At 40.3% G+C, this 144179-nt stretch overlaps 5 protein-coding genes, 3 long non-coding RNA genes and 1 pseudogene across 13 annotated transcripts in view; 6 read left to right on the top strand and 3 right to left on the bottom strand.

Annotated features, from left to right (window-relative positions):
• The first annotated feature begins 37883 nt into the window (after positions 1-37883).
• Positions 37884-38731, top strand: LOC133724529 (uncharacterized). Its single transcript, XR_009853754.1, has 2 exons — positions 37884-38160; positions 38345-38731. It is a non-coding gene; the product is annotated as an uncharacterized LOC133724529 (long non-coding RNA).
• A 4259-nt stretch (positions 38732-42990) lies between these two features.
• Positions 42991-46904, top strand: LOC133724522 (pentatricopeptide repeat-containing protein At1g11290, chloroplastic-like). 4 transcript variants are annotated; one of them, XM_062151277.1, is made up of 3 exons: positions 42991-45092; positions 45543-45638; positions 46327-46901. In XM_062151277.1, the coding sequence occupies exon 1, from the start codon at positions 43107-43109 to the stop codon at positions 44841-44843; it is 1737 nt and encodes a 578-aa protein (XP_062007261.1). In that variant the 5' UTR covers positions 42991-43106; the 3' UTR covers positions 44844-45092; positions 45543-45638; positions 46327-46901. The 4 variants fall into 4 exon arrangements, with proteins under 4 accessions (XP_062007261.1, XP_062007262.1, XP_062007264.1 ...); XM_062151278.1 differs by having other exon boundaries at positions 45526-45638; XM_062151280.1 differs by lacking the exon at positions 45543-45638 and having other exon boundaries at positions 46307-46904.
• Positions 46905-47055: 151 nt separating this feature from the next.
• Positions 47056-50437, bottom strand: LOC133724524 (G-type lectin S-receptor-like serine/threonine-protein kinase RKS1). The gene is made up of 7 exons (XM_062151282.1): positions 49260-50437; positions 48998-49126; positions 48618-48820; positions 48251-48461; positions 47933-48170; positions 47565-47715; positions 47056-47452 (listed from the first exon to the last, which is right to left on the bottom strand). Exons 1-7 carry the CDS (start codon positions 49759-49761, stop codon positions 47165-47167), a joined length of 1722 nt encoding a protein of 573 aa, XP_062007266.1. The 5' UTR covers positions 49762-50437; the 3' UTR covers positions 47056-47164.
• A 10318-nt stretch (positions 50438-60755) lies between these two features.
• On the top strand, positions 60756-64474 carry LOC133724525 (pentatricopeptide repeat-containing protein At3g24000, mitochondrial-like). Its single transcript, XM_062151283.1, has 2 exons — positions 60756-62553; positions 64334-64474. The coding sequence occupies exon 1, from the start codon at positions 60805-60807 to the stop codon at positions 62302-62304; it is 1500 nt and encodes a 499-aa protein (XP_062007267.1). The 5' UTR covers positions 60756-60804; the 3' UTR covers positions 62305-62553; positions 64334-64474.
• LOC133725590 (protein LIKE COV 2-like) lies at positions 62815-76232 on the top strand (annotated as a pseudogene).
• An 86-nt stretch (positions 76233-76318) lies between these two features.
• On the bottom strand, positions 76319-83273 carry LOC133724527 (uncharacterized). The gene is made up of 5 exons (XR_009853753.1): positions 82492-83273; positions 79110-79246; positions 78620-78728; positions 77887-78108; positions 76319-77045 (listed from the first exon to the last, which is right to left on the bottom strand). It is a non-coding gene; the product is annotated as an uncharacterized LOC133724527 (long non-coding RNA).
• A 3114-nt stretch (positions 83274-86387) lies between these two features.
• Positions 86388-89667, top strand: LOC133724523 (pentatricopeptide repeat-containing protein At1g11290, chloroplastic-like). Its single transcript, XM_062151281.1, has 3 exons — positions 86388-88373; positions 88879-88933; positions 89599-89667. Exon 1 carries the CDS (start codon positions 86388-86390, stop codon positions 88122-88124), a length of 1737 nt encoding a protein of 578 aa, XP_062007265.1. The 3' UTR covers positions 88125-88373; positions 88879-88933; positions 89599-89667.
• Positions 89668-90374: 707 nt separating this feature from the next.
• On the bottom strand, positions 90375-96483 carry LOC133724521 (G-type lectin S-receptor-like serine/threonine-protein kinase RKS1). 2 transcript variants are annotated; one of them, XR_009853751.1, is made up of 9 exons: positions 94975-96483; positions 94715-94843; positions 94387-94589; positions 94019-94229; positions 93701-93938; positions 93331-93481; positions 92228-93219; positions 91628-91771; positions 90375-90831 (listed from the first exon to the last, which is right to left on the bottom strand). XR_009853751.1 is itself a non-coding variant. In XM_062151276.1 (7 exons), the coding sequence occupies exons 1-7, from the start codon at positions 96263-96265 to the stop codon at positions 92911-92913; spliced, it is 2532 nt and encodes an 843-aa protein (XP_062007260.1). In that variant the 5' UTR covers positions 96266-96483; the 3' UTR covers positions 92026-92910. The 2 variants fall into 2 exon arrangements, 1 of the variants encoding a protein (XP_062007260.1); XM_062151276.1 differs by lacking the exons at positions 90375-90831; positions 91628-91771 and having other exon boundaries at positions 92026-93219.
• Positions 96484-143176: 46693 nt separating this feature from the next.
• The window catches only part of LOC133732630 (uncharacterized), a 2139-nt gene continuing 1136 nt past the window's right edge, over positions 143177-144179 (top strand). For both annotated transcript variants that reach the window (XR_009857232.1, XR_009857234.1), the window contains exons 1-4: positions 143177-143224; positions 143355-143439; positions 143638-143675; positions 144003-144044. This is a non-coding gene — a long non-coding RNA (uncharacterized LOC133732630). The remainder of the gene's footprint in view (positions 143225-143354; positions 143440-143637; positions 143676-144002; positions 144045-144179) is intronic.

The raw sequence follows: 144179 nt of genomic DNA, 5'->3' as shown, positions 1-144179 counted from the left end.
GATCTACTACAATTGCCAAAATCGGCAAGATGTGCTTTGGTACAGGTGCTGATCGACATAAGCAAGTACTCCACAGAGATTAACAAGGTAAAACCGAAGGAATGCGTCACGTGTGTTGCAGATTGTGATGCCATTCACTTTACGGATGAAGACCTTCAGTTAGTCTCTAAGCCGCACAATAGACCTCTCTTCGTGACAGGGTATGTGCGAGATCAAAAGCTAAACCGCATGCTTGTAGACGGAAGGTCTGCTGTAAACATTATGCCTAGCTCGACCATAAAGCAGCTTGGCATCAATGTGGAAGAGTTGTCTTGAAGTCGTCTCATGATTCAAGGCTTTAACCAAAGGGGGCAAAGAGCTATAGGCATGATCAGAGTAGATATGACAATTGGAGAAATGAAGTCGAACACTTTGTTCCACGTGATCGATACGAAGACCTCCTACAATTTATTGTTAGGACGACCGTGGGTTCACGAAAATGGTGTCGTCCCCTCCACTCTTCATCAATGCTTCAAGTTCTACGATGGCGCAGTAAAAACGGTAGTAGGTGATACTAAACCATTCACTGAAACTGAATCTTACTTTGCGGATTCCAAGTTCTACATGGATGATGAAACAGTAAAGGAAGGTATCCCAGTTGGAGTACCCTTTACAGGGAAAACTGCAGAAGTACGTAATAAGGAGGTGGAATCCAGCATGTCAAAAGTCGCAATGAGGAACCACATAAAGTTTCGCTGGAAACTAATGTGGCAGCTTCAAAGAACAAGATCAACTCCTCTGCTCCAGTCCTTCGTTATGTGCCAAAGTCTAGGCGAAAAGAAGGAGAATCTCCTTCTGTGGAGGCAAATGAGCAAGAACGTCCGCGAAAGCTAGATGAGAAGGACATAGAATTGCTAAAAGAAACATCAACCAAACCGTTGACGAAGTTGAGCAACATAACTCCCACCAAGCAGCCGCTAAAGGGGTTTGTCAAACCGATTCAAGGCAAGACAGAGCACGGGACACTTCCTGACAAAAGGACAAAGGAAGGATTCGACCCTAACTCTTACAAGCTGCTAGCAAAGGCTGGATATGACTTCGGTTCGTCGAACAAGGAAGGTGGCGAAGTCATCCCTGGTAAGAAGGTGCATGAGCTTAATGAATCTCAAAGGAGGTTAAGAGAGCAAGGATGCACTACTAACCCTGCTAAAACATGTCTTGGTTTTGTACCAGGCAAACCAATCAAAATTTCAGGAAGAAGAAAAGTTGCGAAGGCAAGCACGCAACACATTAGTGTTGAAGTGATAGAAGAAGAGAATCAAGAATCTGAATCTGCGTCTCGCGTTTCGGCATTTGACCGCATTCATCCTAATTCTCAAGCTGCGGTGCCTGAACGAGTTGATGAGTTGGCGCCTCGAGTTTCGATATTTGATCGTGTCAACACATCAACAAGCCGAATCTCAGTTTTCAATCGCATCACCCAAACGACCACTCGAGCTTCCGTGTTCAATAGATTGTCATCTTCCAATGAAGAAAATAAGAAATCGGAGGTAGTCCCTCGAAAGTTGGCACTTGAGAGAATACAAGCACCCAAAGAGCAACAAAGGCGAAAGAGAAAGGGGATCGACGACCAAGGAAACGACAAAGAGATCCGAAGTCTCATCCCGTCACGCATGAAGCGACGCTCTGGGTTAGAGGTGAGCTTAAGCGAACAACTCAAAGTGAAGGAGCACACCATCGTACTCACTGGCCAAGTCGGAACGAGTAATGTTTATGGCAATGGCGAAGATGAGATTGTTCAATCTGCCTATCATATCACGGTAGCAGAAGCAGAGGCTTTTGAAGAAGATGACCATGATCATTCCGAGGATGAAGTAGATGAAGCTCCTTCAGAACTTGACGACGGGGGGCAAGCTAAAAAGCTCAATTTGGGAACTGAAGAAGATCCAAGACCTATCTTTGTGAGCGCTTCGCTGAGTCCCCAAGAAGAAAAGGAATACTATGATCTGCTGCTTGAATATAAAGACGTCTTTGCATGGACGTACAAAGAAATGCCTGGCCTTGACCCAAAGGTAGTGGTTCATCGTCTCGCAGTTAAACCTGAGGCTCGACCAATCAAGCAAACACAATGACGCTTTCGGACAGAACTCCTTCCTCAGATTGAAGCTGAAGTTGATAAGTTGATTGCTGCAGGTTTCATTAGAGAGGTTCAATATCCTAAGTGGATTGCAAACAGTATTCCTGTCAAGAAGAAGAACGGACAACTCCGTGTATGTGTGGACTTCCGCGACTTAAATGACGCGTGTCCGAAAGATGACTTCCCTTTGCCCATCATTGAACTCATGGTGGATGCAACAACAGGGAATGAAGCTTTATCCTTCATGAATGGGTCATCAGGATACAATCAAATAAGGATGGCCTTAGAAGATGAAGAGCTTACTGCATTCCGCACTCCCAAAGGCATTTATTGCTACAAAGTCATGCCATTCGGGTTGAAAAATGCTGGTGCAACATATAAACGTGCTATGCAGAAAATCTTCGGAGACATGCTTCACAAGTACGTGGAATGTTATGTCGATGATCTAGTGGTCAAGTCAAAAAGGAGGACGGATCACTTGCAAGACCTAAGAAGGGTGTTTGATAGACTACGCAAGTACCAGCTCAAGATGAACCCTCTCAAATGTGCTTTTGGCGTCAGTTCAGGCAAGTTTCTTGGATTCATTGTGAAACATCGTGGCATTGAAGTGGACCAGTCAAAGATTAAGGCCATTCAAGACATGCCTGAGCCAAGAAATCTACACGAGTTAAAAAGTTTCCAAGGACGACTCGCCTTTATTAGATGATTCATATCGAACCTCGCAGGCCGTTGTCAGCCTTTTAGTGGACTTCTAAAGAAGGATGTGCCTTTTGTATGGGATGAAGCTTGCCATAACGCCTTTGAAAGCATAAAGAAGTACTTGGCAAACCCTCCAGTGTTAGGTGCACCCATCCTTGGGAAGCCACTTATCCTCTACATTGCCGCGCAAGAGCGATCACTCGAAGCACTCCTAGCCCAAGAAAATGAAGAAAAGAAGGAGAGGGCGTTGTATTACTTGAGTCGAACTCTCACAGGACCGGAATTGAACCATCCACCGATATAGAAAATCTGTCTCGCACTCGTCTTCGCCATCCAAAAGTTAAGACATTATATGCAAGCTTACACAGTGCATCTAGTGGCGCGAGCTGACCCAGTCAAGTTTGTTATGTCACAACCAGTCTTGACAGGGCGAATGGCGAAATGGGCACTACTCCTCAATCAGTATGATATCATCTACATACCGGCCAAAGCGGTTAAAGGACAAGCATTGGCTGATTTCCTAGCGGACCATCCTATTCCTGTGGATTGGGAGATTTCAGATGACTTGCCGGATGAAGAAGTTTTTAATACAGAGGTCCTCCTTGCTTGGCAAATGTTATTCGATGGGTCTTCACGAGAAGATGGGGTAGGAGCTGGTGTGGTCTTCATTTCTCCGCAAAGGCAGATAATGCCTTATGCCTTCACTCTTAGTGAACTATGTTCCAATAATGTTGTTGAGTACCAAGCGCTAATTATGGGACTACAAACCGCAGCTGAAATGAAAATCTCAAATCTACAGGTGTATGGAGACTCGAAGTTAGTAGTTGATCAATTACTAACTATGAAGTGGAGAAAGAGGATTTAGTTCCTTATTTTCAGCTCGCCGCACAACTCTTAAAGGGTTTTGATGCTGTCACACTAACGCATGTGCCAAGAAAAGAAAATCAAACGGCAGATGCTTTGGCCAACTTAGCAGCAGCTTTGGCATTATCAGAGGATGAAATCATACACCTTCCAATCTGCCAACGGTGGGTCGTACAGACAATCTCAGAGCTTTGGCATGAAGACTCCAATGTTGTCTCTGTTTACGTGATCGATGTTGATGACTGGAGGTACCCGTTGATTGATTACTTCAAGCGAAATAAGCTTTCCGATGACCCAAAGCAACGCTCGGACATAAGACGAAGAGTACAACGCTTCTTCTACTACAAGGAGACTCTTTATCGATGATCATTCGATGGATTGCTTCTTAGATGTCTGGGGAAAGAGGAAGCTGCTAAGGCTATGGAGGAAGCTCATTCTGGAGTATGCGGAGCTCACCAGTCAGGTCCTAAGCTCCATTTTCAAGTGAATAGGATGGGTTACTATTGGCCCACCATGGTTAAAGATTGCATGGAGTATGCACAACGGTGTCAAGCCTGTCAGTTTCACGCAAACTTCATCCATCAACCACCAGAGCCATTGCATCCAACGATTGCCTCCTACCCTTTCGATGTGTGGGGACTTGATGTTATGGGGCCTATCACTCCAAAATCCTCCGCCGGTCACTCATACATTCTAGCGGCTACAGATTCATTTTCAAAGTGGGCAGAGGCGGTGCCGCTTAAGGAAATAAAGAAAGAAAACGTTATAGACTTCATCAAAGGGAATATCATTCAATGATATGGTGTTCCGCGCTGCATCATCACAGACAATGCCAAGTACTTTTCCAATAGTGCCATGGAGAAACTCTGTGAGAAATATCACTTCAAGCTGCACTTTTCTTCTATGTACAATGCCTCGGCTAATGGGTTGGCTGAAGCATTCAACAAGACATTATGTAACATTTTGAAGAAAGTTGTCATCAAAACAAAAAAGGATTGGCATGAAAGAAGGGGCGAGGCGCTTTGGGCCTATAGAACGACATATAGAACTCCCACGAAAGCTACACCTTACGCTCTTGTATATGGTGTTGAAGCTGTCTTACCCTTGGAGAAACAACTTCCATCCCTGAGGATTGCTTTGCAAGAAGGACTGACTGATGAAGAGAACGTCAAGTTACGCCTTCAGGAGTTGGAAGCCTTAGATTAAAAGAGACTTGACGCGCAACAGCACTTGGAATGCTACCAAGCTCGAATGTCATAAGCTTTCAACAAAGGGGTTCGACCCCGATCCTTTCTAGTTGGAGACCTATTGCTTGTCGTGCGCAGACCTATCATCATGACACACAAGACTGGTCCTAAGTTCAAGTCAAAGTGGGATGGACCTTATGTCGTCAGCGAAGTCTACACCAATGGAGCCTACAAAATTGTGGCTGAAGATGACCTGAGAATTGGCCCCATAAATGGAAAGTTCCTGAAAAGGTACTATGCTTGAAGAAAGTAAGAAGACGCTCCTAGCCAGCACGAGCCTAAACTGCACATGGCAAAAAAAAAAAAAAAAAAAAAATTTTCACTTCATCCATAAACCCTTGAACTACGTGATGACTTGATTCCTTCGTTAGAAGGATACGAAGGCAGCTTGGGAATAACAATCTCAAGTTCAGTCAAATCAAATAAAAAATAAAGGGTTTGTTTACCATTCATAAAGTAAATAAATAGAAGGGTACTTTATTTCCACAATAAGTTATGACTGTCAAAGATTGACTTATTACAAGTAATAAAGGAAAGTGAAGAAATCATCATAGACTACGAAGTGGAGAACAGCTCTTCACACCCAAGTCAAACCCTTGAAGCTATTGCGGTGGCTCTCAAAAATATCTCGCAATGATTTTGTCGTCTCAAGCTCTGTAGTGGTCACCTCGGGGGTCTCTTGGATTTGAGTCTTCTCTTTTTCTAGGTCGATAAGCTTCTTCTCCTGTAGTAGAAGTCTCTTGTCTAGTAAAGTCACAGTTTGCTCCAATTTTCGCTGCTCCTCCTTTAATTTCTCCAAAGACTTGAGTGCAGATTGGCGATGATCAGAGTCAGCTTGATGAATTGAAGTGACCTTTGCAATTTCTGACTCTGTGTCAGCCAGACGTTGATTACGTGTGCCTGGAGTAGCCTTGCGTGAACAAGCAAGCCGTGCCAAGTTGTATTGGTCAGCACTAGTCAACAATCCCTCAACTTTTCCCCTCACGGATGAAGGATCAATCCCATAATGGCTAAGCTCAGCTATCAGCTTGTCAAGTTCCCCCTTGTTGGAAAGAATGGTCTTTGAGGAGTGCTTCATTATCATATCTTCAATTTGTTCACAAACTGCGGTAGCAGCTTGTTGACGGATATCACGAAGTCTTTGGCTAGCATCTATAATAGCAGCTCCACTAAGAGAGGCCTCAGAAAAGGCTATGGTGTTTAGAGGCTTAGGAGGATGCACCTTGGTAAGTGGACCTGTACATGTATCATTAGTTAAAAGAAAAGGGCTTAAAGTGCAACGAAAATACACAAGAGTTAAGAATTGTACCTGTAGGGTCAATTTGCTATGAGTCATTCTTTGCATTGGATGTTCCTTTCATGGGTAAAGAGTAAGTCTCAAGTTCCGCTGCAGAAGGAACACGTATAGGGTCTGAGGAGGCGTCATCGTTCCCCCAAAGTGGATGACCATCAATCTCTGCACCCTGAAAAGATAGGAAAAGAACAATTCAAGTTCTAAAAAAATAAATAAATAAATAAATAAAAAATTGACGCAAGTCCAAAAAAGGGTTACCTCATTACGTTGCAGCATCGGTTGTGAAGAAGTTGGAACGTCACCAAGAAAGTCAGTATTCAGAGTGAACTCAGCATTGGGATCGCAATAAGTAGGGCCAAGACTGGTGTCAGTTTTCCAACGCTTAAAGTGCACTTCACTATTATTGCTACCGCTGCTTCCACTACGCCTTCTTCCTTTGATGGCAGGTCTTTTCAGCTTAGGTGGATAAGCCAAAGCAACGCTAGAATCTAAAGAGTCCCCATCATCTTCTAAAGTGTTGAGCGGATGAGTCTGACAATCACTACTAGGAAGCAAAGTCCTATTAGGCGGCACAAGGACGTTGGTGCTACATTCAACTTCACAAGGAATCACATTTTTATGATAAGGCGGTGTTGCACAGGTGACGTTCTTATCTTCTTTTGCTTTCAGAGTCTTGTGCAGTGGTCCACTAGTAGGCGCTACTTTCGTTGCCTTCACTGGTGTAGAACGGTACACTTTAGACCACCAATCGACATAGTCTCGGGTAACCATGTACTCCGTGATAGCACTCTGGATTGGCAACGTTACCACGCACTTATTGTTCATTCTGGTTCAAGAATCCCAATGCTTATAAGTCAGAGCCAGTACGCCGGTGCGAATGTCATTCTTAAGGCTGCCAGGAATGTCTTGGACGTAACCAAACTGTTGACTGAACCGATGTGGACTGTATGGCTGAATGACTCGCCGGCTATCCTGCCTTAGAGAAAGATATCTGGATCGAAGGCTGATGAGATATATGAGGTCTAAATGGGAGATGTTATCGCGGTTGATAATCACCCTACTCTCCAAAAATACCCTGGCAAATGCACCCATCCTCACATTGTCACATGCGTTGAACAAAGAAAGAGCCTGTGAGTCTCCAAAATTCTTAGCTGAAAATTCTCCGGAGAAGCGAACCATACGGGGCCTTAAGTCGTTGGGAAGTGGAGATTGAAAGTGGGTGCCGAAGTACTCTGCTAGCCATGCATAAATATAATGAAAAGGAAGAGCAGCCGAGCAATTACCTGGATCGCTGGAAACAGAAATCTCGCTCAAACCCTGATAGATGCTGGCCAACACTGGTACTGCTAGGCAAAACTGTACACCCTATGACATTTTGCTGGCAACTTTGAATACTCCCGGACGAATCAAACCGGTGTCGTCTCTGGGTAAAACAAACAGGCACAACCAACAAGCAAGAAAGGCAGCCAAATAGGTGGGCTCTATATCTTCACCCTCCATGCCTAAGTCGTCAAATACTGCAAGATCTGCAGAAGTTCGTTGTCGGATCTCATGGATCCTGCCAGATGGATTAAACGCATTCGGGGGCGGATCTCTTTTGTTCCTGATGCTTTTGTTCGGAGGCCTATTGTAGCGCAAAGCTCCTCTATACCAGTATCGTATCCATGAAGTTATCTTCACTTTCTGCCCTTGACCTTCCTCGCAAAGCTTATGGTAGGCGAGAAACAAATAGGGGCAGCTCTGTTGACTCCCTTTGCTTGTTGCAGAAAGCCCTTCAGCAGCTGGAACAATCTCATCATAAAATCGTCTGGCAATGGGCAAACCTCCAAGTTGGTCCAAGTCCCAGAGGGAGATGGACATTTCCCCGCTAGAAGTGTGGAGGGTATTCGTCGTGGGACACCAGTACTGGCAGAAAGCCCGTATGACAGGTGCAACACGGTCATAGCTGAATAGTGAGGCGATTATCACTCGATAGAGACCGGCCTCCCGGGTAAGCTTGCCATTCCTGCTTAAGATATCTTCTACCCATTCCCAGTAGAATTCTGTGTAAGAAAACCCCCCGTTTGCTCGAAATGCACTGCTCCACTGCACTGAACCGTTGCATATACGATCGCTGAGAAGCGTGAACGGGACCTGAAGGTTGTTCTAATCATGATACGAAGACTTCAACGACAGTACATGCGAGTTTTGTTGGTCTCTGCTAGATCTCGGTTGTCGAAACACAGCTAGTTGGCGAGGTACCACATGAGTCCACTGGAGGATGTGAGCGGAAGGGTCATAAGGAGGAACATCGATTGCTTGAGGCCCAGTCAACGATGGATACACTTGCAGAGTAGTGTCGTCACTTTGAGTGTCCTCCGGATCCTCGAGGATGGTGACTGTCCCTTTCTTGAAGCACTTGAAAAAAGCCATGGCCACAAAAGGTTGAGAAGCGCGATCGCGAGTGGCCAACGATGTACACAAAGCCTAACCACTTTCAATGGACCCTACCACGCACAAAAGTGGAGGAATCCAAGCGCTTAGGACGTTCGCGTTCTTCTATTCGTGAGCCACCAAATACGCAAAGCCTAACCGCTTTTAGTGGACCCTACCACGAGCAAAGGTGGAGGAATCCAAGCACTTAGGACGTTCACGTTCTTCTCCTTGATGTCGACAAACACGCAAAGCCTAACTGCTTTGAATAGATTTTCCCACGATAAAGAAGTGGAAAAATCCAAGCATTCAGGTCGTCTGCGTTCTTCAATTATCACCAAAGCCCTGAAAAGAAAGAGAAAATATATATATATTTAGAACAACTTTGAGAATGCATGTACGGTGCGGAAAAAAAATGAAGGAAAAAAAAAAAAAGGGCAGCGGCATCATGAGAATAGAAAAGTGTGGGGGGCACATGACAGAGTGTGATTAAGAAGAAAATAATCATGCTTTGAAGTTTGAACTTGTTAATGTCTAAGATTTAGCGGTAGCTAAACCTTGGTTAACGCTGATCCGATGGGCGGATCGCTACTTGTGATATTCTCAGAGCTTCCGCTACTTGTCAAGTAACATACACAGGGCGTCAGAAGGAGACCGCGTTGGGCGGTCTTCTCTTCTCCGATGCCAAAGTTAGTCAATGTATTTATGTTGACAAAGTAATAGTAGGTAACTAGTAAATGGGTAATTAATGAGGAGAGAGGAGAGAACCTTTTATAGGTGAGGAGGGAGCTGATCTTCTCCATGTTTTCGATGTGGGACTATTATGCTTCAATTCCCAGCTTCTGATGCTGTCTTGGCGCGGGGCGTGGCGGCGCGTCAGCGGTGATCTGGGGGTAAGCCGGGGCTCAGGCGGTAGCCTGCTTGGCTGTGTTCCCGTAGGTCACTCCTGTGGCGGGAGTTGGTACCGCTGGCAGCAGCATGAGTGTGGCTCATTATAGCTAATTATGCTTGCAAATGCCTATGTAAGTACCGAACTTAGACAAAAAAAAAAAAAAATTCAATGGTGCTTTGAATTGCACGTGCATGCATGTAGCAGAAGAAGAAGCAAAACTTTTGCAGTAGGTCCTTGTCAGAAAATAGAAAGAAAATAAAGGTAAGCCAGGCTACATCTATCTAGATGCCTAACGTAGCATGAAGAAACAAGCAAAGATAAATCACCTTAATTTTTTGACAGCTTTTCTGCAACACAAGGACAAAAGTCAACCAAGCAGGGAAATTGGGAGCCACCAGCCGAGTCTAGAGTCACTGTTATTGAAGGAGACAGGTTGAAAAAGCAAGTGTGAGGAGGCCTTTATTTATATTGAAAGGTCAAGGGATCACTTCATTTATTTCCTAGTTGAGACTAGGAAAATATCGCCGGAATCCAATATTTTCTGCTATATATGACACCAATTTATGTGATGCTTATATTGATTGGTGAAATTTGGCGAACCAATATCTCATTCGGAAAAAATCAATGATCCATTCCATAAATATTTTAAAAAATATACTCCTATTGTTAATGCTTAAAGTCTGGCGGTAGCCAAACCTTCGTTTAACGCAGGTCCGGTGGGCGGACCGCTATTCTGTATACTCGGTGATCTTCGCTGGCTGTCAAACGAAAAGACAGGGCGTCAGAGGGAGACCGCGTTGGGCGGTCTTCACTTCTCCGATGCCTAAGTCAGCCAATACATATAGGCAGCACAACAATAAATGAGTAGTAAATGCGTAATTAATGAGGAGAGATGAGAGAACCTTTTATAGGTGAGGAGAGGTCTGATCTTCTCTTTGTTTTCGATGTGGGACTGATATGCTTCAGTTCTTAGTTTCAGTAGCTTCTGATGCTGTCTTGGCGCAGCGCGTGGCGGCGCGTCGGCGGTGATCTGTGGACGATCCTGTGCTCAGGCCGTAGCCCGCCTGGCTGTCTATCCGTAGGACATTACTTTGGTGGGAGTTGGTACTTCTGGCGGTACAATGAGCGTAGCTCATTATAGCTAATTATGCTTGTAAATGTACACGTAGGTACACCTATATTATGGGCTTTGTCACCTGCCCATTTGGAGTCCTTGCCATATTTGCAAAATTAAATCCTGATTGCAAGAGGATCTCTAAATTAAATCAAGATTTCGGGAGATTCTCTACAATTTTAAATCAAGATTCCAAGGGAGTCTCTACAACTTTGGAGTTCTAGAAGTTGGCTACGGTAAAGCAAAGCGCCGCGTTAAGTTTTGAAAAAAAAAAAAAAAAAAGTCAAATTCAAACTTCAAGTCACACCTCCAACACGTGACAACATGTTTACGACGCACCTTGAAGTGGTGGCATTTGTAGACACCAAAAATTTAATGAAAATAAAATTCATTAAATAATTCGGTCAAACACTTGAAATTATGACCGAACAAACATAGTCGGCATGTGGGTCCTACAAAATGTGCACGTGGCTTGTGAGTAAGCAAAATCAAGCAGGCTCAGAGAGCGACACTTGGCGACACATGAAAGGCCGGACGGCAATAAATGAATTTGTTCTGGCTAAATCAATTGATATTAAAGCGGATCAATCAAATTAAATCAATTGATTCCGAGTCAAATCAAACATTAAATATCGTCTACTGATTAGATGTCAATTTATTTAAATTGATAATCAAGGCGAAAATCAGCCATCAAATTAATTGGCTAATTCCTTAATAGTTGTGATTAAATCAGTTAATTAAAGCTGATTGATTTGATTATGCTATTAATGAAATACAATTAAAATCAGCCATCAAATTGATTGGCTAATTCCTTAATGGTCGTGATTAAATCAGTTAATTAAGGCTGATTGATTTGATTTTGTTATGAAGGAAAATACAATTAATTACTTGTCATCAACGCATTCCAAATTGAGAGAGGCGCTGACACTATAAATACCCCTTCTCAAATCAAGAGAAGGACTTCAGCCAAAAAAAAAAAAAGAAGAAAATACTCTCAAAATTTCTGAAGCCTCCCAAGCTCGTGTGAAGAACCCTCAAGCTGCTAAATAGCCGGTTCCTCACCAACCTCAAGTCAAAAAGTTCGTCACGTGTCAACTCTCGTGACCATCGCACGATTCAAGATCAAGCGTCAAGCCCTTGAGTGAAATACATCGTCGGAGATAGAATCAGAGGATTACTAAATATTGTAACCCACACTTAAATTAATAATTTTTTTTTTGTACACGTGTCTGCATTCTATTTGTTTTCAGATTCCCGTGTTTACACTCTGAGGTATATACGTGATTGAAATTATATGCCAATTACCTTGTCAAATATTGAGATGGCTTGTAGCATTGTGTTTGTTTGACACAATTTTATATATGTTGAATTGGGACCATCTTAAATCTTGTGTGTTTTTCTTATAAGGATTAAATTCAGTTTACCCCCCTGAAGTTTGGGGGTAATTTCATATTAGTCCCTGTCTTTTCAATTTAATCAGTTTACCCCCAAGCTTGTCAATTCTCCTCAACCGTGTCCATTCCATCCAATTTGGACGTTAAGTCTGATTTTTTAAGGCTAAAATGGTCATTTCAAGACAAAAAAAAAACTAAAAATAAAAAAGGAATTTTTATATTTTTTTCTTTTTTTTTTTATATATTTTTTCTTCTATTTTTTATTTTTTTATTTTTCTATTTTTTCATTTTTTATTTTTTTTATTTTGTCTTCAACCTATACACCACAAGTTATAATAGGTTTATAAGAACAAAAAGATACTCTAGGTGGTTGAAAGCCGCTCGCTGATCTACGATATTTGTGATATATCTCCGATAAAGTGAAGAATTTTAGGAGATATCCCCAATAAAGTGAAGAAATATCTGTAAAAAACGATTTTACACTTTATTTATAAATATCTGTAAAAAATGATTTTACACAGATATTTCTTCACGATTTTACACTTTATCTGTAAATATCTGTAAAAAATAATTTTACACAGACATTTCTTCACTTTATTGGGGATATATCCTAAAATTCTTCTCTTTATCGGAGATATATCATAAATATCGTAGATCAGCGAGAGACTTTCAACCACCTAGAGTATCTTTTTGTTTTTATAAACCTATTATAACTTGTGGTGTATAGGTTGAAGACAAAATTTATATATAAAAAAAAATTGAAAAAAAAAATTTTAAAATTAAAAAAAAAAAAGAAAAAAAATTCCTTTTTTTTTTAGTTTTTTTTTTTGTCTTGAAATGACCATTTTAGCCCTCAAAAGTCAGACTTACCGGTCCAAATTGGATGGAATAGTAGAAATTGGACACGGCTGATTGAAATTGGAAAGCTTGGGGGGTAAACTGATTAAATTGAAAGGACATGGACTAACATGAAATTACCCCCAAACCTTAGGGGGGTAAACTGAATTTAATCCTTCTTATAACTAGTGTTAGACTATGTTTTATACCTGCATATCCATAGTAATGATAACTATACAATCTTAAGCTAGCTAGAATATGCATTTGTAAATCACATGTGAAAATCACTCTGTTCTTCTCTTCTTATTTATGAATGTAACATATAACTCATTCCTCAATTGTCTACTAGAATGAATCCTGTTTGCAGCATGAAGTGGTATAACCAACTATCTTATTTTGCAGCTTAGATATTCCTTTCTGATGTCTAGTTCTTGATCAGATTCACAGGATTTTCTAGGCCTAGAGTTGTCTTGAATTGTTTGCAGTGTAGTTCTTTTCCCCGTTGTCTTGAATTGTTTGCAGGATTTTCTAACCACCATGTTTGTTGATGGGTTCTTCAGTCCACTCTATGGTTCATCCAGGTAATACTTTATTTAAATTATGTTTATGCTTGGTGACTATGCATTTTATTGCATGAAGAGAAAATGAACAAATACTTGAACATAGTAGGATGGAGTTGTACAAACCCCATGCTTATATTATATAGCACGCAGCCACGCGCTGTCCCAAAAGTACATTGTACTTAGGGGTCATCATGGGCCGGGCTAGGGCCGGCCCTACCCTAAATTTTAGGGCTTAGGGTCGGGCCGGGCCGGGCCTAGTCAAAGTTAACAAAATTTAGGGCCGGGTAGGGTCGGGCCGGGGCTTAAATATGCTAACCCTTACCCGCCCGAAAGGCCCGAGCCACTAGGGCTGAAAGGGCCGGGTCGGGCCAGCCTTTTGAATAGGGCCAAATAGGGCCGAAATGGGCCTAAAAGGGCCTTAATTTGTTTAACAAAAATAAATATATTATTTTTATTTTTATTATCTCAAAATGTGGCTCAATGGTTATATAGGTAATACAAGACTCATTGTTTTTTGTTGATCATATTTAATATAAATATATATATTGGAATTAACTTATAAGTTATAAAATTTATAAATATTAGTTAAGATGGTTATATTCAATTAACTATCTCTCTAAATCTCCCAAAATTAATTGTTGTTTAACAAAGGAAACAAAAATTAAAGAAAATAAAGCTTAGGAAATCAATTACAAAAAAGAGATAAGTTGTATGTTATAGACTAAAGAGAAACATATTTAAAAAATACAAAAAAATAGAAAATTATTAGGGCTTAATTGGGCGGACCCGGCTTGGCCCTAACGGGCTCAAACGGGCCGGGCCGTAGGGTAGGGCCGGGCTTCATTTGCATGACCCTTACCCTACCCTATTTGAGAAAGGGTAGGGCCGGGCGGGCCTAGGGCGGGCTTAGGGCCAAAGGGCTAAATGATGAGGCCTAATTGTACTTGTTCAACCCAAGTGCCCCTGGAGTGTTTTTAACAAAGAACAACTAATTTTCAGCCAGAAAAAAGTGAAAATAGGATTGTCACAATTAGAGAGAAACCACTCCCATCCTGTACATCTGCCAATGATAAAAAGTTTGAAAGTGAGAGGATCACAAATTTGCAAGATGTAAAATGCTTACTTTTGCTGGGATGCAGCATCTAGACAGAGCACATGTACTTTTGCAGTAACATAATAAAACTAGAACACTAGCTCCAGCCTTCATTTGAGACTTATTACATTCTATTATTGACTTCCAAAATGCAGAAAATTTTGATAGTCTGTTAACTGTTTGAAGTGTTTAAGTACATTGTGAATATACTTTAGCAAGAAATTTACTTGATAGTAATAGAAGCTAATCTACCCTGCACCTGCTAGCTGAGCCCGAATAAAGTTAAATTGAATGGTATTATTAGAACAATGTAATTTCAGCAATATGCTTTGATTTGGATTTTGGGCTGAGAGCTTCATTTCCCTTGCATACCAAAAATACCACAGCTTTTAAAGAGGTAGCAATTATCCGTCACCCACGTGTTGGCGAATATGCTTTTGGGTTTAGTACATCAACCGTTACCCTTCAGGTTCTCATCTTTATGTTTCTATCCATTTGTTTCCTGTCTAAAATAGTCTTGTGGTTGATATTCTGTATTTCAAATCATAGAGTTACATTTATTTGCCCAAATACGTCTGACTTTTCAATTCATTTAGAATGAAACTAGGCAAAATGCCCGCGCGGTGCTATGGTATACTATTGATATGGTTGAATTTACATTGAAATTACGTTATAGATATCTTGGTTTCCAGCCCAAAACTGGTTTTGGAAGTTGTCCTTTGCTCAAGCAGACATATCCTAGCATGAAATTGAAAAACCATTACCAAAAAAAAAAAAAAAAAAAATTCAAAGGCACTCAATGAAACACTTTTCTTCTCTCAAGCAAATGCATTTCTGTTGGTTACTTTGTCTAAGCCGGTAGAATGAATCTTCTGGAAAAGCTTTTCACTTTTGGTAGCAAAAGTAGCAAGGGAAATTGTACATTTGATTAAAAAAATGTTGCTCTTTGGTTTATGAAGTGACAAAATGTTCTGTATGCATATATATAGACCAGTACATAATAATTTACTCTTCACACACTCATTCTCAATTTACACTATTCTAAGTAAACAAAAAGCATTAGTCAAAAAAAGTTCAATGCAATTACATCAGTTCATGGAGATGAGCTGAATGACTTAAATAGATACTTTTTTTCACAATGAGAACTAAGAATGATGAAAAGACAAAGCAAGCAATACATTAACTAAAGATAACAGGAAAAGAAACTATCCATACCTTCAGGCTGGGATTGGACACCTGCTTCTGATATCATATATATAGTAGAGTAGTCCTTATGCACCGCAGTCAGCAAACCTGTACACTGCAGTGGAAAAAACTTAAGATGATGTATAATAGGTCTATGGTTCAGAGACTATTGCAGTACATTTGTCTTAATCTATTTTTTTTTTTTCCTTTTCATCTGATGCACTTGCAAGAAAATTGAAAGGCTGAGAAATAAAAGAATAAAAGGAGTGTTTGACCAGGTTGCAAGACCAAGTAAGGTCATTTTAAATTGCAAGACCGATTTAGTTTAATCAATCCGTTTCAGTGACTCATGAAAAGAAATTCAAACAAATGTAACTAATCACAATACAAAAGCAAATGGCTAAGTCCAAGCAAATGTAACTACTGATTCATCCGCTGATTTATTTATCAAGAAATAGAATTAAAAAGAAAAAAAGGAAATACAATTGATAACTGCACATTGAGTGTGTGTATATATCCAAAACAACATTGTAAATTTGTAATCCCAACAAAATGAATTTCAGCCAGATTATGACTGCAGTATCACTGACATTTTTTTTTACATTCCTTATATCACTATATTATCAGTTTATCATATACTTCAATCAAAATTTATGTTCTCTCTTTCATGCTTAAATGCATCTTCATACACAATTTGGAACGAACAACTAATAAAAAAAAACAAAAAGATCAAATTGCAATTTTGATCAGCTATCTAGTCACAACTGTCATACAACTAAATTTAAATTCAGACACTGTACTAATTTCAAATTCAGACTACATAGCTACATAGTAAGTCATGATCATTAGCTGCGAGCTGAGCGACATGGAGGTAACCCAACCTTACAAACCAAATTGAAATTACCAACTGAACACCATGGATGGGTTTAACAATACCTTGAGGGAATTGATTTCAACCATAGGCTATAATCAACAACCAAAAAAAAAAAAAAAAAAAACCACTCACCCAAACCATAAACATACATGAGCAATCATCTTATTCTCTAAGTCGAAATCGAACCTTGCTTCAATTCGATTTGATTCCGCATAGCAACATACCACAAGAAGTTCTTCCGTCTTTCCAGAAATTACTTGCTTACTGCTGAATCTCTGCAGAGAAAGGACGCGCAGCCACGCCAATACTAATCGGTGGCAGGAGAAGCAAATAGCTGGCGGCGACTCGGTACCATAGAAAACGCACAGCTGTCGGGGCAATTCCGTAAAATAGTAGAAAGGGAAAGGGCAGAATAGTCACGTCACTATTCATTTTGTTACTCTGTTTACGTTTTAGTATAGTTATAACTAGATAATCTCCCTTGCGCGATGCTGCGAGATCAACAAAAATGATTCTACATAGCTGAAACAAAGTATTTGTTTATTGATTTACTAAGCTTATTTAAACTTGACATCAGTTAAAACAAAAGATGCAAAGCTTATCAAACATCCAACTCAAACAAAAAATACAAAAGAAAACGATTCATAAAGCTTACCAAGTAACAGCTGAAATCGAAGTTGTTGTCCAAGTTCTCTATATGCTAATATGTAACGTTGCAAAAGTAACACTTTAAATAAGCACTCACTCTCCCTCCTGTTGTTCCCAAATGCTCAGCTGCCAACATTGCACACAACAGAGAAGTTAAGAAATTCAATGCTAACACTTTAACATATATTTTCAAATACATTGACAAAGCATTCATTTAATCACAATTAATTAAACATCAAAACTGCAGATTTGATAGAAAATAACACTCATATACAGAAATTTGAGATTCACATATCTGCTATTGAATTACATATTCAAACTCTGATGCAGTATAATCACTGCCTAGGCACCAGGATCAACAAACTCTAAGCTATAGGGCTTTAACACACAGGTTTGTAGGGTAGAAAGTGAAAGCTAAGAACTAGGATTCCCTCCCAGGTTTCTCACTCACACACAAGGCTTCACACCAACACTCCAGTCTTTGGAAAACTCAGAAACACTCTGAAATTTTTATTCATCACGACATATCTGGCCACTTGGCACTTACACTTATTTATATTTGAGCAGATAGCTCATATTAACTAGCATTAAAGACTCTTTCATAGTTAGGGCTGTTACACTTCACAAAACGGAAGCATAAAAGACCTAATAAAGGAATTTAAACTCCTAACTAAAACTGAAATAATAAAGAAACCTTAAAATTCCACACTGAAACTGACCCAAACTGAAACTGAAAGACACCTGCCTAGAGACTTCTAGAATGAAAGCAATTAATCAAACCATATGGAAAGGGAATGACTAGCTGCTCTCCTTTTCCATTTCTTTCGCTCATAAACCTTAAAAGGTTTGGCTATGATGTCCTCATCAATTCTCCCCAGCTGGGAAGAACTCGCCTCCAGTGAGATAAAGCTGTAGTATCTTTCCAGAATATCTGGATCGATGCGCTGCAGCTCCTCCTTAGTTACCTAAGTGTTGTCAGAATCTGGTCTGTCCTTCCATTTAATTAGGTACTTCTGGTAGCCACCTTGTCTTGTCGAAACAACCTGCTCATCCACAATGTTTTCCACTACATCTCTCTTAGGAACTTTAGAACGAGGCAAAGGTGGGGTGATTGGTGAAAATTCAGAAGAAAATGGCAACACAGGCACCATAGGTTCTCTATAGAGCAGTAAGTCCTCCACATTAAAAGTAGAACTGATTCCCATTTCTGGAGGGAGTTCTAACACATATGCATTGGTTCTGTACATACATGTACATTTGCAAGCATAATTAGCTCTAATGGGCTACGCTCATTGTACCGCCAAAGGTACTAATTCCAACCAAAGGAATGACATGCAGACACACCGCCAGGCGGGCTACAGCCCCAACGTCGGACCACCTCCAGATCGCCGCAGACGAGCCGCCACGCGCCGCGCCAAGATGGCATCAGAAGCTTCTGAAACTGGGAACTGAAGCATATCAGTCCCACATCGAAAACAAAGAGAAGATCAACCTCTTCCTCACCTATAAAAGGTTCTCTCCTCTCTCCTCATTAATTACGCATTCAATACTTACCTACTGTTACTTTGTCAACATAAATACATTGACTAACTTAGGCATCGGAGAGTTGAAGACCGCCCGGCGCGGTCTCCCTCTGACGCCCTTTGTATTTTACTTGACAGGTAGCGGGAGCTTCGAGAACAACACAAGTACCGATCCGCCCACCGGATCAGCGTTAACTAAGGTCCAGCTACCGCTGGACTTTTAGACATTAACATTGGCACCGTCTGTGGGAACCCTTGAACAAAAGGCCATCCCACCACAATCACCATGACTAACGGTAGCGGGGGAAACGCTGAAGAGCAGGCAGACCATCCCGCCATCCCCCAACCCTCCGACCCAGCAGTAGGCGTTAACCGCGCACTATTCACAACCCCGGCCAACCTCGGCGGTGAGGTAAATCCAAGCAGCAGCCGCCCGCCGGGCCAAGATCTCGTCACTATGTATGAGCTAGCACTGGCGGATCTTCATAAGGCAAACAGAGAACGTGAGGAGGAGCGCAAGGAAAAGGCTGAAGCCCAAAGGCAAGTGGCTACGCTCATGACACGTTTTGAGGAACTAAAGAAGACGCTGGAGGCTACCGCCCGCCCAGCACAGAGCGAGCAGTCACGTAGCACCAGGCGTAGTCGACCCGGCACCGGCACATTGGTACCAGGGCCGGTCTTACAGATGCAAGTACCGCTGAACCCACCTGAGTTGTTGGGAATGGGACCACCGCCTATACCCCAACTAATGTTAGAACAGGAGGCGGAATCACTCCCGCACACCAACCGCTCGGAGGCTAGGGCGAGGACTGAAGGTAATCCGCCTGTGCCGAGGCGCAGGCCATCCCAGCGGGTCATTCAGGCTGATTCCGCCGACGATGCAACCGCCCAGATATTGGAAAGGATGCACCAACTGGAGCAGAGGTTGATCCAGGTGGAGTCGGGCGTCCCAGCGCCAACTCAGAATCCGCTCTTCGCTTCCAGACCTAGGCCCTTCACCGCTGCAATTCTGTAGGCTGTCAGACCGGCATATGCAAAAACCCCAAAGATGTCGCATTACGGCGGAATGTCTGATCCCTTCGTCCACATGGATACCTTCAAGAAGGTCACCAACAACAAGGGGTTCGACGACGCCACCTTGTGCCACTTGTTCAGCGAAACGTTGGATGGCGAGGCAATGAACTGGTTCTTTGAGTGCCCGTCGGGGTCTGTCAGCTCATTCCATGCACTATCCCATGCTTTCCTCTCCCGGTTCATCTTATTGTCCGCCGGGCATCACAACACAAGTCAGCTGTTCAACGTCAAGCAGGGGGAGGACGAATCACTGAAGGCCTTCGTCACAAGGTGGCGAGCGGCAGCATCTCAGTGCCGTGACCTAGACAAAACGATGGCATCAGCGGCCTTCAGGAAGGGACTTCTCAAGGGACCGTTCCTCTATCACCTCAACTACAGTCATCCCAATGCGACGTATGACCACGTCATGAGTGAGGCGGTCATTCACGCCCAGGCGGAATTCATCACATATGGAGAAACCCCACCGCCACCAGCAACTCCAAAGTCAACACAGCCATCCTCCAGTCATCAGGAAACCGCTAACAAGACCCCCTCAGCACCGCCAACTGACAAGAAAAGGGAGTGGCAGCAGGGCCACCACCAGAACAAGCGGCAGAAGGACCAGCATTACAACAAGGGCAACCGCCCAACCCATGGGGATAACCGCAACAAGCAGGCGGAGTCCTCGCAGCGGTATGCAGTTTTCACGGTCCTGACGGCCTCGTATGAAGACATCTACAATCAGTGCAAGGATCAGATCCCACCGCTACCCTCTCCAAAGTACCCAAAAACGGGCAAACCCAGGAACAGCGGCCACAATACCAACAGCTGCAATGCTCTCAAAACGGCCGTTGAGACCTTGTACCGTGACGGCAAGTTGGAGCAGTTCAAGGTGCGCCAACCACCACCAGTAATTGCCAACGTCGAGACCTTGGGCCGCATCAACACCATCGATGGCGGTGCTCCTATCACCAGCATGTCTCACAGGGCAAGAAAGCGCTATGCACGCGCTAATCATCCGAAGGAAGTCTGCAACATCCGCTACGAAAGATCCGCCAAACTCCCAAGATCAGGTTGGGAACCTATTACCTTCTCAGAGGAGGAGGAGCGCGGAGTGCATTTACCCCATGACGACTCATTCTTGGTCGATGCCATTCTTGGCAAATTCTCGGTGGGGAGAATCTTGGTGGATAGCGGGTCCGCTGTCAACGTCATCTTCAGCGGTTGCTACGACCATCTCAAGCGGAACAAAAAACTACTCCAGGATCACGAGCCACTGCTCAGCTTCTCCGGTGACGTCACACAACCGCTAGGGTCGGATTAGTTATTGGCACTAGTCCATGCATGGCGGAGGTACATACGGAATTCATTATTGTCGACTGTTTCAGTTCGTACAACGCCATCATTGGTCGACCAGCGCTTAACAAGCTCAAGTGCATCATTGCCGGGTACATGCTTCTCATGAAGTTCCCCACGCCCAACGGCACAGGCTGTGTGAGGGGAAGCCAGTAGCTGGCACGAGAATGTTATTCAACGACTATAGCGCGGTCAACGCGCCGCCATGAAATTCTGACGGTGGGTAACGAGGCACCGCCACCAAACATCTTTGAGGATCCTAGGGATGAGGAGGAGAAATATGTAAAGAAGGAGCCGGTCAACCCGAACACATCGTTGAAGGTTGTCTGCATCTCAAACGAGCACCCTGAGCGGACAGTCCGCATAGGCGCCCAACTAGATCCAGAGGTGGAGGCAGAACTCACTCAATTCCTACGTGATAACGCCGCCGTCTTTGCATGGTCATACGCGGACATGCCAGGTACCTCTCCTGAAATTATCACCCATAAACTGACCATCAAACCCTCCTTTTATCCCATCAAGCAGAAGCGAAGGGCCTTTGATGAGGAAAAATACCGGGCAATCGGAGAGGAGGTCGCCAAACTCCAGGACATTGGGTTCATCCGCCAAGTCATCTATCCCCAGTGGATCTCAAATCTAGTAATGGTCAAAAAGCCCAGCGTCAAGTGGCGGATGTGTGTCGACTTCAAAAATCTCAACAAGGCATGCCCAAAGGATAGTTTCCCGCTACCTCGTATCGATCAGCTAGTCGATTCAACCGCCGGACATGAGCTCCTCAGCATGATGGACGCTTTCTCCGGATACAATCATATCAAGATGCACCCCAGCGACCAGGAATGCACCACCTTCACCACCGACAAAGGCCTCTACTGCTACAATGTCATGCCTTTCGGTCTGAAGAACGCCGGTGCAACTTACCAGCGGTTGATGAACGCCATGTTCGCTGAGCATCTGGGAAAAATCATCGAGGTTTACGTGGACGACATGCTAGTTAAGAGCATAAAGGCCAGCGGACACGTGGCAAACCTCAGGATCATAGTAACCATCCTCCTGGCCTATGGTATGCGCCTCAACCCAGAAAAATGTTTCTTTGCGGTCACCGCTAGCAAATTTCTGGGTTACATCGTCAGCGAGCGAGGTATCGAGGCTAACCCGGATAAGGTACAGGCCATCCTTAACCTGGCGGACCCCGAGTATAAGGTGGACGTCCAGTGCCTCCAGGGCAAGTTAACCGCCCTTTCTCGATTCATCTCTCGACTCACTGATAAGTGTGCTCCATTCTTCAAACTCCTCAAAACAACTTACAAGAAGGTCATCGACTGGAACCCAGAGTGTCAGGCGGCGTTCCAGGGCCTGAAGGAATACCTGGCGGCAGTCCCTCTCCTTTCTGTCCCTGTGCAAGGAGAAACACTATTCATATACCTGGCGGTCTCGGCATCGGCGGTAAGTTGCGCCATTGTTCGACGGGAAGGCCAAGATGAGCTCCCAGTGTTCTACGCCAGCAGAGGCATGAACGGAGCAGAAACAAGATATCCTCCCTTGGAGCAATTGGCCCTCGCACTTATCTTTGCCGCCAGACGCCTCCGGCAATACTTCCAGGCTCACATGATCCATGTGTTAACCAATCAGCCGCTGAGGCAAGTGATGCAGAACCCTGAACACTCGGGGTGCCTCAGCAAATGGGCCATTGAGCTCAGTGAGTTCGACATAGAATACAAGCCAAGAACCGCCATGAAGGGCCAGGCAGTGGCGGACTTCATCGCTGAACTCACCGAGCGTCAGCCGGAACCCGGTACTGAGACAGGGCCCGGCACAGAAATGGTAACCGGTGAGGAGGCAACTCCCCTACAGTCAGATTGGAACCTGCATGTGGACGGCTCCGCCAGCGCCAAGGCCAGCGGCGCCGGAGTCATCTTAACAGGACCCGGCGGACTGAACGCGAAGTACGCGTTGAAATTCAACTTCAAAGCTTCAAACAACATGGCGGAGTACGAGGCACTCATCGCCGGTCTGCTCCTCGCCATTGACTCAGGGGCTGACAGCGTCAACATATTCAGCGACTCTCAATTAGTCGTTAACCAGGTCAACGACAGCTTCCAAGCCAAGGACCAGCAGTTAGCGGCATATTTGGGGTACGTCAAAACGTTGCTAAAATAGTTCAAATTTCACACCATCACACAAATCCCCAGGGAAAAGAACGCCAAGGCTGATTCACTGGCGAGACTGGCAACCACCCAGCCACATCAGAGTCCAGCGGACACAAGGGTGGAGTACCTTGACAAGCCAAGCTTCACAAAGACCCTGGCGGAGATCTTCAACATTGAAGTCAACCCCAGCTGGATGGACGAGATCAATGCATATAAGCGCAGCGGCACATTGCCAGAAGATAAGGTCCAGGCAAGACAGCTCAAGCGGAGAGCAACCCGCTACAACATCCAGAATGGCAAGCTTTACCGCCAGGGATTCACCCATCCCAACCTCCGCTGTCTAACCCCAGAGGAGGGAAAGGTCGTCCTAGCGGAAATCCATGGCGGAGAATGTGGAAACCACTCGGGCGCCAGATCCTTGGCCAACCGCACAATGCGACAGGGCTACTTCTGGCCCACACTTGGTGATGACGCCCGGCGGATTTCGAGGTCTTGCCACAAATGCCAACAGTTTGCAGATCTCCCACATGCACCGGCAGAACCGCTGTCAGTCATCATCGGCCCATGGATTCACTCCACGTGGGGCCTTGATTTGATGGGAAAGTTCCAAACCGCCAAGGGCCAGTTCAAATACATCATTGTTGCCATCGATTACAACAGCAAGTGGATAGAGGCGGAGCCACTGACGGCAATAACTACCGCCAAGGTAATTCGCTTCCTCTGGAAGAACATCTACTGCCGCTATGGTGTCCCACATACAATCATTACAGACAACGGCACACAATTCAACAATAGGGAACTCATCTCCTTTACCGCCAACTTGGGCACCAAGTTAAGTTTTGCATCTGTCGCCCATCCCCAAACCAACGGCCAGGTCGAAGCAGCAAACAAGATAATCAAGAAGCTGCTAAAAAAGAAGCTCGACAACGCCAAGGGTTTGTGGGCGGAGAAGCTTCCAGAAGTCCTATGGGCCATCCGGACAACTCCAACTACCGCCACCGGCGAAACCCCTTTCTGTATGATGTTCGGCACAGAGGCGGTCCTACCTATTGAAGTAACTCAGTCTACCGCTAGGGTCGAAGCCTACTGCCCAGACACCAACAGCGACGGCGTCAACTTGGACAGGGACCTCCTAGAAGAAAAAAGACACAAGGCCCATTTGCACAACTTGCAAAACAAAAGGCTGGTATCGCGTTTCTACAACGCCAGAGTCAAGGCCCGGAACCTCCAATTGGGGGACTGGGTAATGAAGGAAGTCATTCCGCCACCAACAAAACTCCGCCCAACTTGGGAAGGCCCATACAAAATTGTGGAAGTCGTTAGCCCAGGCACCTTCTACTTAATGGACAAGGATGGCGTCACATCGACCCACCCTTGGAATACCGAACACCTTCGGTATTACTACAAATAGTCAGACCGCTACCCAGGAGCATCTTGACTTAGCTAAATTTTTGTTCAATATTTAGTTAAGGGAAGCTACCCAACGGGTACTACCCCACTTTTGTACACTGATCAATCAGCTATCAGTGAAACGAGGAATTATTCAAACCATTGTTACCAAGTCTAGCACTGAGGGCAACTGGCAACGCCAGCGGACCTCGTCCGCTACGTGGTGCACTTGGACCAATCTTAATTCCTTTAATGTTTCATTGATGGACAAAAGAAAAATATAACTCAAAGTACTAGCAGTACAAACACATCATAGCAAACCAATTCAAAACTTTATTTCATTTCGCAACATTCATTACAAACTGTTATGCCTCAGCGGCTACAAAAAAAGGTAAGAAAATCTAGAGCGGTCCCAGCTGGCTTCAGGGGTTGCCTTCGGCATCTTCTGCTTCAGCAGGCGGCGGCACGATCGCTCGACTCGTTTGATCGGACCATCGCGCTGTCGGACTTGGGGTCTCTATGGTGCCATCCGCCCGGGTGTGCGCCGCCAGGAATCCAGCACGCGACACCTCCAACGGGGTGGGGTTGGGAGTCTGCTGGGACCCTTCCGTCTGATGTGCACCACTTTCTCCGCTGCCTGAGCAGGCACCTCCCGCTGGGGCAGGCACGACATCTTTCTCCGGCGGGGTACTGTTGGCCGGCGGCGCATCAGGCTGTGACGCTTTGGCGAATTCGATGGCGCCCTTCCGCTTCAGCATGTCTATGTTTTCTAGGGCCCCAGCCTTCGCCGACTCAGTCATCGCCTTCTTAAACTCCGCCGACTGCTTGAATGCTTCAACAGCGGCGGCCGCGGCAGTACTCCTTTCAGCCCCCAGGCGGGTAACCTCACCCTCCAGCCGCTTCAGCTCCGTCACCCTGGCGGCGGACTCCCGCTGCACGATAATGAGTTTCTTGTCCTTAGCGGCAATCCGCTCCTGCAGCAGCGCGACGTCCTGCTCCAACTTGGAGACGTGTTCATTCCTCTCCAAGTCCCGCTCGATGGCCACGTTCAGCTTACCGCGGGAGTCGGCAAAGTCACATTCCGCCTTGGCCAGCCGCCTTTCTGTCTCCACCAGCTTCTCCCTCGCCTCCGCCAGCTCCCTCTGGAGGCTTTCAATCTCCTCCCTGAGCTCCCCTTCGACCAGAGGCTGCTTCTTCGCCGCCTCAAACATGTCGTGCAGCCCAGCTGAAATCTGACCAAACGCCGAGCTGTAGAGCGAGTGGTCAATCGCTGTCGGGCGCGAGATCCCCGCTAGGCCGCCAAACCCTAGCCTTTCGCACAGGTGGAAGAGGAACTCCCGCTCACCATCCGTCATAAACTCCGTGTAGGCGGCGAATGAGTCCAAGTCGCTAGCGGCGGGCGCCTCCCCGTCCACCACAGCAGCTTTCGACGGGGCTTGACGGGCCTTCTTCGGCTGCCGGGCCCCGACAATCTCCATATCCTCCCCCTCTTCCTCGTCGGGGGAGTCTATCTGCCGGCGCTTCCTCTCGAGCGCCCTTGTGTTCCTCGCCGGCGGCTCCTCCCTTGGCGCGGTGACAACCCCTAGCGGCTGCACCTGTCTTTCTTTCTGGGAACCACGCCTGTTGGCGGGAACCCTTTCCTTGTGAGCAGCCACTGTTGCGGCCCCCTTTTTGCCGCCTGCCATGGGAACCCCAGCTTGAAAGACGGGCAGGCCGTCGGCACCCAGATGGGAGTGGTGCGGCATTGGCAGCACCACAGGAACCTCGGACTGGCTTACCGCCAGGGTCTCGGGGTTCACCAGGGTATTCTGAGCCGCCAGACCCTCGGCGTACATCGTCTCCAGGAAGTTGTCAATCTCTGCACAATCCATCGCTTTTTCGAAAGCGTCGCGGCTGGCTTTATTGCCTGGCGGAGTTTCTAAAAACAAAAAATATATAAACCAGTCAGTCTCGGCTACTTATTACAAAAAAAGAAACAGAGCAGTCTGGCGGAAATTTCTTACCAACGGAGCGAGTAAGTTTCTGCTCGACTAACAACTCCCAGCGAGTCAGAAGTCAGAAGTCCAGCAAGTTGCGATTCCGCCAACAGCCTCTGATCCGCGCCACGCGACACTCCTCCTCGCGCGTTAGGTTGTACCGCAGTCCCGCTGCACAAACACAAGTTGATTAGCAAAAGTACCAAGTCTACAAAATAAAAGAGCCCGCCAGCTACGTCCAGCGGAAACTGGTTACGAACCTCGGATAGGTTGGAACTCCGACTTAATCCTAAACGTCGGCCCTTCTTCGTTCGCCCCAGCCTGATACTCCCACCCCTCTGTGGCGACGCAGAAGGTCCCCCTCCAGTAGGATATCGAATCCCTCAGATTCTCGATCAGCTTGGGCGCTCCCTGGCGGCGGCTCAGGTTCACTTGCCCTCTACAACCCTGGCGCTTCACGTACACCAACTCGTAGAAGTGAAGCACTTCCGCCACGGTAGGCCCCTCGCACCCGGACAACCGCCACAGTGAGTTCATTGCCAGCATCAGACGCCACATGTTGGGGCAAATCTGACCGAACGCAAGGCCAAATTCGCACACCAGGATTTGGAGATTTGGCACCAGCGGGAGTGTCACTCCTTGGCGGAATATCGCCTCATGCACGGCCGCAAATCCCACTGGGAGAATCGACGCCTTCTCATCCACCGTCGGTGGGCGCAGCTTCACCGAGCCTAGCAACCGGAACGTCTGCTTCATTCGAGTGACGACGGCGGCATTTATCCGCCCTCCTGCCTCGTCGACGGCGGTGCCATCCTGGAGGAACCACGCTGACTCAGCATTCTCCCCCGCTGCTTCTTCTTCCCCAGCGGAGCCGCTGGCAGCGCTATTGCTCGCCAAACGCTCGTCGCGCCTAGCTTTAGCAGTAGCGTCCTCACCCGCCCTAGAGCTCTCTGGACGTGGACCACGACCCATGGCTACTTCCCAAGGTATGGTCTGTAGCGGCTCAACCTCTAGCAGTACTGGCAGTGAGGTTCCTGCATGGGCAGACGGACGCAACGAGTCAATAAATATCCTATCCGCCGCACTGAACGACACGTCAGACCCGGAATCCTCACTGCTCGAAATCTCTATGACGTTAGCCATCCCAAACCCTAAAACCCACACCAGTTAGCACAAACACAGATCTAGCCTATTCTTACATCAGTTATAGCCAAGAGCATCAAGAACAATTTACCCAGAAAATGCCAAAATAGGAACAAACGCACTCAACCCAGATTCGACCATCTAGCAAATACCTAAACGCTAACTCTCTGCCAACCACCATAACCCAACCCCCCCCCCCTCCAAAATCTCACTTTACACCTCAGAACACGCCAAAGAAAAACAGGAATCATCCCAGAAACACAAAAACAACAAAACCCAGAAAATAGCAGATCCAATGAAACGGGGAAAAGGGAATCCAGATACCAACCTCGGTGGTGAAGCCTGTGGTACGATGGTGCACAGTATCTTAGGAGGGTGCGATCGTCGTTTCTCCGGGAACGGTATCTCCAAGCTCCGGCAACCTCTTTCTTCAGTCTCGGACGAACTGAGCGAGAAGAACACGACTGTGAGTTTGAAGCTTTTACCAAAGTGTCAAATCTCACTGGGTTTCCCCCCCTTTTATGTCAACATCAGCGCGTTCTCCGCCGTCCGCTAAAAAACGACATCACACGACAGCCGTACACGTGTCACAGACCTCCACTTACTCTCCGGATTATCCGAGGCGTCGCCTCGGTTACGAAATTCATAATTACCATCATTTATGGCGAGAAGACGGCCAGGCTTAGGAGACAAACCTCCGCACGCTAACCCTCTGCGGGTTAGACACGTGTCAACCACCACCAGACGCTTCGTCTGGTGGAAGTAACCACTTGGAATGAGTTCACCGACCGTCCGAAGTCTCCGCTGAGCGAAACCCCGCCAGCGGAACTTCTCCCTTGTCATCTTCCAAGTGACGAAGTCCCCGCTGAGCGAAACCCCGCCAGAGGAACTTCTCCCTTGTCATCTTCCAAGTGACGAAGTCCCCGCTGAGCGAAACCCCGCCAGCGGAACTTCTCCCTTGTCATCTTCCAAGTGACGAAGTCCCCGCTGAGCGAAACCCCGCCAGCGGAACTTCTCCCCTGTCATCTTCCAAGTGACAAAGTCCCCGCTGAGCGAAACCCCGCCAGCGGAACTTCTCCCCTGTCATCTTCCAAGTGACGAAGTCCCCGCTGAGCGAAACCCCGCCAGCGGAACTTCTCCCCTGTCATATTCCAAGTGACGAAATCCCCGCTGAGCGAAACCCCGGTAGCGGAATTTCTCCCTTGCCATCCTGCAAGCTGGGCGTCTGCCGCTACACACCTCTAGCGGAACCCCCTCTTTTCAGCTTGCTAGCTGCGTACTTTGTTCAGCACTATCGCTCAACAAAGTACCGCCAGGCACGTCTATCGGACGCTGCTTCCTGCTACATTCAGCGGGGGGATATCCGCCAAACGGCGAATCCCGAGGCCACGCCTCACTCTGACAACGACCGCCACGCGGCGTTACCGTCAGACCGTCCCTACGGGACACGGGGACTAGTCAACAGTCTATGACGGCCCTGATCAGGCACGTTGACCCCCGTCATTTGGGTGCTAAACATTGGGCTCGCTACCCAACACCCTCTGCTTCGTGCAGCTCCCCCTCAACAAACAATTTGCCGACCATCCGGAGGTCTATCTTAGCCGGGGAGTGGGGGACTCCTTGGGGGGCCTAGCAGGGGCCCACCCGAAAGGGTATAAAACGTTTGCTCAGTAAAACCAACGGTTGACAACGTACTGACGCTAATTATGCTCTTGCAAGTCTAGCGGAAGAAAACGCTTCAAACCGCCGAACAACTCCCCAACCAAGATTGCCCTCCTTGACTGGGGACTTGGGGGACTTGTACATACATGTACATTTGCAAGCATAATTAGCTCTAATGGGCTACGCTCATTGTACCGCCAAAGGTACTAATTCCAACCAAAGGAATGACATGCAGACACACCGCCAGGCGGGCTACAGCCCCAACGTCGGACCACCTCCAGATCGCCGCCGACGCGCCGCCACGCGCCGAGCCAAGATGGCATCAGAAGCTTCTGAAACTGGGAACTGAAGCATATCAGTCCCACATCGAAAACAAAGAGAAGATCAACCTCTTCCTCACCTATAAAAGGTCCTCTCCTCTCTCCTCATTAATTACGCATTCAATACTTACCTACTGTTACTTTGTCAACATAAATACATTGACTAACTTAGGCATCGGAGAGTTGAAGACCGCCCGGCGCGGTCTCCCTCTGACGCCCTTTCTATTTTACTTGACAGGTAGCGGGAGCTTCGAGAACAACACAAGTACCGATCCGCACACCGGATCAGCGTTAACTAAGGTCCAGCTACCGCCGGACTTTTAGACATTAACAGGTTCCAATCTTCTGCAATACTTTAAAAGGTCCAATGCTGCGAGCTTGTAACTTCTTTGCCTTCCCTTTAGAGAAACGTTCAGGTCTAACTCGAACCATGACAAAGTCTCCCACTGAAAATTCCTTGAATGCTCGATGGACATCAGCAGCCTTTTTATATTGCTCATTGCTCTTGTTAATCCAACGATTAATCTCAGCATGCAACTCATGAATATGACTTGCAAATTCATTAGCTGACTGTGATGGCCTATGTGAAACCGTCATGGGAATGAGATCTATTGGAGCTCTGGGCTTGTGACCATAAACAGCTTCAAAGGGACTCATGCCTATAGTCCGGTTAACTGAATTATTATATGCAAACTCAGCAATAGGTAAAATTGAATCCCAAGACCTGATATGTTCACCAACCAAACTTCGCAGCAGATTTCCCAAACTTCTATTCACCACTTCAGTTTGCCCATCTGTTTGCTGATGGTAAGCAGATGAAAACTTGAGTTTGGTGCCCAACATGTGCCACAAAATCTTCCAAAAATAACTCATGAACCGAACATCACGATCAGACACTATAGTTTTAGGCAAACCATGCAACCGAACAACCTCATCCATGAAAAGCTTGGCCACTTCAGAAGCATCAAATGTCTTAGAACAAGGAAGGAAATGAGCCATTTTAGAAAAACGATCCACAACCACAAAAATGGAATCATGTCGTTGTGTAGTCTTAGGCAACCCAAGCACAAAATCCATGCTAATATCTTGCCAAGGAGTATGTGGGACAGGCAGCGGGGTGTATAACCCTGTGTTTTGCCTTTTGTGTTTTGCCAACTGACAAGTACGACATCGTTCAACAACTTTAGCAACATCGCGTTTGAGACTAGGCCAATAGAAGCGATCCTCCACAAGAGCAATGGTTTTGTCTCTCCCAAAATGTCCAGCGATCCCACCAGCATGTAGCTCTAAAATTAGGAAGTCTCTCACCGACGTGCAAGGAATACAAAGTTTGGTTCCTTTGAAAAGAAACCCATCTTGTAGAACAAACTCAGTGCTTTTGGATTTCTTTTCCAAGAGTGCTGAATATATTCTTCCAAAGTCTGGACAACTCAAATACTCTTCTTTCAGATTATCGAATCCAACCACTTCCACACTCATAGTGTATAAAAGTGAGTTCCTGCGGCTAAGAGCATCTGCTACTTTATTCTCCACTCCAAATTTATGCTTCAGCACAAAAGTATACTCTTGAATAAATTTAGCCCATTTTGCATGTCGTGGGTTTAATCTCTTCTGCGAATTGAGATATCGCAGAGCCTCATGATCAAAATACAAGACAAATTCTTGTGGCAGCAAGTAATGTCTCCAATACCGCAAGGATTGAACCACTGCATAAAATTCTTTGTCATAGGTAGAGTACTTCTGCTTGGCTTCATTCAACTTCTCGTTGAAATATGCAATAGGATGCCCCTCTTGACTTAGAACTCCACCAATTCCAACACCTGAAGCATCACATGTAACCTCAAAAGGTTTTGTGAAATCAGGAAGGCGCATAACATGAGCATTAATCATTCTGGTTTTGATCTCCTGAAATGCCTTTGCAACAACATTTGTCCACCGAAACTCCCCTTTCTTTATGCAATTAGTAATGGGAGCCATGATAGAACTGAACCCAGCAATGAATCGACGATAAAAGGTAGCCAATCCATGAAAACTACGCACCTCATGTATGTTTTTTGGTTCTGCCCAATCAGCAATAGCCTTGACTTTCTCTGGATCTGCTTGCATTCCCTTTGACGACACAACAAATTCCAAAAAGATAACTTCATTGGACATGAATGAGCACTTTTTAAGGTTTGCAAACAACTTCTCTCTTCTAAGAGCTGTGCAGACTTGCTTCAAGTGATTAAGGTGCTACTCTTTGGATGTGCTATAAATTAAAATATCGTCAAAATAGACAACCAAGAACTTACCCATGAACGGCCTCAAAACTTGTGTCATAACTCTCATGAAGGTGCTGGGTGCGTTAGTTAGTCCAAATGGCATGACTAACCATTCATACAAACCATCCTTTGTCTTAAAGGCGATTTTCCATTCATCTCCAGGTCTGATGTGGATCTGGTGATAACCACTTTTCAAATCAATCTTAGAAAAGATAGTAGCTCCTGCCATCATGTCCAGCATGTCATCAAGTCTCGGTATTGGAAACCGATATTTGACTGTGATTTTGTTGATGGCTCTGCTATCCACACACATTCTCCAAGAGCCATCCTTTTTTGGTGTGAGAAGGGCAGTAACAGCACATTGGCTAAGGCTCTCTTGAATGAACCCTTTTGCAAGAAGCTCATCAACCTGCCTTTTCAATTCTGCATGCTCGGTTGGATTCATCCGATAATGTGGTAAATTAGGTAATGTTGCTCCAGGGACCAGATCAATTACATGTTGAATATCCCAGAGAGGAGGAAGTTCATTTGGAAGGTCCTCAGCAAATACATCAGTAAACTATTCAAGGATTGATTTCACATCCGAGGGCAACTCCAAACTAGTCAAAGGGTGAGATTCCTTTGCAATCAATATAAAAATAACAGAATCACCTGTTGTCTCCCTTGCAAAGTGTCTTGGACTGATGATATTAAGGGATTTTGATTGCTGCCCTCCTTTTCTAAGTGTCGGTTGGGGGGACTGATCTGGGCTAGATCGGGTTCAACTTGATGTGCTTTCCTTCATGAATAAAGGAGCATGAGTTGGCACGGCCCGAAATGGTTACTTCCTGATCATACAACCATGGTCTGCCCAAAAGAATGTGTCCCACATCCATCGACACCACATCACACCAAACAGTATCCTTGTAAGATGAAAACTGAATAGTGACATCGCTGTGTCACGGGAATGGAAGACTTGTCAATCCATGCCACACGATAAGGTTGAGGATGATTAGCAGCGGTCAAACCCAATTTAGAGATGGTTTGAGGGGAGACAACATTGATGCAGCTTCCATTGTCAATGATGACTTTATAACTTTTGTCTCCACACTTAACATAAGTGTGAAAAATGTTTGTTCTCCGCCAATCTTCAGTACTCTTAGGTTGAGTCAAAGTGCATCTAACCACAACCATTCTTGGTTGAACAATGTCTATAGGTTCACCCTCCAAATCATCATCAGTAGCTGGAATTTCAGGCTCATAAACTTCTTCCTCCAATTCTCCTTGAGCATCAGCCTCTTCTTCTGTGCTTGCTGCAAACAAACTTCGAGTTTGCTCTTTAGTTGGGCATTGACCAGCAAAGTGACCATAACCTTGACATCTATAGCACCTTATAGATCCCTCTCCTCGCATACCAGATTGTAATCCCTTTCCTTTTTCAGCTTTCACTAGCGAATTGGAAGTATTTGAGCCTTTAGAGAATGGAGACGGTTTTGTTCCAGAGATGCTAGGACGAAACTCAGAGTTTCGCTGATCAAACCGCTTGTACACAAGGGTTGTAGGGGTCTTCAAGTAGCGCTCCAATTCCAGCACTAATTGATAAGCTCGCTCTAATGAATGTACATCATGAGGAATCAGCTCTCTTTGAAGTTCTGGACGAAGACCTGTCCTGAAACGAGCAAGAGTTACTGATGGGTCTTCGGTGATGTTACATCTCACCATAAATTCTTCAAACTTATCAATATAATCAGCAGCTGTCATGCTTCCTTGACGAAGAGATTGCCATTGGTCAAGCAAGCGTTCCTTATAAGACAAAGGAACATACTTCTCCTTCAGCCTTCTTTCATCTCATCCCAATAAGCAATAGGTTCTTCACCATCTCTCGCAATTCGTCTTTCCACATTAGACAACCAATCTCGAGCCTTGCCCACCAACTTCATCTTTGCAAACCTTATCCTACGATCTTCAGACAACTCATACCATTCAAAATAATGATCCATGTCTGATAACCAATCCAAGAAAACATTTGCATTCAGCTGGCCATCAAAACTAAGAGCTTCAATCTTCATAGACTTCAGTGCTTTTTCTTCAGGATTATGTCCATCTTGCCCATTGTTACGTTGAACATTTTGTCTGCAAACATTCCTTCTAGGTTGCACCCTCGGCCCCCCACGTACACTTTCTTCTTCATTGTAGATGGAAGCTTCAATCTCTGCCAAACGACGGTCAGAAGCAACTGCCTGATCTTGTAATCTGGTCTCAAGATGACCAATTTGGGCGGCTAAACCTTCTATCGTTTTAGCCAAAGTTTCAAGGTCCATGGCTAAATGAAGTTTCTTTTGGCTGGAGCTAGGAGACACCAGAGCTTGTCCAGCTCTGATACCAAAACTGATGTAGTATAATCACTGCCTAGGCACCAGGATCAACAAACTCTAAGCTATAGGGATTTAACACACAGGTTTGTAGGGTAGAAAGTGAAAGCTAAGAACTAGGATTCCCTCCCAGGTTTCTCACTCACACACAAGGCTTCACACCAACACTCCAGTCTCTAGAAAACTCAGAAACACTCTGAAATTTTTATTCATCACGACATATCTGGCCACTTGGCACTTACACTTATTTATATTTGAGCATATAGCTCATATTAACTAGCATTAAAGACCTTTCATAGCTAGGGCTGTTACACTTCACAAAACTGAAGCATAAAAGACCTAATAAAGGAATTTAAACTCCTAACTGAAACTGAAATAATAAAGAAACCTTAAAATTCCACACTGAAACTGACCCAAACTGAAACTGAAAGACACCTGCCTAGAGACTTCTAGAATGAAAGCAATTAATCAAACCATATGGAAAGGGAATGACTAGCTGCTCTCCTTTTCCATTTCTTTCGCTCATAAACCTTAAAAGGTTTGGCTATGATGTCCTCGTCAAACTCCTTTCAGATTTTCTTGTCCTTTATTTCTGGTGGAGGTAACAAAATATTGAAGACTCTAGCAGCCAAACTACTCGAATTAAAGGACCAATCTAATAAACAAAGATGAGCTCCCAAGTAGTGTGCCAGTTCTTCTTCTAATAAACAAAGAAGACCCTGTGTACCCACTTCTCACAATACCAATCCCACAGTAGCCACTTTAACCAACCATATTTGCAGAAAAAAAAAAATTCTTAGGACCTCTAACCATAACCCAAAGCAGAGAAAAACAAAGGGCAGAGAATATCTAACTTGACCTCATCGAAATAAGACAGAAACACTAATCTTATTCTACCAATCTTTTTCTGGCAACTCATTCAATCAACTCAGCCAATAACAACAAAAGACCTTTGATCAATTCCATACAATAATCCAATAGACAAATATAACAGTTAATTACAAACATATTGGTATAAAAAAAATTGGCCCAAACCTACCTTCAAACCTCTGAACCTAGAAATGAACAAAGAAATAGCTGCTTCAATATGTACATCCTCTAGATTAAGCACACACTACATAAATAAAAAAACCAATTCAAACTATGAACAATTCAATCAAAAAATTTCAAGTTTAAGAACCAAAATCACAACCCAAATTTTCACCCTTGTTAATGGTTGTGATTTGAATTTGGATTTCCTCACCTATACACGAACTGAGAAACTCTCCCACTCTTTTTCAACCTATAAACCACCCATCAAAAAATTGTTTACAGAAAAAGCGGACAATCAGAGAAGACGATAAGTAGAAAAGAAGAAACTAAATCCAAACTCATAAAACAAACCCAAACCTTCCTCCGGAACTGGACGATTACCTCTTCTCCTTTCACACTTCCTTCCAAGACGATCACTAAACTTCAAATTCCCCGGAGCAACACAAAACAAACCCAGAATCAGATCCCTCTTCTCCTTCTTTCTAAATCTAGATCGATCACTCATTTTTTCCTTTCACAGTCTCTCTCCCTCTCTCTCTCTCTCTCTACACCCAAACAAATAGAAGGTCTCAGAAGCAACCGAAAACAAACCCAGAATCAGATCCCACTTCTCCTTTCAGAATCTAGATTGATCACTCCTTTTTTCCTTTCAGTCTCTCTCCCTCTCTCTTTCTCTCTTTCTCTCTCTCTACACCAAAGCAAATAGAAGGTCTCAGGAGCAGCAATCGGGAAAATTGCATCCTGCAATGGAAATTGAAACAAAAACGAAGGGCAAAACCGCCAATTCAAAATGAACAGTGTTTAGGAACAGTAATGAACCGTGCTAGGAATAGTGATTCAGCTTTAGATGTATGTATAATTATACATATATCTCTACTACTATAATTGGAGGCCCTCTTTTGGTGTCAAAGACTTCACCAAATTTTGAAAGTGCCTATAATACCCTTCAATAACATAATTATTAAATTAAGTTAATAAAATATAAACTACTATAATTGGAGGCCCTCTTTTGGTGTCAAAGGCTTCACCAAATTTTGAAAGTGCCTATAATACCATTCAATAACATAATTATTAAATTAAGTTAATAAAATAGTAAATTGAAAAAAAATACCAAAACCACCACTATTCTATGTCTAAAAAATAAATAACCACTATTCTTTTTAATTGATCTATTTTCCATTAATATCACAATATCACATTATCACCCGCGAAAAACGCGGGCACGTTGCTAGTAAAAGTAAAATGAGAATGATACTGTTGAATGAATAGTACTACAGTGACCTGCCCCGTTTTGCCCCTGCATTCTCTTTGGTTTTTTACTTGATTTCCCTGACAGGTGTATGTCTTCATTGCAGTCCGAGGCTTTCCGCGTGGCTCTGTTTCCTTGCTCCATGAAGAGAGAACAATGAAAGAGAAATCAAGAACGATCGAGACCTCGAGGGAGTCCAGGTGTGTTTCTTTGCTTTGCCCGAAGAGAGAGAGAAAGTGAGACATGGAGATAGAGAGAGGTGATATTCATCTCAGCACGAGGTTAGTTGTTCTTCATCACGAGAGTGATCAGAGAGGTGCACAAAGAAAGAAGTTCCCAAATTTCCAATTGTTGAACCTTGATTTTGTTGATTCAATTTTGAATTGTTCTCTCATTCTGATGCGGGATATGTATTGGATTTGAAAGTATTGATTTGGGGGTTTATACACTTATTACTTTGTTGTGTTTGCCTTGATATTTAGAACAACCAGAGGAACAATTTCTGAACATCATCTTCAAATTTTGCAGGTATGACAAATCTGCTCTGGCTTTTCTTCAAGAAAGGTCTGCCCATAAAGATTTACTTCGTTCTTTTCTTAAAGCCTTAGTCTTTTTCATGTTGGTCATTGTGGTTTTGACTCCTATACCTCAATTTGGAACCACTGCTTACTGAACTGGATATTTTACAAGCAAGCCAGCCCTCAAACACTATTAGATTAATGAGTAGCTACTATATGGTACGTTCCTTTGAGTATTTAATAATCATGTTTTAGGCTTTTAGAGAAACATTTGCAGGACCTTTATGGTAACTTTTGCTTCAATGTATGAACTGGCAGCAAAGCAATTGAAATATCAATTGCATACTCAACATCATGATGCGGTTACTTATTCCTTTTTTCATTAGTGAGCATATACGAAACATAATGCAGATAGATCGATCAATAAGATCAAAGCTATGTTGTTAGAGAAAAAACTTTTAATTCTTTTCTAACAAATACATGAAAAAATTTAAACCTGCTAACAATCAATTCTTTTGTACCCTCCCTTAAGTTGTTAATATTGGTGTCATTTGTTTCGAAATCAAAAAACCCAATCAAAAAATCATCTTGGTGCATTTATTTCAATTTGATTTGAGTAGTATGTTTAAGTCCATGAAACAACAAACAACACCAAAGTAATAAGTGATGGTAACCTGATCATAAGCAGGGGACTTGACACTGTTGCCAAATTGCATTGGCTATTGCCAACTGCATAATTTCTGCAGTGTCTTTATGAATACCTTAGCTTCTTCAATATATTGGTCCCTGCTTCCCTACCATGTAGAAATTCATGATATATTTCCCCATTTGTTTTTCAGTGTGTCAAACTTGATCGGCTTGCACATTATCTAGATTCTGATATTGCTTCACCCTCCATGGCATGTTAACAAGCAATGCGAGGATTTGCTTCCATCAGAGTTTGTTCAGGTATGCCCAATCAACTCTCTTTACTTGGTTGATCCATGCAAGTGATGCAACACGTGCACACACATATTCAAGTATTGTTGGATGTGTCTGACCTGGATGGCCTAGGTGCATTCCAGTAGGAGTAACTGATGTAACTATGGCATTTGTATTGTATAATTAGCTTTTGCTGCTTATTTGTTTTCAGAAACTGGTGGAAGAATCACACTGAACTGTTTGGAGATTTAAATCTTCCCAGAACTTCTTGGTAATACTGAGCAGTAAATGTCGACTAAGCTGCATAGGAAAGGGCCAAAGCCAACGTGGATTCAGCTCTGGATAGAGTACGTGTGGGTGAAGTCTCTCCTCCTTTTGTTAGATTGAAACCTGCTATTTTTTTTTATTGATAGGAATTCTTTGCCAATGATTTATAATCAGTTCATGGAGAATGATAATACATTGGTTAAATGGAAAATGATGATACATTGATTAAAGTTGAGTTATTAGCTGTATTGGGAGTATGTCTCCTCCTTCATTGTGGACACTTTTTGTAGTTATTAACTTTGAAATCTGGCCAAGTTACCAGTTTTTTTAACATGTAAAACAAATAAACAATATATAATATACAATCTAAATTCAGGACCATTAAATCGAATGATATCGATCATATTTCCGCAGCATCGCGCGGGTACACTAACTAGTAAGAATAAAAATACTTTAAGAAACAAGCAGTTGTTTAGAAATTGTTATGAAAGGCCCTTAAACTCCTCATGTCAAATCTGTTGGGCATTGATTGATGTGGTTGTTCCATCTTCGGTATAGAAGGTCATTGAAGATGTATTCTCATCATCTGCATCTGTAGAATATTGTTGGGTATATGGGACCAACGATCTGCCCTGGGAATATCCTAGCTGCCGAACTTTAAATCCTTTACTTGCTGATATATTTCTGGTAGAAGTTGGTGGATGACTTGAGTCATAAACTCTCGCAAGCGTACGAATCGTGTCAAGATAAGGAAGTATTAAGCCCAAAATTATCGTACCACGAGGATTAGTGGCTAACCCATAATTATTGGGTAGTCGGAACTAAAGACACTTAGCATGCAAAAGAAGAACAAAATAAACAAAAGGGCTAAATACAAATTACTACCTTGTGGTTTAGGTCCAAAATCAATTCAGTCCCTGAACTTCTAATTTCATCAAAAACACCCCTGCACTTTCAATTTTGATCTAATAGGTCCAATTTGTTAGTTTTCCGACAATTGAGTTATTTAACTTGTTAATGTGGATCATATATGGCCTATGTTTTATGATGTGGTGTCGAGGTGGTCTGCCTTGTCAATTTAGGAGTGAGTCCTACTATTAAAAATAAGGGGAAATTACTGGTCCCTCCTTTAACTTTTGGTGCGTCGACAGTTCAGTCCCTGTTATTCCAATTTTAACAGATAACTCCACAAACATTCAAATTTCACACAATTTGATCCAAAATTACCATTTTACCCCTCACTTATTTTTTTTATATATCTAATATATACACACACACACACATATATATACATATATCAACATATACATACATACATACATACATACATATATATATATATATATACACACACACACACACACACACATATATATACATTATATATACACACACATATATGTATAAAATTATACATATATTTATATATCTACATATACATATACATATACATATACATATACATATATATATATATATAGATATACACACATTAGATATATAAAAGTTGTGAATTTTTTTTATAATATGAAACATAAACATAGTATATAGACTTACCAAATACATAAACACATTAGATATATATATATACATACATATACATACATACATATATATATATATATATATATATACAGCAACGTTCCAAAGAGGACGTCCGCAAATTTGAAAACTACGGATCAAACACGTGTCATCCATTGGTTGGTCGTTGAAATTTCAACGGAGTCAACTTGATTTTCAAAGCTTATATGTGGGTCCCACCCATATCATCTTCTCTGTCTCTCTTCCTCTTCCTCTTGAAGGATCCAGAACAAGGGGACTCGTGCATGGTGGCCAGTTCATTCCGGTCTTTTTCTTGAGTTAAAGCGGCTACAAAGCTAACAAAGGTCGCACTGCTGCAGTTAGTGAAGTTAACAAAGGCTACAAAGCATCCTTACAAATCATCATGAACTATCCAATTTCTATTCCAATTTGTCTCTGTTTTATCAAATCTATGATAAGAAAAATACTGCACCAGAACTTCCAATTTCCCGGTCTTTTTCATCTTTTTTTATCATCCACTAATCTAACTCAAATCATATAAGAACCCATAAGGCCATAAGCTGCCAAAATTTCCAAGCAACCCATCGCAATCCATTAGAGAATCATGACCATATTAAGCATCAATCTCCCTATCTGAAAATCTCAGTTCTTTTTTCTTTCATTTTGAGTAAGGAATGAACGTTGGGTTTGAATCAATGATTTTTGGCAGCTCCTGATTAATTGAAATTTCGACTCCGACCACCGTCGATTCCAGAAGCGGCTTCTGCAAATTCAACTCCATCTTTTAGAGCAACCTCAAACCAACCAATGTGTCTCCAATTCTCCCATGTCAGCATTCGCGCCTCCAAAATGATGAAATCGAACTGTCAGTTACTTTCAGACTCTTCAATTTGAATCATAGCCTATATTCAAATTGTTCAGAGACCATGAACTCTAAGATTTTATAGATCCAGATCCCCACCAATGACACATACCACCAGGAAAAAAAAAACTTCTATTCTTCCTCCAATTCTTCTTCTCCCATCTTGCGATGCAAACCTCATCAAAAAAGCTCCAAAGAAAATGATGATTTCAGCGACCCAATCTCATTCTCAACCTTCCTATGCTCCATCAGAACCAGAAACGAATTCACCCAGTGACCAATTTTCACTTCCCGAAAGAAACCAAGTCAGACCCACACCTTTACTGAGTTCACTCAGATGATTTTGTTGGGCATGATGTTTTTGCTGGCAACAATGATGATTAGAAAGGATGAGAGTCGAAGGGGATGGGATTGTGAGATCAGTGGTGGAGGGGAGGAGAGAATGTGAAGTTAGAGCAGAGCTTGAGGCGGCAGTGGCGGTGGTGGTGGATGGCTGGTTTCTTTAGGGAATGGGAGATGAGCAGCAACACTAGAAAGTGCTGCCCATTTCAAGATTAACACTTTCTATTCAATCTGCTTCTGTTTTTGGATTTGGAGATTGGAGAGACGGAGAAGGATCGGGATTAAGAGAAGATTCAGTCTTAGAAAACCATATTAGAGTTGGTCACGGAGGAGGAGATGTGGGTGGAACCCACATGGAAATGAAGTTGATTGACTGGCTGACACGTGTTTGTCCGCATTTTTCATTCTTCACGGACGTCCTCTTCTGATCCCTGCTGTATATATATATATATATATATATATATATATATATATATATATATATATATATATATATATGCATATGCATATGTGTATGTATATATCTGCATATGTATATGTACACACACACATATATACAAATAAATATATATAAAAAGAGAGAGAGAAGAATAAAAATACACACACACATATACATACATATATACATACATACATACATACATACATACATACATACTCACACACACACACACACATATATATATATATACATATGAATAAAAGAGAGAGAGAGAAGAATAAAAAAAAAAACAAAAAAAAATAAGTGAGGGGTAAAATGGTAATTTTGGATCAAATTGTGTGAAATTTGAATGTTTGGGGAGTTATCTGTTAAAATTGGAATAACAGGGACTGAACTGTCGACGCACCAAAAGTTAAAGGGGGGACCATTAATTTTCCCTAAAAATAAATAGTTTTTCAACAAATAATCCAACTATTTGAAAGAATATTAACGAATTGGACCTATTAGATCAAAATTGAAAGTGCAGGGGTGTTTTTGATGAAATTAGTTGTCCAGGGACTGAATTGATTTTGGACCTAAACCACAGGGTACTAACTAGTATTTATTCAATAAATTTCCAGCTAAGTCTATCATAGGCTTTAGGAAGATCTACCTTCCAAGCAAAGAAACCCTTTTGGCCAGTAGATTTTTGGAATTTGTAAAGGATCTCCTGAGCAATCATCATATTGTCTGATATATGTCTTCTTGAAACATAGCTGGCTTGATTGGGACTGATAAGCTTCTGCATCAAAGGTCTTATTCTTGCAACAATGATCTTGGAAATAACCTTGTAAATTGTTGTGCATAGACTGATAGGCCTGAACTGAACCATATTTTGAGGACTAGTATATTTAGGAATTAAGGGAATAATAGTATGGTTCTATCTTGAAGGCATTTTGCACAGTAGAAAAGACATCAGCTGAATATACACTCCAAAATTTTTGATAAAATAATGCTGGAAATCCATCATAGCCCGAAGCTTTCAGACCACCAATAGAGAACATGTACGTGGTCACCTTGCCCGATTAGACCAAGTAAAAAAGAATATTACAACCCTTATATCAACTAGACATATCATCTACTGCCAAATGCCAATACCTGAGATAGCTATGTTCCTTAACGGCTTAACCAACGAATGGCCTGCTCTATTACCACTTCTCAGTACATGCTTCCTAGAATCTGCTTCAGATTTTGCACCCAGAGTCTTAATTTCTTCAAATACTGCTCTTTCATTGTTAAGAACTGGTACAATGTTATTAATAGATGTCCTATGACTCCTATCCGACTGTCCTAAACCCTAAACCTTAAACCGTATATATATCCAACTCATTTTGAGAAGCACACAACAACTCGTTATTATATAGTATAGTATAGAACTCACGGACTCTCAGTTCTAAAAGAAAACGCCTCATGAACTAAGCCTTTCCTCGATTTAACTCGTTTAAGGCTTGGGAAAATGGACTTAACCCCTGTGGCAATATGAAGACCAATATCAACATGACAATGACCCAGAAGCTATCAAAACTAGTTGGTTTCGACCTCTTGTCTGGGTCTTCACCAACCCCTCAAAACCTCACCAAAATCATATCTTTCTGCGCAACATCGGCTTCTTTCGATGTGGGTAGCGCCATTCACGCCATTGTTATCAAGTTGGGTTTTTGTTCGAATGTCTATATATGCAGTGCCCTCGTCGACGTGTACGGCAAATGTGGCAAGTCGTGGAATGCCCAGAAGGTGTTCGACGAAACGCCTCACAGAAATGTAGTGACTTGGAACACTTTGATTTCTGGTTATTTGCAAGCTGGTTCGCCACTGAGAGCAACTCGTTTGTTTCTGGACATGTTAAGGGTCGGAACAGAGCCGCCGACGACGTTCAGCTTTTCGGGGGTGTTGGTGTGTTGCGCACAGTTAGAAGCTGAAGAGCTTGGAGCTCAGGTGCATGGTTTGAGCTTGAAAATGGGGCTTTGTGATGATGTTGTGGTGGGAACAGGATTGATAGATATGTATTCCAAGTGTTGTAACGTTAGAGAGTCATGGCGGGTGTTTAATCAAATGCGAGACAAGAATGTTGTGACATGGACTTCCATGGTTACTGGGTGTGCACAGAGTGGGCAGTCTGATGAGGCAGTGACTTTGGTGAGAGAAATGCTGAGGTTGGGTATCAGGCCGAATTATGTTACTTATAATAGTTTGTTGAGTTCTTTTGCTAGAATGGACTTTTGGGATTGTTGCAGGCAAATCCATTGCCGGATAGTGAAAGAAGGGTTTGATTCCAACGTGTATATTGTGGTTACCCTTTTGACCTTATATTCAGAGTCTAATAGTAGCTTGGAGGACTTCCGTGCGCTTTGCTCATGTGTTTCAGTGTGGGATCAAATCTCATGGAATGCAGTAATTGCGGGTTTTTGTAATATTGGGAGCAGTGAGGAAGCTCTGAAGTGTTTCTCTGAAATGAGGCAGGCCGGTGTTGCTGTGGATTTTTTCACATTTACAAGCATTTTAAGAGCAGCAGGAACTCTTTCAGCACTTGTAGAGGGAAAGAAAATCCATGCTCTCATCTTCAAGAGTGGACATGCTTCAAATTTATGTGTTCAGAATGGGCTTGTTTCAATGTATGGAAGATGCGGTGCCATCCATGATGCAAAGTGGGTGTTTACTTTGATGAAAGAACATGATGTGGTCTCCTGGAATTCATTATTATCAGGTTATGCACATCATGGATTTGGGAAGGAGACTGTTGAATTGTTTGAGCAAATGAAAAGAACAGCGGTCAAACCAAATAATACCACCTTCCTGATTGTACTAACTGCCTGTAGCCATGTTGGTCTGTTGGACAAAGGGCTTGAGTATTTCAATCTAATGACAAATGATGATTTGCCTGAACCACCTAAGGTGGAGCATTATGCTACCGTCGTTGATCTTTTTGGTCGGGCTGGAAACCTTCACGAAGCGGAAGCCTTTGTGAATAGCATGCCAATAGAGCCAGGTGCCTCAGTATACAAAGCTCTACTTAGTGCGTGCCAAGTTCATGGAAACAGAGAACTTGCTCTTCGTTCTGCAACAAAGCTTCAGCAACTGTGCCCAAATGATGCTGCAACTTACATACTGCTATCAAATGCGTTGTTGACAAGAGGCTCCTGGGATGATGCAGCAGGAGTACGGAAGCTCATGTATGATAGAGGAATAAGAAAAACTCCTGGTTATAGTTGGATTTGATTCAACAGTACAATATGAAGAAAAGGTGGATACAACTTTTAAGATGGACATAAAAATACCTGTTCTTGTAGAAGCTGAGACACTCATTCTTTCTCTTCTCCCTTTCTCCGGCCACCATTATATTTTGTAGAAGCTACAACATGGCCGTGGAATCAGATGACGACTAGGACGAGGATGAGAAGGAGTCATCTGATGTTGGAATGGCAGGACTCGGAAAGATTTTGTTCTTAGTTTCAGCTAAACTCTGAGGTATATACGTGATTGAAAATTGTATGCCAACTACCTTGTCAAATATTGAGATGGCTTGTAGCATTGTGTTTGTTTGACACAATTTTACATATGTTGATTTGGCACCATCTTAAATCTTGAGTGTTTTTCTTATTACTAGTGTCAGACTATGTTAATTATACCTGCATATCCATAGTAATGACAACTATACAATCTTAAGCTAGCTAGAACATGCATCTGTAAATCACATCTGAAAATCACTCTGTTCTTCTCTTCTTATTTATGAATGTAACATATAACTCATTCCTCACTAATAATCTGTGCTTGTCTACTAGAACGAATCCTGTTTGCAGCATGAAGTGGTATAACCAACTATCTTATTCTGCAGCTTAGATATTCCTTTCTGATGTCTAGTTCTTGATCAGATTCACAGGATTTTCTAAGCCTAGAGTAGTCTTGAATTGTTTGCAGTGTAGTTCTTTTCCCCGTTGCTGTTACTTCTTCATTACATGGTGGTTCATGGGTTCTTCAGTCCACTCTATGAGCAGCTTGGCATTGAGATCTTTGGTAAGTTATGAATGTATAATTAGTGATCTTTGTTGAAAACCAGCTTTAAAAAGTGGGGCAAACAGCCAAAAACTTGATAATAGTTGTTGCTTTCTATAGTTGATACATTTTTTTTTTGGCGGCTGTATAACTTTTGGTGATGCCACTCTTCAAGGACTGTAAAGTGGGGTAGTTTTATTGAGGACATCAATTTTGATTTTGAGGTAGGAAGGTTGGCAAGATAATACGAAGGCTTTGGAAAGTGCAGGGAAGATTACGTGGTCACTGAGCATTTGCTTGTTCATTGTGATAGAAACAATTTGATATTTGACCTCATAGTTTAAGTCCAGATGTGCTTAACAGTGAAGCAAATGCAGTTAATGATGGAGCTTCAGTCTGGTAGGAATGTCTGCGGTTGCTTAAAATCTGAAGAGCTTAAGTTGTAATGCCAAGTAGATTACAGACCCAGTGCAGAAATGCTATGATGATTTAATGCCAAATGGGATTTAGTCAATGGCTTGTGTGGGAAATATTAGCTTGTAATGAGTGCCCATCTAATAAGTCAAATGATGTTTATGAAAAACCATGTTTATCTTTCTAATGTGAAAATTTCTTAATAAAAATTTATTGCTTTACACAGTTTTGTTTTGAGTTTTTTGCTGAATGATGGGAATCCCGTGTGTCTCAAGGCTCTTCGTTTGTGATGCAGGACTTGGATTTATCACATCCTTACTTTTCGTATTCTTTGTTGGCGTCTTTGTTTCCTTATGGATGGGTGCCACTGTTTTCTCTCTTGGAGAATGGATTATAAAGAAAATGCCTTTTGTTAAGCATATCTACTCAGCCTCCAAACAAATTAGTTCCGCAATTTCCCCAGGTAATACTTTATTTAATTTATGTTTATGCTTGGTGACTATGCATTTTATTGCATGAAGAGAAAATGCACAAGTACTTGAACACAGTAGGATGGAGTTGTACAAACCCCGTGCTTATATTATATAGCTTGTGCTGTCCCAAAAGTTCATTGTACTTGTTCAACCCAAGTGCCCCTGGAGGGTTTTTAACAAAGAACAGCTAAATTTTCAGCCAGAAAAAGTGAAAATTGGATTGTCATAATTAGAGAGAAACCACTCCCATCCTGTACATCTGCCAAGTATAAATTGTGAAAGTGAAAGTGGATCACAAATTTGCAAGATGTAAAATGCTTACTTTTCCAGGGATGCAGCATCTAGACAGAGCACATGTACTTTTGCAGCATACTAAAACCAGACCAGGGCTTGTAATATGACACAAGCCAAGTTTGAGCTGTAGTATGTTCTGCTCGTGAGCATCTCGTATTTAGTTACGAGATAGCTCAAATTAGGCTTGAGCTTGACTACCAAATGTTTTTCTATATAGTTTTTGTTACGCAATTAATAATAAAATAATAAAAGGCGTTTATATGGTAATCATTTCTATAGTAATAAAAAATTAATACTAAACCTTTGCTTAACGCACAAGTTAGGTTTTAGAGGGAACCTCAGTCTTTATCGAGCTTCAACTATAGTTCATGTTACATAATTTATGGAATTAGCATCTCCAGTACTAGCACTGGGGTCTCCACTGGTATAGTTACTTCTATTCAACAGAAATCCAGGTATTCTTGGTGAAGGAAGAGCTGCATCGTTGCCTAACACAGACACAACTTTTGACATGGTTGGCCGGTCATTTGCGTACTCTTGCACGCACAGGAGTGCGATTTGAATGCACCGTTGAACTTCACTTATGGGGTAGGATTCACCCAAAGATGCATCGATGATTTCCAAGGCTCGGCCTTCCTTCCACAAGTCCCAAACCTGAAAACCATTTACAACAGAGGATCAAGTTAATTATCAAAACTAATTGAGTACGCTCATGAAGCCGTGATTTATGATTGTGAAAATAGCTAGACTTAGCTTTTACGCTTACATGTCCAACCAAATTTGAGTCAGGATTATCACAGTAGTAATCGGTGTTCTTTCTGCCAGTAACGATTTCTAGCATCAAAACACCGAAACTGTATACATCCGACTTCACTGAAAATAGTCCTTTCATTGCATACTCCGGTGACATGTAACCACTATGACAACATAAAGAAAAGTGATTATTAAGCAAACCTCTTTCATATATAATGAAACCAAATATGTTGTCATTGGATTGTGTACTTGGTGAGGTTGTGTTTTCAAATTGATTACATTCATTTAGCTTGTGGTCATAACATGGAGGAAATGAAATAACACATGACTAATTAGGACGGAAAATTAAGTATGATATAGATCAAATTGGAGGAAACCTACTATGTTCCAACCACGCGATTTGTATTTGCTTCAATTTGGTTTGCTCCGAATATTCTAGCCACACCAAAATCTGCAATTTTGGGGTTCATATCATAATCTAGTAGAATATTGTTCGCCTTTAGGTCCCTGTGGATGATTCTTAATCTCGAATCTTGATGAAGATACAAGATCCCTCTAGCAACGCCAAAGATAATCTCCAAGCGTCTTGTCCAATCCAGAGATGTTCTTTTCATTTCATCTGGAATATGGTTTTAGATTATATAACTTTCTTGCTTGCTTTAACTTAATTTATGGTACTACATAAAGAGGAAGACATACTGAAAATGAACGAGTCCAGGCTTTTGTTAGGCATGTATTCGTAGATTAGCATCTTCTCTTCATCTTGAATGCAATAGCCTAAGATTCTCACAAGGTTCCTGTGTTGAAGTTTTGCAATCAGCACAACTTCATTCTTGAACTCTTCATTTCCCTGGCCAGAATTTTTGCTTAGTCTTTTCACGGCTATTTCTGTTCCACTAGAAAGCACTCCCTGAAATGAAAATTCAAAACCTTACTTATTGTACCAGAAACTACTAGTATGATAATTCATATTCAGCCCTTGATAATGCATTTACATAGTGCATTTAGAAAAGAGTGAACAACAATCTGAGTTGGAGTTGATTGAGACACTAATTGAGGACAACACCTTATAAACGGGGCCGAATCCGCCTTCTCCAAGCCTGTTCGAATCAGAGAAATTTTTTGTGGCTGCAGATATGGTGCTTAGATCAAAGAAAGGTATATCCGACTTTAATCTGCTATCATCAGGATCTGTTGTACTAGGAAAATCTTCCAAGTAGACTGAAGGTGTGATCACACCAAATGAAAATAGATTTTGTCTTTCCGTACCTGTCAACAATTAAAGAAACCAAGAATTTCAAGTTAACTATTGGTTTTTCTTAAAGCAGCTTGAAATGCTTGCATTTAAGTTTAGTGTGCTATAAGGTACAAATTGAGCAAAATTGATCGACGATAAAAACTGAAAATTTCATCTTGGTAAATCAAGCTGTTGACATAGTGACTTACCTTTTCTCTTCATCTTTGTGGACCAATATGCGATAGAGATCACAACAAAGAACACTAATATAGATGCTATCGTAATTGCCAGCTTTCCCTTCTTGCTAAGAAAACCATTCGACTTCTTTGCGTATTTAGCTACAAACATATATGGCGAAAAATTAACACAATGTACTTAAGAAAATGAGTAAGAGAATAGAATTAAAATGTACCCTCTACTATGATATGTAAAACCAATATTAGATTTGAACAAAGGAGAAGGAAGAATTACCTAATTCAATTGAATCAACTCGAACATATAAATCTTGATTGACATTCGTGTAAGTCCTTGTATCCATCAAGTCCCCGTACCATATCACGCATCCATTCCCTCCGAGCGGGTCACCTGCACTCGAGTATGCCATGCAAGAACAATTCCTTAAGCATTCCTCTTTACATTCTTTCAGACCCAAGGTCAAGTTTACACGTGCAGTTGATGAGTCTGGTGCCTTTACTAGTGCACCTTCACGAACCCTTCTCCGTTTTGACACACGGATACTCCTTTTCTCCTCACACATCCACCCGAGCCATCTCTTAGTACCATGCATGGGGCAACTTAGGTTCAAACCCAGGTAGGCATGTACACTCGAACTCATCGGCATTGTAAGGGTCACAGTTGCTATTTGGACCACACTTTCCATAATCGTCACATATTTCTGCCGGGGCATGCCAGTACTTGTTCCATCGGTGTTCCTGATCTCGCCACATGGACCGTTCGATGATTCCCGATTCATCAAGCACCATCCTTGAGAAGATTGAGTCGTCCTTAATGCCAGTCATGACGGATAGCTCATCTTGATTGTTCACAAAACTAGTGTTGAAGATGAAATTACGAGTCATTTCGGGGATACCACTCCATCTGTGCCCGATCCAAGATCCGGCCCGCCACCGGGGAGCTTGACCGCTGTACAAAAACAACTGCGGAAACCCATCTGGATCAATCCTAAATGAGAAATTCCCGGTTCCCGGATCATCTTGGGACTTCCAAGAAGTTAGGAACCGGTTGAGCCCGGATCGCCGGTTCAGCCCAATTTTCATAAAGGGAAGCATTGTATTTGAAGGATAATCGAACCCTTCCCACAGGCTCCGGCCATTCTAATACAAAACAAAGTTACCTGTATCCAACAACTTGGCCATGGAGTTTTTTGGAGAAAAGAGAGTAACATTAGCTGACCAGAGAGGGAGTTTTCTGTCTTTTCCATATATGACAAGGCCTCCATCTGCATCGATCACTAGAAGTCCAGAGGAATCATTAACAGGGTTGTCTCTATTTGCAACCCAAACAATGGTCTGCTCTGGAACTTTGTTATACCAAACTCCAACGTAACTTTTGCCAGAATTTCCAGGGCTGAAGAACCCTAGCACAAAGAGCTTCCTGCTCGAGACTAAAACCTCGCCGTCTTTGATGGTTTGGTTTGGAGTAATGGAATCAATGGAAATGCAAGAGGGGAGATGATACGGTACCTAGAGAAGAGAGCGAACTGGAAATGAAAAGCAAGCAAAGAAAATTATATTTCATTCAAAGATGGCTGCAGAAACCCTACTACATAGCTTATATACCCCACTAGATGGCTAGGATGGAGACACGTCCCATCTAGCATGCTGATTCACTAAACTCTAATGGACAAACTAATTAAACTTAAGCTCATAATTAAGCTAACAGTGACTAATTAATGAAGAACACGTGCGCTCCATGCTCACGACCAGAGTAAGCTGCTACTGCTGAAGAAAGACTTGCCAAACGGTGCGTTTCATTTAATGAAGCCTTGGATTCCCAGGTTGACTCGTAACATTGCTTCCCCCATCACATCAAACTTGTCCTCAAGTTTTTCCAGCTAAAACTTAAACTGAGGGTACCTTTGCATGATTTCTTGAGCAAATTCCCACGTTGCCTCTTCTGGAGAAGTACCGAACCACTGTATGAGCCACTGTGTGGCAGCAGCCCCATTTTTCTTCACCATGCGAGTCTGCAAAACTGCTGCTGGAGCCCACCTTAAAGTGTATGTGTCGCTCATGTTAGGTAGCTGGGGTTCCACTACCGCAGAGTCACCAACTTTTTTCTTCAAAAGTGACACATGAAACACGTTATGTATTTTGGCAGTGGGTGGAAGTTGTAGCTTGAAGGCTACTTGACCAACTTTCTGAATCACTTGAAATGGTCCATAGAATCTGGCAGAGAGCTTGTGAAACACACTTCCAGGCATAGAATGCTGTTTATAGGGTTGTAGCTTCAAATAAACCCAATCTCCAACTTGGAACTCTCGTTCAGTGTGTTTCTTATCATACAGCCCTTTCATTCTAGACTGTGCCCTCTGCAAATTTCTTTTGATCACTGCTAGTAGTTCATCCCTGTTCCTCAATTGTTCATCCACTGAAGCGACTGCTGTGGACCCTGGCAGGTAGGGAATGATGGAAGGTGGTGCATAGCCATATAATGCTTGGAATGGAGTCATCCTCAAGGCCGAGTGGTACGCAGTGTTATACCACCATTCAGCCCATGGCAAGGCTTGCACCCAAGTGTGAGGCTTGTCCCCCACAACACATCGCAGGTATTGCTCCAATGTTCGGTTTAGATTCTCAGTTTGCCCATCCGTTTGAGGGTGGTACGCTGTAGATCGACTGAGTTTAGTCCCCTGCAATTTGAAAAAAGATTCCCAAAACAGGCTAAGGAAGATAGGGTCCCTATCCGAGATGATATCCTCAGGCAGCCCATGTAGCTTGAATATTTCATTGATGAAAGCCTTGGCAACAGACACAGCTGAATAAGGGTGAGACAATGGAACAAAGTGAGCATACTTGGTGAGTTTGTCAATCACGACCCAAATCACTGATTTTCCTTCGGACTTTGGCAGCCCTTCGATGAAATCCATTGATATTACGCTCCAAGCTTTCTCAGGAACAGTGTGTGGTTGCAGCAATCCGGGGGGCAGGATTGTTTCATAATGATTCCGTTGACAAACGTCACAGTTGGCCACAAAGAACTTGACATCTTTTTGCAAACCAGACCATGCAAAGTTCCTGTGTATGCGTTTGTAGGTTCTCGTCCTCCCTGCATGACCTCCAAGTAAGCCTTCATGAAACTCCACCATGATTTTGTGTCTCCAGTTGGCAAAAGTAGGGACATAAACTCTTCCCTTGTAAAAAAGTTGGGAGTTGACGAGTGTATAGTACTTCTTACTATGGGGGTCCAGCTGTAGGGATTGCATGATTTGAGAAGCCTCGGGGTCCTGCTTGCAGGCTTGTTGGATCTCCAAAACATACTTGTGAATAGGTTGTGAAGCTCCACTAATAGCTGCAAGGTTTACAGTTCGGGACAAGGCATCAGGAGCAGCATTATTCTTTCCAGCCTTATATTGTATAGAATAGTCATATCCCATTAACTTCAATAACCATTTCTGTTGAGCTGGAGTGGTTATCCTTTGGTTCAGAAAATGCTCGATGGTCCTGTGATCTGTGTATATCTTGAAGTGATGCCCTAGAAGGTAGGGTCGCCAATGTTGCACTGCCGAGACAACAGCCAACATTTCTTTGTCATAGACCGAAAGGGCTAAGTGTCTTTGAGCCAATGCCTTGCTCATGTAGGCAATAGGATGCCCTCCTTGTGATAATACTGCGCCTAAACCTAAATCAGAAGCATCACACTCGATTACAAACTCCTTGGAGAAGTCTGGAATGGCCAAAACTGGTGTGGATATTAGAGCTTCCTTCAAAGTCTCAAATGCCTTCAAGGCTTCTGTGGTCCAATGAAATCCCTCATTCTTAAGCATATTAGTTAGAGGCTTAGCAATAACTCCAAACCCCCTCACATACTTTCTATAATATCCGGCTAACCCGAGGAAACCCCTTAATTGCTTGAGATTCTTTGGTTTCGGCCATTTTTTGATACACTCAATCTTGGAGGGATCCACAGCAACTCCTGCCGCACTAATGACATGTCCGAGATACTCCACCTTTGAAGTTCCAAAGCTACATTTACTTTCTTTCACAGTAAGAGAGTGTTGTAGTAGTCGTTGGAAGACGAGTTCCAAGGGCTGAAGATGTGTCTCAAGGGTAGGGCTGTAGATCAAGATATCATCAAAGAAGACTAGCACAAATCTCCTTAAATAATCCCGCAACACTTCATTCATTACCGATTGAAAGGTGGAAGGTGCATTTGTCAATCCAAAAGGCATCACTAGAAATTCATAGTGACCTGAATGAGTCGGAAATGCCGTTTTACTAATATCCTGTTCAGCCATTCTAATTTGGTGATAGCCGGACCGTAAATCCAATTTGGTAAACACAGTAGCCCCATGTACTTCATCAATCAATTCATCCACAACCGGTATAGGATATTTGTCTTTCACCGTGGCTGCATTGAGTGACCTATAATCCACACACATCCTCCAAGTTCCATCTTTCTTCTTAACCAACAGTACCGGTGATGAAAATGGGCTCACACTTGGTCTGATGATCCCTGCATCCAACAATTCTTGGACAATTTTTTCAATTTCTGCTTTTTGAAAGTGGGGATACCTGTAGGTTCGAACATTTATGGCTGCTGTGTTAGGCACTAGCTCAATCTTGTGATCTTGTGGCCTTGCTGGTGGTAGAGAAGTCGGAGTCTCAAACAACACAGAATACTTGTGGATCAACTGCACAATATCAGGGTGGGTTGCTTCCTTGGCCGGGGAATTCACCACCGTGTTGAGTTGAACTAGTATAGCCTCCCTCTCCTTCTTGAGTAACCTAGACATTACCTTGCAACCTACCACGGCAGCTCGAGTTTCAGTTTCACCCTGTAATAGATAGTCCTTGTCCTTGTAGTGAAACCTCATCCTCATGGTCTCAAAGTTCCATGTTATGTCCCCTAAAGTCCTCAACCAAGTAGCCCCAAGCACAATTTCACACCCTGAAATAGGTAATATATAGAAATTAGCAGAAAAATGAAATTGTTGTAGACATAACTCAAGAGTAACCTGTCCCCTAGTGTACATAATTGCTCCACTAGCGAGCCGAACTTTGATGGGGTGGATAGACTGAACCGTGGCCTTAGATTGCTTGATAAGAGCAGGATGAATGAAGTTGTGGGAGGCCCCCGAATCGATTAGTACATGTGCCTTTTTGTTGTAAACCTCCCCTTTGAGTTGCATGGTTGATGTGTGACTTCCATCCCCCATAACCTGCAATTCCACTTCCTGATTTTCAACTTCTTCCTCATGGGGTTGTACCTCTCCCACTTCTGCATTTGGATCAGGACCTGGCATCTCTCTTTCTTCCTGGATGACTTCAATTATCATTGCTTGGCCCCGTCTACAATTGTGGCCAGGCCGAAAAATTTCGTCACAAAAGAAACACTGATTGCGTGCTCTCCTTTCCTGGTACTCAGCTTGAGTTAACCTCTTGTTCCCACCACCCGGATTAGTAGCCCCCAATGGTTGAGCAGCTTGTATCCTAGCAGGATTAAGTGGTGGTGCTCCTCTATAATAGCCCCCTGCAGTTGATACAGTAGCAGGTCTAGTTTGAGCAACATGGCTATTTTTGTTAACAAAATTTCCCTTGGAGCTATGCCTGAGGTTCAACTCTCTCTCCTCGAAAATTTTTGCCATCTCACACGCTTCATACAAAGTCCTGGGCTTTTGAACCTTCACATCCACTCTGATGTTGTCTTTAAGACCCCCCAAAAAACAAGAAAGCAAGAGTTGTTGAGAGAATCCCGGAGCTCTCCTGGACAACTTTGTGAACTGCTCAATATACTGTTCCACACTCCCGGCCTGTGACATTCTGGCTAGTGTGGCTTGGTAATCAACAATGTTATGGCCACTGAATTCTCTCATGAGTAGATCAGCCAACCCCAGCCAAGTGTTTGGGAACTCATGTTTAAACATAAACCATCTATCAGAGGCTTTCTCAGTTAAGTGCATAGTGGCAAGGGTTAATTTTCTGTCTTCTGGTACTTGATAAAATTCAAAGTACTGTTCGGCCTTATTCAACCATTCCACCGGGTCCCCTCCACTAAAAACAGTAAGCTCCAACTTCATTTGTTTCATAGTTGGTAGGCTCGGGTCAAAGTGATGGTGATGGGGTGGTTGGTATAGTTGTTGTTGATATCCACAAGACTGTTGCTGATGAGAGTTGGATCCTAACAGGGAATTTGGGATGTAATTTTGTGGCATAGGAGTTGTAGTGGTGGCAAAGGTGGGGTAAGCTGTGACCATAGAGTATGGCATAAAGGACTGTGAATAGCAGTGGCTTGTCATAGTTGGCAGTGGTTGTGTAGGCATATCCACAAAACTCATTGGAGTGTAGGAGAAGGGGCCCGAATAGGTCATAGTGAAGGGATCGGAGCTGCTTCCCATGGCCCCGTGGGAGGAATTAAGTTGCTGGCTGCTAGGAATAGCATACGATCCAAAGGGGCCGGTGAAATGATTGAAGGGCTGCGACCCAAAACTGGAATGCTGATAGTAGCGAGTTTGAAGTTGCTCACTCTGCACTTGTGAACGACTTAAGCTCACATCCTCCTTGTTACTACTGTCTATGTTAATGGGATTAGGCACCAAGGCCCCAGAAGCGTTTGTAGTCATCACATTACGGGGTCCCAATTCCACAGATGCATTAACATGTCCAGTAGTAATTTCGCGTGAAACAACTAGAGCTACCTCATTGTTTGGTGGATTTAAGGAGAAAGTGTGAGGTTGAGAAACGCTACCAGTAGTGGGAGTTCCAATGGTTGTTGTGTTGGCCCTTGTGGAAGACGCTGAATCCATTCTCGCTGCCAAACCTGGTGAGCCCGACGTAGGGGGTAAAGATCCAAATTTCAGTAAGGAGGAGTCAAGGTGAGCTACAGCTGCAGCTGAAGTATCCTTCATAGATCTGAGTTCATTCATCATCTCAGTCCGGAATGAGTTGAAGGATTCTTGGTACACATTCAGAGTAGATTGGAGTTCATTAATCTTGGCCGTAGTCTCATCCTTGTGTACCTGGAGATCGAACTCAACACTGGTGAGCTCTCCTGAGGATTGAGGAAGAGCTCCTCCCACCCCCTTGTGTTTAACCATCGCTCCCAAAATCGAGAGCTCTGATACCAGATGATACGGTACCTAGAGAAGAGAGCGAACTGGAAATGAAAAGCAAGCAAAGAAAATTATATTTCATTCAAAGATGGCTGCAGAAACCCTACTACATAGCTTATATACCCCACTAGATGGCTAGGATGGAGACACGTCCCATCTAGCATGCTGATTCACTAAACTCTAATGGACAAACTAATTAAACTTAAGCTCATAATTAAGCTAACAGTGACTAATTAATGAAGAACACGTGCGCTCCATGCTCACGACCAGAGTAAGCTGCTACTGCTGAAGAAAGACTTGCCAAACGGTGCGTTTCATTTAATGAAGCCTTGGATTCCCAGGTTGACTCGTAACAGGAGATAAAGAAGGAAGATGAGCAATGCAATGATCATAGACCATTGAATAGAATTCATGGTTGATTTGGGGAGTAGCTGAGATCTTAAATGCTATAAATATTGAGGAAAGACTCTGATCGAGGAATTTTCCTATTGTCTTGTATGAGTCAATTTCATTCCCAGCTGGATTGAATTGAAGTTACTGGACTTTGTTTTATGTCTTACGTATAGTTGAAGGAATCTTAGTTTCCATTAACTTCTTGTCTTCTATTAACATCTTTCTTTCAAAAAGTCAAGCTAACATGCTTCTAGATACAGAAAGAAAATTATACATGTAGACTTTTTTTTTTTTTGGATTGTATGAATTGGAGGGCTGTGATAACAAGACCGTTATACAAATTGCATATATTGCGGATTGTTCACGGCTCATAAGGCTAGAATCTACTAGCAAAATACGGGCATGGCCATAAGAGACAAATTAAGATATTCTTCTTTAATTTTTTATTTTTCTTATTGATGCCTAAGGTATTACAAAATTTGACACTTACTCCCCTTCTTCATTTTCTCTTTTTTAATAAAAAATTCTACTCCCAAAAAAAAAAAAAAAAAAAATCTTTCTTTGATGTCAAATAGTTCTGTCATTATTAAGTCAAACCTGAGCACCTAATGTTCAAACACAACTAATTAAGAGACAACTATTGTGAGCATTAAATGATTAAGTTTTAAGCATTAAATGATTAGCAGTTATACTCGTTAAATTTGTTCTTTTTTCTTTTGATCACATATTGACATCTCCCCATTCAGTTTTCAGATTTATATGAGTAGATTACTTCTACAAATTTTCATCCAAATTAATAATTGTTAAGGAGTTCATATTGTGATTTACAATTATAAACATGAACAATTCCTGTTGGACAGATTTGATTCGTTAATTGATTTAATCTATTACGATACCTTAACGATCATCAATTTGGCTGAAAATTTGCATAAGTGATCTATTCATAGAGTCCTATGAATCATACAACAACTGGACGATAGTGTTGAACTCACGAGCTCTCACTTAAAGAAAAATGCTTATGAACTAAGCATATCCTTGATGCAAGTATTTAACCTGGTTCATATCCTTGATGTTAAGTATTTAACTCGTTTAAGGCTTAAGAAAATGGACTAAACCCCGGTGGCAATATGAAAACCCAATATCTGTTGGGATCCCTCCTTATGTTAGAGACATTTGTCTTGTATGCAATAAAGAAAAGAGATTGCATGTGGGAGACCTTGTAAAGGAGAATGCATGTGGGAGACAAGAGAGATGAAAACATGCGGCAAACATGTTTGCATGTGAAATGGAAAAGGGGAAAAGTGAAAAGCATGCAGAATAAATAAAAAGAAGAAAGCATCCGGCTTTGGAGAAAGAGGTGGAGAGAGAGTGTGAGAGTGTGGGATATATATTCCCATATCGGCAGCAGAAGGAGAAAGTGAGGGCAGAAGCACAAAGAGAGTAAGGAGAGAGCAGAAACAAAAAGAGTTTGTGAGCAACTCGGGTCTTCGTGTATAGAAGAAAAAGTGAGTTGTGTGAATAGCTCTTGGGATAGAGTAATCTTCTAGGTTGAGAGAGGGTGTACAAGGGGTATCCGATTGGATATAAGGGCTCGGGTTGGGTATAAACTTGAGTGCTCGAATTGTGTATAAATTTGAGCGGTGTAATCTTGTACTTGTGTAAATCTCTCATTAGTGAAGGTGAAACTCTCCGAGGACGTAGGCAAGGATATTGGCCGAACCTCGTTAAATCTTGCTGTCTTCTTGGCTTGCTTATTTCTTATTTCCATCTCTACTAATAATACTTGCGTGACGGGGGATTAATTTCCCAACAGTGGTATCAGAGCTTCAGCTTATCGGTCGTGGATTGTTTGTCATGGCAAGTTCTAGCGTCTCACATTTCAAGGTGGAGCAGTTTGATGGAAAGGGAAATTTCACTCTATGGCAAAGGAGGGTGAAGGACATCCTAGTTCAACAAGGTCTTGCAAAACCTTTGAAGGGAAAGGATGCGAAGCCGGTGAAGATGTCAGATGAAGATTGGGAAGAGTTGGAGTCCCGGTGTGTCAGCACTATTAGGCTTTATATTGCTGACAATATTATCAATAATGTTAATAATGTTGATTCGGCACCTGAGCTTTGGGAGAAAATGGAAAAGCTTCATCTTGGGAAAGGCTTGCAGACGAAGTTGAATCTAAAGCGGGATCTCTACAAGCTCAAGATGGGAGAAGGTGCGAGTCTCATGGAGCACATGAACGTGTTCAGAGGATTGGTAGATCAACTAGCAAAAGTTGATGTAAAGATTGAGGAAGAAGATCAAGCCCTTCTACTTCTTACCTCGCTTCCCGATTCGTATGAGAATATTATCACTACAATCTTGTATGGTAAGGATACATTAAAGATGGAGGAGGTGGAATCGACTCTCTTAACTCACGAGAAGCGGAGGAAAGCCGATGATTCCCAAATTTCCGTCTTTGTTGCTCAAGATCAGAATCGATGGGGAAGGTCAACTGGCAGGGGATCTAGTGGACATAGCAGGTCTAAATCCAGAGGCAGGGGAAAGGGCAAGCAGTGCTACAAGTGCAAGGAGTGGGGACACATAAGGCCGGATTGTCCGTTGTGGAAAGAGAAGGATGATAAGGGCTCAGATTGCTCCATGACTGGTATAGCACAAGCTTCAAATGATTTTGGAGAATTTCTCACAGTCTCCAAAGGTAATTACACTTGTTCTCAACGTGATTGGATATTGGATACTGGTTCTTCTCATCATCTTTGCTCCAGGAGAGAATATTTTGATACGTTCCAAGAAGTCAAAGGATTTGTGACTTGGGGTGATGGCACAAGGCGTTGTGTCATGGGTGTTGGAACGGTGAAGATCAAGATGTTTGATGGAGCGGTTCGTACTTTGGGTGATGTTGTATACGTCCCAAGGTTCCAGAGAAATTTAGTATCCTTGAGCCAGCTAGACTCCAAGGGCTGCAGGGTTTCATCAGCAGGGGGAGCTATGAAAATATCACGTGGCTGCATGGTCCTAATGAAGGGAGAAAAGTGTGGAAGTATGTTCCGTCTGATAGGAAAAACTCAGACCTCGAAGGTTGAAGGGAAACGGTGTACACGAGGATGCAGGTACCTGAAGCGGGTCTCGTTTGCGAGTATAGCAGAGACTCCAGTGACAAGTTTCCAAGTTTCAGACGATGGTGAGAAGGTAAATCCTGCTAGGGAAGGGGTCGAGTCGAGGTCCCTCTTCAGAGCCAACAGGTGATCGTTGCCTCGGGGCAGTTACACATGGTATTGGCCGACTGAATCAGGGGGAGCTAGGACCAAATGCAATTGACTCTGATTATGTGTAACTGCGCAACTAGAAGGCCAATGGAATGCTTGTGGGTATAACAAGTTGTGTCTCGGATTGAGATGACTTCAAGGATTGAAGTAGTGATGCCGAGCTCTCCATCTAAGTCGGGAGGGGGAGATTGTTGGGATCCCTCCTTATGTTAGAGACATTTGTCTTGTATGCAATAAAGAAAAGAGATTGCATGTGGGAGACCTTGTAAAGGAGAATGCATGTGGGAGACAAGAGAGATGAAAACATGCGGCAAACATGTTTGCATGTGAAATGGAAAAGGGGAAAAGTGAAAAGCATGCAGAATAAATAAAAAGAAGAAAGCATCCGGCTTTGGAGAAAGAGGTGGAGAGAGAGTGTGAGAGTGTGGGATATATATTCCCATATCGGCAGCAGAAGGAGAAAGTGAGGGCAGAAGCACAAAGAGAGTAAGGAGAGAGCAGAAACAAAAAGAGTTTGTGAGCAACTCGGGTCTTCGTGTATAGAAGAAAAAGTGAGTTGTGTGAATAGCTCTTGGGATAGAGTAATCTTCTAGGTTGAGAGAGGGTGTACAAGGGGTATCCGATTGGATATAAGGGCTCGGGTTGGGTATAAACTTGAGTGCTCGAATTGTGTATAAATTTGAGCGGTGTAATCTTGTACTTGTGTAAATCTCTCATTAGTGAAGGTGAAACTCTCCGAGGACGTAGGCAAGGATATTGGCCGAACCTCGTTAAATCTTGCTGTCTTCTTGGCTTGCTTATTTCTTATTTCCATCTCTACTAATAATACTTGCGTGACGGGGGATTAATTTCCCAACAATATCAACATGACAATGACCCAGAAGCTATCAAAACTAGTAGGTTTGGACCTCTTGTCTGGGTCTTCACCAACCCCTCAAAACCTCACCAAAATCATATCTTTCTGCGCAACATCGGCTTCTTTCGATGTGGGTAGCGCCATTCACGCCATTGTTATCAAGTTGGATTTTTGTTCGAATGTCTATATATGCAGTTCTCTCGTTGACATGTACGGCAAATGTGGCAAGTCGTGGAACGCCCAGAAGGTGTTCGACGAAACGCCTCACAGAAACGTTTTTGTTTGATTTCTGGTTATTTGCAAGCTGATTCGCCACTGAGAGCAACTCGTTTGTTTCTGGACATGTTAAGGGTCGGAACAGAGCCGCCGACGACGTTCAGCTTTTCGGGGGTGTTGGTCTGTTGCGCACAGTTAGAAGCTGAAGAGCTTGGAGCTCAGGTGCATGGTTTGAGCTTGAAAATGGGGCTTTGTGATGATGTTGTGGTGGGAACAGGATTGATTGATATGTATTCCAAGTGTTGTAAGGTTAGAGAGTCATGGCGGGTGTTTAATCAAATGCGAGACAAGAATGTTGTGACATGGACTTCCATGGTTACTGGGTGTGCGCAGAGCGGACAGTCTGATGAGGCAATGACTTTAGCGAGAGAAATGCTGAGGTTGGGTCTCAAGCCGAATTATGTCACTTATAATAGTTTGTTGAGTTCATTTGCTAGCATGGACTTTTGGGATTGTTGCAGGCAAATCCATTGCCGGATAGTGAAAGAAGGGTTTGATTCCAACGTGTATATTGTGGTTACCCTTTTGACCTTATATTCAGAGTCTAATAGTAGCTTGGAGGACTTCCGTGCGCTTTGCTCCTGTGTTTCAGTGTGGGATCAAATCTCATGGAAAGCAGTAATTGCGGATTTTTGTAATATTGGGAGCAGTGAGGAAGCTCTGAAGTGTTTCTCTGAAATGAGGCAGGCCGGTGTTGCTGTGGATTTTTTCACATTTACAAGCATTTTAAGAGCAGCAGGAACTCTTTCAGCACTTGTAGAGGGAAAGAAAATCCATGCTCTCATCTTCAAGAGTGGACATGCTTCAAATTTATGTGTTCAGAATGGGCTTGTTTCAATGTATGGAAGATGCGGTGCTGTCCATGATGCAAAGTTGGTGTTTACTTTGATGAAAGAACATGATGTGGTCTCCTGGAATTCATTATTATCAGGTTATGCACATCATGGATTTGGGAAGGAGACTGTTGAATTGTTTGAGCAAATGAGAAGAACAGCGGTCAAACCAAATAATACCACCTTCCTGATTGTACTAACTGCCTGTAGCCATGTTGGTCTGTTGGACAAAGGGCTTGAGTATTTCAATCTAATGACAAATGATGATTTGCCTGAACCACCTAAGGTGGAGCATTATGCTACCGTCGTTGATCTTTTTGGTCGGGCTGGAACCCTTCACCAAGCGGAAGCCTTTGTTAATAGCATGCCAATAGAGCCAGGTGCCTCAGTATACAAAGCTCTACTTAGTGCGTGCCAAGTTCATGGAAACAGAGAACTTGCTCTTCATTCTGCAACAAAGCTTCAGCAACTGTGCCCAAATGATCCTGCAACTTACATACTGCTATCAAATGTGTTGTTGACAGGAGGCTCCTGGGATGATGCAGCAGGAGTACGGAAGCTCATGTATGATAGAGGAATAAGAAAAACTCCTGGTTATAGTTGGATTTGATTCAACATTACAATATGAAGAAAAGGTGGATACAACTTTTAAGATGGACATAAAAATACCTGTTCTTGTAGAAGCTGAGACACTCATTCTTTCTCTTCTCCCTTTCTCCAGCAACCATCATATTTTGTAGAAGCTGCAACATGGCCGTGGAATCAGATGACGACTAGGACGAGGATGAGAAGGAGTCATCTGATGTTGGAATGGCAGGACTCGGAAAGATTTTGTTCTTAGATTCAGCTAAACTCTGAGGTATATACGTGATTGAAAATTGTATGCCAATTACCTTGTCAAATATTGAGATGGCTTGTAGCATTGTGTTTGTTTGACACAATTTTACATATGTTGATTTGGCACCATCTTAAATCTTGAGTGTTTTTCTTATTACTAGTGTTAGACTATGTTAACTATACCTGTATATCCATAGTAATGACAACTATACAATCTTAAGCTAGCTAGAACATGCATCTGTAAATCACATCTGAAAATCACTCTGTTCTTCTCTTCTTATTTATGAATGTAACATATAACTCATTCCTCACTAATAATCTGTGCTTGTCTACTAGAACGAATCCTGCTTGCAGCACGAAGTGGTATATAACCAACTATCTTATTCTGCAGCTTAGATATTCCTTTCTGATGTCTAGTTCTTGATCAGATTCACAGGATTTTCTAAGCCGAGAGTAGTCTTGAATTGTTTGTAGTGTAGTTCGTTTCCCCGTTGCTGTTACTTTTTTCATTACATGGTGGTTGATGGGTTCTTCAGTCCACTCTATGAGCAGCTTGGCATTGAGATCTATGGTAAGTTATGAATGTATAATTAGTGATCTTTGTTGAAAACCAGCTTTAAAAAGTGAGGCAAACAGCGAAAAACTTGATAATAGCATGCCTTTCTATAGTTGATACAATTTTTTTTTTGGCGGTTGTATAACTTTTGGTGATGCCACTCTTCAAGGACCGTAAAGTGGGGTAGTTTTATTGAGAAATTCAATTTTGATTTTGAGGTAGGAAGGTTGGCAAGATAATACGAAGGTTTTGGAAAGTGCAGGGAACATTACGTGGTCCAATGAATTAAAAAAACGCACCTTGAGGCATGCCTGAGGCTCAAAAGGCGGAAATCTGGCATAAATTTGAGTGAGTTTCGATGATAAGGCGGCAACCAAGGCGTTGAAGGCGACGCGTGAGGCATCCTATGTGCACGCGCAGTGTTTTTTTTTTTTGGGGGTCTTTTTCCGAGACGACGAAGTTTTGGTTTTTGAGGCTTAAAGACTTACCTAGGTCGCGCGACATTGAGCTGAAGACATCGTTCCACCCCCCATTTCAGCTTTCGCACTTCCAAAGAGATAAAAGGCAGCCCAGAAAAATAGTCTTGAGGACGTTCGCAAGACTTCCCTCCTTTCTCCGCGATCAGCTCCGACTGCGGCACGCCTCTTGCCGGACGGAGGCTACATGCATCCCAAACCAGTTTGCAGTGAAGACGAAGGCCAAAGAGATTGAGGTCGGAGGTCTGGGCCGCGTGGTCGACTGCAAAGTGGTAGTCTGATCAAGGTCGACTAGAAAGTGATTACCGGCGAGTCCACCCGACTGGAAAGTGGTCCGGAATGTTCAGAGGGTTCGTCCGGCAACCGCAGCGCAGCCATCGCCGCCTTCTCGACGCTGGAGGAGGGACGTCCGCACTTTTTCTGGGTTGCGGACGTCCTCTTCAGAACGGTCCTCATAGTTTAAGTCCAGATGTGCTTAACGGCGAAGCGAACGCAGTTAATGATGGATCTTCAGTCTCGTAGGAATGTCTTGGGTTGCATAAAATCTGAAGAGCTTAAGTTGTAATGCCAAGTAGATTACAGACCTAGTGCAGAAATGTCATGGTGATTTAATGCCAAATGGGATTTAGTCAATGGCTTGTGTGGGAAATATTAGCTTGTAATGAGTGCCCACCTAATAAGTCAAATGATGTTTATGAAAAACCATGTTTATCTTTCCAATGTGAAAAACCATGTTTACTGAATGATGGGAATCCCGTGTGTGTCTCAAGGCTCTTCGTTTGTGATGCAGGACTTGGATTTATCACATCCTTACTTTTTGTATTCTTTGTTGGCGTCTTTGTTTCCTCATGGATGGGTGCCACTGTTTTCTCTCTTGGAGAATGGATTATAAAGAAAATGCCTTTTGTTAAGCATCTCTACTCAGCGTCCAAACAAAATAGTTCTGCAATTTCTCTGGTAATACTTTATTTAATTTATGTTTATGCTTGGTGACTATGCATTTTATTGCAAGAAGAGAAAATGCACAAGTACTTGAACACAGTAGGGATGCAGCATCTAGAAAATGCACTGTACTTGAACACAGTAGCTAATGCTTTATTTAATTAGTTCCAGGGATGCAGCATCTAGACAGAGCACATGTACTTTTGCAGCATACTAAAACCAGACCATTAGCTCCCATGTTTGCCTTCATTTGAGACTTATTAACTTAGGGAAAATGTCCATTTACCTAAAATTGAGCTACATTAACCCCACTTACCCAAGCATTTTATAAGATTTCCTACTTACCCAACAAATTATATATTTTTTTCCCTAATACCCAATTTAGTATTTTTTTTATTATTTTTTGTATATTATTGAGACAATTTTGCCCTCCCTCCCATTGTCACTTAGAGAGAAGTCAACGGAGACTTGACCGGAGTCTAGTCAATGCTCGCCGGACTCCAGTCAACGCCGCCGGATTCCGATCAATGCTCGCCGACTCTAGTCGCCGGAAGTCCTCAAAAAGCTCGTCAGAGATCCTATAGGTCACGGGAGAATATTATTTCTCCCCAATAATATTATTATTGCCCCCCAATAGAAACATTATTGCCCCATAATAAAGTTATTATTGCCCCCCAATAATATTATTATTGACCCCCAATTGAAACATTATTGCCTTGCAATAAAAACATTATTGGGCCCCCGCAATAAAAATATTATTAAATAACAAGTAATTTTCGCTGACCTGCAAGTCTGCAACCTACTCCTAATATGAAAAAACTCTAGGGAGAGACTCTCGACAACAATCACATATATAAATATGGACAAGGTCCAGCTCACAAAAAGAATCTAATCAGGAACATAGCTGGTTGATCTGTCTAGCATGATTGTTAATATGGAAAGGTAACTGTATAACCAGATATAGATATAACAGTTCATGAAGCAGCTCCGCAATCCAACTCTATTCTCACTCATTAATCAGTAATCACAAAACTACGCGAAAACGATCAACAAAACTGAAGTAGACAAATCCAACTCTATCATTTCATCACTCTGATTAATCAGTACCAATCTCAGCACTGAGGCCCTGTATCCCTACGATCAGAACATTCGAATCGAAGAGTCTCCTCATCGTCTTCCGGCCATAGACGACAAGTTGCCGGCTGTGTAGATCCTCATCGATATCTCCGGTGTTGCAAATCCTCATCGACCCAACACCAATTGCCCGGCTGTCGGCGTCGGAGTCGTTGTCGAAGTCGAAGTCGAAGTATGTGCTGCATGTCGAAGTCGAAACCGGAATCGGAATTTGGGCTGCACGTCGAAGTCGAAGTCTGTGCTGCACGTCGGCGGATTGAGCCTCGATGCCGGACCGATTTGTGCCTCGACGACTACGCCGAACTTTCTGTCTGAGTTGAAACCGTGCTGCACAACGACATATTGAGCGCCTCGAGGCCGGACCGATTTAAGTGTCGACGACGGTGCGTTTCCGGTGGCCTCGGATTGGGCCTCGACGATGTCGCTGGAGAGAGAAAGAGAGAGAGAGATGAGTTTTAGTTGAATTGATAGGGCAAAATTGTCATTAAACGTTAAATTGGGTGAATGAGAGTAAAAAAACTCTTACTGGAGTAAGTGAGAGTATATTGGCCTAAATTTGGGTATTGGGTCAATATCCCTATTACATTCTATTATTGACTTCAGTCATGCAGAAAATAGTCTGTTAATCTACTTGAAGTGTTTAAGTACATTGTGAATTTACTTTAGCAAGAAATTTACAATTTACTTGATAGTAATAGAAGCTAATCTACCGTGCACCTGCCAGCTGAGCCCGAATAAAGTTAAATTGAATGGTATTATTAGAACAATGTAATTTCAGCAATATGCTTTGATTTGGATTTTGGGCTGAGAGCTACATATTCCTTGCAGGCCAAAATACCACAGCTTTTAAAGAGGTAGCAATTATCTGTCACCCACGTGTTGGCGAATATGCTTTTGGGTTTATTACATCAACTGTTACCCTTCAGGTTCTCATCTTTATGTTTCTATTCATTTCTTTCCTGTCTTAAATAGTCTTGTGGTTGATATTCTGTATTTCAAATCATAGAGTTAAATTTAGGGATAATGACCACTTACCCAGAAAATACCAAATACCACCCCATACACTCCACCAACTTATTTTAAACCCCATTCACACAAAAGTTTTCTCTTTTTCTCCCAACTATTCCTTTCACTTAAATGTTTATCCCGTAAGTACCCCTCTCTCTTATTCCAATATTGCTTTTACTATTATTTTCCTTTGATGAAACGTGGTGGGCCCATCTTGAATTTATTTGTCTAGATCATAATTGCAGCTAAATTTCATCCTCTATCTCGAAGGTAAACAGTTAGTTTTACTATTCATAATTTCGATCGTTGACAGACTTGAATTAAATGCTATTTGTAAAAGCACTAGCAAAGAATTGAAAAAAGAAAGAGAAAAGTTGGAAAAATTGAAAGACTATAGAGAACGTCTTAACAGAGAAACTCCCAACTATTGGGATATTATTTATAGACTCCAAACCAGGATCTATAAATTAGAAGAAGATATCGATAATCTTCTATATGTACTTGAAGAGGAACAAAAACCTCTTGACTACCTGAGCATTGGTTAGATCCGCAAATCACTGGTATCAGAGCTTGTAAAATAGCTTAGCAGGGGAATCCCCAATGGGGACAATGTCTGATTTAATAATAGAGAGACTGAATTCTCTATTAAAATCTTCTGATGAAAAATATCAGATCCTGCAGCAAGAAATATCTAGATATCAAGAACATCTAGAAAAAATTCCTGTTATAATCCACCAGTTAGAAAAACTGGAAAACAAACTGGATTATATCAAAGATCTTCCAAAAACGGAAGAAGAAAAGCTAACAAGAGTTAGTAAAAAAATCAATGAACAGCAAAAAACGCTGGATTCTATGAAGACTATACTGAATGACAAGAAAGTGCCTACAGTAAAAAAGAAAACTAATGGATTCAAACCATTAGAAAGACCAGAGAATCCTGTTCCAAACTTGATTTTTCTGGATCCCTCAACTAATTCTACTAGTATTCGGTATGAAAACCCGAAAGAAACTCGAAATGTCAATATGATGAGCATCTTCGGGAAAAAGAAAGGAGTACAACTCCTAAATTCTGAAGAATTTGAATACAATGAAATCGAGCAGGAGGTAAAAAACGCCTCAATACCAAAGCTAGATTTCAAACAAATATACAAAAGGGGAACATTTGACCTGATGGACAGCCATCATTTCAAATTGCTGGAATTTACAACCCCCTCTACAACAGGAGAAACAGATCTACTGATGATCACTCCAGATGAAGTCGCCAGAGCCAGATCAAAAAAATATCAATTTATGCATATTGGAGCAGTCCAAGTAGGCATAAAGCTTCTAGCTCGTGAAGGCATAAACTGTTCAGTTCTATGTGTCTTACAAGACAATAGACTGGAAGATTTTCAAGCTAGTCTTTTGGGAACCCTTGAAGCATCTCTGTGCAACCAAGTAGCATATTTCAACTGCTTCACCAACTTCTCTACCAGCTTGAAAGATGCAGCTCACTGTCTCAGACTGAGAGTCAAGACAGATGGCATATCTATGAAAAAAGATATGCAAGAATTGGCAATAGTATACAGGATATACTATAAACTGATGAGTACTACAGTAGAGCCAAAGACAAGGATATCAAACATCCCTGGTCTTACTACTGGATTCCTCACCAGTCAGAAGAACCATTCACAACAGATCCACAAGGTTACTTGGAATGAAGTAACGTTTCCTATTGAATGGAAATTATCTGGTCCGAAGCTACCAGCAGAAAGTGCAAAAGCTAAAATTTATGAAAGCAGAAAGACTGGAGAAATCAGTCTAAATTTTGACAATCACAGAAAAAGTGATGTCTGTCCTGAGAATATCAGGATAAACAAAAAACTTCTCAGAAGAAGCTACAGCACTAGAGAAGCTAGTACTAGTGGCACAAAATCCACTATTGAAGATCCAATTACTGAAGAAGACCTTGAAGCTGATCTAAACAGACCAGTCAACATGCTTAGAGCACAAAAGCTCTATGATCTGTATGAAGAAGCTGAGAATTGTGAAAATCCAAAACGATTAGAAAAGCTAATCGAAGAAATGAAAAATTTCAATCCAGGAAAGGAAAGAAAACTCCTCCCCTACCAGGATGTTGAAATGGAAGAAGGAGAAAGCTCCAAAACTTCCATCACCAGAGAAAAGGGAAAGGTAAAGCTCCCTATACAGAAGGCCCCTACGGGCAGAAATGGAGAAAGAAATTCTCAAAGATTTGTCCCAGAGGACAAGATACCCAGAGTACCAATTACCAATTTTGGTATCTGGTTAGATCTGGATAAAACTCTAGACAAGAGAAAAACTCTTGACCAATGGGTAGACAGCCTGATGATGGCATCTGCTCTCACCTTTGGAAAATTCGAAGCTCCTGATCTTCAGATGTACTTTGAAACTACTCTCACAGGAGTAGCCAAGAAATATTATTTCTCTTTCAAAGAAACGGCCAGAGGAAAAGAATGGCTTGAAGATATCAAAGCTTCAAAATCTCCGTATGATTTTGCAGTACCCCTGTACGATCAGTTCTGTGGAGATTCTGCAAATATGAGTGAAAAGGCCAGAGAAACGGCCAAATCAAATATCTATGCTCTCAAAATTTGTGACATGAGATATTTTGAAGAATACTTGAATGAATTTCAAGAATATTACTGTACAATTGGGGAACTAGAAAGCACTGATCTAGTCAACCTGTTGCACAGGAAACTCCCTGAACCATGGAGAACAGCTGTACGAGAAAGCATAGCAGAAAAACCAATTGAAAGATTTTCAGTTGGAGGAATTGCCGACAGAATCCGGCAATTACTAAAAGAACAATGCAAAGCCAATCTTAGAGCTAAGATGGCCAAGAAACAACTCAAAGGAGTTGAAAATTTCTCTTATGGAATACTGGATATGCCAACCAACTGGGGATGTCATGAATCCAAGTTCTACAGAAAAAAGAAACATTACTCTAAAAAATTCAAAAAGAGTAATCAAAAAAAGAATTGGAAATTCAAGAAAAGTACCAATTACAAGAAACAACAAAATGAAGATCCAAAAACGAAATTCTTCAAGAAAAAGAAGAATACTCATCAACATAAACAACCAAGCAAGAAAGCTTGCAGATGTTGGTTATGTAAAGCTGAAGGGCACTATGCCAATGAATGCCCGGAAAAGGGTAAAAGATCTTCTACTAAGGCTCTCTTTGAAGAATATGAGCACATAGTAGAATCTGCAAATATGAAAGGCTACGAAATAGCTTATTCTGATGATGAAGAAGACGACAGGTCAGTTTACTCTGCCTGGTCTGAAGAAGAAGATTCATCTGAGTCTGAGACAGATTCTGAAGTAGAGTACTTCGAATCCAGACAAATGAATGTTTTGAGAATCAAAAACTGGGAAGAAAACAAGACAGAACCCTTAATGACTTCTTATCAGGTGAACCCTGGTACATTCGTTTGTGACTACTGCTTATGTCATGAAAAGAATGGTCTCCCTATGTTCTGTGAAGAATCAAAAAAGACTTATCACAAAGAATGCTTCATAGCTGAAGCAAGAAGAAAAACCAAGAATAGACTTGTCAGCCAACTGGTTGAACAAGAATATGAAGAATATTTCTCTGAGAAAAAAGAGAAAGAAGTAGAAACTTTGTTCCAGGAAACCATGGAACAACCATCTTCCTCGAAAAAGGAAGACATCATCGAAGAAAAAATCGATGACAACTTTGAACTGGTTGAAACACCAGAAAATATAGAACTGGTGAAACCACCAGAAACTGTTCATCTCTTAGCAAAACAAGAAGCAGCTATAACAGTTACTGAAACATGGGATCTACTTGGCCAACCTTCGGGCAAGTATGATTATAAAGTCAGATATGACCCTCCGTCATGGTTCAGTAATCCAGATAGCAAAGAGATAATTCCTACAGACTGGGATGATACAAAACCTTCTAGTTTTGATAAATCTCCCACTCAGAACAATGTTCCAGAAGAATGTAAACCATTCATTCCAGAGGAACAAGCTCAAGAAAATGAGCTTCAGCAATCGAAAGTCGTCTCTACAAGTAGATACAGCAACTACATAGAGATTGGACTAAAATTCCCTGATTATAAAAAATATCATCTACATGCCTTTGTAGATAATGGATCAGGATTTACAGTTGCAAAAAGATTTGCAATTCCAGAAAAACTCTGGAAAGAAGAAAAGAAAACAGCTACTGGTGTTACTTTTGATGGAAGCCATCTCACCATGAATAAAGTAGCAAAAAATGTTCATATCACCATTGGTGGAGGAACATTTACCATCCATAATGTCTGGCAATCTGAAGGCCAAGGCGCAGATTTCTTGTTGGGTAATGATTTCATTCTCCAACAGAGATTTATTCAGGATGAAGAAGCAATCGGCTTCAGAAAGGGAGAACGGGTGTTCTGGGCAGATAGGCTTACTCAGGCCAAAAGTGTGGTAGGACCAAACTTCACCACCCAATATCAGAGATCGCAACAGAATAGTGGTGATCTTACCTACAAACCCAAATTTGAACCCATACTCCAAATCAAACAACAAGAAGAATTACTTGTTGAAGAATCTTCTGACGAAGAAGAAGAAGAAGCAGAAACTAGTGAAGAAGAAGAAGCTAGTTTCATCCACGAGCATAACCTCAAGCACTTTCAGAATAAGCTTGAATCTCAGAAAATTCTCACTCTTGAGAAAATCAAGAAACTACTCGAGCAGAACATCGATGTAGATCCTCAGAAGTTTTGGGAAAAAGACCCAGTGGTCTGTGAATTAAGATTGCATGACATGAATGCTATCTGTCATGTCAAAGCCATTCCTCAATACAAAGAGGAAGACCAAAAAGAATTCAGAAAAGATATTGAAGATCTCCTGAACAAGAGATTAATTCAACCTTCCACTAGCCCTCATCATGCTCCAGCATTCTACGTGAGAAATCATGCAGAAAATCTAAGAGGAAAAGCTAGAATGGTGATTGACTACAGAGATGTCAACAAAAAGACTGTCAAAGACGGTTATCAAATTGCTCAAGTAAGAGTGCTGATCAACCAGCTCAGAGGAGCGAAAGTCTTTTCGAAATTCGATGCAAAGTCGGGTTTCTGGCAGGTCAAGATGTATCCTGAGAGTGTGCCTCTCACTGCATTTGGAACACCTCAAGGAGATTACGAATGGTTAGTAATGCCTTTTGGTCTGAAGCAAGCTCCCTCCATCTTCCAGAGAAAAATGAATAATATCTTTAAACATGTTGCGGAGTTCTGCGTCGTCTACATAGATGACATTCTTGTCTTCTCCAAAAACCGAGAAGAACACATGAAACACCTCCATGAGGTTGTAAAGCTGATAGTTCAGCATGGAATTATCCTAGGTGAAAAGAAAATCTTCTTTATCCTTGATGAAGTTGATTTCCTAGGAATAAATATCAAGAATGGAGTGATAAAACTCCAACCTCACATCCTTGAGAAAATCTGGAAATTCCCAGATAGAATTCCTGATGCCAAAAGTCTAGAGAGATTCCTTGGTGTCATAAATTATGGAAGAGATTTCATCCCAAAAATATCAGGGTTAACAGCAATGTTATCACCTAAAACGAGTTCCAAAAGAAAATGGAACTTCACAGAAGATGATGAAAAAACTGTAAAGCAGATAAAAAATCTCTGCAAAAACCTCCCTCCTCTTCAACAACCTGAAGAGAATGACGAGATTATCCTCCAAACAGATGCGAGTGATAATTACTGGTCCGGTGTAGTTCTGGCGAAAGCGCCTGGAACTAACATTGAAAAGATCTGTAAATTTTGTAGTGGCAAGTTCAGCCCTGCAGAACTAAATTATCCCACAGGGGAAAAAGAAATTTTGGCTGTTAAGAAAACTATTTTAAATTCTCCAGCTTTCCTTGGAAAACCCTTTACTGTCCGCACCGATTGTGCCAGAGTAAAGAATTTCAAAAATTTCAAACTTGATAAAGCTGCTGATAGAGGAAGACTAGCTAACTGGCAATTATTCCTTAACCAATATGATTATGTTGTTGAATTAATTGCAGGAAACAAGAACTATCTTCCAGACGCCTTAACAAGGGAATTAGCCATGTTCAGTAAAAGAAATGATGACGACGACGAAGGTCGCAATCCCAGAAGCAGAAGAGCTGGGAAAGAACATGAAACCGATGAGGATCCCAAAGAAAAAATCCTCAAGAGGTTCCTGCTAAGTTCAAAAGGCTTAGCCACAACTGATCAATCCCAGGGTAAAGGATTGACTAGCCCGTCTCAAACGGCAGACGGTAAAGGCTCATCAAGACCGTTGACGGCTGTTGCTTTGCCAAAAAGCAAACCTACTCCAATTGGAGTCCTAAATGTCTTTAACTATGAACTTCGAACGTTCGATACTCCTGTGTTCAGAACTGGCAGGAGATTAGCTTACCACCAGAAGGCAATTCTGGATAATCTTTTATTTGCCTTTCAGGAAAGAAGCAGTGGTCTAATGTTTCCAGCTCTCTTTGCATTAGCTGAAGAACTATACGAGAATGCAAGACCACAGTTCGAAGAAATACAGCAGAGTGCTGTTAAGAAAGAAAAAATTAACTTCCTAGAACATCTAGAAAGTGCTAGGGTCCCTATTATGGCACTCAATGAATCAGATTGGCATGATTTCCACAATCTGATAGGAAGACACAATTCAGAAGACCTTGTTCCTCCAACCCTCTTCATTGTCTCAGGATCATACGTTGGAAGATACTTGGTTAATGTTCAGAGTGAACATCCTCAAGAACACAAGCTTTGGCTTGTTGAAAATGGTTTTGTCCATAATCTATGGAGCAAAACAAATGATGATCTAAAAGGATTGCCGCCCATCATTGTCAACACAGTCAAAAATATCAGAAAAAATGACTGTACACTTCGACTGAAGTTCAGATCCACTCCTCCAGAATGGATTAGAAAGGCAAACGGCGAGGTTGAATACATTTCTCCATATCATTATGTGAGAATTATTCAAAGAAAATATCTACAACCTGCCTGTGTTGGGTACAACGGACAACCAAATTCAAGCATCCCATGAATGAAAGCCATGGCCCTGGAATATATGAAGAAGATCATCTCTGAAGATATCAACAATACCTTCCTGGCAGCAGGAGAAAAAAACTATTATCACTGCCTATGATCATCCTGACGTAATCAGCAGTGACCTGTTTCTATCTCTCACCAGAAAAGAGATAGACTCAACGATGGCATGCATGCAGTGGATAGAACGTCTTGAAAATGACAACCACTACAAGATGTATGTTGATACAGACGTTGAAGATAATGCCACAACGGATAGAATGGCCCAAGCTGACAACAACTCCTTTGTCTTAGGCCATAATTCTGAAACAGACGAGAACATGTGAAGCAGCAGGTGTAGAAAACACCGAAAGTACTTTTGGACTCTTCCCAAAAGCTACTTTTGCTTTTCAAAAAAGAAAGGTGAAAAACATTTCACCCAAAAAGGAACCTGCCTTTTCCTTGTCCGACCTCCACCAACAGGAGCACTCAGGAAATCACGGAGTTGAACTGTATATTTGATGTTTTGAATTTAAGTTTGGAGTCCGCTCTCTATATAAGGGGCTTGCATTTCATTTGTAAAGGCATCGAAAAAACCACACACATCAAAAAACTTCCACAATCTGTAAAATAGCTTAAGAACTTGAGCAGAAGAGTCTTCTCTCAAGAAGTAGCAGTGTGATCTTTCTTTCCTGTCTAGTGTGAAGTGTGCTTCCATTTACAAGTAAGTACTGTAATCATTCTCATGGATAGCTAAACAGCTTTTTAGCTGTTTACCTGAGAATGAGGCTCTGGATTCTTAGCTTGTAATTATGTTTATATAAATAATTTCAGTGTGTTCACCCACTTCATCAAATTTTTATTTCAACAAAGTTATCCGTTATCTGTTGTTTTACTACTTGTGATCTGCCATTATCATATACTCTCTTTAGGCTCAGATTTCCTTTAGCTTAGTAAAACTTTGCCACAGCTTTGGATAGAAACAAGCAGCAGTGATTCCGCCTGTTAAAGTAACCGTTAGGCAGGAAGCCGTTAGGTGAAAAACTTAGGCATGTTGAAGGCTAGTTTTGTTTTTCTCAAAAATTGGAACAGGGTTTTCTACGAAAAAGTGAATTTTGAACCCAAAAATCAGCATAGGATATACTAGGCACTACTTTAGAAAGGACTACCCTTATGAGTCTTTTCCCCTAAAATTTGTGTAATTGGGCAAAATACCTAGATGTTGGATCAAATGGGCAAAATACCATGAGTTTTTGGGCATACGGGCTTAACCCCTTAAATTTATTTGCTCAAATACATCTGACTTTTCAATTCATTTAGAATAAAAATACTTTAAGAACCAAGCAATGGTTTAGAAACTGTTTTGAAAGGCCCTTAAACTCCTAAAGGCTACCCATGTCAAAGATGTTGGGCATTGATTGATGTGGTTGTTCCATCTTCGGTATAGATGGTCATTGAAGGTGTATTCTTATCATCAGCATCTGTAGAATATTGCTGGGTATATGGGACCAACGATCTACCCTGGGAATCCCCCAGCTGACGAACTTTAAATCCCTTCCTTGCTGATATATTTCTGGTAGAAGTTCGTAGATACGTGGGCCTTGGAAGCAGAAGATAAATATGTCCTTACTTTGTATACCATTTACCAGACAAAAGAGAAGATCCTATTGGATAATGTTTTTGTTCTAAGGTCCAATTTTTGTTTGGAATATTCCACCGATTAAAACATGCCAAAGACTGTGCACACCTAACTTGAGACTTATACGGTAATGGGATTTCATACTATTTGGTTCTAGTTTTCTTCCTATTTCTTATGTTTCCTCGCTTTATTATTCTGTATACAGTTTGCCTGCAAAGAAATGTTGTCCTACATTAGGAGGATCTTTTTCCTTTACTCCAACTAAAAAATTGACTTTGGGCTTGGGGTTTTTGACCAGCCACCAAGTATGTCAAATATTGTCTTTTAGTTTGATGTGTCAAACACTTGCTAATATTTGGTTTTCTCTCACTTTTTTCTTCTTTCTTTTCTTTTCAGACAGATAATGAAGATGAGGAGTTATGTAGTGTTTTTGTCCCAACAAATCATCTATATATATAGGTGATATATTTCTCGTTAACTCCAAAGATATCATAGACTATCCGAGAAGGCATAGGTATGTTTTGTCCTTCTTCAATTTACCAAATCGTTGTATTGTGACCATATTGTCTCTTTTTTATTGATTTTTTTTCTGGGGACGTGAGAAATGATTGATTTAATCACATACAGTGATTTAGATTGCAATGCTATTTACTATTATGCTTGGCTCTCACAAGGGATGGTTTAATTGGTAAAGACCCATGCATACGTGGGTGGAACTAGGAAAAATTTAAGGGGTGGGCAAAGGCAGCATAGGCCCTTAAATTTTTGTCTGCAAGAAACTACCTGGTCTGAGTATTCCTTGTGGGTGGTTTTGCCCGTGACAGCATTAATACAGCTCTTCTAGAACACTTTAGGCCGCCATGAGTCAGGATTATCATAGTAGTAACCGGTGTTCTTTCTGCCAGTTACGATTTCTAGCAACAAAACACCGAAACTGTATACATCAGACTTCACTGAAAATAGTTCTTCACTGAAAATACTATGACAACATAAACAAAAGTGATTATTAAGTAAACTTCTTTCATTATATAGTTAACCAAATTTGTTGTCTTTGGATTGTGTACTTGTTGAGGTTGTGTTTTCAAATTGATTACATTCATTTAGCTTGTGGTCATAACTTGGAGGAAATGAAATAACACATGACTAATTAGGACTGAAAATTAAGTATGATATCGATCAAATTGGAGGAAACTTACTATGTTCCAACTACGCGATTTGTATTTGCTTCAATTTCGTTTGCCCGAATATTCTAGCCATACCAAAATCTGCAATTTTGGGGTCCATATCATAATCCAGTAGAATATTGTTGGCCTTTAGGTCTCTGTGGATGATTCTTAATCTCGAATCTTGATGAAGATATAAGATCCCTCTAGCAATGCCAAAGATAATCTCCAAGCGTCTTGTCCAATCCAGAGATGTCCTTTTCATTTCATCTGGAATATGTTTTTAGATTATATAACTTTCTTGCTTGCTTTAACTTAATTTATGGTACTGCAGCAAGTGGAAGACATACTGAATATGAACGAGTCCAGACTTTTGTTAGGCAGGTATTCATAGATTCGCATCTTCTCTTCATCTTGAACGCAATAGCCTAAGATTCTCACAAGGTTCCTGTGTTGAAGTTTTGCAATCAGCACAACTTCATTCTTGAACTCTTCATCCCTGGCCAGAATTTTTGCTCAGTCTTTTCACGGCTATTTCTGTTCCACTAGAAAGCACTCCCTGAAATGAAAATTCAAAACCTTACTTATTGTACCAGAAACTACTAGTATGATAATTCATATTCAGCCCTTGATAATGCATTTACATAGTGCATTCAACAGCTTGGCCATGGAGTTTTTTGGAGAAGAGAGTAACTTTTTCCATCCATAGCCTACAAGGATCCCTACTACTCTCACAATCCGTGACTAGGTCACTCATTCAAAAATGTGGCACACTTTAGTTCTAGTTATACTAGTTTTGGAAATCCTGAAACAGCTAGCCTTCCATCTTATCTGTTTATCATTTTAAGAAATGTGATAATATGCAAAACTTGAGTAGATTTTCCTAAAATTGTAAATGACATTTGAAATAAGATTGTCAAATCCAAGTCAAATTACTGTGTTCAACTTAGAAAATTCACCAAAAATTCATTGCAAATCCAAATGACAAGGAATCAGTTTTCAAACAAGCATTGGGATGTCTAGTTCAATATACAGAAAAACCAGAACTTAAATGATTAAAGTAGAAGTTCAAATCTCAACAGAAAATCAGAGGAACATTTAAAACTCTGGAACTTTCTCAATTACAGACCAAACTTGGAAAATTCACAGAACATTCACTTTATGTCGAAATGCGATGAAACTTTCCAGATCCTTTGCTAACTAACAGAAGTAAAACATATCAAAAATTCAGGTCATTTGGAGGTCAATAAGTCAGGAAAAAGAAATACCAAAGAAGGCTGTGCTGCAGGACAGTTTCTGCAGATTTCTTTCAAAATACCAGAGTTCTTGGTATCATAATCCTTAAACTGATGGAAGGAAAATGATTATAATTTCACAATGAGACCTATAGTTAACAATACCAGAGTTCTTGGCATCCTCTTGCCTCATCCACTTCTTCTGGGCATTGAGAATCTGAATCAAAGCCCCGGAATTATGCGACGGCAGCTCCTTACAAAGCCAAGCCAGCTTGAACCTCCGCCACTGCTCCGGTAGCTCATCCAGCTCGTGAACCTCTAGATTGGGCGAAGCTGTGATCATCACCAAGTAGACCACTCCTATATATATGCAATGCCCTGCGTCGCCTGAGTAAAACCAAAGAGAAAAGGTAACTTCATCAGACTACATGCATAGCGGAGTCAGGTTTTTCGATTTGGACAAAGACTTTTCCCTAGCATCAATCACTCACAAGGACGCCTGCAAGAGTGATCAACCACAAGCTTGGCTCTGGGTTCATTGGGGTGATTGATACCCTTTAATTGGCAAGGATCACACTCCAAATCAAACTAAAAGTAAATGATAATTAAAGGAAATTAAGACTCTAAATTTATATGTGCAGAGGAGAAACTTCAACAATTCAGTTGTATTCTCAGTAGTACATCCTGGACTAGGTGGAATTTTCACTTAGCAAGGAAGGGAAGACATATACAATACTCTACTTTAAACGCAAGGACCTTCATTTGAACACTACTTACACGGGAAACCATATTCAACTGTTTTCTCTAAAGCTTGTAAATACTATCACATTATGCAAACACTTGCTATCGAAATACAATGACAACAACCAAAATAAGCAACAGATGACATCAAAGTGACCTGTTCATAGTGGTGCTTCTGAACACATCAAGACCTTGGCACAGGTCGGTTCTCATTCCACTGCTCGAACTCATGATTGCTATAAAAAACAATCTCTTCTACTGATAACCTGGTTCACCAGAAACACTCCTTGAATTAGAAAGAGAATAACCTCTTCAGAGAACAGAATTTCAATAAAATGCAGACAAAATCTTTGAATCTGAAACTAATCCAAATGATTTTTCTATGAGTAAAAATAAAATCGGATAGAATAATTACCAAACTCAGTTCTTAACAATTTACCCAATTGAAAGATAAACAAGGACAGATCTATAAGGATTTACAAAAGGAAACACACAGTCCGATCAGAAACGCAACCGATTGAGCAAGTCTCATACAAATTGAAAGCAACATTTACTAAATATAAACCAAAATCAGCAATTCAATAACACAACAATTCAATAGACAAGAAGAGGAAGGATTGAAGTCAGAAAAATGTAGAAAAACATACCTGAAGAGGGCATTACTGGAAACTAGAGAAACCCTCGAAATCAAGGAACTGAATGTCGTGGCAAGGGTATGATTCCATTCCGGCCGAATCCAAGTAGGCGACCGTGGTGATGGACTCGCCCTTCCTGTGCTACCTTACTTTACAGCCAAAAGCAAAATCAGATTTTATTGATTCACCTCATGCATGTTCATCCTTAGACCTTAGGTCTGAAAGAAACCCCAATTTAGTTTGGGAGAGATGAGACAGAGGTATTCCCCCACCTTGGATGATTGGATTAGTTTGAACAAGGATTAAGAGAAGAAGGGCAAGAGAGGAAGGGAGAGCTGATAGCGTCTGGGTTTGGGTCGGGCGTTTCGTTTTGTGATTTTGTCAAGCGTGAAATTTTTTAGTAAGAGATTGGGTGGGAAATTAGAATTTAGCCAAAAAAAATAAGCGGGATCTCAAAATTGTTAACCTTAGTTACGGCGCACATCATAAGAACGCCGTCTTTAGTAAAGTAACATTTATGGCATGCAATAAAAGCACGCCGTGAAAGACTATTAAGAGAAGTCTTTTACGGCGCGCATAAATAGCACGCCGTGAAAGACCAACAAGGGAAATCTTTTATGGCGCGCGATCAATGCACACCGTAAAATTTAGGCAGTAAAAGCCCAGATTTATTGTAGTGAAGGCCTCCATCTGCATCGATCACTAGAAGTCCAGAGGAATCATTGACAAGGTTGTCTCTATTTGCTACCCAAACATCGATCACTAGAAATTCTGGCAAACGTTACGTTGGAGTTTGGTATAAGTTATACCAAACTCCAACGTAATGTTTGCCAGAATTTCCAGGGCTGAAGAACCCTAGCACAAAGAGCTTCCTGCTCGAGACTAAAACGTCGCCGTCTTTGATGGTTTGGTTTGGAGTAATGGAATCAATGGAAATGCAAGAGGGGAGATAAAGAAGGAGGAAGATGCGCAATGCAGTGATCATAGACCATTGAATAGAATTCATGGTTGGGTTTCTAGTTTTCTACCTCAGTGGCGCTGAGATTGATTGATTGATGGGGAGTAGCTGAGATCTTAAATGCTATAAATGTTCAAGAAAGACTCTGATTGAGGGATTTTCCTATTGTCTTGTATGAGTCAATTTCATTTCTTGTTGGATTGCTTCTAATTTCAACTACTGGACTTTGTTTCATGTATTACGTATAGTTGAAGGAATCTTATTTTCCATTAACTTGTCTTGTATCGACATCTTTCTTTCAAAAAGTCAAGATTAATCAAATTTTAATAACTTCTTTCTTGTTGGAGTGCAACATGCTTCTAGATACAGATGGAAAATTATACATGTAGACTTTCTAACAAAGCTTTTGGATTGTATGAATTGGAGGGTTGTGATGACAAGACCGTTATACATATTGCATTGCGGATTGTCCACGGCTCATAAGGCTAGAATCTACTAGCAAAATATGGGCATGGCCATAAGAGACAACTTAAGATATTCTTCTTTAATTTTTTATTTTTCTATTGATGTCTAAGGTATATATTACAAAATTTGACACCTACTCCCCTTCTTCAATTTCTCTTTTTTAATAAAAGGTTCTACTTCAAAAAAATAAAAGAATGTTTCTTTGATGTCAAATAGTTTTTTCATTATTAATTAGTCTGACCGTGCTGAAGTTCATGCTCATCAAGAAACAAAGCCAAGCCAAACTCTTGGCACCTAATGCTCAAACACAACTAATTAAGAGACGACTAAAAACAAGCGAGCGAAGCTCAAATACAGCTAATTAAGCTTTGATAGAAAACGAGCCAAACCAAGCACCTAATGCTTGGGTTGGCTCGGTTTGTTTTCACGCCCTAAGGTCAATTTGTTGTATGCAAAATGGGTCATCAGTTCCCTTGAGATATGATTCACCAATCTCAAACTCCGAATCTAGCTGCATCTCTCACCCAAGTTTGCCTTGTCACCAATTACCATGTCAATTTGCTCAAGTTCATGAAATGCACAACCTTTTATGGCATTCAAGAGGTTTAGTGAAAGACTGGTTTAGGTTGGCTTCATCCTCTACAACCATGTTAAACTGGACAGTGTGCTGGTCTTTTTTTAGTGAATTTTTTAGTTGTAAACATTGTAATCCGGCTTTGCGATCTAGGCTAGGATGTGCGGTTGTGTCTAATCCAATCTCCTAATTTGATTTTCATGTTTAAGGGGATCACTTACATTTTTTTTAATTTTTTTTGGCCATGAAGGGGTCGTTTTGGTTCTAGATCGACAGGCTTAGGTGATTTACACAAGATCGCTCTCAAGTCTACTTCTTGTCGGACTGTTTTTGAATATGGTTGCGCAACGCCGCCCTTCCCGTAAGTGGCTTAAGCCATTCACATGTTAAAGACCAGAAAAAGTATTATCAAATGTTAGCGATCAATCGGTTGCATTATAATGTTACCGGTCACTACATCGGATTTCTGTATTTTGTGTATATTTGGGTCCATTGGGTCATTGGGTGGAGTGTGTTTGGTAGGTGGTAAGATAGTGACTTCCCATTTGGGAGATAATATGTTCGAGCCCCATCAAGGGTGGGGTTGAGTTTGAAAAAAAAAAATTAATAATAATAATAATAATAATAATAAGGGGAAATGATCATTTATCCAATTTTAACTTAAAAATTGCCCACTTATCCAAACACTCTAAGAGATTGCCCACTTACCCAAACATTCTAAGAGATTATTTCCCTAATACCCAATTAAGTATTTTTTTTATTCTTTTTTATTTATTTTTGAGACAATTTTGCCCTCTTCTTCTTTGTCACTTAGAGAGAGAAGTGATCGGAGACCTTGCCGGACTCCGGTGACCAGTGGCCGGCCGCGGAGTCCGGTGACCGGAATCCCGAATCTGGCTACCGGACCGGTGACCGGATTCCGGTGTCTGATTTTATTACCCCCCAATAATACCCAGTAATCATTTTATTGCCCCCCAATAATCATATTATTGCCCCCAAATACACATATTATTGCTCCCCAATAACAAGTTTATTGGGGATCAATAATTAGTGAAAAATGAAGATGTTTTGAATTTTGAAAGCTTTCGGAGGTTTATCCAAATAAATAATCTTATTATTGCCCCCCCCCCCAATAATCTTATTATTGCCCCAATAAACATTTTATTGCCCCTCAGTAATATGATTATTGCCTCCCAATAATATGATTATTGCCTTACAGTAATATGATTATTTCCCACCACGTCGTCACCAATATTTTTGCGAGCTTCCCGAAGCACCAGGCCCACATCAACAATGGTCTAATTACAGTGACCATTGAGAGCAAATAAACAAACATATGTGAAACCACTAAATTACATGCTGATATGAATATTCAGTAAAAAAAATTACAGCATTACCAGCTCTTCTTAAGTTCCTCAAAAACTACTTCCGCCCTGGAAGCAAAAGCTGAAATGTTTTTATGAGCAATGCACAACTCTCAGTTTCACTTCCATTTGGCTAGCTTTGAGGAAACGAAGACCTGGTGATCATCATATAGAAGAAAGAAACATGGTACTATTAAAATATGGAACATTCCCACTTCTTCGATATGTCCATTACATGCTTAATTACTATTAGTTACAGTCACTAACAATTAATCTAAACCCATACCAGATTGATCTTCATCCGTCTTGAGAATCCAGTCATTGGTTGCAGGGTTGCTTCTGAAACCAGCCTGCATCCAAATTCTACCCCTGAAAAATCAAGAACTATCAAAGCATATTTTCGAATTTGAAGCACCACTATACCAGAGATCTCAAACCTGGTAATAACAAAATGAAATTTCCCTTCACCTCCTCCCTCGTAACTGCAGTACTGCACAAAGAAGCACAAATTTCAAATAAACTATAACCAAATGAGAGAGAGAGAGAGAGAGAGAGAGAGTTGATCGGAGCGCCGGCGAGGAGGCTATCGAGCTCGTGCAAGGACTAGAGGCGCGAGTTGACGTAGTGGAACCCGGCCGGGTGAAGACGACAACCAGTGGCCATTGCCGGTGCCGGCGGGGTTGATGGTCCAGTTGGTCCATCCGGTGGGTTTCAGCGGCAGCTCGATGAAGGTGACGACGTGGGTGGAGTTAGCTACGATCTGAGGGATGAGGGATGTGAGATATTTAGAGGTTAAAATTGTCTTCTTATCTTTAAATTGGGTGAGTGAGCACATTAATCTCTTAATGGAGTAAATAGGTTCATGTTACCTCAAATTTGGGTATCTGGTCAAGGCCCCTAATAAGGGGAGTTGGTCCATCCGGTGGGTTTCAGCGGCAGCTCGATGAAGGTGACGACGTGGGTGTGGGTGGAGTTAGCTACGATATGAGGGATGAGGGATGTGAGATATTTAGAGGTTAAAATTGTCTTCTTATCTTTAAATTGGGTGAGTGAGCACATTAATCTCTTAATGGAGTAAATGGGTTCATGTTACCTCAAATTTGGGTATCTGGTCAAGGCCCCTAATAATAAAACTATATTTGGGCCCCTTATGCCAGAGGATTTAGTTCAAACACGAAGTACCCTAATTTGGATAGATTTAAAGTTATCATTTCCAATACGACTCAAAAATAAAACCGAACTATCAATTTCTGTCTGATTCAGGCTAATTCCTCCATTTTTTGGGTCCATACACTGACCCTTATTAGAAAGGTTATACAAAATTTCTTCCCACAAGCTCACATGTTATTGTTCGATTCGTTAATGTTATTTAGGTATGTGAGTTATGTAAAACACTTGTGGATCAATCAAAGATGTGGATTTGTTATAGGGTTTTCATAATCTTTTATTGAAAGAGAACTTTCGTCAATAGCTAGCCAAGTACAACCTAAAAGTAAAGATAATTTACTCTAAAAAAAATGCATCGAACCCACATTTATTCTCCATTTTCTTATAAGTTATAACTACGTGGCACCAACTCCTGCTCTGTTTCTCTTGCTATCAATCGCTGCATCCACATTAAATTTAACTTTTTGAGCATTAAATGATTAGCAGTTGTACTCGTTAAATTTGTTCTTCTTTCTTTTGATCGCATATCGACATCTTCACCATTCAGTTTTCAGATTTATATGAGTAGATCACTTTTGTAAATTTTCAACGAAATTGATAATCGTTAAGGATTGTAATTGTGATTTACAATTATAAGCATGAACGGTTCATGTTGAACAAATTTGGTTCGTCCATTGATTTAATCTATTATGATATCTTAGAGACCATCAATTTGGCTGAAAATTTGCATAAGTGATCTATTCATAGAGTCTTATGAACTGAACGGTCAAGATGCTGATACAAAGGATTCTTTAAAATGACCAAAAAAATAGATCCCTTAATGAAAGGGCCCTCATTATCAATATATAACTATATATCAAGTATTAAATAAACTTCATTTTGAGAATCATACAAATACTAAACGATAGTGTTGAACTCACGAGCTCTCACTTAAAGAAAAATGCTTATGAACTAAGCATATCCTTGATGTAAGTATTTAACTCATTTAAGGCTTAAGAAAATGGACTATTATGCCAGAGGGTTTAGTTTAAACACGAAATACCCAAATTTGGATAGATTTAAAGTTGTCATTTCCAACATGACTCAAAAATCAAACCAGACTATTGATTTATGTCTGATTCGGGCTGATTCCTCAGTTTTTTGGGTCCGTACACCGACCCTTATTAGAAAGGTTATACAAAATTTCTTCCCACAAGCTCACATCTTATTGTTCGATTTGTTAATGTTATTTGGGTATGTGAGTTATGTAAAACACTTGTGGATCAATCAAAGATGTGGATTTGTCATAGGGTTTTCATAATCTTTTAATGGATTTGTTATAGGGTTTTCATAATCTTTTATTGAAAGAGAACTTTCATCAATAGCTGGCCAAGTACAACCTAAAAGCAAAGATAATTTACTCTAAAAAAAATGCATAAAAGCCACATTTATTCTCCCATTTTCTTATAAATTATAACTACATTGCACCAACTCCGGCTCTGTTTCTCTTGCTTTCAATCGTTGCATCCACATTAAGTTTAAGTTTTTGAGCATTAAATATTAAGTTTAAGTTTTTAAGCATTAAACCATTAGCAGTTGTACTCGTTAAATTTGTTTGTCTGTTTGTTTGTTTTTGTTTTTTTTTTATCTCATATCGACATTTCTACCATTCAGTTTTTAGTTTTATATGAGTAGATCACTTATGCAAATTTTTAGCCAAATTGATAATCGTTCAGACGTTCATAAATGTGATTTACAATTATAAGCATGAACGATTCATGTTAGACAGATTTGGTTCGTCCATTGATTTAATCTATTACGATACCTTAACGGTCATCAATGTCGCTGAAAATTTGCAAAAGTTATCTATTCATGTAGTCCTAAGAACTGAACGGTCGAGATATCGATATGTGATAAAAAAAAAAAAATTAAAAAAAAGTGGGTCCCACAAAGGATCCCTTAAAATAAAAGGATCCCTTAAAATGACCAAAACAAGAGATCCCTTAATGAAAAGGCCCTCATTATCAATACTAGCCTTTCTCCACACATGCTCTGCATGTGCAAGTATTTTTTTTTTTGTTCAGAATATAAAAAAGAGAATAGTTATTGCAGAGAAAAAATAGTGGGAGAGAAAACTGGGTTATGGGTTCTTTTTTTGTTTATTTTTTTAATAAAAATACATTTTGTAAATGTCATCATTGTCCTTGAGATTTAATTAATTTTCAAAGTTTTTTAATTTTCTAAGGTCATTTCTGTCAAAATTTTTGATTTTGACTAACAAACCCTCTTCTCTTAGTAATAACTAGCCCCCTTTCAAAAAAAAAAAAATTAATAACTAGCCTTCCTCCACACATGCTCTGCATGTGCAAGTAATTTTTTTTTTTTTTTCAGAAAATAAAAAAAGAAAAGATAATGAAAGAAAACGGTTATTGCAGAGAGAAGTTAGTGGGAGAGAAAAGTGGGTTGTGAGATTTATTTTGTTTATTTTTATTTTTTATTAATAAAAATATAATTTGTAATTGTCGTTATAGCCTTTGTGATTTAATTAATTCTCAAAGTATTTTAATCTCGGTCATTTCTGTTAAAATTTTTGATTTTGACAATACTCTTAATAATAGTATAGATATAGATGTATCAGGTATGAAATAAACTTCATTTTGATAATCATACAACAACTAAACCATAGTGTTGAACTCGCGAGCTCTCACTTCAAGAAAAATGCTTTTAATATGCTCTTTAACTCGTTTAAGGCTTGAGAAAATGGACTTAACCCCTGTGTCAATATGAAGACCAATATCAACATGACAATGACCCAGAAGCTATCAAAACTAGTTAGTTTCGAACTCTTGTCTGGGTCTTCACCAACCCCTCAAAACCTCACCAAAATCATATCTTTCTGCGCAACATCGGCTTCTTTCGATGTGGGTAGCGCCATTCACGCCATTGTTATCAAGTTGGGTTTTTGTTCGAATGTCTATATATGCAGTTCTCTTGTCGACGTGTACGGCAAATGTGGCAAGTCGTGGAATGCCCAGAAGGTGTTCGACGAAACGCCTCACAGAAATGTAGTGACTTGGAACACTTTGATTTCTGGTTATTTGCAAGCTGGTTCCCCACTCAGAGCAACTCGTTTGTTTCTGGACATGTTCAGGGTCGGAACAGAGCCACCGACGACGTTCAGGTTTTCGGGGGTGTTGGTGTGTTGCGCACAGTTAGAAGCTGAAGAGCTTGGAGCTCAGGTGCACGGTTTGAGCTTGAAAATGGGGCTTTGTGATGATGTTGTGGTGGGAACAGGATTGATAGATATGTATTCAAAGTGTTGTAAGGTTAGAGAGTCATGGCGGGTGTTTAATCAAATGCGAGACAAGAATGTTGTGACATGGACTTCCATGGTTACTGGGTGTGCGCAGAGCGGACAGTCTGATGAGGCAATGAATTTAGTGAGAGAAATGCTGAGGTTGGGTCTCAAGCCTAATTATGTCACTTATAATAGTTTGTTGAGTTCATTTGCTAGAATGGACTTTTGGGATTGTTGCAGGCAAATCCATTGCCGGATAGTGAAAGAAGGGTTTGATTCCAACGTGTATATTGTGGTTACCCTTTTGACCTTATATTCAGAGTCTAATAGTAGCTTGGAGGACTTCCGTGCGCTTTGCTCATGTGTTTCAGTGTGGGATCAAATCTCATGGAATGCAGTAATTGCGGGTTTTTGTAATATTGGGAGCAGTGAGGAAGCTCTGAAGTGTTTCTCTGAAATGAGGCAGGCCGGTGTTGCTGTGGATTTTTTCACATTTACAAGCATTTTAAGAGCAGCAGGAACTCTTTCAGCACTTGTAGAGGGAAAGAAAATCCATGCTCTCATCTTCAAGAGTGGACATGCTTCAAATTTATGTGTTCAGAATGGGCTTGTTTCAATGTATGGAAGATGCGGTGCCATCCATGATGCAAAGTGGGTGTTTACTTTGATGAAAGAACATGATGTGGTCTCCTGGAATTCATTATTATCAGGTTATGCACATCATGGATTTGGGAAGGAGACTGTTGAATTGTTTGAGCAAATGAGAAGAACAGCGGTCAAACCAAATAATACCACCTTCCTGATTGTACTAACTGCCTGTAGCCATGTTGGTCTGTTGGACAAAGGGCTTGAGTATTTCAATCTAATGACAAATGATGATTTGCCTGAACCACCTAAGGTGGAGCATTATGCTACCGTCGTTGATCTTTTTGGTCGGGCTGGAAACCTTCACCAAGCGGAAGCCTTTGTTAATAGCATGCCAATAGAGCCAGGTGCCTCAGTATACAAAGCTCTACTTAGTGCGTGCCAAGTTCATGGAAACAGAGAACTTGCTCTTCGTTCTGCAACAAAGCTTCAGCAACTGTGCCCAAATGATGCTGCAACTTACATACTGCTATCAAATGTGTTGTTGACAAGAGGCTCCTGGGATGATGCAGCAGGAGTACGGAAGCTCATGTATGATAGAGGAATAAGAAAAACTCCTGGTTATAGTTGGATTTGATTCAACATTACAATATGAAGAAAAGGTGGATACAACTTTTAAGATGGACATAAAAATACCTGTTCTTGTAGAAGCTGAGACACTCATTCTTTCTCTTCTCCCTTTCTCCGGCCACCATCATATTTTGTAGAAGCTACAACATGGCCGTGGAATCAGATGACGACTAGGACGAGGATGAGAAGGAGTCATCTGATGTTGGAATGGCAGGACTCGGAAAGATTTTGTTCTTAGATTCAGCTAAACTTTGAGGTATATACGTGATTGAAAATTGTATGCCAATTACCTTGTCAAATATTGAGATGGCTTGTAGCATTGTGTTTGTTTGACACAATTTTGTATATGTTGATTTGGCACCATCTTAAATCTTGTATGTTTTTCTTATAACTAGTGTTAGACCATGTTAATTATACCTGCATATCCATAGTAATGACAACTATACAATCTTAAGCTAGCTAGAACATGCATTTGTAAATCACATCTGAAAATCACTCTGTTCTTCTCTTCTTATTTATGAATGTTACATATAACTCATTCCTCACTCATAATCTGTGCTTGTCTACTAGAACAAATCCTGTTTGCAGCATGAAGTGGTATAACCAACTATCTTATTCTGCAGCTTAGGTATTCCTTTCTGATGTCTAGTTCTTGATCAGATTCACAGGATTTTCTAAGCCTAGAGTTGTCTTGAATTGTTTGCAATGTAGTTCTTTTCCTCGTTGCTCTTACTTTTTTCATTACATGGTGGTTCATCCAGTTTGTTGATGGGTTCTTCAGTCCACTCTATGAGCAGCTTGGCATTGAGATCTTTGGTAAGTTATGAATGTATAATTAGTGTTTGTTGAAAACCAGCTTTAAAAAGTGAGGCAAACAGCCAAAAACTTGATAATAGTTGTTGCTTTCTATAGTTGATACAATTTTATTTTTTTTGGCGGTTGTATAACTTTTGGTGATGCCACTCTTTAAGGACCGTAAAGTGGGGTAGTTTTATTGAGAACATCAATTTTGATTTTGAGGTAGGAAGGTTGGCAAGATAATACGAAGGTTTTGGAAAGTGCAGAGAAGATTACATGGTCACTGAGCATTTGCGTGTCCACAATTTGATATATGACCTCATAGTTTAAGTCCAGATGTGCTTAACAGTGAAGCAAATGCAGTTAATGATGGAGCTTCAGTCTTGTAGGAATGTCTTGGGTTGCATAAAATCTGAAGAGCTTAAGTTGTAATGCCAAGTAGATTACAGACCCAGTGCAGAAATGCTATGATGATTTAATGCCAAAGGGGATTTAGTCAATGGCTTGTGTGGGAAATATTAGCTTGTAATGAGTGCCCACCTAATAAGTCAAATGATGTTTATGAAAAACCATGTTTATCTTTCCAATGTGAAAATTTCTTGCTTTACACAGTTTTGTTTTGAGTTTTTTACTGAATGATGGGAATCCCGTGTGTGTCTCAAGGCTCTTCGTTTGTGATGCAGGACTTGGATTTATCACATCCTTACTTTTCGTATTCTTTGTTGGCGTCTTTGTTTCGTCATGGATGGGTGCCACTGTTTTCTCTCTTGGAGAATGGATTATAAAGAAAATGCCTTTAGTTAAGCATATCTACTCAGCCTCCAAACAAATTAGTTCCGCAATTTCTCCAGGTAATACTTTATTTAATTTATGTTTATGCTTGGTGACTATGCATTTCATTGCATGAAGAGAAAATGCACAAGTACTTGAACACAGTAGGGATGCAGCATCTAGACATGCAGCATCTAGACAGAGCACATGTAGCTAATGCTTTATTTAATTAGTTCCAGGGATGCAGCATCTAGACAGAGCACATGTACTTTTGCAGCATACTAAATCCAGACCATTAGATCCCATGTTTGCCTTCATTTGAGACTTATTACATTCTATTATTTTCAGTCATGCGGAAAATAGTCTCTTAATCTGTTTGAAGTGTTTTAAGTACATTGTGAATTTACTTTAGCAAGAAATTTACAATTTACTTGATAGTAATAGAAGCTAATCTACCCTGCACCTGCCACCTGAGCCCGAATAAAGTTAAATTGAATGGTATGATTAGAACAATGTAATTTCAGCAATATGCTTTGATTTGGATTTTGGGCTGAGAGCTACATATTCCTTGCAGGCCAAAATACCATAGCTTTTAAAGAGGTAGCAATTATCCGTCACCCACGTGTTGGCGAATATGCTTTTGGGTTTATTACATCAACTGTTACCCTTCAGGTTCTCATCTTTATGTTTCTTTTCATTTCTTTCCTGTCTAAAATAGTCTTGTGGTTGATATTCTGTATTTCAAATCATTGAGTTAAATTTATTTGCTCAAATACGTCTGACTTTTCAATTCATTTAGAATGAAATAAGAAAAAAAAATACTTTAAGAAACAAGCAGTGGTTTAGAAATTGTTATGAAAGGCCCTTATAAAGGTTACCCATGTCAAAGCTGTTGGGCATTGATTGATGTGGTTGTTCCATCTTCAGTATAGAAGGTCATTGAAGATGCATTCTCATCATCAGCATCTGTAGAATATTGTTGGGTATATGGGACCAATGATCGGCCCTGGGAATCTCCCAGCTGGCGAACTTCAAAATTCTTTCCTTGCTTATATATTTCTGGTAGAAGTTGGTGGATACGTGGGCCTTGAAAGCAGAAGATAAATATGTCCTTACTTTGTATATCAGTCATTCATACCAGTTACCTGACAAAAGAGAAGATCCTATTGGATAATTTTTTGTTCCAAGGTCCAATACTCTTGTATTGGAATATTCCATCGATCAAAACATGCCAAAGACTGTGCACACCTTAGTTGAGACTTATATGGCAATAGATTTCATACTATTTGGTTCTAGTTTTCTTCCTATTTCTTATGTTTCCTCGCTTTATTATTCTGTATACAGTTTGCCTGCAAAGAAATGTTGTCATACGTTAGGAGGATCTTTTTCCTTTACTCCAACTAAAAAAATGACTTTGGGCTTGGAGTTTTTGACCAGCCACCAAGTATGTCAAGTATTGTCTTTTAGTTTGATGTGTCAAACACTTGCTAATATTTGATTTTCTCTCTCTTTTTTCTTCTTTCTTTTCTTTTCAGAGAGATAACGAAGATGAAGAGTTATGTAGTGTTTTTGTCCCAACAAATCATCTATATATAGGTGATATATTTCTCGTTAGCTCCAAAGATATCATAAGACCAAATCTGTCTATCCGAGAAGGCATAGGTATGTTTTATCTTTCTTCAATTTACCAAATCGTTGTATTGTGATCATATTGTCTCTTTGTTTATTGATTTTTTTTAGGGGACGTGAGGAATGATTGATTTAATCATATACAGTGATCTTGATTGCAATGCTATTTACTATTATACTTGGCTCTCACAAGGGATGGTTTAATTGGTAAAGACCCATGCTTTTGGCAGCATACAAGGGTGGAACTAGGAGAAATTTAAGGGGAGTGCATAGGCAGCATAGGCCCTTAAATTTTTGTTTGCAAGAAACTACCTGGGCTGAGTATTCCTTGTGGGTGGTTTTGCCATTGACAGCATAGGCCCTTAATACAGCTCTTCTAGAGCACTTTAGGCCGCCATGACTTCCATGTTCTTGTTGTAGACGTGGTTGAGCTCTCTGCACTCCAGGTTTGCCCACCTGAAACAGTTTCTTCAGTACTTATAAAACTCAAAATTAGATATTGTGTATAGATTTAATTGTTGATGATGTGCTAGAGAAGTTCCATTACATTTCCAGTTTCTCCCTTTAGAGAAATCTAAAGCATGTCATGATTTTAGATATACTCTTTGTACCAGTTCATATAGTTGTGCTAAGTAGTTATTATATAGGATAGGTACTGGCAAAAGGGAATGCATCAATATAACGGTTTTCTTCTCTCCATAATGCAGAGATCATTGTCTCCCAATAGTGGGTTAATTTTGGTCAATTTTGGTGCTTTGGAGATTTACCCAATTTTGGCACCCAATTGCATTGCATCAATACATCAATACACACAGATACGAAAAATCCCCATTGAACAATTGAAGTTAAAGTGAAATGAATCACAGAACATACGAACAGTATAATTCGAGACCAATTACAGTCCTTACTGACCGTAATCAAGTTTGGTGAGCTTCTGGGCCGAAGTCCCAGATATGGGCTAGGGCGGATTCTCTTTGTCAACGCTGGAAGATCTCGTGTCGGTTTTGAGAGCAGCGGCGGGGTTGGTTCATCGCAGAGGTTGGTTCTGATTGCGATAGCCTTCGCTCCGAATCGAATCGCTGTTTTGAAGAAACTGAAATTGATCAAGATTCCGAGTCCGATTGCGAATTGGAGTCGCCGGTTTCCGATGGGTTTGGGGTTTTCACTGCGAATCAAAGGCATGGAGTAGGCTCTGATCGTCGACGCCATTGACGACGAGCTTATCGCCTTCACCGCTGCGGAAACAGCAAGGACTGCTCTGATGATGAGTCGCCGGCAAGAGAGAGAGAGTTGGTTTTGGTGACCGGCGAGGACGGTGACGACGCCGACGAGGACCACTGGGGATCTGGGCCGTGAGCGTGAAGGAGGGAGGAGAGTGTGTTGCTCGTGACCGGAGAAAGAGAGAGAGAGAGGCATGGCATGGCATGGATGTAGTTTTTTAATTAGACTAAGGGTAAAAATGTCAAGTTAGTTTAAATTGTGTTAGTGGTAATCAGATTTTTATTACCACTAACACAATTTAAACCAAGAACCCAAAAATTAATACTAAACCTTTGCTTAACGCACAAGCTAGGTTTTAGAGGGAGCCTCAGTCTTTATCGAGCTTCAACTATAGTGCATGTAACATAATTTATGGAATTAACATCTCCACTACTAGTACTGGGGTCTCCACTGGTATAGTTACTTCTCTTCAACAGAAATCCAGGTTTTTTTGGTGAAGGAAGAGCTGCATCGTTGCCTAACACAGACACAACTTTTGACATGGTTGGCCGGTCATTTGTGTACTCTTGCACGCACAGGAGCGCGATTTGAATGCACCGTAGAACTTCACTTATGGGGTAGGATTGACCCAAAGATGAGTCGATGATTTCCAAGGCTCGGCCTTCTTTCCACAAGTCCCAAACCTGAAAACCATTTACAACAGAGGATCAAGTTAATTATCAAAACTAATTGAGTAGGCTCATGAAGCCGTGATCTATGATTGTGAAAATAGCTAGACTAGCTTGTACGCTTACATGTCCAACCAAATTTGAGTCAGGATTATCATAGTAGTAACCGGTGTTCTTTCTGCCAGTAACGATTTCTAGCAGCAGAACACCGAAACTGTATACATCAGACTTCACTGAAAATAGTCCTTCCATCGCATATTCCGGTGACATGTAACCACTATGACAACATAAAGAAAAATGATTATTAAGATAACTTCATTATATAATATATAGTTAACCAAATTTGTTGTCTTTGGATTGTGTACTTGGTGAGGTTGTGTTTTCAAATTAATTACATTCATTTAGCTTGTGGTCATAACATGGAGGAAATGAAATAACACATGACTAATTAGGACCAAGTTTTAGTATGATATCGATCATATTGAAGGAAACTTACTATGTTCCAACCACGCGATTTGTATTTGCTTCAACTTGGTTTGCTCTGAATATTCTAGCCATACCAAAATCTGCAATTTTGGGGTTCATATCATAATCCAATAGAACATTGCTGGCTTTTAGGTCTCTATGGATGATTCTTAATCTCGAATCTTGATGAAGATACAAGATCCCTCTAGCAATGCCAAAGATAATGTCCAAGCGTCTTGTCCAATCCAGAAGTGTCCTATTCGTTTCATCTGGAAAATGTTTTTAGATTATATAACTTTCTTGCTTGCTTTAACTTAATTTATGGTACTACAGCAAGAGGAAAACATACTAAAAATGAAAGAGTCCAGGCTTTTGTTAGGCAGGTATTCATAGATTAGCATCTTCTCTTCATCTTGAATGCAATAGCCTAAGATTCTCACAAGGTTCCTGTGTTGAAGTTTTGCAATCAGCAAAACTTCATTCTTGAACTCTTCATTTCCCTGGCCAGAATTTTTGCTTAGTCTTTTCACGGCTATTTCTTTTCCAGTAGAAAGCACTCCCTGAAATGAAAATTCAAAACCTTACTCATTGTACCAGAAACTACTAGTATGATAATTCATATTCAGCCCCTGATAATGCATTCAAATAGTGCATTCAGAAAAGGGTGAACAACAATCTGAGTTGGAGTTGATTGAGACACTAATTGAGGACAACTACCTTATAAACGTGGCCAAATCCGCCTTCTCCAAGCCTGTTTGGATCAGAGAAATTGTTTGTGGCTGCGGATATGGTGCTTAGATCAAAGAAAGGTAGATCCGACTTTAATCTGCTATCATGAGGATCTGTTCTACTAGGAAAATCTTCCAAGTAAATTGAAGGTGTGATCGCCCCAAATGAAAATTTATTTTGTCTTTCCGTACCTGTCAACAATTAAAGAAACCAAGAATTTCAAGTTAACTATTGGTTTTTCTTAAGAAGCTTGAAATTCTTGCATTTATGTTTAGTGTGCTATAAGGTAAATCAAGTTGTTGACATAGTGACTTACCTTTTCTCTTCATCTTTACGGACCAATATGCGATAGAGATCACAACAAAGAACACTAAAATAGATGTTATCGTAATTGCCAGCTTTCTCTTCTTGCTAAGAGAACCATTTGACTTCTTTGCGTATTTAGCTGCAGACATATATGGCCAAAAATTAACACGATGTACTTAAGAAAATGAGTAACAATAGATTAAAAATGTACCTTCTACTATGATATGTGAAACCAATATTACATTTGAACAAAGGAGAAGGAAGAATGACCTAATTCAATTGAATCAACTCGAACATATAAATCTTGAGTGACATTCGTGTAAGTCCTTGTATCCATCAAGTCCCCGTACCATGTCACGCATCCATTCCCTCCTTGCGGGTCACCTGCACTCGAGTATGCCATGCAAGAACAATCCCGTAAGCATTCCTCTTCACATTCTTTCAAACCCAAGGTCAAGTTTACACGTGCAGTAGATGAGTCTGGTGCCTTTACTAGTGACACCTTCACGAACCCTTCTCCGTTTTTACACACGGATACTCCTTTTTTCCTCACACACCCACCTGAGCCATTTCTCAAGTACCATGCATGGATCAACTTTGGTTCAAACCCAGGGAGGCATGTACACTCGAACTCACCAGCATTGTAAGGGTCACAGTTGCTATTTGGACCACACTTTCCATAGTTGTCACATATCTCTACCGGGGTAGACCAGTACTTGATCCATTGGTGTTCCTGATCTTGCCACGTGGACCGTTCGAAGATTCCCGATTCATTAAGCACCGCCCTTGAGAAGATTGAGTGGTCCTTAATGTCATACATGACGGATAGCTCATCTTGATTGTTCACAAAACTAACATTGAGAAGATTGAGTCGTCCGATTAAATTAGGAGTCATTTCGGGGACACCACTCCATCGCCCGATCCAAGATCCGGCCCGCCACAAGGGAGCTTGACCTTTGTACAAAAACAGCTGCGGAAACCCATCTGGATCAATCCTAAATGAGAAATTCCCGGTTCCCGGGTCATCTTGGGACTTCCAAGAAGTTAGGAACCAGTTGAACCCGGATCGCCTGTTCAGCCCAATTTTCATAAAGGGAAGCATTGTATTTGAGGGATAATCAAACCCTTCCCACAAGCTCTGGCCATTCTCAAACAAAACAAAGTTACCTGTATTCAACAGCTTGGCCATGGAGTTTTTTGGAGAAGAGAGAGTAACATTAGCTGACCATAGAGGGAGTTTTCTGTCCTTTCCATATATGACAAGGCCTCCATCTGCATCGATCACTAGAAGGCCAGAGGAATCATTGACAGGGCTGTCTCTATTTGCAACCCAAACAATGGTCTGCTCTGGAACTTTGTTATACCAAACTCCAACGTAACGTTTGCCAGAATTTCCAGGGCTGAAGAACCCTAGCACAAAGAGCTTCCTGCTTGAGACTAAAACGTCGCCGTCTTTGATGGTTTGGTTTGGAATAATGGAATCAATGGAAATGCAAGAGGGGAGATGAAGAAGCGGGAAGATGAGCAATGCAGTGATCATAGACCATTGAATAGAATTCATGGTTGGGTTTCTAGTTTTCTACCTCAGTGACGCTGAGATTGATTGATTTGGGGGGAGTAGCTGAGATCTTAAATGCTATAAATAATTAAATATTGAGGAAAGACTCTGACTGAGGGATTTTCCAATTGTCTTGTATGAGTCAATTTCATTTCCAGTTGGATTGACTTCTAATTTAAACTATTGGAATTTGTTTTAGGGCAAATGTTATAAATGGTCCCCATACGTGATTTGAGGTCATGACCGTGTTTGTCCCTGTGATTTAAAAATATCTAATCTTGATCTTGTGGTTTGATAAATAAGCTAATCTTAGTCCAACTATCACTGGATAAGGCTACGACCTCTATATGAAATTTTATTCCTAATGTTCATCTTTACTATTAGAGGAAAAAATTCTTAAAAGAAAAATAAAAAATAAAAATCACCCAAAACTCCACCATCGGTAAAAACCCACTCCCTTAACCGGCGGCAAGATTTTTTTCGGGCACTTGCATTCGTATCCTACCCCTAGTGCCATACCCAAAATCAGATTCAGAGGTGAAAATCATTCTTCCTTTATTAAAGTCTGAATATGGCCATCAAAATTGAAATTCATATGATTTGGTACAAGTCCTCCTCTTCTTCATCAGTTTCGAACAAAATTTTGTCAGTTTGCCATTTTTGCTGAAGGACAAAAACTGATTGTGGTGAAAGAGAGAAGAAGAAAACTAAGAGAGAGAACAGAGAAGAATAATTTAACCAATAAGAAAAAGAAGCAAGGAGAGGAGGAAGAGAGAGAAAGATAATATGGTGCAGTGGTGTTGTTCCAGCAACAATGGCAGTAGTGTGCAGTAGGGCGTTCTTTCTTCTTCTTCTTCATTTATCCTCTTTTTTTATTTATTTTTTTCATTTTTCTTATATTATGAGGTTTTATTTTTTGTATTTTTTATTTAAGAAAGAACAGTTGACTGTATTTTAAATGTAAAAGACAAAATCACCCCAACATGTGCTATACGTATGAGGGCCTCACTAACAAAATGTTATAGTTGGACTTGTTAAACAGCGACAAGCGTGGCCCGTGGCCCACCATTGTACCGATACTGTCCCAACTTAACCACCCGATAGGTGTTGGGTTTTAATCACAAAAGGCCTCGGTACAATTGGGTAAGAGCCACCCACTTATAAGTTATATTTTATTTGTCACTTTTCCAATGTGGGATCTTTCCTCTCCAACACGCCCCCTCACGTGCAACCTAGCTCTAGGTCTGCACGTGAAATTAATTAATCCAATTCCCACATTGGAAATTGGGACACAAGCCTCATATCGGAGACTTGGTCAATACAATCCAAAGCCCACATCGGACACTTGGTAACAATCCAATCGGAATTTTCCGATGGCAATATAAGGAACCCAAATTTGGGCCCATGACAATTGGAGACGCAATTGGAGAGGGACCCGCTTTGATACCATGTTAAACAGCGACAAGCGTGGCCCGTGGCCCACCATTGTACCGATACTGTCCCAACTTAACCACCCGATAGGTGTTGGGTTTTAATCACAAAAGGCCTCGGTACAATTGGGTAAGAGCCACCCACTTATAAGTTATATTTTATTTGTCACTTTTCCAATGTGGGATCTTTCCTCTCCAACAGGACTAAGATTAGATGATTTATCAAACCACATAACTAAGATTAGATATTTTTAAACCACAGAGACAAACATAGTCATGACCCCAAACTACGTTTGGACTTTGTTTTATGTATTACGTATAGTTGAAGGGATCTTATTTTCCATTAACTTCTTGTCTTGTATTAACATCTTTATTTCAAAAAGTCAAGATTAATCAAATTTTAGTAACTTCTCTATCTTGTTGGAGTGCAACATGCTTCTAGATACAGATAGAAAATTATACATGTAGACTTTCTAACAAAGCATTTGGATTGTATGAATTGGAGGGTTGTGATGACAAGACAGTTATTGCATTGCGGATTGTTCATGGCAATGACCAAAATATCGAGTATCGAGAAAATATCGATAGTCCGAAAAATAGAAATAATATCGGGAAAATTTCGATATCGACAAATTTTCGAAAAAAATGGTGGAAATTGAGAGTAAACTATCGAAATTTTAAGTGAAACTTTGTGAGCTACTTATTTGTTTCATTATCTACTATATTTGAAAGAAAAAAATGGTGAACAACCTTCATATCATAGTGCATTATAGTAATTAAGAGTATATATGTTGCCGCCAGAAAAATATTCGGTACTAGTTATAATTATAATTATAATTAGAGATTTAGTAAAGTTGTAGAACTATTCAATTAGATACCAACAAATTAATATTACTAAAACGTGGCAAAAGTATTTTGGAGATCTTGTAACTATTTAGAAATGTTAGAGTCAACAAATTAAAAATATAAAATTTCTAGAAATTATATCTTAGAAGTTTAAATTAATTGTCTAAAGAAATCAGTAATCTATTCCATGAAAAATACATACTATTATAAAAATAAAAAAAGTGTATTAGAACCAGAATGAGTGTCAGTTCAGTTGGTTGGGGTGTCTTCCTGACTTGCTTTAGGAAGGAGACCGGTTCAAAACCTGTTTATGTCAGTTTTGCTTGGATTTTATTTGAGGAATATTTTGGAATATTTCCATTTCGCGAATTTACGGTGGTAGGCTACGAAAATTTCGGGGACTAAAAAAAACCATATTAGCGAAAATATCAATATTTCAGTCCTTGGTTCATGGCATAAGGCTAGAATCTACTAGCAAAATACGGGCATGGCCATAAGAGACAAATTAAGATATTCTTCTTTAATTTTTTATTTTTCTTATTGATGTCTAAGGTATTACAAAATTTGACACTTGCTCCCCTTCTTCATTTTCTCTTTTTAATAAAAATTCTACTCCAAAAAAAAAAAAAAGGAATCTTTCTTTGATGTCAAATAGTTTTTTCATCATGAAGTCTGACCATGTTGAAGTTCAAGCTCATCAAGAAACAAAGCCAAGCCAAACCTAAGCACCTAATACTCAAACACAACTATTAAGAGACAACTAAAACAAGAAAGCGAAGCTCAAATACAGCTAATTAAGCTTTGATAGAAAACGAGCCATATCCGAGCACTTAATGCTCGGCTTGGCTCGGTTTGTTTAAACCCCCCTAGGGTCAATTATAGTTGTATAAAAAATGGGTCATCAGTTCCCTTGAGATATGATTGGTCACCGATCTCAAACTCTGAATCTGGCTGCATCTCTCACCCAAGTTTTCCTTGTCACCAATTACCATGTCAATTTGCTCAAGTTCATGAAATGCACAACTTTTTATGGCATTCAAGAGATCTAGTGAAAGACTAGGTTAGGTTGGCTTCATCCCCTACAACCATGTTAAACTGTACAGTGTGTTGGTCTTTTTCCTCAAGCAAGGTTGGGTTGTTAGTTATGGCTTCGAAAGTAATTGAGTAAATTTTTGAGTTCTAAACATTGTAATCCGGCTTTGCGATCTAAGCTAGGATGTGCGGTTGTGTCTAAGCCAATCTCCTAATTTGATTATCATTTTCATGGGGATCGCTTACATTTTTTCCTTTTTTTCTTTTTTCATGAAGGGCTTTGTTCATATAGTCGTTTTGGTTCTAGATCGACAAGCTTAGGTGAGTTACCCAAGCTAGCTCTCAAGTCTACTTCTTGCCGAACCGTTTTCGAATATGGTTGTGCAGCGCCGCTCTTCCGGAAGTGGCTTATGCCAGTCACATGTTAAACACCAGAAAAAGTGTTATCAAATGTTAGCGATCAATCGATTGTAGAATAATGTTACCGGTCACTACATCGGATTTCTGTATTTTGACATCTCGTGTATCATTTTGTTTCATTTCCAACCATACAAGAGCTCCATATTTATTATATTTGAGTCCATTGGATCATTGGGTGGAGTGTGTTTGGTGGGTGGTAAGAGAGTGGCTTCCCATTTGGGAGGTAATGTGTTTGAGCCCCATCAAGGGTATGGTTAAGTTTAAAAAAAAAAAAAGGACTAAATTCAGTTTAGTCCCTTTAACTTTAGGGCTAAAATCACTTTGGTCCTTGACTTTTTTTTTTAATCACGATGGTCCCTGCACTTCCAAATTACATCAACTTAGTCCAAAATTTGACTTTGACTCGAAAGATGATGTCATGTGCTGAGTTGGAGCCGACATAGGGGCCCACTTTTCAGATTTTAAACACCCAAAGAAGGGCAAAATGGACATTTCAAATTTAAACTAATTTCTAATTTTTTTTTTAATTTTTTCTCTTTTCTTCTCTCTCACTCTCCCGATTCGCGCAACCCAAAACCCGAACTGCGCTGTGATCTCCGCCCTCCTCCTCCTCCTTTCCTCTACACCCGCCTCTCCCACTCCCATTCCCACCACTTCAACTACTGCCACCAAACCCTCATCTCCCAAAACGACGACATTTCCCTCTCCAACCCCCTCATCTCCGAGGTAATCACCGCCGCCGTCACCATCATCCCCGCCGACGACATACCGGTGGCCACAACTTCCTCTCGACACCGCTGTCATCCCACTTTAGTTTTCACAGAAGAGCTCCGGTGAAAGAGAATCGAAGCCCGAAAGCTTCTCAGGTTCGCAAGTAAATTTTTCGATTCCGGCCAATTCGTGACGTCTCACCGATAGCCGAAGCTTCCTCTCGACGTCGTGGATGTCCCTATGGTGTCGGATTGTCCCAAAAACGAAGCATGAGTGAGAATCGAAGGCGATGGTGTAGGGTTTCATAGTGGGTTTTCTTCCTTTTCCAGCTACCTTTGGTTTCAACTTAGGTATGAAAGTTGGTCAATTTTTCGAGCTTTACCTCTCTGTATACTTGAATTTGAGTTTGGATGAGATTTGAAGAAAGTTAGGTTTTGAGCAGTGGCTGACCACCGTGTAGTTACTGTGCACCGCGGCGGCGGTGGTTGTCTAAGTTACTGGCTTCGTCCCCAACCTGCTCAAGGACCTCCTTGGTGGGAATTTAGTTGACCAGACCTGGATCACTTGGTGGTCTTTGTGTCTGGAGGAGCGGCAGTATAAGCAAAATGCATCTCCACTGCAGTCCAAACAGAACATTTTCTTCTCAAACCTCAAAATGCTGCAGAAGTGGGTTATCTGGAGAAATGTGATAGTGGTAATGTTGGTGTACAGCTATTGTTGGCACCCAATGAGAGTTCAAAATTCACAGAAGGGAGTTATTTTTGTTTCAGATGAAATTGCAGAGAGGAAGAGAGAGTCAGAGAGAGAGAGAGAGAGAGAGAGCGCAAGAGAGAGAGAAGAAAAGAGAGAAAATGAAGAGAAAAAATATTTAAAAAATTAGAAATTAGATTAAATTAGAAATGTCCATTTTGCCCTTCTTTAGGTGTTTAAAATCTGAAAAGTGGGCCCCTATGTCGGCTCCAACTTAGTCAAATTTTGGACTAAGTTGATGTAATTTGGAAGTGCAGGGACCATCGTGATTAAAAAAAAAGTCAGGAACCAAAGTGATTTTAACCCTAAAGTTCAAGGGACTAAACTGAATTTTGTCCAAAAAAATATATAAATAAATAAAATAAAATTGGGCCCATTATGCGAGAGGGCCCCCCCAATAGAGGTCTATTGGGGGCAATAAATTTTATGAAACCTCAACGGATGTCCCCAAAGAGGTCGTCAGAGATCTCATAGGGGGCTAGAGAGGTTTATTGCCCTTGCCAATAAACCTTTATTGTCCCCCAATAGACCTTTATTGTCCCTTAATGAACCTTTCGGTTGCCGGAATGAGAACTAATCTCCCTAAAATTATTAGTCAAATAAAACTTTGATTAAAGAAAAAAAACGAGGAGATTACATCAGTTCAAAACATTTATTGCCCCTTAATAGACCTTTACTGCCCTCCATAGACCTTTATTGCCCTCCAATAGAACTTTTTTTTTTCTTTCCTTCTGAGCATTCTGCCCCCATTTTATTAAAAAAAAAAAATCGAGTTGGGCACCCAGTTCTAGACTGTGAGACGCGGAATTGCATTTTACTTTTGTCAATTTCTGGAATTGCTTTGTTGACCAATACCACGCACACTTGGATTAAAGTCTCATTTATAGACAAGGATGCCACCGACAAAGACTTTTCTTTTTCAGCTTTTTATGAAGCCATTTGAATCACAATTGGTTCAAACTTGCTGCACTTAACTGAACTTTGAGACTCACCTTGCAATATAGCATTGTCAATTCCTTCTCTGTGCTCTGATCGCACCACTCGCTCGGCTGCTTCTTCCTCCTCTTCTCTTCCTCAAATCTATCTTCCTCTTCTTCTCTATAATCTCCGACGACGAACCGCTGCATCTCGTCGCCAACGTACACCCACACGTGTCCCTCCATGACTCCGATCTTCCAGTTGTTGCGGCGTCGTCGGAGCTTCAAGACTCTGAAGGACTCGCCCCGATGAGGCAACGTAGACGAGGAGGAACCTGACGCGGCGGTGGAATCCTAGCTGCAGAGGAGGCAGTACTGCAACGAGTCGGTGACGCGGGAGAGACTTCGAATCAATTGCTTCATGGTATTTGCAGAGAGAGAAGAGAGAGAGAGAGGCGTTTTGGTTTCTAGACAGAGAGAGAGGGAGAGAGCCAAAGAGGAGAGAGAGATCGATGTACATATCGGAGGGAGAGAGAGTGGCACGATGTAGTTTATAAATTAGGTTGAGGGAAAAATTGTTATTTTACTTTAAATTGGGTTAGTGGGAATAAAAATCTGTTGTTGGGGTAATTTTGACTCATTTTGGTGCGTTGGGTCAAGGCCCCTAGATTTAACGTTGTCATTTCCAACACGACTCAAAAACTAAACCGGACTATCGATTTCAGTCTGATTCGGGTTGATTCCGCCCTTTTTTTGGGTCCATACACCGACCCTTATTAGAAAGGTTATACAAAATCCACAAGCTCACATCATATTGTTCGATTCGTTAATGTTATTTAGGTATGTGAGTTATGTAAAACACTTGTGGATCAATCAAAGATGTGAATTTGTTATAGGGTTTTCATAATCTTTTATTGAAAGAGAACTTTCATCAATAGCGGGCCAAGTACAACCTAAAAGCAAAGATAATTTACTCTCCCAAAAATGCATAAAAGCCACATTTATTCTCCCATTTCTTATAAGTTATAATTACATTGCACCAACTCCTACTTTGTTTCTCTTGCTATCAATCACTGCATCCACATTAAGTTTAAGTTTTTGAGCATTAAATGATTAAGTTTAAGTTTTTAAGCATTAAATGATTAGCAGTTGTACCCGTCAAATTTGTTCTTTTTTCTTTTGATTGCATATCGACATCTCCATCGTTCAATTTTTAGATTTATATGAGTAGATCACTTATACAAATTGTTAGGCAAATTGATAATCGTTAAGGCGCTCATAACTGTGATTTATAATGATAAGCATGAACGGTTCATATTGGACAAAATTGATTCGTCTATTGATTTAATCTATTACAATACCTTAACGGTCATCAATGTGGTTGAAAATTTGCAAAAGTGATCTATTCATAGAGTCCTAAGAACTGAACGGTCGAGATGCCAATATGTGATAAAAAAAAAAAATGAGTCCCACAAATGATCCCTTAATGAAAGGGCTTTCATTATCAGTATATATCAAGTATGAAATAAACTTCATTTTGAGAATCATACAACAACTAAACGAAAGCGTTGAACTCACGAGCTCTCACTTAGAGAAAAATGCTTATGAAGTAAGCATATCCTTGATTTAACTCGTTTAAGGTTTAAGAAAATGGACTAGCCCGATGGCAATATGAAAACCCAATATAAACATGACAATGACCCAGAAGCTACCAAAACTAGTTGGTTTGGAACTCTTGTCTGGGGCTTCAACAACCCCTCAAAACCTCATCAAAATCATATCTTTCTGCGCAACATCGACTTCTTTCGATGTGGGTAGTGACATTCACGCCGTTGTTATCAAGTTGGGTTTTTGTTCGAATGTCTATACATGCAGGGCACTCGTTGGCATGTGATTCACACGCAATTTACGTATGTTTCTAGCCCTAATTACCTTGAAATTAGCGAATACTCAATCATTATTTCGTAGTATTACTTTGTTTTCTTCATTTGTAGGAATTTATAGTCAAGAGAGGAAAAAGACGAAAGAAGTAGCGAATTCTAGCAAAAAGTCAACTCTGACTAAAGGACGAAAGTCAACTAGTTGACCACTGGGTCAACCAAGTCAACTTGGCCCGATAGCATGAAGTCCAAGGCCCAAGACCAAAGAAGCACAAGTGAAGACCCAAGCTCATTTGTATTACATCTTTGTATTCAAATTTCAAATTCAAAATGAATGTAATGACAATAATAATAGTGGACCACACCTCACACACATCACACATGTGGATAAGATATTTATTTGTGTTCACACTAGACACACACTCACTTACACTTTTACCCTCCGGTTTTCTTTATATTTTCCAAAATGTTTTCACATTTTTATTAGGTTGTTTTAGTCTTTTCATTTTACCCATTTTCTACTTGTTTTTTAACCTTTGGATCTAGGGTACAAGTCCAATCTTGACCCTTGAACCCAAGGGCGTATTTAAACACCTTTGCACACACATTTCACAAGCTGAAGACCCATTTTTCTACGCCCTAGGCCTTTTGGCCGAATTTGGGACTTCCCTCCTCTCATCTTCCTCCATTTTCCATACTTTCTTTAGTTTTATTTTAGGAATTTGAAGGACTGCTCACCCAAAACTTCAAAGATTCATCAAAGGCTTCTACCTCTACAAGATTCAAGACTTGGGTAATTGTGGGCGTTGTAATTCAAGGATAGTCATGCTAGCTTTCTAGCTATTTGTAGCTACCCTTGTTTTCTCCTACACTTCTATACTCTTGTCTCTTTGAATTTTGTAATCTTGATGTCTATGATTATGGGTTGTGAGTAATTTCCTTGTTGGGGGTTAGGGTTGTGTGCCCTAGCCCAAATTTTGTGTAAAAGATGTTTAATTTAATGTAATGATGCAATTTTCATATGATAGATGTGTCACGCCCCTGATTTTTAACACAATTAAAAATCGATATATAACCCCATAATTATACATGCGTGAACGTTCAGCCATCAATATCAAATACCTGGAAAACTTTTTCCCCTTTATACAACATACATATTGATGCCCTGAACCCACTATGTCAATATTGACCCGCCCACAGAGTCATATATTACATAAGCTTACGAATTAAATTGTCCACAACAAGATAAAACGCAAAAGCTCCTCAGAGTATACTACATAGCGGAAGTCATAACATTGGCAAGGCCAATCAATTTTTCTTCCTACCTGTTCTGTTGCCAACAAGCTACCTCAGCTTCAGCCCCGATTATCCTACCCTGCAGGATTAACCCCTACACCGTTGGAATGGTGCACCGGGTTGTCACACAACAAACCCGGTAAGCTTTTGCAAGCCCGTATGAGTAACTCGAAACAACTCACACCAAATCACAACCACAACCACACTTAAAAAAATCGAATTAAGTAAAATCAATAATCCCTGCATTGAAACTTAGTTCAGGAGATTACATTAAAACAATCGATAAAATCATAGTAATCCCTGCATAGAAATTTAGTTCAGGAGATTACATTAAAACAATCGATAAAATCATAGTAATCCCTGCATAGAAATTTAGTTCAGGAGATTACATTAAAACAAACAATCTCAGTTTAAACATTATTCTCAAAACAATTCACACTTGAATCCCATCAAAATAACATAGAAAGCAACTCACACCTTGATTTCTATCAATCGTACCATAACGTACCATAGAAAACAACTCGCACTTGAATTCTATCAAAATAACATAGAAAGCAACTCACACCTTGATTTCTATCAATCGTACCAAAACGTACCATAGAAAACAACTCACACTTGAATCCTATCAAAATAACATAGAAAGCAACTCACACCTTGAGTTCTATCAATCGTACCAAAACGTACCAAAACGTACCAATTCGTACCAAGTCGTTAATAAGGAAAACAACTTACACCTTGTCCCCTTAAAAACCGTTAATAAGGAAGCAACTCACACTTTATTCCCTAAAAACACGTAATGTCATGAGTTATCAATAACCAATTCCCGTTACCCCATGAATTACCTAGATGGCAGACAGACTAGAGCTCTAACTGAACGTAACCACTCGTCCGGCCAAAGACGTGATTACCTGATATTCTGCCCAAGGTCATAGACCTTCGTTCCTCGGGCCGCACAGTCCCTTGGAGCAAATCATTAAAACAGTCACACAGGACTCAAAAACATTACACAAATCTCACGCTTTTCAAAACAATCGAAATCGACATTTCCATAATCATTGTTTTCCGAAAAGCCACAAAACAATAAAAAGCATCATTTCATGCATATTGTTTTCATACACAAATCTCAACGCTTTTCAAAACAAATCGAATCAACAATTCCAAGTCATTTGTTTTCCAAAAGCCACAACCCAAAACAATAAAACGCATCATTCATGCCTATTGTTTTCATAAATCCACAAACCACCAAAACATATAATTTGCAGTTAAATCAATAACTCACAAAACGATAAGGTGTTCCGTTCCAAAATGAACCTTGTGAGATTACTCACCTCGAAACTCCCGCTGCGTCTTCTATACAGAACCGAACCAAAACTATCACCAACAACTCGTTCAATTCACCTTTAGAAGCACCTAATCACCAATGACCTCAAATCAGTAACGATTCACAAACTATTTAAGTCTGAAACCCTTGTTTTGAACTAAAATCCCCAAAGTGGTGCCAATCGAGGCAAAACCACATCCGAGACCTCCCAAAGTCTCCGGAATACGTCCATGATCGATGTGACCAAACCACATGTCGATCGGACGCTCGAATCCTCACGGATCGAATAAATCGATCGGTATGAAACTGCAAAAATCATAACAATTCCAGACGAACTCCAAAATTTGCATATTATATATCGAAACGCTCGTATCAACGAGTAGAACATATATAATACCACACAACAGTTCCTTAAGTGGCCGGAACACCGCCAGAACGCCACCACAGACGGTGGAGCACCGCCACCGGCCAAAACTCATTATTTCACAAAACTCCCAACATCAAAAAGCTTCATCTAAGCATGCTTGTGGATTCTCATAACTAGCTTGAAGTCAGAAAACAAGCATAAAGGGTCGAAAACTACCTCACAAGCTTTGGATTTTTGCTCAAACTGAGTTGAACCGATCTCCACGTAAATCGATCGAAACAAACACCATAGATCGATCAAGGAGCCTCCTCTGAACTCAACCAAGGAATCATGAAGCCACGAAGTCGCCGGAGCTGCATTTTCCGACCGGGTCAGAAAACACCAGCTGCACCGCCGTCTATCACCATCACCGCCGCGAATCGCCGCTAGAGGACACCACAGGGAGGAGCGGACGGCAACGACGAACCAATCTGGAAAGTTTCGTCGCCGGAGACCGCCGGAACTCGCCGGAAAATCCGGGTCGGGTCGGCCGGATCCGGGTCGGGTCAGTCGAAATATTTCGACTCTGAAGACGCGGACGAGAGAGAAGAGAGAGAGAAGATGGTTTCCGGAAAAGGAAATGAGGAAAATGAATAAAAAATCTGATTTTCCCTTTATATACTAAAATGGAAACTTTTTCCAATAGCCATAACTTCCTCATACGAACTCCGATTTACGCGTTCCGCATGTCCACGAACTTGTATCGACGCGCTCTACAACTTTCGTGAAGGAAGTTTTCGGAGAATCCCAACGTATCAAAAGTCAACCTTAGCAACCCCCCTAAAGTCATACTTTTCGAATAATTATTCGCCCGAAACACTTCCGCTCCATCCACGAGCCACGAAACCGTCCAATAACCACAATCTAAATTCCGGAAAATCCTCGGAAAATAAATACGAATTTCCGGGGCATCACAAGATGCTTATATCTATTTTTGTTAGGTTGAAATGCATGTCTAGGAGCCTAGTCAACTCTAGGGTGTGTATTTTTAGCATGTCTAGGACGGAGTTAGAGGCTTGACCCCCTCTAATTCCTAAGTTAGAAACCTTCAATTTCGTATTCGAGGGGTTTTAAGCATGGTGATTTACACCGGTTGAGTGATTGCGTGGGCGAGTCGCTTAGTAGTCTAATTCCTTGATCTCTACGCCTCTTGATGTGAATTAGTGACCTTTGAACCGGCTCTAATTCATGTCAAGTGAGTTCCTACGATACTTGAACCGAAGTAGAAATACCATGAAAGGGAATTTCGGTCCTTGAGCCTTGAACCGCCAAAGTAGGAGATTTGCATCTACATTATATTAGCTTCTGACACATAGAATTTGGGTGAATGAACCTCCCTAACACCCGACATTCCCATTTATTTGGTTATACTTTTATTAATTTCTTTGCATTTTTATTAATTTCTTTACATTTCATCACATTTTGTTAATCTAAAATTCTCCCTCAAAATATTGAAACTTCGACTCATTGTAAATAACCACCACTACGCTCTTAGTCTTGATTAGACTTTGGTGAGAACCAAAGCCGAGCATTGCTAAGGCTTGGTGCCTTAGAGTAGAATTTTTGTTTATTTTGTTCTTCTTTTGCATGATAAGTGTCTTTAGTTCCGACTACCCAAGGATTGTGGGTTAGCCACTAATCCCCGTGGTACGATAATTTTGGTCTTAATACTTCCCTATCTTGACACAATTCGTGCGCTTGCGAGAGTATATGTATCAAGTCAGCATATATGGGAAATGTAGCAAGTCATGGAATGCCCAAAAGGTGTTCGACGAAACGCCTCACATAAATGTAGTAATTTGGAACTCTTTGATATCTGGTTATTTGCAAGCTGGTTCGCCACTGATCGGTTATTTTTATGCCAACAATTTTCCTACTACCGATTTGAATGTCAATTGTAGAATAAGAAAGTAGGGTCTCCCCCAGAGGACTTGTGGAACTAACTATAAGACTTTCCGAGTTTAAGAGTTGATTGTGAAGTTTGTGAAAACAATTGAAAGTAAATAACAAATAATGAAATTGCTTAAGGTTGAGAATCAATAGAGAAGCAGAAGTCAGAGAATGTATCCACCACCAATCAATCAAGTATGCAAACTATGTTGAACCTAGTCTTATTTACCTATGGATGAAGATGCTCAAGTTAACCCAATGCCTGAATTAACCTATTATTTTTCCTTACTTGTATGCTAGGTGAGAGATGCTCTACACCTAACCTATTTCTTAAAATGCAACCTAGGTTGACGCAACTCTAGATTTAACACATAGAAATCATTAAGATTAAGAAAAACGAGACATCATGAGTACGACGCATCTCAATTAATCTAGGAACCTAATCACTCGCCTTATAGACGATTTACTACTCTAGAACTTTCAACGGAACCTTCTTAAAAGGAACAGGCAATGATCATTCATAGCAATAGAATCCTAAACATGCAATCAAAGTTGGCCACCAAAGAAAGCACATAAAGAAATCATCAATGTAAAAATAGTAATTAAGTTCTCATCCATTGAATAAACAAAAACTAATTAAATGTCATAGCATGGCATACAATCATGATCGGGGCTTCAACATCCCCTAACTACTAAGAATTTAGTTGCACATTGTTTGAATTGGAAGCACAAAAGAATTCATAAGCAAAGTAAAACAGAAAAACCCTAAAAATAAAGTTGGAAAATCGTCAGAACGACCGGTCGTCAGGATCCGCCGACTGGTCGGTGAACGGTTGATCTGCTTTTTTCTGCTTGGGTTTCTTGCTTGATTCTCGCGCGTAAGAGTCTTTTCGTTAGCTTTTCTAGCCTTTTTATAGTGCTCTTGAGTCCCTTTTCATTCCTTTTTGGTTTGAGAGTCCTTGAACTGTAGAGAAAACCAACTTCTTAATTTTCTGATTGAATTAGGATTTCTCGACATCACTTTGTCCAATGAGAATTCGCCATGTCATCATCAATATCTCTGCGAATATCTCCATAATTTGCTGCAATAGCTCCATGGATTGGGCTCCTCGATCCATCAAGGTCTTCTGCTTAGGCCAGGACTTCAAGCTTTTCCTTATTTGCGCATCTTTCTTCAATAATATCTCTTTTATGTATATTCGCTCCAAAAAACCTAATAAACACAAAAGTAAATAAATAAAGAGAAAATAGAATAAACTAACAAAGATTAATATAGGGATTAACCATATACACGTCACATAAATTGCTCCTATCAACCACTGAGAGCTACTCATTTGTTTCTGGACATGTTAAAGGTCGGAACAGAGTCACCAACGATGTTCAGCTTTTCGAGGGTGTTGGTGTGTTGTGCACAGTTATAAGTTGAAGAGCTTGGAGCTCAAGTGCATGGTTTTAGCTTCAAAATGGGGTTTTGTGGTGGTGTTGTGGTGGGAACATGATTGATAGATAGGTATTCAAAGTGTTGTAAGGTTAGAGAGTCATGGCGGGTGTTTAATCAAATGCGAGACAAGAATGTTGTGACATGGACTTCCATGGTTACTGGGTGTGCGCAAAGCGGACAGTTTGATGAGACAATGACTTAAGTGACAGAAATCTGAGGTTGGGTCTCAAGCCGAAATTATGTTACTTATAATAATTTGTTGAGTTCATTTGCTACCATGAACTTTTGGGATTGTTGCAGGCAAATCCATTGCCAGACAGTGAAAGAAGAGTTTGATTCCAACGTGTATATTGTGGTTACACTTTTGACCATATATTCAGAGTCTAATAGTAGCTTGGAGGACTTCTGTGCGCTTCGCTTATGTGTTTCAGTGTGGGATCAAATCTCATGGAATGCAGTAATTGTGGGATTTTGTAATATTAGGAGCAGTAAGGAAGCTCTAAAGTATTTCTCTAAAATTAGGCAGGCCAGTGTTGCTGTGGATTTTTTCACATTTACAAGCATTTTAAGAGCAGCAGGAACTCTTTCAACACTTGTAGAGGGAAAGAAAATCCATGTTGTCATCTTCAAGAGTGGACATGCTTCAAATTTACTAGAAATAATACCCGTGCATTGCTGCGGGATTTGTTGTTGTTAACAATTTTGTATGTAAGGCTTGTTGATGAGTCCATTCATCTAGTTGAAGCATGGCAATAAACTGAATGCATTCACTAGTCAAGATCAAGAGATTGGTCATAATGATAACAAAATGCATGTAGAAAACTAATGTATGGCACAGAGCTAATGGTATATGCATACAATTATTCCTTTTTGAAGAAATCAAAAAGGGAATCCGAACTCATGTATCATATTTAGTTGTTCACTGCTTGAAGAAAAAGAAGAATATTTATAAAATGGGGAAATGATCATTTACCCAATTTTAGCTTAAAAATTGCCCACTTACCCAAACACTCTAAGGCCCCGTTTGGTTAGCTGAAATGTCAAAATTGGAAAAGGATTTATTTTCCTTTCCAGACGGATATGGAATGGAATATGATTTGGTATTTCCATGTGAGTGTTTGGAATATTACTAGAAATTAAATTTTGGAATTAATTTTTGGGCTAAATACTGGTTACTACCCTGTGGTTTAGGTCCAAAATCAATTCAGTCCCTGGACTTCTAATTTCATCAAAAACACCCCTGCACTTTCAATTTTGATCTAATAGGTTCAATTCGTTAATATTATGTTATAAGTTCAAGTTATAGTTGGATTATTTGTTGAAAAACTATTTATTTGATAAATTTCTAATAGTAGATCTCACTCCTAAATTAACTATGCAGGCCACCTCAACACCACATCATAAAACATAGGCCATATATGAGCCACGTCAACAAGTTAAATGACTCAATTGTCGGAAGTCTAATAAATTGGACCTATTAGATCAAAATTAAAAATGCAGGGGTGTTCTTGATGAAATTAGAAGTTCAGGGACTGAATTGATTTTGGACCCAAACTATAGGGTAGTAATCAGAATTTAGCCCTTAATTTTTCATTTCTATAGTAGTGTTTGGTAAGTCATAAGAATGAAATATAGAATTATAATTTTCAATAACGCCCTTTTACTAATTAAAGTACATCAATTTATAAGGAATATTGGTGGGGAATATAAATTTTTAGAGGGATAATTAATGTAATTTTGCCTTTGACAGTGGGAAATGGAAATAGAATACCACCCATGACTAGGTAATTCTATTCAGGCTTTATGAGGGAGTCAATTTCCAGTCAAATCTTATTTTTTATTTCCTTTCCAATCTTTAATTACAACCAAACAGCACATCTGAATGGAAAATGAAATTAATTCCCATTCCATACCATAATTTCCTGCCATCTAAACGGGCCTAAGAGATTGCCCACTTACCCAAACACTCTACGAGATTATTTCCCTAATACCCAATTAAGTATTTTTTAATTCCTTTTTATTTATTTTTGGGACAATTTTGCCCTCTCCTTCTTTGTCACTTAAAGAGAGAAGTCATCGGAGACCTTGCCGGACTCCGGTGACAAGTGGCCGGCCGCGGACTCCGGTGACCGGAATCAGGCAACCGGCGACCGGAATCCCGTATCCGGCTACCGGACCTGTGACCGGATATACATCAGAATATATATCAAATCCAAATTTTTTAGGTAGTCAATATATAAGTAATACTTTCAACCTCAATAAATCATCTTTGCTAATTGAAATGTGGTTCCTCCACAATTTCATCTAAAATCTCTATCAATGTTTTCAATTTGGTGGATTCAATCACCAGATCCTGCTCAACTTGAAAATAGAGCTGCAAGGGAGATCCACATATAACTGACATAAGAGAAAGAAGGTACGTTTGAATGGAAAACCAAAAAAATAAATAATTACTACTATTGATTAATTACCTCAATCACCGAATTTGTTTCAGACTAATTGTTGAAACCGGCATCTCTAATGAGGTTAGCAAAAATATATTTGAAAGCCTAATTGCTTCTTTTTTTTTTTGACATATTTCCATGACAGAGGCCTTCAATATATATAGTTGTGCATAAAGGCTGATGCTGAAGAAAGAAAAAGAAAAAGGAATTCTTTTTGTCACAAAATAGCTTATTTCCAATGTTCCTTTCCATAAAAAGTAAAAGATGCACTCCCAGGTCAAAAAAAAAAAATCTAAATTTCAAAGATTCAAAGATAAAAAAAGATAAATTGTACCAAAAAAAAAAAAAAGATAAACAAAGTTGAATAAGCACACTCAAGCAAGCCATGAACAATCAACACATCCCTAAATACTCAGCATTATTTCAAAAAAAAAAAAAAGTACTCAGCATTAGCTGAAAGACCTTTGTTCTAGGTTCCCTAAATACTGTGTTCTCCATGTGTTGAAAATATACTCTGCATTGTGTTCATTTACAGAAAAATAGAAGCATTCACTGTGTACCACCCAAATCACCAAAACTATGTGTAGTCAAACTAAACTTTGGTGAACAATATGCAATCAGGTTCGGCTTTTCTTTTCAGAAATTTAGGGTTTTGCAAGAACTCTATCTACTTTGCTCAAATAGCCTGAAAAGGAAATCATAGTCTCTGGCTTTTAGAGGAGTTATTTTTTTTTTTTGAATAATTTAGAGGAGTTATTAACTTTTGGTACAATTATAAATAAAGCCAGAGTTTTTCAGCCAACAACAGACAACCTTCATTTTTTTTTCCTTTAACGTAATGTGTACTGTGGTATGCTTAACATGATCAAACAAAAGTCTAAAAGAAAATGCAACGCTTCTTTCATAAAAATTAAATTTTCATAAAAAGAGAACAGCTACGGACAACTTGAAGATTCATTCAAAGAGCATTACAATGTTTCCCTCCTAATGAACCACAAAATTTTCTGAAAAAAATGTAACTGAGAACCAAAAGACAGGAAATATTTATACTTTGTGATGAAAAAACCACAAAGAATCAAGAAAATCAAACCAGGAATGTTAGGGAAAGTCACAACAACTGAATGTCCAACTTAAATCTAACATTCAAAAAGCAAGAACCAAACTTCTAGATGCACTCATCACATAGAAGAACCTAGAACTGATCTTGTCCTATAATTTCACAGAACTTAGCTATTAAGAAGCAGTCCAAATGTATATTTAAAGTATGCAGTTCAATAATTGAAACATAGGTCTCTACCACTGAACATTAAGGATGTGTATTTAATAACTCACTATGACCACAATAGCAACTCACCTAAATCCTAATTCCTTCCGACACCAAAAAAGCCCCTTCCTTTAAGCATAGATGCACTGACCCAGTACCGTCCCTGCTCCCTGCAAAATCACAATTCAAAGCATTAATACCAATTTCACTACAAATTTCTTTGCAACTGAAAATCAAAACACCTACATCCAATTTTCTATAAATTTCATATCTTCTAATTCTCAGTTAACTGTTCATCAGCTCAGTAACAGTGCCAGCTCGAGTCGAGCCGGTTATGTGAAAAGACCGTTTTGCCCTTCATTCTTTGCTTAATTGCGATCTGCTGTTTGATCTAGGTATAAAAGGTGTTGGGGTCAAAGACACGATCTTCTTTCTCTTTTCGTTCCTTCTCTTTGTTTTTGCCTCACCTCTACGTTTTTGGGTGAGATTTAGGGAGAACAGGTTGTGCATGTCGTCGTCCTGTTTGTTTTTCTTCCATTGAGAGTTTGTTTGTTCCTTGCATGTGATTGATTTGGCGTTTTGGTTTTTCTGATGTGCTCTATGTTTTAATTTGTTCTTAGGAAGGAGAGGGATGATGAGGTTTGGATTTTGTTAGATCAAAAAGGTGTTGGGGTGATTAGCGTGATCTTCTCTGTTTCTTTCTGTGTTCGTTCTTGGCTGGCCTTTTCGCATCTAGAGGTATGTAGTTGTTGGGTGATGGGTTCTGCATGTTGTTGTTTTGTGTATTGTTATTCGATTCTGTGATGATCTGGATTTTTGTTATTTAATTTTAGTAATTAATAATGGACCAGTTGTACGAATTATTGTTATTATGCTTTATTCATATGTCATATGTGAAGTGGAATTGTTTCGGACAATTTGTTATTCGAAAAGTGTGGATTTAGGGGGTTTTCAAGGTTGACTTTTGATACATTGAGATTCTCGAAAAACTTCCTTCATGAAAATCATAGAGCGCGTCGATACGAGTTCGTGGACATGTGGAACGCGAAAATCGGAGTTTGTATGAGAAAGTTATGAGCTTTTGAAAATTTAGAAAAATTCTATAAATAGGGGTTTTGATGTGCTCATATTGTCATATATTTTTATGCCTCTTAATCTTGGTTTTTATGTTTAGTTCTCCTTATTTATGATTCATTTACATCTTTTAGTGTTTTTGTAGGTTTGTTCCATAGAAAGAAGAAAAGAAGCCAAAATGAGCTAAGTAGGATTGAAAGACAATGTGCAATCTGAGACTGGGAATCTACCTGTGCAGAACATCCAACTTCGCCGAATTACTGGGAGTTACCCAGATCGAATCAGACAATGGGCTTTATATCATTGGAAAGCTACGGATGTCTACTTTCTGCAGAATTTTACGGATCTCGATTTCGATACTTCTGGAGAAATTTATGATTATTTGAGTAAAGATAGGTTGGACAGGAAATCTGCTCGGGAATTTACAACCATTCGTGGAGAATTCAAGTTCCGTGGCACAAGATCATCAATCCTAATGTTTCAAGGAAGTTAATTCAGAAGAGGATTAAATGAGGAACTTATTCCTACTTTTACAAGAGATATTTCAAGCTTTTCCCATTCCAAATGAAGAAAGGAATCTAAACCCAAGTTTTACAAGGAAACATGAAGCCAAAGATGAGCAGAAATCTTCCCTATATAAGGGAGCACGAATTTACATGAAGATGGAGTCTCGGGAGCACAATGTAGACGCCTAAGGAGTAGAGACGACTCATCCATCTTCCCTTTCTTTTCCCCTTCCATTCTTTTTATGTTTTTCCTATGTTTTATTTAGTTATATTTTGTTAAACTTTTTCTAGGGTTAAGATGATGCCCTATCATGATTGCTTATGTACTTTGATGATTTATTGATGGATTTATAGTTTCTTTATGATGAATTCTTAGTCACTATTTGAATTGATGCTTTATGTTTAAGTTCTTTGATTGATCACCTTAGGGCTTTGTATCTAGTAATTAGAAGATGAATTTGAGGCGTACCTGCAATATAATTCAAATTAGCTTCTTGTGATTAAGAGTTGTGAATTACATTATTGTCGTACCTGAAGCAATGGTTTGCATGATTCTCTTGTTTTCTAAAACATAATGAGTCCTATGTGTTAAATTTATGCCGTACCTAGATAAATTGCATGTTAGGATATACGACATCTGCCGTACCTGGAGAGAATCATACACTTAAGGAAAACTATGGTCTAAGTGCCGTACCTAGACTTAGATACGGGAATTGTCATCAAAAGGAACAAAAGGATCTGTTAATTACATTGAAACATAAATAGGATTGTTAGTGGTTGATTTCGAAACCCTAGGTTTTATCATTAGTTGTTTGATTCTTTAATTTTCAAATTATTTGTTTATTGAAAAAACCTTAAAACCATATCTTCTTTAGTTTGATTGTTTATGTGTTTTTGTGTTTGGATTAATTAGGTTAGGATTTAAATTAATTATCAATCCTCAGTTGGAACGACCTCGTACTTGCACACTATACTAACGACGATTCGTGCGCTTGCGAGTTTTAATTAAAATTTCACAACAAGTTTCCATTTTCGGAAACTTACTATTTTCATTTTGCAAGTTTCCCTTTCCGAAAACTCTGAAAACTCTCCGTTCTCTCTCCTCACTTGCGACTGACCCGACCCGAACCCGGTGTTCCCACCCGGCCGGCAATCCTTTTTCCGGCGACCTCTACCGGTGAAACTTTCCAAATCGACTTGTCTCCACCATGCGCTCCTTCCTGTGGCATCCTCTAGCAACGATTCTCAGCGACGACGGTGCAGCAAAGCGGCGGAGTTTGGTGTAGTCGGACCCGGTCTGAAATCCTTGCTCCGGCGACGTCGTGGCTTCAAGCTTCCTGTTTTGAGTTCGTGGGAGCCTCCTCCATCGATCCTTGGTGGTTGTTTGGATCGATTCACGTAGAAATTGGTTCAGCTCGGATTGAACAGTGATTCACGGCTTACGAGGTAGTTTTAGACCCTTTTCGCTTCGATTCTGACTTGATGCTAGTTATGGAAGTTGTCATGCATGCTGGGAAGAAGATTTTTTTATTTAGGAAGTTTTGTCAAATTTTGAGTTTTGGCCGGCGGCGGTGCGCCACCACTTGTGGCGGTGTTCCAGCCATGTAAGGGATTGTTTCTGGTATTGTATATCTTCTACTCGTCGATACGAGCGTTTCGATATATAATATGTAATTTTTGGAGATTGTATGAATTTGTTATGATTTTTACGGTTTCGGACCGTTCGATTATTCGAACCGTGAGGATTCGAGTGTCCGATCAACTTGTGGTTTTGTCATATCGATCATGGAAGTATTCCGGAAACTTTGGAGGTCTCTGATGTGGTTTCGCCTCAGATTGGCGTTACTTTCAGAGTTGTTGTTCGATTTGGGGATTCGAACTTTAAATCACTTGGTGATTCGTATACTAATTGGAGACCATTGGTCATTAGGTGCTTCTCAAGGTGATTTGGACGAGTTGTTGGTGTAAGTGTTAGTTCGGTTCTGTATTGAAGACGCAGTGGGAATTTCGAGGTGAGTAATCTCACAAGGTTCATTTATGGAATTACTTTTATCGTTTTGAGAGTTATTGATTTAATTGCAAACTATAGTTGGTATTAGTAGGCATTCCTAAGCGGATGACTACGTATATATATATTTACGTGGAATATATATGTATTGGTGGATTTAGTTGATTATGAAAACAATATGCATGAATGATGTTTTTTATTGTTTTGTGTTGTGGCTTTTTGGAAAACAAATGATTGTGAAATGATGATTTCTATTGTTTTGAAAAGCATTGAGATTTGTGTAACATTTGAGTCCTGTGCGGCTCCTTTAATTTTTTATTCCGAGGTACTGAGAAGTCTGAGGAATTAAGGTCAGATTGTGACCTTAGGCAGTATATCGAGTAATCACGTCTTTGGCCGGACGAGTGGTTACGATTTCAGTTAGAGCTCTAGTCTGTCTGCCAGTGTAATTCATGGGGTAACGGTGCAAGGTTATATCTAACTCATGAATTTGTGTTTTAAGGAAACAAGGTGTGAGTTGCTTTCCTTATATACGATTTTTAGGAAATCAAGGTGTGAGTTGCTTTCCTTATTTCGTGATTTGAATAGAAATCAAGGTGTGAGTTGTTTTCCTTATTTTGTGATTTGAATAGGAAATCAAGGTGTGAGTTGCTTTCCTTATTTCATGATTTGAAAGAAAACAAGGCGTGAGTTGCTTTCTTTAGTTGGTGTTTAAGGAATCAAGGCGTGAGTTGTTTTCTTTAGTTTTGGTGTGAGTTGTTTAGTGGTGGTTTTAAGTTACTCATACGAGCTTTCACAAGTTTACCGGGTTTGTTGTGTGGCAACCCGGTGCACTATTCAACGGTGTAGGGGTTAATCCTGCAGGTCAGGATAATCGTGGCTGAAGCTGAGGTAGCGCCGCATCTTTACGGTAGGAAGCCATTTTTGTGACTTTGTCGTTGATAAAGACTTCCGTCGTGTAGTAAGCTCTGAGGAGCATTTATGTTTTATTTTGTGGTGACAATTTAATTCGTAAGTTTATGTAATATATGACTCTGTGGAGCGGGTCAATATTGACGTAGTGGGTTTCAGGGCATCAATATGTACTTGGTTTAAAGGGAAAAAGTTTCCAGGTATTTTGTATTGATGGTTGAACCATCACGCATGTATAATTATGGGATTATATATCGATTTTTATTGTGTTTAAAAATTAGGGGTGTGACAGGTTCGACGCTTATTTGTTGGGTTTTTGTGAGATACTGTTTGGTGTGTGTCTAATTTGATGTTTTCGTGACAGATTCTTCGGTGTGTGATTGATTTGGGGTAGGAGAGGCAGGGTGATTGTGGAGGAAATGGAAGAAGAATTGACAGGGAAAGATTAACGGGTGAGTGAGCTATTGATTTTGGACTAATCTAATTGATTTGGTTTGTGAATAAATCAATTGATTTGTGAGGTAATCATTTATTGTTTAGGCTACATCATATTTTTTTGGGGATAGAGATTTTCTTTGGAGGCTCTACAAAGAATACTACTTTAGGTGAGATTTTATTTTATTTTATTTTATTTTTGTCGGAAAGTTTATATGGGTTTATTATTGATTAGCATTGATAGTTTTGATGGGTTTATTTCGATTTGTTCATAATCTTGAGATTGTGAAGTTTAATTATGGATCAAAGGTTTATAGAGTTAGAGTTTGTTTTGATAGTTTTTTTATTTGTACTTGAAGTTTTGTTATTTGTCAAACAGGGAGGAGAGGAATCCTTCTTGCTTGAAAGAAGGAGAACGGAGAATAGAGAAGCTTTTGTTTGCTTGAAAGAAAAGAAGTGAAAGGTATTTGATCTGATTTGTTGGTTTTTTTTTTTTTTTTTGAATCTGAGATTCTGTGGTTTATCTTTCAGGATTTTCTTTCTATTGTAGTAACGTAATATTGTTTGCATTTGGTAGGGATTTGAATAAACAAAAACGGGAGGTGGTAGTATTGCTCTGTTCTCTGATTTTTGGATTGTTGTTCTTTGCTTGCTTGATGCAGTTGCCTTTCTCTTGAGGTATGGTTTGTCATGATTGTTATTTCTTCCTTTTTTTACTTTCTATGGAGACAGATTATTTTACAATATTTTATGGTCATTAATCAATGATCTGATATCACTGATCATTATTTCTATGGAAACAAGAAATTTGTAATATGAAAATCCCCTAACAGTTTAATAATAATCAGACATTAGTAGAAACTAGGGATCATGACTTTTCAAAGAAGCTAACCTGTAAAAGTGCATGTCTTTTCCTGCTTTGCTGCATTCATAATTCAAGTCATATCAGTATGGATATTAACATTAGTATTATTGAACAGTGATTACAGATTGGGCAAAAGTGAAGATTATTTTCAATCATATTTTAATACAAGGACATGTGTGACATTGATCATTGTATGGAATTGATCATTAGCATTATTGTATGAACTTGATCATTGTTTTTGCTTTATTTTGATCATGTGAGGTTAGATATTTTTTCCTAAAAAGAAAATTCTTTTTTTTTTCTCTATTTTGTGTTATGCTTAGGGATTTGAAAAATCCTTTTATGCAAATATGGTTGGTTAAAGTGGCTACTGTGGTATTGGTATTGGTATTGTAGAAATTGGCATAATATGCTCCTCTTTGTTTATTAGATCGATTCTTTACTTCGAGTGGCTTGGTTGCAGTTTATAATTGTTATCCTCTTTGAAATCTACAGTTTTGGTATTTAATTAATTGTGATTAAATGTATGCTTGGTTAATGTATTTGAAAATATATGTTAAAGTGTTAGCACTTGGAAGCAATGGAAGGAAGAGTGAGTTAGTTGTTTATTTAAAGTGTTGTTTTTGCAGCATTGCAGATTAGCATAGAGAGAGCTTGAACAACAACTTCAATTTCAGCTATTACTTTGTAAGTTTGATGGATGAATTTGAATTTACCCATTAAGATTTTTTTGTTAAAACTTAATAAAATGAAAACTGTTTGTCTTTTTTTTTTTTTTTTTCTGATGAGATCTGTATTTACTGCAAGTTACTATGGTTTGAAATTAATTAACGGCCTTACTATTTAATCATGAAGAATGTATGCTTCCAGTATTATGCTTCCAAAGATTGAATGAATATTTTTATACGATTTCAAATTCTCTTCTTTCTTCACTTTTAACAAGAAATAACTTTTGGAGCCTAACAATTGCCTTATATAGTCCTTTACCTTAAGGTTGATGATGATTCTTTAGTAATGGTCTTTATTTTCCTTTGTCTGATTTTTATAGTGATTAGGTTTGTTGATTGAATATTATATATGAGTATTCTGATATTTGGTTTGATATAAATTTATGATTTCTAAATGTTTTAATTGACAGCAGTGAGATTTTAGAGAGAGACGGCAGCATCTAGGAGAAGATCTGAGGCTGTTCCTAAGGTGGATAAGGACAATATCCAGGTAATTAAAATTTTACTTAAAGTTTATTAAGATGTTTTTTTATTTATTTTTATAATTTTGTTTTTTTGGATTGATGTAGTTTATTTTTGTTTTTAATCTTAAACGGTGAATTTTTTGTTGTCAGGTATCACCCGCTGTTGTTATTGTTGCTATTACAAGATCTGTGTCTTCTCTTTTGGTTTGTATTACTGATCTTCTACTTTTGCCTTCAGTTTTTTAATATGAAATTAATTGGTTTCCCTTTATATATATATACGTTTTTTTGTTATGAATGTGTAGTTCGGTTTAAAATGTTATAAGTGAACATATGAATTATTACTTTAAATTGTGCAACAAGTTTTCATATGTTATAAGTGAACATAGCTACGAAAAAAACTTTTCTCTCTGCGAACGAAAAAAAACTTTTTCTCTCTTCTCGTCCGGCAGCGCGCCCTTACGGTGCCGTCGTCGGACGGGCCCTATTTATCCAGATTGGGTCTTCTATGAGGCTTAGAATCTTCGATCGTTGCCATCTCGATCTATTTGGGGTGGTTGCGGTGGCTGGTACTGTGTTGAGGAAACGGAAGGTGGCGGCGGCTGGCGTGTCTTGGTTGGTTGCCCGGTGGTCCGGTTGGAGGATTGGGTTGGTGTCGCAAGGTCTGAGGCCGGCAGGTGGTGACGAGCTTTTGTCGGTTTGGCTGGGATCCTTTGGAATCCAATCGGACCGGAATTGTTCGATCTGGTTTGGGTCTAAGAGATCCGAGATGGGGAGGGGATGGACTGGGAGTGGCGGCGCTCATCAGTGGCGCGACAGGGATGGTGGTACGATGGTGGCGGTGGTCCGGCGGAGTAGGTTTTCGTTGGAGGGGCTGGGATCCTTTGGAGTCCGATCGGATCGGAGTGACCTGATCCGGTTTGGGTCCATGGGATCCGAGATGGGGAGGGGATGGATGTGGGTTGGTGGCGCTCTTCGATGGCGTGACAGGGATGGTGATACGATGGTGGCGGCTGTCCTGTGGCGGTCCGGCGTAGTGGGCAGTTGCTCGGAGGTGGCCATGCTGGGCTTGGACCATGATTGGCTGGTGGTTGCTGCACTTCCTGTTTCTTTGGCAGAGGCTTGGGTTTGGGCCCTCGTATTGGGCCCGGCCTGGGCTGGTTTATGTTATTTCTATTTCAGTTTTATTTGTTTTAATTGGCTAGTATTGTCGCGCCTTTGGCGTGTAATAAGTCCCTGCATGTATTTTGTAGGGTTCGTCGGGCTAACTGCCTGTGTATGCACTTAGAGTGCCTTGTCTGCTCTAGGTAGGCGGCGAGCTCCTTGCTTTGTCAAATGGTCGCTACCTCCTAGTGGCAGGGTGAGACTAAGTGTCGTCGGATTTATTTTTCGACGGCAACATAGTAGGAAAGCTGTGCTAAAGCGGGTATTTATGCTATGTTGTAATCGGGTTACATATCGAGTTATCTTTCCACAATGTCACTGCTATGTTAAAGCAAATGGAGTAGCTAATTGTGCACTCTTTGCTAGTTGGTGCTTGTTAGAATACAAGTCTCCTGTAGAGATTTCTGATATTATTTCAGAAAATACTCTAGATGCTTATTGTAATCAGGGGTTTAGGCTCAATGTCCCCCCCTTGTATTCGATAGTTTCATTAATCAAGGCTTGAGGGCAGCCGCACCAGCCCTTTATTCAAAAAAAAAAAAAAAACTTTCAGATAAAAATAAGAGAATACTAGAGTTGTGTATAGTAGGTTGTGAAACTTTGCATTTGTTATTTAGTAGAGGAACTTTTGTACCTGTTTGGTTTCTCTTTGATTTGTGCAGTTTGGCTTGCTTGGTTGGGTTAGTTTTTGATTGTATATTTATCTGTGTGGTATAAGTTAATTAGTGGCTTGATGTTGCAATTAATTGACTTATACTACACAGAAGAAGTACAACCAAAATTATTTTGCATATGTGATTTGGTGGAGTAGCTTCGTGCGTGTCTTCTCTGTGTTTGATTTGTGAAGTTTAGTTTCCCTGGCTGGATTGCTTTTTTGTTGTATCTTTATCTATATAGTATAAGTCAACCAATGGATTCATATTACAATTGGTTGGTTTATCCTATACAGAAGAGAGCAATAAGAGTTATGATAAGAAATGACACAACAATGAAGCCACTGTTAGAACAAGATTGATGTTCAAATGATGCAATATTGCTATTGCTCAATTGCTTTTGATGTAATTAAATTGATTATATAGTCGTGTAGTTACATAAAGGAGGAATACAATATATTTAGTATACATTTGATGGGAAAAGCAGATGGTTTTCAAATATGTTTACAATTTATATAGTGTATATTTGTGATAAATAATAAAAATTTGTATGTTGTTAAAGGAAAAACACATTATGTGTCTTCGTCAAAGTGATTGACGGAGAGGGAATCAAGCAATTAGCAATTACCATCAATCAGCATGGATTACGGACCAATCAGTAGTTAATGTCATCATTGTAATTGTTCTTTCCATTGTAATTCTCTCCCTATATAAAAGGGTTATGAAATGAAATGAGTAGACCAATTCCAATTGTCATTTTACTTTAACACGTTATCAGTACGCTCAGAGCAAATAGCCAAAAGAAAAAAAAAATCCTAATTTTCTAGTTTCTTTCCGTCGAAAAAAAAAACAACCAAAACCCTAGAAGAAAAAAATATATTTTCTTCTTTTCTGCCGCAGTTGTAAACAAAAAAAAATTTCTTCCTCGTGCAGCAGCCCCACCCTCTGCCATCACCACCGCAGCACACCACTACCAGCAGCCACAGACCGGCCTCCAGCCTGCCCAGTCGGTCTCCTGCTCTGATCCCACCACCGCTGCCGGACAGCCAGATCGATCTTCCGGACCACAGCCCCCCTCGCATCAGCCCCGCCTGCGCCGATCCCAGCAGCCCACTGCATTGGCGCCTGCAATACACAGGCCTGCAGCACACCACCGAGCCTCTAGCCTGCGCCGACCCGCCTGCAGCAGCCCGAGCGACTGCCCAGCCCCGGCGATCCGTCGCAGCCCAGCGTGACAAGCAGCCACCTTCACCTATCCCAGCAGCCCACCGATCACCGCTCACCTGTTGCTGCACCCAGCGCGCCTCCTCTGCAAATTAGAAGAAGACTCGAAGGACTGAACGAGGAAGAAGATAAAGGAAAAAGAAAAAAAAACCCGGGCCAAAGAAAAGGAACCCGGCCAAGAAAAAGAAGGGCCTAAATATACACCCGGCCCAAATCAAAAAAAAAAAAAAAAAAAAGCAGGCCCTGCAGGACCAGAAACGAAAAAAAACAGAGAAAGAAAAGAAACAAAAGGAGAAGGTCCAAAGTAAAGATCAGGCCCAGAAAAAAAAAAAAGTGCTAATTCTCAGCCCAACAAATCAGCAGGCCCAGCAGAACCCGAAAAAAAAACATCGCTAGGCACGCCTGCATCAACACGTGCGTGCGCTAGGATCGTTTTATTTACTCAAAATCAAGTATGTTTTCTTTTATTTATTTAATTTCATACTATGGTATATTTAATTAGGATTTTTGAGCATGCCTTATTATTTATGTTTTATATGATTATATTTACGCATGATTTATAATTATGTTTAAGCATGCTTTATATTTTATTGTTTATATTTTATTATGAAATTTTGAGCATGTCTTTATTTTTATTTACGCTTATATAAATTATGCCTACGCATGCTTTGTATTATGCTATTGTTTACATTTTTTTTTATGCATGATATATTCTTGCTATTATTATGTGTAGTATATAATTTGTTGTATATTTGTGAAATTTGAGCATGCCATGTAGTTTATTTTTATATATGCTATGTTTAAATGTGCTATGATTAATTTTTAGAATGCAACATATAAAATCCGTTTTGCCATGATAATGAAAATTCATGCGCATTATCCATACACACTTACTGTGATAAAGTATTTTCACATAGCATCGGAAAAAAAATGTGACCATTACGAATCTTGGTCTTGAAATCTAATTCATACGTTTGGAAAATAATTCACGTGGATGTCTTTATGACTGCGTAATTTATTTCTTCTCTCTTGTTTATGTAGATGGCTGATCCAACTCGACCTGAATTTGACATCTTGGACTCAGAAGGACTTGAGTACCATCGTTGGTTTTCCGATATGGAAACTGCCTTTGTGGCAAAAGACTACACTGCCACCATTACCGACCCCAAAGATGATGAACTATCTAACAAGGTGAAAGCAAATGCCTTAATGTTTCTTAGGCGACATATTGATCCTAGCCTACGCTGGGAGTACCTTCAGTTGAAGACACCCAAAGAACTGTGGGATGCCCTTAAGGGACGTTTTGGGAACATTCATGACACTTTGCTCCCAGAACTGGCTGTTCAGTGGTATGGAATCCACTTGCTTGACTACAAAAGGGTTAATGACTTCAACAAGGACATGTTGCGCCTAAAGGCACGTCTCAATTTCTGTGGAAGGGAAATCACAGAAGATGATATGATCTACAAGACTCTTTCCACCTTTCCTACTTCAGCGCTTATACTAGCGGACCAGTATAGGATGGAGTATGACAACAAAAGAATCACAACCTTCAATAAGCTGATCAGCCTACTGCAAGTGGCTGAGAGACATAAAGAGGTTCTCTTGAACAACAATGCCAGGCCCACTGGGACAAAGAACATTCCCGAGGCTAATTATGGAAAAATGAAAGGTGGTAAGAACTCCAATGCAAAGGGGTTTAGACGTACTGATCCTTACCCACGTGGCAACAATGCACCATGTGGAAAGGGACATGGGGATCGTGGAAACAAGATGCAAAAGGAAAGAGTTGACAATGAATCATGCTATAGGTGTGGATTCATTAGGCATTGGTACAAGAACTGCCAAGCAAGTAACAGAGTAGCAGCCAATTACAAGAGGTATAGAGAGTCTAAAGAACAAGAGGCTCACTATATGGAAGAAGGATGTCATGACCTAGACGTCAACCTTACAATTGCAGACTTCAATGGCAAAGAGGAACTTGCTAAGTCAATGGATGCTCTCAATCTTGACTGATCTGCTTTATTCATTTTATTTTCCAAAGACAGTTGTGAAGGCATAATGCCTCATTTTTAATTAGACTACTACTTGGTCTTAAAGTTTATTTCAATACTGGTTTGATGAATTAGAACAAGACCTTGATTTGATTATCGTTGGCTTATTAATAAATTTTGAATTTTATTCTGAAGCACTGAATTTATTCAAATTTATTTACTACACATATTTACATGGTTCGAAATAGCATTATAAAGATGTAAAGCAATACATCTAGAGAAAAATTATTAGAATGAAAATATTATCATTCTACTAAAATAGAAATACTCTAAAGAATATGAGATATATTTAAAGACGCTCTGTATGCACCAAGAGCTAATCGAACCTTGTTAAGTATCAAAGATATTCATGCCAACGATTATCATGTAAAAACACACTGTGAGAATGGAACTGAATACCTTTATATTACCTCTAATGAATGTGGAAGGAAACGCATTTTAGAGAAACTTATGAGTCAATCTAGTGGACTGTACCTCACTACGATTCGGATCATTGAATCCTATGTTGTCACCAACAATGAAATATGGGACTCTGACTCATACAGGCTTTGGCATGACCGCCTAGGGCACCCCGGTCGTGACATGATGATCCGTATTTTAAAGAACTCATATGGACATCCCTTCTTTCGAGTGAAAAATAAAATGGGACAAAAATCCGTCACACTGCAAGGTGTCGGTCCTAGTACTGCTCAAATACAGTCATTGCCTTCTGAAGTACCAGAAGCACTACCTACCTCCCATTATGCCTCATTGACTATTTCAAAGGCACATCACTCGTTTTGTAAAGCCTGCCCTTTAGCAAAAACAGGATAGAGACCTTCCTATGCTAAAGATACAAAACAAAACATTCCATTCTTACAAAGGATACAAGGAGATATCTATGGACCTATCCATCCAGAATGTGGACCATTTTAAGTACTTTATGGTTCTGGTGGATACTTCGACACACTGGTCACATGTCGCTTTAGTGTCCACAAGAAATGCTGCAAAACTCCTAGCACAGACTATACGTTTAAGGGCTCACCACCCTGATCACCCTATCAAGTCTATAAGGCTTGATAACGCTGGAGAGTTTACATCAAAAGCATTTGATGAATATTGCATGTTTATTGGGATCAATATAGAGCATCCTGTACCCCATGTGCATACACAAAATGGTCTCGCAGAAGCCACCATCAAAAGGCTACAGATGGTGGCAAGGGCATTGGTTATGCGCACCAACCTGCCTATATCTGCATGGGGTTATGCAATATTGCACGCAGCTTTACTTATTCGTTTCAGACCCACAGCTAGCCAACCATTTTCTGCGTACCAGTTGGTAACTGGATATGAGCCTGACATTTCACACTTACGCATATTTGGTTGAGCAGTATATGTGCCTATTGCGCCCCCGCAGCGCACCAAAATGGGTCCTCAGAGACGATTAAGTATTTATGTAGGATACGAATCTCCAACAACTATCCGCTATTTGGAACCCTTGACAGGCGATCTCTTTACCGCTAGATTTGCGGACTGTCACTTTGATGAGACAGTCTTCCCGTCGTTAGGGGGAGATAGGAAAAAAGATTTTCCAAGGGAACGACAGGAATTGTCGTGGTTTGTCCCCACTCTGTCTCATTTTGATCCCCGCACTTCACAAAGTGAAAGTGAAGTGAAAAGAATAATCGATCTTCAGAATGTAGCAGATTCGATGCCTAATGCGTTTACTGATATCGTAAAAGTGACGAGATCACATATACCAGCTGCAAATGTGCCTGCAAGGTTAGAAGTCCCCAACAAGGGGCACAGTGCCGCAGATAGAGGCACTGCAACCACACTTAGTGAAGGTGTGGTTGAGGCCGTGGCTCCCCAAGGAAGAGGGGGAGGCCACTTGGTTCAATTGACACTCACCCAAGGAAGAATAGGGCGAGTAAGGCACAAACCAATCATCAATGTATAGAATCCCTCTCATGAGATTGTCTCTGATTATAGTTATGTCCATGAATCAATACTGGAGGACGCTCCGATGTTTAAAATGATTCCAGAGAACAAAGAAATCTCAAAGGATTATGAGAGTGCGTATGAGTTGATAGAAAGATCTTCCATACACATTGATGATATATGCTGTCGCTCAAGGAATCATAGAGCACAATGATATCGAACCACGCTCTGTTGCAAAATGTCAACAAAGAGCAGATTGGCCTAAATGGAAAAATGCAATCCAGGCAGAATTAGATTCTCTGACAAAGAGACAGGTATTTGGTCCGGTAGTGCTAACCCCACCAAGTGTAAAGCCTGTAGGACATAAATGGGTCTTTGTCAGAAAGCGTAATGAGAAGAATGAAGTCCTAAGGTATAAGACTCGCCTTGTGGCGCAAGGTTTCTCACAACGCCCTGGAATTGACTACGAGGAGACATTCTCTCCCGTAATGGACGTTATAACGTTCTGCTACTTAGTTAGCTTAGTAGTTTCCTAAGGACTGGAAATGCAGCTCATAGATGTGGATACTGCATATCTCTATGGGGATCTAGATTCAGAGATATATATGAAAGTGCTTGATGGCCTTACATTACCCAAGTCAAGTGACCCTAAAACCACGGAATGCGTTTGCAATTAGGTTGAAACGCTCACTTTACGGATTGAAACAATCCGGGCGGATGTGGTATACCCGTCTAAGTGACTACTTGCTTGGGAATGGATATAAGAACGATGAATTATTCCCCTGCGTATTCATAAAGAAAACAAGTTCCGGATTTGCAATTGTAGCAGTATATGTCGATGATATGAACATAATAGGTACTCTTGATGAAATTAGAGAAACCGCGAGCTATTTGAAATCCGAATTTGAGATGAAGGATCTTGGGAAAACTCGATTCTGTCTAGGCCTTGAACTAGAAAACCGAGTTTGTGGAATACTAATCCACCAGTCTGCATATGTCCAAAAGTCAGGCAATTTAACATGGACAAAGCGCATCCTGCTAGCACTCCCATGATCGGTCGAAGTTTGGATGCAAGGAAAAATCCATTTCATCCAAAGGAAGATGACGAAGAGGTGTTGGGAGCTGAAATTCCCTATCTAAGTGCAATAGGCGCATTATTGTACCTAGCCTAATGTACTCGACCAGACATTGCATTCTCAGTGAACTTGTTAGCTAGATTTAGCTTAGCGCCAACGCAGTGTCACTGGAATGGTATCAAGAACATTTTTCGATACCTAAAAGAAACCATTAACTTGGGACTGTTCTTTCCCTACAGAGAGACGAGAGGGACCGCAGATGGAACTGCAATCCCTAAAGGAAATGTTGATGGCGAAAGTGCCACTCACTACACCGAAACACCAAATGACGTTTTGGTTAGTTTTGCTGATGCTGGGTACCTCTCTGACCCACATAAAGGTCGTTCCCAAACTGGTTTTACCATTGGGAACACGGCGATATCTTGGAGATCAATCAAGCAAACTCTTGTGGCTACCTCCTCGAACCACTCAGAGATCATTGCTCTACATGAGGCGGTTCGTGAGTGTGTATGGTTAAGAGCTATCATCACACATATTCGAGGGACTAGTGGTTTGAGTTCTACCACTAAAGAGCCTACTTGCATTTATGAAGATAATGCAGCTTGCATCGAACAGATGAAGCTAGGATATATCAAGGGTGATAATACAAAACACATCGCCAAAGTTTTTCTACAATCAGCAACAACAGGCCCTCCTCAAAATTCAAATGAATCAAGTAAGGTTTGAGGAGAATATGGTAGATTTGTTCACCAAATCATTGCCTAAGGCCATATTTGAGAAACATGTGAAAAGCATAGGAATGCGAAGACTTTCCACGCTCCCCTGATTATTGTAAGTATCAGGGGGAGGTGAATACTTCAGGGGGAGTCTAACACACACATGTCATCCTCAAATGTAAAAGGTGCGTTGTGCTCTTTTCCTTCGACCAAGGTGTATTTTTTGTCCCACAGGGTTTTTATTGTTACTTGGCAAGGTTTTTAGTGAGGCAACAACTCATGCACCATTTCATCTTTGACTTGGCACAAGGGGGAGTGTTAAAGGAAAAACATATTATGTGCCTTCGTCAAAGTGATTGACGGAGAGGGAATCAAGCAATTAGCAATTACCATCAATCAGCATGGATTACGGACCAATCAGTAGTTAATGTCATCATTGTAATTGTTCTTTCCATTGTAATTCTCTCCCTATATAAAAGGGTTATGAAATGAAATGAGTAGACCAATTCCAATTGTCATTTTACTTTAACATATGTTGAGATATTGTGAATGATGTAGTAATTTTTTTGCATATTTTCCAGTTATGGCACCAAAAGGTCGAATCAGTAGGAAAAAAAGAATGTTGCAAGCCTTTGAATGTGATGGATCATCAACAAATTTAGACAATTTTGAACATGAAGATGCAAATGAAATGGAACAATGTTACAAACGACTAAGAAATGATGGAGAAGGTGTTACCTAAACTGAAAATCAAATAATACACTCTTTTTTCAACATAACCTTTCTTTAACATTGTAACAATTGAGATAACATTTATTTAATTTAATATGAAATGTAGGTGGGAGTTCATCTTCGTTTGGCCAAGGATTGTATCAAAGAAATAGACAGGGTAATATTATCTTTGATATTTTTTGTTTGCTGGAAAAAAAAAATGTGAATTGTCTAATTCAAAAGCACTACAATGGTAGGAGTGGTTGTAATGTATGAGGATCTTGGTGACAACATATTTGAATGTAATTACTGTGGTGCTTATTTTTGGTTAGACGAGGAAAATAAGCGAAGTTCTAAGAATGCACCTATCATCTATACTGGTTGTTGTCAAGAAGGACAAGTAAGACTCCAACAGTCAAAACCGACGCCAAATTTTCTGGAGCAATTGTTAGATCCAAGAAATAATCGAGAAACTATCAATACTCTTAGCCATGTCAAGAACAACAAAATTCGCCGACACATAGAGAGAATCAATCTTCACAAGCACATCTTCTAGCATCCCTCTTGGGTAGACAACACTCCTATCCGCCATTTTCAATGAAATTTTTAAAGGCTTAAGATCATCAAGACCAAGTGTTCGATAAATATCATATGGCATCAAATTAATACTTGCTCCTAAGTCCAACATCGCTTTGTCAAAGAATCTTGACCCAATAGTGCATGGCATGGTGAAACTACCGGGATCTTTAAGTTTAGGAGGCAATTTTCCTTGAAGAATAGCCGATACACTCTCACTTAGACAAACTTGCTCATGCTCCTTAAATTCTCTTTTGTTTGTGCACACATCCTTTAGAAACTTAGCATAAGAAGGCACTTGCTTTATGCCTTCCAACAAAGGGATATTGATGTTGACTTTCTTGAACAACTCAATGAACTCTTTCGTTTGTGCTTCTTGCTTCTTCTTTAACTCTTGCTTCCGCTTCACTTGAGGATAAGGCAATGGAATCTCATAATCGGTCATATCTAGAGGAGGCACACAAATTGGACCCTTTCTTGGCTTTTGAGCTTGAGTAGATGCTTGACCACTTGATGGATCCCTAGGGTTACTCACGGCTTCATTGGGGTCCCTAGCCTTCATAGCCTCACCCAAATTATCAAGAGCCATGGAATTCCCATTCTTAAGATCTACGATATCACTAGAAACCACCAGTTACACAATAGAAGGATTTATGGTCTTGCCTTGAATAAGAGTAGGAGAAACCGAAGCTTGGCTTATGTGAGGCTTGTCAACATTAGAAACTCCTCTGGAAGGTACATTTTCTTCCCCTCCGGCTACCTTATCCACCCCCTTATTTCTTCCTTTTGCATTCAAAGCCACATCACTCACTCCAATTCCCAGGGGTACATTTTTTCCCCCCGGTTCCCATCCTCCTTTGAATTAAAAGCATGCAAATAATCATTATGCAAATTGCCACAAGGTACATTTTCTTCCCTTGTGGCACTATCATGCATATCACTATCATCACTATCATATTCCTCAACCAACACATAATCATCATTAGAAGGTAGAGAGGTAGAATTGGGAACATGTGTGGAAGGGAAAACACAATTACCAATAGAATGTGATATAGTAGAAGAGGAAGCATTAAATGGGGCATTCACATGCAAAGGGGTTTGAGAAGATGAAGGTAAATGTACCTTATTGTCGTATGTTCTCCCACTTCTAAGAGTAGTAATAGCTTTGGCTACATGCTTCGGGTTCTTCTCCGTTGTGGAAGGAAGAGCTCCCATTGGTCTCTCACTCAAATTGGTGGCTATTTGGCCCATTTGTATCTCTAATTTAGTCATGCTTTGTTGTAGATTTTGATACCCTTGAGCTAGTGAAGAGATGTTTTGTTTGGTCTCCACATTGGTAGAAGTTTGAACCTTGAGGAACTTACCCATCAATTCTTCAAAATTAGGCTTCTTTGGTTCACTTGGAGCTTGAATCTGCATGCCTTGAAGAATAGGTGGGGAATTGTAGCTCTCGCCTTGATTTGGACCTTGAAATGAGCTAGAATTGCCTTGAAACTTGCTACCACTATAGCCAACACCTTGTGTAAACCCGGGAAAGACATTTGGAGCTTGGAATCCTTGTGAAAAAGTGGCTTGACCATGAGAATAAGGCATATATGCTTGCTGCCCTTGTGAAGAAATAGGCATAAAATGAGTGTTTCCTTGGTGCACATTGCCATGGGGCATGAAATTGGATGATCCTTGGCCTTGGTTGCCTTCAAAGCCTTGCTTTCCTCCTTGGTGCATATTAGAAACTCCACCTTGATCTTTCCAAGAAAAATTGGGGTGATCTCTCCAACCGGGGTTATAAGTGTTGGAGTATGGATCATTTCTTGGGTTCCTTGGCACAAAACTACCCACTTGGTTAACATGCTCCTCCATAAATTCCGGATATTGAGAAAATAAATGGCATTCTTGAGTTGAATGTGCTAGGCTCTCACAAAGCAAACATGGTGTAGAAGTCGCCATCTTGACTTGTGCTTGAGGAGGGTTCCGGTTAACTTGATTTAGAAATTGGTCAATCTTGCCTTCTAACTGTTGGTATAGATACCTCTCAGGCACAAGTATCGGAAGCACAACACTCGCTAGCTACTTAGAAAGACGCCGATAACGCCCAAACATGATGCCGATACCATACACTTATGGTATCAGGTGGACCATAGCTAGTCCCACATTGGAAATAAAGGGGGTGACAAGCTCATCCCCACACTATAAATACATGTCTCTCCACTCACCCAAGGTAAGCCACCACTCTCCATTTACTCCTACCAAGTCTACATTCTTACATGTATCTGACTTAGGCATCGGAGGGTCGAAGGCAGGCTAACCCGGTCTTCCCTCTGACCTCTGTTCATGATTGACAGGTATCGGATCTCGGAGATGGAAGCTCTCACAACCCTGTTTCTACCACTGAAACATTTGGCGCTAGAAGGAGCCCTCCGGTGGTGCCACATAGCTCACCACAAGCAATTTCACTATTTCACTGAAATTTTTTCCAGCAACCAAAATTCTCTATCTCTCTCCTCTTGGATTTCCCTATGCTCGTATACCAAAGTACATCTCCTTGGTTTTCCTTGTTGATTTTCATCTCCTTCACATGAAAATCATGCTTTCTCAGTTTCTGAGTTTCTGTCTCACAAGAGATTGGATGAGAGAGAAAGTAGATCTGAGATTTCTCTCCTTCCTCCATAACTGATCTCTACGCAGCTCAGCTCCTTCACACTCTCTGAACCCAACATCAAAGGGTTCTATGTTTTGAAAATCAAGCTCAGAAAACAACCCATTATCAAAAATCAAAATCAACCCATCTCTAGTTTCTAGGTTCAAGCTTACAGAGAGTTTGAGGAGAGAGAAAGTAGATCTGGATTTTCTCTCTCCTCCACAACTGGTCTCTAGCACCACAACGTAGCTCACCTCCACCACCAGAGCCCTCATCGTCCCTTTGTCGAGCCACGGGCAGCTTCCACGGCATCCGGTGATGCCCGGAAACGGCCTACGCCCCATCACTTTGGATACCCAAAATTTCCTCTTGGCACCCATCTTCTCCGTCGAACATCTCTTCTCCTTCTATCCAGTCGCTACGGCTACCAATGAGGAGACCCCACCATCTTCTCAGCCACAAAAGCCAAGGTCACCACTATCGAACCCTCATCTCGACTGTCGCACCCCCAGAAATTGAGGGGCGTCGCTGCTCATTTCGGCCACAAACAAACCCCTGTTTGACGAAGCAGCTACCACTAAAGCCCAGGTTCTTAAACACATATCTCCTAGCATTCTTGCAACATCAGCTAAATAACAATCGGACCAAACCTCATGGTCCGCTGGCATAGCTCCAATACAGGTCAGAAGAGGGAAATTGTATCTGAGAACAATGATTAGAGCATAAAACAGAGTTTTAGGAAGAGTCTTACCGGGTAGTGGTCTCTCTCTCGGTAACCTGACCGAGAAATTCATCTCTAAGCATCTCAGAATTCCATCTTTCGGCGAGTGTCATTGAGATTATCATCACATCTCGACACACAGCATCACAGAGGCTAAACTCGACAGCCCACCTCGATACCATTCTCACTCTCGGTAACCCTTGTCAACACTGTCATCCTTCCGATACCAGCAGCATCTATGCTCCCTCTCGATGTCGGTAGTTTTAATCTCCCTCCCTCGGTATCGTTATGATGTTCACAATTTAGAGAAGAATAAGAACGACAACGAGGGTTCTATTCTGGGCACCCAATGCTGCTGCCCAGCTTCGCATACGAGACTCTCGCTTTTGACCAACAAGAGGTTCTACTCTCGCTCAACCTTGACTAGGCAAGAGACTGCCTAATTTTATCTCGGTATTGCACACTTTACTCTCGATATCGCAACTCGGTGTTCCAGCTCAACCCTGTAAAACCATAATTACATGCTCACAATCATATGCATACAAGCTTGACAATCACAAAAGAACTAAAGCTTACCTTCAGCAATCACTGGCATGGATTCCATCTTATGCAGCAGCTTAACTCGATCACTGAATATGGTCTTCTGTTACTTACCAACTTGCTTCTCAATGGACAGAACTTATGCAATAGTCATGGTAGTAATCAGGGACCAATTCATCTGTATATATAGGTGACTTAACCCTCACAAGAAGCTTCCCATTAAAGCATTCCTCATCGGATTAGGTTTCCTAGTTAGATTCTTAATGTATCACATCTTGTAGCCTTTCTTGTAGACTAAGCAATGGATTACTATCCTTAATGAATTGATACACTGCTTCATTAAGCTACCAGTATTGATTTACAGTTTGTATCCATGTTAAACTAGGTTTGGCATTTAGCTAATCATCAATTACTTTATGATGATATGTATTATGTCCATATTTGATCTAACAATCTCCCCCTTGGACTCACACATATCATGCTCGATGATTTGCACCAGAGAACATCAAAACCTACTTAACTTACTGAAGTGCGCGCCAGATGACAAACTCAAATCGAAAATCCATTCCAACATGGTCAGACCACAGTTATTTATGCAGAGCAATAAACAGTATACATTTTAACAAAAATGCAGAGTTTCAATACCGCAAACATAAGCTCCTGCAATCCACATATGTCAAAAACCTAAAGTGATACAATATATGTTAATGTGTACCAACAAGTAAACATATATTAGGTCCTACTGTATGTTTCTAAAACCAGAAACTCAAGCAAATTCACTGAACACTGATGGCTTAAAAATATTGCTTGAACCTTAACATCATGCTTCACATGATTTAAGCCATCTGATAGCAAGTATAACTTTAAACACAAAATCGATAATTTTCAGAACATTCAACAAAAACTGCATCAATAACCAAAATCTGAAAATACCTCAAAATTTATTAATAATAAAATCTGTCATTACAAACAAGTTGTGATAAACAAAAATAAAAGATCACAACTAAAACACAAGAACTCAAAAAGCCTTAGAATTTTAAATGCTCCAACTGGACTAACTCTCTACTGAACCTAAGCATCTAAATTAGCTAAAATTCCAATGCTTGTTGTATGCTTCTAAAATGCAGCCACTGATAATGCCTTGGTGAAGGGGTCTGCTAGCTGTGAATTCGTGTCAATGCTCAAAACAGCTATCTCACCACTCTTAACCCTTTCTCTAACACTGTAATACTTTAAATCAATGTGTTTAGACTTATTTGATCTTTTACTGTTCTTGCTAAAGAAAACTGCAGCCTTATTGTCACAATAAATCACAAGTGTGCCAGCCACAATGTGACTCAATACTTTGGTCTGCATGAGAAAATTCCAAACCCAAAGTCCTTCACACACAGTTTCATATACTGCAATAAATTCAGCTTGCATAGTAGAAGTTGAAACAAGAGTTTGCTTCATGGTTTTCCAAGCAATAGCACCTCCTGCAAGCATGAACACATATCCACAAGTCGACTTCTTGGAGTCTGGATAATTCCCTGCAAAATCCGAGTCTGAGAATCCAACAAGTTTCAGATCCTCCATTTGCCTATAAACTAGCATATAATTCTTTGTTTTCTGCAGGTATCTCAACACTTTCTTCCCAGCTACCCAATGTTCATGGCCTGGATTAGACTGGAATCTTAACAAAATCCCTACTGCAAAAGACAAGTCTGGCCTAGTGCAGACTTGTGCATACATGAGACTTCCTACAAGTCTAGCATAAGGCTTTGACTCCATATTTTCTTTCTCAACATCACTTTTGGAATTTTTCTTCTTGGTTAGTTTATCTCCTTTGGACATGGGGACTTCTCCAGCTGCACACTTCTCCATACCAAATCTCTTTAGAATTTTGGTAACATAATTCTGTTGAGACAAACCAAGTAGTCTCTGTGCTCTATTTCTTTTAATTTCAATACCTAGTACATAGGATGCTTCTCCTAAGTCTTTCATGTCAAAATTCTTTGACAGAAAGCTCTTGGTATCTTTAAGCAGTTTTAGGTTACTGCTAGCCAAAAGTATATCATCCACATAGAGTACCAGAAAAATAAAATTGTTCCCAACTGTCTTCAAATAAACACACTCATCAACAAGATTTTCTGTAAATCCAAAAGTAGAAATCACCGAGTCAAATTTCTTGTACCACTGTCTAGAAGCTTGTTTTAGGCCATAGATTGATTTTCTTAACTTGCACACTAAGTTTTCACTTCCAGCTTGTACAAAACCTTCTGGCTGCCTCATATAAATCACTTCATCTAGTTCACCATTCAAGAAGGCTGTTTTAACATCCATTTGGTGCAGCTCCATATCAAAATGAGCCACTAAAACCATGATTATCCTAAACGAGTCTTTTGTAGAAACTGGAGAAAAAGTCTCAGTAAAATCAATGCCCTCCTTCTGTGTAAAACCCTTGGCAACTAATCTTGCTTTATGTCTCTCTACATTGCCATTTGCATCTCTTTTGGTTTTGAAAACCCATTTACAACCTATAGGTTTCTGATTAGGGTCAGGTTCAACTAATTCCCAAACTGCATTTTTACTCATGGAATTAATTTTTGCTTCCATTGCTAGCTGCCATTGATGAGATTCACTACTTTCAATGGCCTGATTAAATGTAGTTGGATCATTGTCCTCTGCACAGTCCATTTCAATTTCTGCTTCTTGCAGATAAACAATGTAGTCACTATCTTCCCCCCCCCCCCCAATAAGTTGGTTTTCTTGCTCTCTGTGATCTTCTAGGCTGAGGATTGTCAGGATTAGGTTGAGCTACAGGTACTTGATCAGTTACTTGGTCAGTTACTTGACCAGTTACATGGTCAGTTACTTGTCCAGTGACAGTTACTTGGTCAGTTACTTGACCAGTTACAGGTACTTGATCAGGTACTCGATCAGTGACTTGGTCAGTTACTTGACCAGTTACAGCTACGTGATCAGTGACTTGATCAGTTACTTCTTGTTCTAAAGGCAATGCTACACTTATATTCTCATCTGACATAATTTCCTGATTTTCCTCAAAATCTGAGGATAAATCCTCAAGGTTTGTATTGTGAACTTTTTCACTTAGAAACTTTACTTGATGTGTTTCAAAAATTCTAGGTGAATGATGAGCAGAATATAATTTATAGCCTTTAGATTTATCTGGATAACCTATAAAATAGCAACTAACTGTCTTAGAATCAAGTTTATTCAAGCTTGGAATATAAATCCTAGCTTCTGCATGACATCCCCAAACATGGCAGTGGTGAAGACTAGGTTTCCTGCCACACCAAAGCTCAAAAGCAGTCTTTTCTATGGCTTTGCTAGGTGTCCTGTTGCAAATATAATTTGCAGTTTTTAAAGCCTCACCCCACAGAAATTTAGGCAAACCTGTTGTACACATCATACATCTAACCATGTTCAAAAGAGTCATATTCTTTCTCTCTGCAACATCATTCTGTTATGGGTTATAGGGTGTTGTATATTGAGCTTTAATTCCATTGTCTTGTAAAAACAAGGCAAATGGACCCTTTTGTTGGCCGGATTCAGTGTACTTGCCATAAAACTCACCTCCTCTATCTGATCTTACTGTTTTGATTTTCTTTTCTAGTTGATTTTCTACCTCAGACTTAAAGATTTGAAAGGCTTTCAATGCTTGTGCCTTTTCTGAAAGTAGATAAATATAACTGTATCTAGAAAAGTCATCAATGAATGTGATAAAATACACATTCCCACAGATAGTTTGATGCCTAAATGGTCCACATATATCAGTGTGTATGAGTTCTAATAAATTTTGGCTTCTATATGCAGTCTTCTTTCTAGTATTAGTTATTTTTCCCTTAAAGCATTCAACACAGTCTGTTAGATCAGAAAAATCAAGTTCATTTAGGATGTTGTTTTTCACCAAAATTTTCAGTCTCTCTTTTGAAACATGGCCGAGTCTTCTATGCCATAAAAATGCAGACTTTTCATTTAGTTTGGTTCTTTTAACACCTGTTAAAGTGGTAGTACTGTTAGTTTTATTTTCAACAAGTAAAATTTCTTGTTGAGCCATTGAACAATTTAACTGTAAATAATCATTCATAATAACACCAGAACCAATTTGAACAGAATTTTTAGAAATAAGAATTCCATTACTATCCATAACAAGTCTACAACCAGATTTTACTAAAGAGAAACTGAAACCAAATTCCTTCTCATGGAAGGTACATAAAAAACATTGTCCAAAACTAATAATTTTCCTAATCCTAAATCGAGCTTTAAGGTTCCAATAGCCTTGATTGCCACTCTCATGCCATTGCCCACACACAGGTTCACTTCATCACTTTTTGGGATTCTCCTCCTTATGAATCCCTGCAAGGAATTAGTAATATGAATAGGTGAGCCTGAATCTATCCACCAAGACTGTGGTTCAACATTCATAAGATTAATTTCTAAAGAAAAAACTGTATTAGAAAAAATCTTACCCTTTTTGGCTAACCAATTTTTATAGCCAGTGCAGTCCTTTTTCATGTGTCCTACTCTTTTGCAAAAGTAGCACTTGAACCTGAATGGCCTGTTTTCCTTGGCCACTGCAGCTGTTGAACTCTTAGTTATGGCTTTGGTAGGCTTGAGCTTATTTTGGGGCTTCTTCCTTTTAGGCTTCTCAATGAGGTTAATGGTTGTAGCAGGTTCCTTTTCTTCCTTGATCCTAGATTCCTCATCCACACAGATGGATATAAGTTCATCTAGAGTCCAGTTTCCCTTTTGAGAGTTGTAACTGGTCCTAAGATGACTAAAACTGTTAGGCAAGGAATGTAGTGCATAATGCACTACCTGCTCATCCCTAACCCCCATTAAGAGTTCCCTGAGTCTGCCATTTATATTGATCATCTTCATGATATGCTCTCTAACTCCCCCTGAACCCATGTACTTCAAATCATGAAACTCCTTAGTCAGTCTAGCTGCTTCTGCTTTTTCACTTTCTTTAAACTTAGCAATTATGTGTTCCAGAAAATCTGATGCTAGCTCAGGCTCTTCAATACTTCCCCTGACAGTCTTGGACATAGAGGTACGAATGAGGTTCTTAGCCGTTCTATTGGATCTATGCCACTTCTTGTAAAGGTCAGTTTCTTTCTTGGTGCTCTTTTCATCCAACTCTTCAGGCTTATCCTCAGTAAAGCAATAGTCTATGTTTTCATGCATTCCCATATAGTTCTCTACAGAGTCTAGCCAAGCTCTATAATTTGTTCCAGTTAGCATCAAGACACTGTTCAAGTTCATGTAGGAGTTACCTAAGGAGCAAAACAAAATTCATGTGAGTTCTCAATTTTGTAAAGAAAAAATAACTTTCAGTTTTCTGTGTTTTATTTAGCTTTAAGCAATCAAAACAAGAACATACAGAAAACCTAAACAAAACATACTTGCATTCATGTCAGTCCATAACAAAAACAATATTAAGCATCACTTTTGAGCAGAAACTTAATATCCTGTAGTTCTTTATCAATATGTCATGCTTAATCAAAACATGTTATCCAAGGAAATTCATCCACATCTTTAGACAGAAGAAAAATTTCCAAGTATCCAAATATATTTCCATTAAGCATGCATACTGCTGTCTTGCATTCTAAAACCACACTTAACCACTTCTTTGGAAGATAAAACTGAAGCATAGTTTTAAAACACAAAACACAATTTCAGTTTTGTTACTCGATCAGGTACAGTTACTTGGTCAGTTACTTGACCAGTTACATGTACCTAATCAGTGTTTTCTGCCAACATCAATGAAGGATGCTTTGTGCATCATAATCACTTATGCCAACAGAAAACCACAAAACATATGAGCTCTTTTACTTTACATTCTATCCAGATTCATCCTTGTAAGAAAATTAAGCTCTTGTATCTGTCAACTTTAACAACGTGTAAACAAAATCTGGGAGATTTTTGTTCTTCATACAATTTTACACAATCACAGATACAATACCATATCGTCAATCAATTCAACATGCATATCCAAGCATAACCTAAATTGATTCGATTCCAAGAAACCACAGAACAATCAAGAAATTGTAAATTTCATCCGGTCACCATCTACTCTAGCCTAACGCACGCGGGGAACGCAACTAGGGTTCTTGAGCACAATCAAAACTCAATTATCATGCTATGAATCGAAATCAATCTCACAGAAAAACCTGTTTTTGCTTTTTTCCCCAGTTTGATGCTAAAAATCACAGCGGAAGCGTGAATTTGATAATTAACCAGATGCAGCAATCGACTTAAGTAACTTACCTTGATCAGGTACTTGACCAGTTACTTGGTCAGTTACCTGGTCAGTTACTTACTTGGTCAGGTACCTGATCAGTTACCTGACCAGTTACTTGGTCAGTTACCTGATCAGTTACTTGACCCGTAAAGCGAAAACCCTTTAAAAAAATTTTATTTTTTAAAATTTTTTTTTTGTGTTTGTTTTGCAAAACCCTAAACCGATTTTCATGTCAAGCAAAAACTGAATTCACATTTGTGAGCCTATGCTCTGATACCAATTGTAAAACCATAATTACATGCTCACAATCATATGCATACAAGCTTGACAATCACAAAAGAACTGAAGCTTACCTTAATGAATTACTAAGCAATGGATTACTATCCTAGGCTTCCCATTAGCCTTTCTTGTAGACTAAGCAATGGATTACTATCCTTAATGAATTGATACACTGCTTCATTAAGCTACCAGTATTGATTTACAGTTTGTATCCATGTTAAACTAGGTTTGACATTTAGCTAATCATCAATTACTTTATGATGATATGTGTTATGTCCATATTTGATCTAACAAACCCCACCATTCCAACTCGACATACCTTCGTCGAGCAATCTCTAGCACCCAATGCTCTCATGCAGGTCGCATATATCCATTGTACTCTCGCCAACACTTGTACATGTCTCTAGATGTCTCGCTTAAAGAAAAAAAAAAAAAAAAAAAGGGAAAGGGTGGCGATCTCGGCACCCAGAGAAGCGAGTTGGACACCCAACAACTCTCTTTGCCACCCCTTCTCCATCTTGAGAGCTCCTCTCAGCAACTAGATCCGGAAAACGCTTTGAGAAATCGCTGACCTCGCTCACCACCTCATTCTCCCTCCACGACTCAAAGAAGCTCGCCCAGTCGAACACTCGAACATAAACCCATGCCCTGCTGCCTTGGGTACCTAGAAATTGAAATCAGCCCCCGTGCTTGTTGCCTTACAGAAGAAAGAAGAAGAAAGACTTTCCGGACACCCCACTTAAGATCGAGTTCTATATCAGGCATTCTGGTTTCATCAATTGATCTCGCTTAATTCGAGCATCCAATCCAAGCTAAGTCTCTTAGTCTATCTGGTTTTTATCATCATATATGGAAATGCATGGCCTTTAAGCTGGTTCTTCTCACTGCTGTGCACATGTCTATTTGTGGGGATAAGCATGGCCCTTAACTTGGCCACCTATCAGGCATTGATATCGCTGCTTTATATGCTCTTCATGCATATGACACTTGACACTAGTCTGTCTAAGCAGATGACATATTTGTATCGCTATGCTCTTCATCCACGGCTTGCTATATTCATCAACATATTATATATATATATAAAAGAAAAATGAGAATGGTACTGTTCAATGAACAGTAATACAGTGACCTGCCCGTTTTGCCCCTGCATTCTTTTTGGCTTTTTAACTGATTGTCCCGACAGGTGTACGTCTTTATTGGCGTCCGAGGCTTTCCGCATGGCTCTGTTTCCTTGCTCCACGAAGAGAGAACAATCAAAGAGAAATCAAGAACGATCGAGGACTCGAGTCCAGGTGTGTTTCTTTGCTTTGCCCGAAGAGAGAGAGAGAGAGCATTTTATCCTTGGCCTTTGGCTGCTATTTCTCTCTCGAATTCGTTGTAAGCTGTCGTCTGCGCATCTGGAGGTATGTAGTTGTTGGGGTGCTGGGTTCTGCATGTTATTGTTTTATTCATGTCTGGTCGATTTGGTACTTATTTGTTGGGTTTGTGTGAAAGATTGTTGGGTATACGTCTGATTTAGTGTTTTTGTGACAGATTCTTGGGTGTGTGGCTGATTTGGGCGAAGAGAAGGAGGGTGATTTTGGAGGAAACGGGAGAGGAGTTTCTACATGACTGAACGGTGGGTACCGAAATTTCTGACTCTGAAAGTTCGTGTTTTTATTTGGTTCCTTTTTGCGTTAAGCTATTGATTTTGATTCTGCATGTTGGGTCTCTGCAACCTGCTTATGAACGATTGTATTGATTTTGATTCTGCATGTTGGGTTTTTGCAACCTGCTTTTTGCGAGCTAATCATTTACTATTTGGACCAATGAGCAGGAATAAGGCTTGAAGCTTTACAAACATTGCAGCCTGGGGTGAGATTTTTTGATATTTTTTTTCCTATGGTATTGATTAACTTCTGCCTATTAATTTAGTTTGAAAATTGATATTTGTTCATAATCTTCCTGGGTTTTATAGAGTCTGGGTTTGTTTTCATAGAGTTTGGGTTTCTATTTGATTAGATCTGATGAAGTCTTTTTTCTTAACTTCTGCCTATTAATTTAGTTTGAAAATTGATATTTGTTCATAATCTTCCTGGGTTTTATAGAGTCTGGGTTTGTTTTCATAGAGTTTGGGTTTCTATTTGATTAGATCTGATGAAGTCTTTTTTCTTTTGGGGTTTTGTTGTTTGTGGAGCAAAGAGGAGAGGAGCTCTTGCTTGCTTGAAAGAAAAGAAGTGGAAGGTATTTGATCTATTTTGTTGTTTTCCTTTTCTTTTCTTTTTTTTGTTGCAATATTGTTTGTAATTAGAAGGGAATCTGTGTGAAGGTATTGGGTTTTTTTTTTTCCATTAAGATGAAATGTTAAGATGCAGAGTT

The sequence above is a fragment of the Rosa rugosa genome, chromosome 1, assembly GCF_958449725.1.
Source record: "Rosa rugosa chromosome 1, drRosRugo1.1, whole genome shotgun sequence".
NCBI classification, from domain to species: Eukaryota; Viridiplantae; Streptophyta; class Magnoliopsida; order Rosales; family Rosaceae; genus Rosa; species Rosa rugosa.
This window is presented reverse-complemented; position numbering and strand designations above follow the sequence as displayed.

Coding starts and splice junctions, on each gene's coding strand:
- LOC133724522 (XM_062151280.1), top strand. CDS start 43,107: ATGAAGACCAATATCAACATGACAATGACCCAGAAGCTATCAAAACTA.
- LOC133724524 (XM_062151282.1), bottom strand. CDS start 49,761: ATGAATCGGGAATCATCGAACGGTCCATGTGGCGAGATCAGGAACACC. Junction 49,127..49,259: donor AGTTGATTCAATTGAATTAG/GTAATTCTTCCT, acceptor ATATGTTTGTAG/CTAAATACGCAAAGAAGTCG. Junction 48,171..48,250: donor CCTGGACTCGTTCATTTTCA/GTATGTCTTCCT, acceptor ACCATATTCCAG/ATGAAATGAAAAGAACATCT.
- LOC133724525 (XM_062151283.1), top strand. CDS start 60,805: ATGTGGCAAGTCGTGGAACGCCCAGAAGGTGTTCGACGAAACGCCTCA.
- LOC133724523 (XM_062151281.1), top strand. CDS start 86,388: ATGAAGACCAATATCAACATGACAATGACCCAGAAGCTATCAAAACTA.
- LOC133724521 (XM_062151276.1), bottom strand. CDS start 96,265: ATGAATTCTATTCAATGGTCTATGATCACTGCATTGCTCATCTTCCCG. Junction 93,482..93,700: donor AATCGCGTGGTTGGAACATA/GTAAGTTTCCTT, acceptor ATGTTGTCATAG/TGGTTACATGTCACCGGAAT. Junction 93,220..93,330: donor ACTCAAATTTGGTTGGACAT/GTAAGCGTACAA, acceptor AATGGTTTTCAG/GTTTGGGACTTGTGGAAAGA.